Here is a 143,275-nt window from a genome sequence, read left to right on the forward strand (position 1 = left end):
TTAAAGAGATTCGGTGAGATGGTCTATATCTGTCTGTCTGTCTGTCTGATCCATATAGGCTTGGAAACTACTGAACCGATCGGCGTGAAATTTTGTATATAGGTGTTTTAGAGGCCGAGAAAGGTGACTAATGTCGAATTCGTTTTTTCGGCATGACTATTCCGTCCCAGACTACAATTTGCAGCTGAAAAAAAAAACACTTTCCGAGCAGTTGCAATGGTGTGCGTAATACCAGAGGTGGCTGTCATTTTTGTTTTGGTCATTATCGCCATTGTCTTTTTGTCGCGTTTGTGCTACTGTACGAAAAATTTGCCAATTACTGAAAATGACAAAATAACAAAATAAAATAAATAAAATCCAACCTAATGTTTGACACGCGAAGAACGATTATCATAGAAAACCGATTTTGACACATTTTTTGTTTTGATTTTGACACATATGTGTGAATGTGTTGGTGTCTTCAAAACTGCACTCTGTTTCTTTCTCGGACTGTCCGGGACAGAAAAAGAGTAGTCTGGTATAGTCCAGAAAATGAAAAAAAAACAGTAATAAGACAAAGTGTAGTCCGCGGGGTAGCTACACCGCAAAAACGAAAACGACATAAGATAGTTCGAGAGCTCTCTCTTTTCTGGAAGGAAGGGGTCCCATACAAATGAAACACAAATTTCTGCACATCTCGAAATCTGACCAAGCAAATGGAACCAAATTTAGCATGAGGTTTTTGGGGGCACAAAATATTTTAATGGTGGTTCAACATCCCTCCAACTTCTGGATTGGAGGGCTTTTATACAAATAAAACATAAATTTCTATGGTGTTTTGATATTCCTCTATACTCTGGAAGAGGAGGCAGGTCTCCCATATAAATTAAACAGATATTTTAACCAGGTTTACCGGAAAACAGCCTACAATGATCGGGTCGATGCACAGGAGCAAAAACTCGACTCCAGACACCATTTTTACATTTATTTATTTGCAATGAAGCCACAAGTCGACCTCAGACAACATTTTGAATTGTAAGATGGTAATTTCCGGTTTCTGGAAAACAGCCGCAATGACCGATTTCAATCCAATATGAGTACCTCCGGAACCCACTTTGGGTATCTCCGGAATCAGAAGTTAAAAATTTACCACAGACATCATTATGAATTGTAAGATGGCGACTTTTGGATTCTGGAAAACAGCCGAAAATGACCAAGTAAAACCCAATATGGGTGCTTCTGGTTAAGGAGTAAATGTAGTAATGAAGATAGAAAATTAAATTAACTGAAAATGTGATTGTAGAAACTATGAAAAATATAGTTCAGTAATCCAATCTCCGGTCATGTTTTTCCGTTACACCACCGCACAACGTTAAAGACGTAGTTCTAGAATCAAGTTTTGTATCGCTTATCCAATTCTCGCACTTCGTACATTTGCTCAGTAGAGACTATTATTTATAGCTGGCTATTGTTTCAACACCCTCAGTGGAACGAGTTGCCATCTCTACCAGCTGCAACATCGACGTGCGTCACAAACTTTGTTACTTCTCTTTTTTGACTCTAAGCAAAGTCATGCTATTTTTAATTTTTGTTTGAGGAGTAAATGTAGTAATGAAGATAGTATGAGTGTTTCTTAAGCCAGAAATTGTCTCTAAATGCCATTTTGATATCCAAGATGGCGACTTCCGGTTCCGGAAAAACTGCCGAAAAAGACCGAATATTACTTAATAATATATGGATATTTCCGTAATCGAGATGATGCATAGAAGTCAAGCACTGACCCTGGAAGGCTGTCCGACTTTCCCTAGAAAACCATTCCCCAGAAAATAAAGTGTCGAAGGATTTTTCACAGAATGAACCATTCTCCAGAATACCAAATCCCAGAATATACTAGTTACCAGAATTCTAAACCCCTGAAAGTACTAGTTACCAGAAAACCGTTTCCCAGAATGCACCAATGCCCAGAAACTATTCTCTAGCATCACCGTAACCAGAAAAAAAAACATTAGTATTCAGTTATTATATTGTTAACATTCTAAATTATTTGACATTTTTAATTAACACTTGCGTATCTGACCCCTCCAGAGCCGGAAATAGGAAAAATTTTTTACCTGCCATTCCGCAAGATCTAAACCGAATTTGATCGAACCTTTTCCAAAAGATCATAAATTTATCAAAGTTTTTGGGACAGTAGGGGACATTTGTTCCTGATTTATCGAGGGGAACGGTGGGGTATGTACCCTTCCAGAGACACAGGCTAAATTAAAAACGGTAGCGAAACCTTGCTTCAACATATCAAGCTTTAGGTTTTTGCAAAACAACACTATTAACGATCGGTATTTCGCCACTTTGTTTAGATAGTCGGATTCCCTCAGCCGTGCCAGTTCTGAATTGACTGTTTATCGATGACTGTAGCCCAAGCCGGGAAGCGTATGAACTCGGGCGCGACGGGCGAGCGAGCACATCGCACGCCCACGCGAGCGAATGAACGGACGGCCCACACCACCACACGGCCGAACGCCCCGGGGTGCGTTGAGGCAGAAGCGCCGGCAGGTCCACGGCGTGACACCCGCACGAACTGGGAGCACGCGCAGACCCGCGACCCGGCAGCCTCGTAGCCCGAGTCATCCCAGTCTTTAGAGCCAATCCTTATCCCGAAGGTACGGATCTAATTTGCCGACTTCTCTTACCTACATTGATCTATCGACTAGAGACTTTAAACCTTGGAAACCTGCTGCGGATTCGGTACAAGCTGTTGAGATTTTGCGTGCCCCAGTCTTCGATTTTCAAGGTTTAAAAAGAGAATATCGACACAGCAATTCAATACCATGCTCTACCAGCATGTCCAACCATATCTCTCTATGAAAGACTTCCATGGCCAGTCATACTAGACTGTTAAACAGAAAAGAAAACTCTTCCGATATCTCTTGTTGGCTTCTCGAAGGAAAGGATTCATGTCGCCATGATTACAAAGGCGCTTCCGGTGTGCACGCCAATGCAACCGTATACTCAACAAGCTCCGGAATTGTAACCGGGTTCCCTTTCGCTCGTTTCATATATACTAGTGGATGTTGCATCAACCCAGGTAAACGAACGAACCTCTACAGAGGTAATTTATGCAGGGGGGCTGCCCCCCATATCCACTAGATTAACCGAATTAAGATAAGAAGGGGTATTTTATATTTTTGGTCAAGGAGCCTCAGAAATCAATTCGCTACTGTGTTTTTGTGGTCGACTTGTGATGTTCCTTCAGCTAAAAACGATTACTGAAAGTTCTTTGATTTTATGACTATGGCCTGGTGTCAAGCGCTTACTTATTTACTTCATGAAAGAACAAATGTATTAGTTGACAATAAGTTGATTCAAATCGTTATAAATTTCAGATATACAAAAACTCAGTTTCAGCAGATTTTCCATGTTAAAAAAAATAAAAATGCATATTTCTTCGTTTTGAATAACAGTTCTCTTGAAAACGGTATTTTCTGGGAAAAAGTTTTTTGGGCATTGGTTCATTCCGGATAATAACTTTCTAGGGATTAGTACTTTCTGGGTAGCAGTTTTCTGGTTATTGGTATATTCTGGGATTTTGTTTTCTGGGGAAAAAGCTTCGGCGTTTTATTTTCTGGGGTATAGTTTTCGAGGAATTGTTATACAATCACCACACTCTTTTGAATTCAAAGATGACCACTTTCAGTTTCTGGAAAACAACAAAAATACTGAATACCACCCAATATGGGTATTTCCGGAATCAGATTGTTGCCAGAAAAACTGCTAAAAATGAGTATATGTACCACTCAATATAGATATTTTCAGAATAGAGGTGATGTGAAGCCAAAAGTCGAGGATGTTGTCATTCCGATAAAACCAATCATTTCAAACGATTTGCCTTTTGACTTTGATCATATCCTATGGCCGATTCGTCGTGCATTTGCAGGCTATAAACAAATTGCAAGGAATCAATAAATTTGGAATGTTTAAAATTATTAAATTCACTTGTTCCAAGAGAGACTAGTGGTCTATGCGGCCTTGCGACAGGTCTGTGGTAAACAATGCTATAGCCGTGTCTCTACGGATAGATAGAGGCTTCAAATGTATCCAGCTTTTTACGCACCATATGGCGGTCACTATAATCCGTGTTCGTAATATGCGAACCTCTTTGCTTACGTCAGATTTGCGATTTCTGAAAAATTGGCAACACAAATGTTGCCAAATATATTTTTCTTTTAATAAAATATATGAAGACTTCAAACTGACGTAAGCAGAGTTGTCAAAAGGGTGGGTAATTTATTACGAACTTTGCATTATAGCGTCCGCTATTATGGCGCGTTAAAAGCTGGATAAATAAGCAGCGACTTTTATAGCTTGGGGACCATCCATTAATGATGTCACGCGTTTAGGGGGGGGGAGGGGGTTTCAATTTTTGTGACATTCTGTGACATATAGGGGAGGGGGGGTTATCTTGAGAGTGACATCACATTTCTAACAAATTTCTCGATTTTCAATCAATTATTACCAAAGAAGGGGGAGGGGGTATAAAAACCACATCCCTGTCACGAACGTCATCCCCATACATTTCGCTTGAAGCCGTTTTTCTCTGGCTCTCTGGCTCGATTATACGTCAAAAGGCTGTCAGTGCTTGTGAAACAGCCGATTAAGCACCGTCCATGCGAGATCAACTGTTGCTGCAAGTGGTGTGAAGAAATGCAGAAAGCGAAACACGATTGTTTTGTTTTGAACGTTTTATGGACTTTGTGCAGGACATAAATGGTCACGTTCAAACATGTTTCAACACGTTCCGGCTAGCCCTACATTCAATATAGTTAGAAGCACGCAAAACATCCGTACAGTAACACATGCGGCACAATGAAAGGAGCTTATGACCATATTTCCAACCGTAGCGCCATCATCATCGGCGGCGGCTTCAGGAAACTGTTGCCATGACATCGGTCTGATAAAAACGTGACGTAATTAAGGGGGGGGGGTCAATGAAGTTGTGACAGCTTGTGACAAGAGGGAGAGGGGGAGTTAATTTTTTCCCAATTCTGCGTGACATCATTAATGGATCGTCCCTTGGTAGACGGAAGCGATCCGTCCATGGCAGTTTACAAAGAGCAAATCTCAAAAAGCGCCGTTAAACTGACTATTCTTTTTACATAATGAGGGGTCCAGACAACCGAGCAGTACTTTAGTATTGAGCGAGATAACGCGCTATACAATGATTTGAGGCAGTAAAAATTCGTAAATTCTTCAGCGGTAATGGAGGGGAATCCCAGAACTCTAGAGGCCTTATCGACAGTGAACGAAATGTGAAAGTGAGCTGGGAAATTCAAAATTACCCCCAAGTCTTTAACTCGGTTTACGCGCTCGATTTCTGTTTCTAATGATCGAGCATTTAGATGGATTGACATCCATGCGGTCTGATGACATCAATCGGTCAAAATATCTAGCTAGCGTTAAAGGAAGTGACAGTCTTCAATTGTGTGAACTTGAAGACAGAGTTTGAGGTCATCTGCGTAAGACAACCGTGGTCCTTTAAAAAATAGGTTCACGTCATTAAAACAGCAGGAAGATAAGCGGTCCTAGGGGACTTCCCTAGGGTATTCCAGTCGTAGCATCAAAGACATGACAATCCCTAATAGCAACGCACAGTGTGTCCAAATCGAGAAATGGACGGCAAAACTATTTTTTAAAGTCCTATCTTATCCATATATTCTAGAAAGTTGCTTCGTTTACTGCTGTCCTTCATATGCTTTAATGGAATCAGTCACAAATTTCGCCGTATAGAGGGCGCCATACCTAACTTTTTAACGTGACTTGCTAGACGAATAGTTTCTTCTGCAAAGTTGTGTAGAATTTTATTACAAAACTGTTTGCTAAATACCTCAAACCTCTAGAAATTGAGATTTCAGAGCTACAAGACGTTTTCTAAAAAGGCTTTTTAAAAGCAGTTTTTCATCCATATGTTCAACTCTAAGGCCTAAACATGACTGTAAAAAATTGAGAGTTACATGGTAAATCAAGATGAACAATTTTTAGTGATATATTGGTTATTATATACAGTATTCATGAATAAAAACTGGAAAAAAGTGTTTTCAAAGGCTTTTTTCATTTGAGTTGAAACTCGAAAAGGCGCAAACGAGTCCAAGCTTCTATGAAGCCATTCGATAGAGTACCTTTCTGACTAACAGAAAAACACAAAATTACAGTGGGTTATTTGTAGTTTTGAATATATGGCCAACTGAAGTTACCAATTTTAAATGCATTCGTGCGCTCTTTATAGCACAAAGGCCGGCGCGTACACTACATTTCCGTTTCCATGCCCAACGAACAGACACCACAATGGGGCTAAATCTAGAATCGGACGGAAATAGGAAATTTTGAAATCCAATATTATCAGTATCTTCTAGAAAGTTGTTTCGTTTACTATTTTCCTTTATATGTTTCAATGCAACCCGCTTCAATTTTCACCATATAGAGGGCGCCACACCTAACTTTTGAACGTGACTTGCTAGACGAATAGTTTCTTCTGCAAAGTTGTGCAGAATTTTATTACAAAACTGTTTACCGAGTAACTTGAACTTGATTTTCAGCGGGGCTGGAAGATACTGAAAGTGACAGGTAGCTGAAATACATGCAGAAGCGGAGATACCAGGTTTTCAATCTGCGTTTCAGAAAACGTCGGCGGAATCCTGTCAGGACCCGGGTTTATGGATGATTTGAGTTTGCAGCAGGGTCTAGAAATCATCGTTGCATCTAAATGAAAGGTGTTCAAAGTTTGTTCGGACCGTAGGGTATTACTGGCGGCACGTTCAACGTGATGATCGTTCAGTGTCTCGTCAGTGAACACATTGGCGTATTTCTCGAAGAAAAGCTGACAGATGTCCTGCAGGGTGGTTGCCTCCTTACCGTTGAATGTCATAGAGAAGGGGATCCCACCTTTATGTCACCATTGATTGACGAACTTCCAAAACTGTTTGGGACGAGACTCGAGCTTCCTCTGTAAATCGTGTTGATTTCAGTGAAAGCATCGTTTCACAACACTTTCTATGTGTGGCTGGTTCTCACAAAAGTACGTTTTAGGGACAGTGTACGGTGCTTAGTAAATTTTTTCAAGGCAGCTCTCTTCTCAGATTTCAACTGTCGAAGTTCTCTCAAGATCGCCTTTTAATTCGCATTTTAATTCGGCGTTTATGATAACCAATGAAAACGGGTGGTGGGGGACTATTTTCGCTAATGGAGCAGAGGTCGCGCACAAATATAGGGCCGTGGTATGTACAGGGCACGGAGAAACAACTTGGTCATATTGTTGATGTGCAGCTTGAATGCGAAACGGTATCAGGCATCGAGTGGGCTGAATCGTAACTATACTTGCCTGCTGAAGCAGGTTGGAAGACTTCCGTTCCACATCTGCCGTTAGGACCGAGACTACTGTGATGAGCGCTCACTGGAATGGGCGCGACTGGGGCAGAGGATCCGGGGGCTTCCATATTGCTTTCCACAGTGCGCCTCGGTTGCAGTTGCATTCGATTATTGGAAGGCTCGTTATCGACGCTGGAAATTAGAATATTGTCAGGAAGCAAAATGCAGTCGAAACACGCCTGAGTCGAATACTTGCCTGAGATAACAGACTGGAAGGCCCCCTTTGTTTCTCTAAACTCAGTACCAGGACGAATCTGTTTGCGGAAGCTCTGATGAAGAATGGAGAGATTACCGACTCTTGAAGATGGTAGAGCCTAGACAGTGTCAGATGGGACTTCCGTTGAACGTTGTTGCGTGCATTCCGGTATAGCCAAATAAGTCGCTAATTGGATATCGAAGATGTATCCCTAAGGCATCTACATTTTAGATAGGTAGATTCAGTAGTTCCTTCGGGCTAATCTCTTAATGTCTTTATCGGTTGTGCGATTGTGAAGGAGTATTCCGGATTTAGCTCAGACCCATCATGAGCGTTACTGGAGACGAAACCTGGGATAGCAACAGCGGTGTCGTTTCTTAGTTTCAAATACTTCAGATCCCAAATACTTACCAAATACTACCAGACTTACCAAATACTACCAAATACTTCAGGAAATCCCAAACAACACCAAAAGCTCGTCGATCAGTGTCTATGCTTCATGGCCATAAAGGGCCACCGGGAGAATCGGTGTTTTATAGAACGTAAGTTTTGTAGGGATTTGTAGGCTGCAGGACTTTAGCTGGTTACACAATCCGTAGAAGGTCCTGTTTGCGGCAGCTATCCGCCTGTTTATCCCACGGCTAATCTCATTGTCGCACGTCACAAATGTAAGCAGGTAAATAAATTCGTCGACTACTTCAAATGATTCCCCATCAATCATCACCGCAGCAACAACATCCGATGGGCTACAGCACTCTCTACCAGATTATGACAAGCCCTATCCTCGCTGCTTTCGGCTCTACGGTTAATATAAACGTTATCGATATCGTCCGCAAAACCCAGGAGCATGCAAGTCCTCGTAATGATGGTGCCACTTTTTTGCCTACCAGCCCTCCATATAGCACCTTCCAATCCGATGTTGAACAATAAGCCCGTCATCCTGCTTCAAACCATCTAAGCTGTCCTGACGCTTGTTGTGGGATCGTTAAGAGTGGCTAATAGGAATCTAATCCGTTTTGTTAGGCAACCATGTTCGAGCATGATTTGACATTACTCATTTCTCTTAACTGAATCGTACGCTGCCCTAAAGTCTATGAACAGATAGTGAGTCATGAGTCGAATTCTCGAAATTTATCGAGAATTTATTGCAAGATGAGCATTTGAGCCGCAGTAGGGCGCCCGTATGCAAAACCGCATTGGTATTCATCAACGAAGGTTTCCTGTAACGGCCTCAGACTGTGGGACAAGATGCGGGAGAATTTTGAACACAGTATTGAGAAGAGCCTCGATATTTGCTACATTCCAGGTGATAGCTTTTTTATTGATCGTGCACATGAGACCTTCCAACCAGTCCGTGGGCATTTCTTCATCAGACCACGTTCTCAGCCCGATCCGGCTTCTGGCATGATACAGCTGTTCGCTCCCGATTTTCAAGAGTTCGGTGGGAATGCCGTGTTTCCCAGCTGCCTAACAGTTTTTAAGTTTAGTAAAGCGGGCAATGTATGCAGTTCGCGAGGATGCGAAAATGAACGGGAATAGGTGTGACTTTTAGGCTTAGAAAAAATTTTCCCTCGTCCAGACGGGACTCGAACCCGCAATCTCCGTTGTCTCCGGCAAGGTGTTTTGGCCAATTAAACTACTGGGAAAGGTATAACTAGTTCTAAACCAAAGGCGAATCACCCTCTACTATTGTGTTCACGTATCTCAGCACGCCAACGATGAACTGCACACACTGCCCGGTGGGAGTTTATTTTTGTAACTGAGAGAGTGATCTCTTCACGCAGTTTTTAGCTCATCCACTGCTTTCATAGTCCACGGGTGGTAGATCCACAGCTTGTCTATCATTCTCAATATTTATCCGCTCCTTTCGACGCTTCTGTCTTCATCGCCGTTCAGCAGCACACTAAAATGTTTCCACCTGATTCATCGGCAATTCTGTTTCCCTCCCTGACGTTGCACATGACGGGGGCTGGCACGTTTTAGTTCTAAATTCCGTTAATCTTTTTGTAAAAGCTAGTCGCATCGTGCCTGGAGAAGCAACCCTCCGAAAGAATACGCTCTCAATGTGTTTAATTACCCAATCCCCCGTATTACGCGTTTGAAGTTTCTTAACAACAAACTATTAAAACTATTAAAATTTGTTGAGTTTTTGATTGATTTTAATAACATCGCATATGTAGATTGAAATGAGACATTGATGTAGTCAAAGACTGTTAGGTAACTGTATAAAATGTTTTTGTATAATTTACAATAATATATATACGTTGTTTTTCCTTAAGTCTATCGATTACATGTTCACTAACATAACCTTCGCACATGCGCTGAATCCTATTCGATTTCTAAACACACACACTGTAATCTTAATCGTATATCTGTTCTGTTATGTCCAAGTCAATGTTGAAATGCCAATTCTACACCCCAACGGACATGCTCTGTGTTTGACCAAACAGAACAAATATGATAATTAAAGTTACAGCTATCTGTGATCTGATTATATCCGTTAATGACAGCGGCAAACAGTGGACGAAAATTCTCGTTCCAGCATAATCTTTAAAACACATGTCCTCACCTGGAAAAAAAACCAAACCGGTCTACCTGGTTGCGCCCATTTCGTCCGTAGTAAGTTACGATTTAGTATAACGAAAACAACTACCACGGGTGAAATAAAAATTTGTTATGCCCCTCACGGTATTATAGCTCTATCTATCTAATGGGATGGGAAGATGTGAACAATGTTACATATTCGATTACAGCTGGGAGCAACTACCGGCCTATGATATATAATATTTTCAACACAGCATTTGCGTTAACTGTTCGAAGTAATTAATTAATTCTACTGTTTATAGGTATATGTACAAATGGGTCATTTGGATCTTATTTCAAAATTGACAGTTCACAACTAAGAACGTGAGTTTTCTGCGCAACGCAATTACCAACCAGTTTCAATGGCTCATCCCTTTTTATTTAGTGCTAATCAACAAATCTAATAGAATATCGCTGCATCACTTAACCTTTTTTTCGGTTATTTTGTAATCGTTTGAATTGAAAGTTATTTTTATATTCATTTTCTCTTCAATAAATATTGGTTTTCCTTTTACCTAAGTGGTAAAAATCTACATTGAAAACATCTTCGAAACACCGGATTGATATTATTTATATCTATTAAAGGGATAATAATCTCAGCATTTACCGTATTTTTCGTTTCGATATAAGATTTAAAAGTCGCTAAATATCACTCGTACCGATAAACCGATTTTCTCTCTAAAAATCCATAGGAAAATATGTTCCAAACGGGTGCAAACTTTTGCCGAACTTGAGTTTAAAAGTCTTTATCAAAAGTTCATGGAAGTGTTATCGTTATTCGCAATTTTATTTGATTTGTGGCAAATTACCTTTACTTTATTTTGAGCTAATATGTATCCGAACTCTGTAACGATGATTAATAACGGCTATAAATTGAGTTACCTACCTATAATCACTGCAAATGTTTTGATTTCATTTCCAGAAAATTATATATCTGTTCAAAACACGAAATCAAATTATACGGCTCTTGGGAACACTTTTTGCTAAGATTGACTTTATCAGAATTATGACCAAAATGATACTGTTTTAAACGGATGGCAATTCGAGTGGATCTTTGTTCAGATCTAGTCGAAGATCTTTCCACTGTATCGTAAACTTTGAGAGAACTCATTAATACCTCTTGAACATTACCGAAAGAGGAAAAATTTGCTCTTGTTGTGTTTCTAATTTTGATTATAAACATATCAAACTACGTCATTCGCTACTAGGAGCCACCTGCATGATTTATTTTTAATAACTTTGGAACGTAAAAATCATTGCATGCACACTTCTCTTGCAGCGAATCCGCTGTTTTATTCTACAGCAAACCCGCATGTTTCCTCGACGGCCTGCGTTAGTTTATCGTACATTAATTGGTATGAATCGTACATCGGAAGATCGATCCTGTTGAAACAAGTATGCGCTTTTGGAAGATTTTGAAGCGGCGCATCTGCCGTAAGATGAATCGTAAACAACCGTGGGCCAACAGCACCAGTAGACCCTTGCAAATCCCGGAAACCTTGCAACGGAACTCGGCAAGACCCAGTTACGAATTGTAGCAACTGGGCACGCATCTCCGGTGAATAAGACTCCACAATCTTTTGAGAAATAAAATTTCAAGTTAGTTTGAAAGTTAATTGAGCCTGCACAAATTATAACAATTACCTGCCAAAACCATATAATCTGAGGAGTTTCCGGAGTGCACTGTTTCAATCGCGTGTTAGCCTTCCAATCGTTGACATCAATTTTACTGATTCCTCCGATTACCAATTCCAATTCTCGCTCGTTAAATGGCCGTAGCAGCTGACTTGGTATAAGTTCTACAAAACCTGCACAAAATTGATCAAATGAGATAAAATACACGAAACTCAGCCCGAGTTATACCTTTAGATAAAGCTAAGAATTGCTGCTCTATTCCACGCATGAATCGGTAATTTACGTAAAGTTTCACGTACTCGCGTTTGTTTTCCTCGTTAACTTGCAACGATGCACCATTTGGTTTTAATTCGTGTACCACCACAGCTCCAAAACTGTTGTTTTCAACACTGAACGTTGGTTCTAATACCCCGGTAATGTTATTTTCTCTATCAATGGAAAAGCTTCATTATTGTCTACAGATTTAGTTAACTAGATCTACTCACAGCATCCAAGTCAAACTTCGGTGTAGTTCCGGGTCGACATCTTCAATATCGTTCAACGTTATAGGTTTGTTCAGTAGCTGCTTATAAAAAGGCAGTGTAAATCCTCCATCTAGTACGTGATTGTGAAACACCGCAATACCAAGTATTCGTCCCACAAAGTGGAAATACGACAGATGATCCGGATTCACTCCTATGAAATTGAGAAAAGTATCCATGACAAACTGAACAACATGGATTATAGAAAGATAAAACATTTACCTGAAGCTTGATTAATTTGCAACGAGTACCGGTCGTCCCCGCTATACTGAAACAATCCATACTGTGGATTCAACATTTCTCGTGACAGTAGATGTAACCACTCTCGGGCCACACCGCCATAATCCAAACCTTCTTCACCTCTAAACTTTACCATAAGCCGCTTTCGCATGTCCCGTGGTCGCATCTTCATGATCAGTCTGTGAAAAGCAGTACAAAAAATGTCGTGTGAAATATTATTCACTAAACAGTCAAATTCTTGAATTCACTTAATACTATCCTCTCACAGCACAAACATTCACCAAAAAATACTATAACATATTAAAAAACATTCACCTGTAGCTCTCCTCAAAAATTTCTTGTCGAGACACCTCCAACCGACAATGACCCGATTGAGGTTGCAGCGTTTGCAACTCGGCGCGTAGTGCCCTTATCTTGCCCAGCAGATCCCGCCTATATTTGGGCAGTAGTTCAGCACCGTCCAGCAAACCTTGCGGTAGATCAGCGAAGTTGCTGGGTGGTGTCCGATTAGGCATTGGGTCCTAAAAATAATAACATCATGAAAAAAGCATATCAAAGTTTGTGATTCAAGTTGCAATATACCATTGATAGACCATTACTACCAGCTGGACCTGCTTCAGGACCTGTCATTAGTCGAGAGCTGCCTGCGCCTGAAGCAACCGTAGATCCATTTGATACCTGCGGTCCTGCACCGGAAAGAGAGCTATGGGCAGCTGTAGCTGATGTTGTTGAGCACCCATTCGAACCGGAACCTCCAGCAGCTGGCGGTGTTTGTTGGGTTGGCTGAGACTGCTTTCGCATTATATGTAAAATTTGCATCATATGCAGCCCGTTTAGGCGAGGATCGGTAAACTGAGTGGTTCGATTGTTGTGATCCACAAAATAAACTCTGCCGGAGGCAGTCTTCCGCTGCTCCCAGCCGTGCGGCAGTGGACCTAAGGTTTCCGGGGCAATATTCTGTGTGTCGAAATCTCGCGGTATTCGTGGATCGTGCCAGGTAGAAATTTTGGTCGGTATATGATAAAAGTATACCTGTCCCTGCTGAGTAGTTCGCATTTCTGTGAGCAAAGAAAAACCTATTAGAGTTAGTAGTGGTTCGTAAACACGAAATAATATAACAGACTTACCATATCCAGCGGGCAAATCCACGGTGGGTCGTACCACTGGTGCACTACCACGTGTCTGTGGTGGCGGCGGCATTATAAGAGGTGGTCGAGCGGTTCGGGAGGAGCGTCTACGCGAAGAAGGCTCCTCTGCATTGCGAGAGGAACGACGTGTTCGTTGTGCTGACGACTCCCGACTACCCTCATTACTGCTTGTTGCAGATGAAGGCTGTTGAGGTTGAGGATGTGATCTGCCTGGCGTGTTGGTTGATTCTGATGAACTTTCTGGTGCTACACGAGTATTGCCATTCGTCAGGTTGCTTGCAGAGGGCATGAACGGAGGCACTTGGTCGGATTGTAATGAAATACCATTCGTGTTTCCGCTGTCTCTTGGCGAACCATTGTTGTTACTGCTAACGCCATGTGTGGGCGAAGTACTGTGACATGTATTACTAGTACTGTTACTATTAGACCCAATACCATTCAACAAAATTCCGTTACTGGTACTGTTAGAACTAGAACTAGTCGAGTTTGTAAAATTTGCACTACCGCTGACTACGTTTGTGCTATTTCCGTTGTTGCTGTTATTGGTGTTAATGATACTTGACGCCATGTTGCTGTGCAGATTTGGAATATTGCCATTTGGCTGTGGTGTTCGCATGTTGGGCGGATCTATTGACAGTGAACCTATTGCATTTGGAAGTCCTGCGAGCGGTTGAGGATCCCTGCAAACAAAAATGTTATCATTAAAGAATCATATGCAATTATTGCAACAAAAACTAACTAACCTTGCAGTAGATAATGTTCTTGGCGTTGGCAGTTCTGCGGATGTTTTCGGTGTTACTGGACTGTTTATTTCACTGAGTGGACTCGTACTGGAGCTGGGGGTTATGAGAACACCTTCGTCCCGTTTCCGGACAGGACTTTTTGCATCGTGGCGACTTCCAACTCCTCCGCCATTATTTGGACCAATCACTCCACCATTTACAACATTTACACCGATTTCCAGGTCTTTCGTGAGTTCTTTATTGTGATTGCAGTTTTCTTTATTATTTGAGTTATTGAGCAGTATCTCCGCTGAATGTCTACGACTACCGGAGTCATTCGATTGAATACTATTGATACTGTTATTGGTAGCTGATTTCGAGGGCCCTGGAAGTATTGAATCGGCACTACTGTTGTTACTGCCACCGTTGCTTAATGCCACTGGTACCGAACCGGCCGGTTCCGTTGGGCGAGACCACTGGGTTGTTTTGGTGACATGATTCACATAGTAGACACGGCCAGCTTGCGTCAAGCGCTCTTCCCATCCAGCGGGTAGCTCACCTTGGACAATTTCCTCGTCGTCATCGGGACCCCGTATGTCTCCAGCAGGACCTACTATAGCTAATGGAGTGCCCCCTGTGGTACCATCTCGGGACATGAGTGAAACGATAATCTGACCCTTCACCAAATCCGTATCATCTTGCGAGGCTTTGCATAAATCTAATCGTTGGACTGACAAGAGACATTGACATGAATACAATTACATTTTTTTCATTTTTCTGTAATGTTAAGAATACTTACATCCAGCATTCGTAAGCCTTGGAATTGTGCCGGCTACAATACGCACACATCCCAGAAAGCCAGAACCCTGCCGCTTCTGTACTTTACGATGATCCCAAATTGTTATCGTGATGTTATCGTTTTTCCCAAGGTATAAATCATAGTGAGTGTTCCACCTGGGCTCCAGCGATGCTTTGCAAATTTCCGTTTTGTACTCCTGAGGTGTCCCATCGACTCGGATTTTAGCGAACGGGTGCGGCAGACCTAACGGAAGGAATGAATATGACGAATGAGTATACAGCAACAACAACACTACATCATAATCTATATGGTTTGTGAAATACTAGGTATGTTATAACTACACTTTAAACGTCTTTGTTGTTATTTTATGAAAATTTAATACAAAAACTGTCGAAAAAAATGATAAAACAATCAGAACCGTAATATGCATACACGGAAGCGAAAAAAAGACTTTGTTTAAAATACGTGATTTAACTTCACTGGTTGCAACCGCCTCTTTATCAGCATGAAGCGCTTGGTCTGTGGTTAATGTTCATACAACGAATGTCACAACAAATTGCAATCACGACGGTTGGGTACACAGTAGATATAGCGACGTTCGCACCTAATTCAATCTTACTCGCAGGCAGAGTTATAGTCAACAATATCGTCTTGTCGCAGACATCCGATATACGTAATACCTTTTCACTCGCTAATATAAAGAAAGCATAAGGGAACTAACCGTCAACCGTATAACAATTTCGGCCGACACGTAACAGCGTACGTAATTCCGATCTATGACAGAGAAGTGTCAGCTAATAAAACTTATTATCTGCAACGACATCATATCGAGCAAAAGGAATGGTACCGACATTCACTTGCGAAGGTAGCAAGTGGTGACCTACCGCAGATTAATATCAACACGGCATAACACCTAAACACGCCCACATACGGGAAGCTACAGAATGCAAAAAAATATCCAAACATCAAATCAACGCAATGCGCTGCGATCGTACTGTACAATCGACTGCAAGTTAGGCAGTGAGTTTAGAGTCACACGGCAGAATACTAATGTGTCATACCGAATACAGAAAGCGACAAGTATAATTTACATACTTGACAGTAAACATTTTGTAGGTTAGTAATGATGAATAGAAAAAATTAGAATAATTTATCATAAAAACACATTGTCGCATAAACTGGGATGCACTCACAACGGTGAACTGCAATGTGATGAATTGTAATAAAAAACAAACAGAATACAAATTCACAAAACTAAAATTGTTTACAAAAATAACGTATGATGTAGCGCCCGGAATATATTCAGTGTAAATCGAAGGACACCAATACATTCATACAAATGTTCCGATCATTACAACGTGAACATTTTTTTGCATTTCATTATGACATTAGTAGTGATATATTCCAAAATTTTACGAAACGTTGTGGACAGAACTTCGTTACGATACATGTTTTGCCCTGAGTTCAATAATTCTGCATAATACTCGCCGTTTTTCCGGTTTGAAAACAGGTAACTAATGAAAATTGTCCCACGCACATCCCAGAAAACCGATGACAACTAGGGGTAAACAGGGTAAGACCGCCCAGCGGGGTAAGACCGCCCACCGTGATTTTACTACCAAGTTATATAATAATTGAAAAAATTCTTTAACATGGCTATTACAGTATAATTACATAACATTTTGCACCCCTTTCTTTTTTGATAGTGCGCGAACAGTCACAGAAATAATTAAAAACAACCTTTCAGCTGGCAACCAGTCAATGCGCTATTGTTTTGCGGCAACGGGACTTAAGGTTTTTCTGTCTAAAAATCTATTGTTTTATTCGTGGATATACGTTTAACCGCTTGCCTGAATCTGTCTTCTTTCGGAAATATCGAAGGCCGTGAGTAATCTTGTAATTTTGGCTACTTTTTCGATGGAATATGAAAATGTTCCACTGGGGGTAAAGTCGCCCACTATACATGGGGTAAAACCGCCACGTATACAAGTGCTTGTTGTTTCACTTCAAGACCCAAATGCCTCAACACTACAAAGGGAATATTTACAGGATCAGTAAAGCAATTTCAAGCCACATAAGACATCAATGTTAATCGACCATTTCCGATTTGGTAGAAGCTTTTCTAGAAATTTTTTTTAACGCGACTAATTTTTGAAAAAAGTAAACTTGTGTAAAAATGGTATTAATGAACAAAAAAAAAATTTAGAGCCAGGACGGTTTGTTTGATCGATATGACTTCTCCGGCAGAGTTGAAAATAGCAGTTTTTTATTTCCGAAAAAAGAATACACTGTAAAAAAATTAAAGGAAAGATATAAAAATAGAATTAATTTTTTTTTTTAATTTATTTTAAAAAAATGATGTTTCTGCCTGCAGAATCTACAAAAGGTAAGCGAAAATTTGATGGTTATTTGATCATGGAGTAATAGAAATATTTATAGCTCAAATTTTGTAAAGATTTTTTCTTGGGCGTCGTTGGTAATTTTGTTCGTCAAAAAAACCATAAAAAAATTGAAAATATGAACAAAAAATCAATAATTATTATTATTACTCAATGCATAATAAGTCTTCAAAAAAATCATACAGACAGGTATAATGAGTTTGTATTTTTAGCTTAAAGACAGGTTTATTATAAATTGAATATCTTGAAAAACCCCAATTCTGAAAAATCTATGTATTTTGAAAACAACAAAGAGTTACCTAAACATTGATTTGAACTTGGATAATCAAAAAACAAAAAAAGTTAAAACTTAGAATAAAAAATTTTTCAGTTTTTTCACAGTGCAGGCATGTTTTATCAAAAAAGAAAAAAAACCATCCACAACTTTGTCAAAGACACTATACCGATAAAATCAACCCAACTTGGCCCTAAAAATATTTGTTATTCTTAAAAAATGGTGGGCGATCTTACCCCGCTGATGGGCGGGCTCACCCCGCATGGAAAAGATCTGCACATTTTCAACGAATTTTTAAAATTGAAAAAAAAAAGCTGGAAAATAAACAAAAAATTTTCAGTTCTTATTTTTTAAATGCGGGTATTGAATAGAAAAACCTCTTAGCGAAGAAAAAATGAAATTGCAGCCGCAACTTTTTTTTATAAACAGAATTGCTTAAGGGGGCGGTCTTACCCCGCTTACCCCTACTCTATCTATAAGCACTCTTTGACAGTTTTTAGGTTCCCATAATCATTTGACATGAACTTTGAGAGGTGTTTTCAAACCTCCTATTTTTTTGGGTGCGTTGCGTAATTAATGAACGGTCTCTCATGTATAATCCAAGGGTTTTGTGGGTTTTTGATGAACCCCTCTCCTCTTACACCGTGTTCAAACAATATTCAAACGTCTATAATAGTGTGCGGATAAGCAAAATTTTGCTTATAAAACCATCAAAAGGTACAAGGAGACATCCTCTTTGGAGGACCGTAGAAGATACGGTCGGTCACGATCTGCAAGGTAGAGATGGTCAGGTCCGGGTTTTCAAGCCCGAAAACCGAGCCCGACCCGTACCCGTTGGGTTCGAGTCGGATCCGAGTTAGAAAAAAAATGGGTTTGGGTCGGGTTCATAGAAATTACATTTTCGGGTTCGAGTGGGGTTCGGGTGTGACCGAAAAAATAAAATCGGGTTCCAGTCGGGTACGAGTTTTGAAAACATCAAACCCGACCGTCTCTACTGCAAGTATACCGCAATCCGTTAAAGTTGCGAACGTAAAAGGTGTTACGGACAGCGTCCCATTATGACAGCAAAATGAAGACAGCCGACAGATAAAATATATTGCGACTATAACGTTGCCATCTTGTTCCCCATACAGTTTTTTTCTTTGCTGTTCACCTTATTCCCATGTCGACGATGGCATGTATGGTCAGCGTTGCCAGGTATCCAGATTTAGCTGGATTATCCAGATTTTTGAACATGTATCCAGGTAAACAGATTTGATGTCCAATTATCCAGATTTTTCATGAATGATCCAGATTTTATTTTCTCTGTTCCGCAAAAAGGTCATCACTTCAAATTTGGCGCGAAATTTTGCAATTTTGTCACCTTAAATTTAACGTACCTCAAGACTTATATCCGAAGAATTTAACTTTCACCCCACGAAATGACTTCCAGATTTTTTTCCAGATTTTTTTTTGCCTTTTCCAGATTTTAAAAAAAATGACCTGGCAACACTGTGTATGGTTGTATATAACATTCGGTATGCGATACACGCATCCTTCAGTGCACAGCCGCTCTATGCCGAGTTTGGTTTTCTTTGCACGAAGGCTGTCGGTTAGGAGCCGAGCAGTTCTTACGCTTCTTCTTCCCACAGCCTTTTTTAACAGCCGTCTCACGAAATCCATCATAGGCAAATGGAACAAGAGAAAGAAGATGTCTCCGGTGCATTCGGGTTGTTACCGAAACGCGTTGTTTGTGTAGTGCGGACACGAACGTCTGTATAAAAAACAGTATGTACAAAATAATGCCGAATCGACACACGGAGTACATTTTTCGTTTCCTTTTGTGATACTCTGTTGCCAATACGTTCTCAATGTGACTACCGGACTGCCAGCGCGGAAAGGTATCACGAACTAACAGCAACAGAAAACATATCCTTAGATGGCAGTAAAAAAAAAGACTGTACCATTGGCATGCCGGGTCACGGCCAAACAAAAATGTGTGTAAATCGGTCATTTTTCATGAAGGAATCAAATCTTGTTTTTTTTTTGTCAAGTTCAATTCGGACAGAATGAAGGAAAAATATTGGCTCAAGCTACTTTTGAATGGGAATTGCCGATCGTTGTCTGGCCCAGGGTGGCCACTCATTTTACATTTTCGAGTTCCCGCATTTTTCCCGACTTTTTCCCGCATGATTGCAAGAAATTCCCGATTGTCAGAAACGGTAACAAGGTTATGTTCTATCGACGGCTGAACGTCAACTTTTGGATCCTAAATTGGAAGTAATGGCTCATATAGTCATATCATTTTTACCGAATTTGCTCGGGACATTCTACACAAACATTTGATTAGTTACATAAAATGCAAAGGTTGCATTCCCATGGTAGATAATTTAAATACAATTTTTGCGGTTTTCTCAAATTTGCAAATCTTCCATTAAGCAGTCAATAATCGTGTTAGCTATTTCGCTTATTATATTCATTATGTTTGTCTATCTGTCTCCTAAAAAATATGATATAAGCACCCTTTTTTTCAACGCATAACAACCTATGAGGGGCACAACAAACCAAACAGCACTTTTCGTACAAACTTTTATTTCTCGTTGTTCAGATCATCGGGAAAAGTCGTGGGAAGTTATGGGTGAACATGAAACTACTTACCCTAAGAGTAATGAATATTTTGATTGAATTGATTATTTAGGGAACAAAACTTGTGACATGGATTTGCGTATTTTTTTCTCAAATAAAAGATATTATTTTAAATTCAGGAAAAATACTGCGATTTAACTGTATTTCGTTTATCACGCATTACATAGATTCTGAAATTTCAGAAGTGCATTCACAACTTTTTCAGTATTTTGATTTACTAGTTCATTAAAGTTGCATCTCTTTGGTTATCTGCCAACATCTTCAACTTGTTTGCATCCAGCGCTCAAAATGGCCAAGCTGATAAAAAAAAGATATTAGGGGCCAACATTTCAAAATAAGTGATTTCGAAACTTAAAAAATAAGCTGGACATCAGAAAAATTATCCTAAATTATTATTTTTCAAATTAAAAGGCTGCACGAACTGTCTTGCAGAAACCGTTGCAAAGGAAACAAATTTATTTTTAACTTCTTTTAAACTTTCAAGAAAACAAATGTTTCCCAAAATTTTCCCAAATCCTTATTAGGATTTTTTCTGAAGAATTTTTAGTTTTTGTTTCTCCATGATCATCAATAAAATATTTTTCAAAAATCAACTCTTTGAAATGTTTAATTTAAAATATTTTTATTGCTCAACTACTGCCAACAACTTTGCCGAAAACATCGCACCAATCAAACAAATCGTTCTGGTTTCGAAAAATAAACTTTCAGAAATTTTAACTTCTTTTGTGTTCAAATAATCAACGTTGTAACTTTTGGCAACTTAGAATTAAAAGCTTTTTGAGATATTCAATAATTTTTTTCAATAGAACTACTATCTAAAGCTTTGTCGGAAACATCACACCAATCAAGCTAATTATTTTGGCTTTTAAAACATTTAAAGTATTTTTGTTTATTGGCCACAGATTTGGCAGCGGTGCACAGGGCGATTGCAGCGCTAGCGCTACGATCCTGCAGACACTAACAGTCTCTCTCGAGCCGAGACACGAACCTACGACGACTAACTAGTTAGGCCAAGTCGTAAATAAAATAAAAAAAATAAATAAAATGTTTTCTTGAAAAATTTCGAAAACGATAATATTATTTTCTAAGAGTATTTACATCAAAAATTATTTTTTTCACAATCAAATTGTATAATTTACAGAAAAAATACGAGTTTGAAATATGTACAAAAATTAGTTTTTCAAAAAATTTCAAAATAATGTTTGCTTTATTTTGTGGCAAGTTTTAAACGTTTTTTTCAATTAACTGCTCCGCATAGCAAGTTCGTCCCAAACCCAAATTTCCACCAGCATTGCGTTTCTAAGCGGAAATGGTAGCTAGTTTCGCTAGAGTTCGCCAAATATCTCTTCTAAAAGACTAGCTGAAATAAAAATCTGTTTGAAAAACTGGAGAACCAGAACTGTGTGCCACTTATTTTATCCTCAATTCGTTCATTCAAACAATTAGGTAATGTTAGTAAGACTGTACAGTGAAACTTGTTTTGCATAGCTCTTAGAAATTGAAACATTTTCTATTGTACATATGAGAATTTATGATTAATTCTCTCACTAAAAACGTTTTCTCGACAAACTGGCAACTTTAATTCCCAGTTTCCGGGCCGATTTTCGACCCCGGTTTAAATTCGCTTTACGATCTTGAGAAGTCCCACAGAGTCCGTTCAATATTTTTGGATAACACCATATTTCGACATTTAATGCTATTCTAAGACATTTAATGTCAACATTTATTTCATTTGAAAAGCCGGACTGCTATAAGTAGTCAGCTGGTCAGCGGGTCAAAATAAGTAAGTTTAGTGACTTTTTGGTCAAAAAATTGACTGCTAAAGAAAAATGTGACTTTTAAGGGACCAACTTGCAGTCCTGCACTTTCAACTTCTCCATCATTTGTAATTTCATCATACACAATACACATAAAAAATCTTGGTAACAAAATCCCGATCAAATAAAAAAATTCCCGACTTTTTCCCGCATTTTTCCCGATGTAATTTAATTCCCGACTTTTTCCCGCATTTCCCGTTTTCCCGATTGAGTGGCCACCCTGCTGGCCGACTTGTTTTGCTTATCGTCACGATTTGGAGCCAGCACCTTTTTGTAAGTCGACAGTCCGGCTTTTTTTAGCTTGATTCACAGTTGTAAACGACATTTCCAGCTTGCTTGGGACATTTCGAACGGAAAGATTGGGATGTCGCTTGAAACTGCTGACCACTCTTTTCGTCGTTTTTGCGGCCTTCTTATTTTGATTTCCCTCGATTCTGTCCTTCTGGCATCGACAAACGTTCCTCAAGCAATTTTATTACGTTGGTAACGGTTGATTTGGTCCCATTCAACAATTTTGCCAACTTGTTGAGTGAGTAGTGCGGGTTTTCGCGACGCGCGAGCAACATTTTGTTGCATTGCTTCTCTTAATTATACGCCATTTTCATAACTGAAGAGCAAATGTCAAAATCAAACATAAGGCATGATACTATACACATCATCAAAATGGGGGGGTTCAGTTTTTTTATACAAGGTAAAAATAATACGGTGATTGTAACACCCTTTATCCGGCGAAAAAGGCTCAAAAATTTGAATAGAGCTACTGGATCTGTCCACAATAAAGGGTAGAACGACCAATAAGTGCTTAACTTCAACGTACCATCAATCCAAAAATCGATTATTCGAAAAAAAAATGGAAACCCTTTTTTGTTGGCACAGGTGTCCAGATGTCAGAATAGCCTTCACACAAGAGGAACGGAAACGGCGTTTGAAAATTCTGCAAATCTACTGTACAAAATCTGATGTAGCATGTAAAAAGAAAGCTCGAGCATTCGTTTTTTCGCCGCAGAAGAACTAACCAAATTTTAACACTTGCATACCTGACGCATGCAGAGCCGAAAAAATGAAAACTTTGACCTGCCATTCCGCAAGATCTAAACCGAATTTAATCCAACCTCTTTCAAAACATTACAAATTTACATTTTGAAAATTTCCGTTGTTCCGGATTTATCAAGGGGAATCGTGTGGTAAGTACGCATATATCAAGATGGCTTGACATTTTTTTTTTTAATTCTTTCATCACCAACATTGGTTAATTTGTGAGTTCGAAATCCAATTTGTGGTAATTTGTGGTTAAGTGGTTTCCGAGAAATTTTCAAAAAACTGAGTAAAGTCATCTTGTAACATGATTTTGCTACAAATGAATCGGACAACAATGATATATACCTACATCAATCGAAAGCTCTTAATTTGTGGTTCACGAAAATGTAATTTTAAGGTCATATTACAAGTGTTTGAACAAAAATTTGTGTTTTTTTTTTTACTCACGTAGTTCTAACGTTTTGTTTATTTGTTGTTGACGCTGCTGGCGGTTGGCAGTTTGCGGTGTTTGTCACTGCTATACTAAGCATGCGTCTAAGGAATATGATAAATATCGAGATTGGGGGAACTAAGCCAACACACTTGCTATTTCAGGTAGCCAACCAGGCGCAAAATGAATGTGTGTAAAGTTGTTGGTAGAAATTATATCGGTAACGAAAATGTACTTTCAAAGGAAAGCAATCCAAATTTGATAGAGAGCAGAGCTGGATTTACGATTGTGGGGGTCCGGGGCCCAGTCTTGTGTGTGGGCCCCAGAATAAACTATATTCATCTTTGAAAGCTTAACAAAAGTTTGTCAGAAATTTTCAGAACATCTTTTTATAAGGTGTCTTTGCTGAAAAATTATCAATTATATAATCAACACTCAATTCGCAAATTCACAATGCAAAATTTGACAGCCTTGCTTTTTTCATACGTAACCTATTTTTAATTAATTTCATCTTCGAAAAAAGACGGCTCCCCCAGTTGCGTTCGAAACCATTAGTTTGCTATTCAAATTCAAATTCTTAAAATGTAATTCAAAGGAAATATTCACTAGACTCTGAAACTACTAATAGAAAGCGAGTTTGATTATTGGAGGACAGACTTTCAAAATCCATTATAAGTTGAGACAAGTTTATTTTTTCTTGATATGCCTCAAAATGTGGGACCTCCCTTAAATCCGACCCTGCTTTTGCAGGTCTGTAAAATCTGCACACGGACTCTGAAAATCCGCATAGTGTAAAGCACATCTGGTATCCCTGATTCGGACAAGTAAACAACAACAATAAATTAAAAAAAAACTTGTGGGTTATATTCTTTCTCTGCTTTACCTCCCATGCGCGCTGGTTCGATTCAAATGGTGTGTTAATACGTGTCATTCCAAGAAAATACGAGGTGAACTCTTATGGAGGTAGTTGTGATATTGTCGCTCGCGAAAAAAATAACACTGAAGGAAAGTTTCAGTTTGAAATGGTCTGTTCAAATTTTCTTGCTGAAAATCGAAATTTGAATCTCATTTTTGATAGAGAAAAACTTTATCTCGATTTGTGGGGCCCCAAAAATGTGGGGGTCCAAACCGGGCCTCCCGGCCCTCCCCTTAAATTCGGCTCTGAGTATAGCAGTGACAAACACCGCAAACAGCCAACGCCACTAGCGACCAGCAGCGTCCGATTTGCAGTCCGTTGTCCGATTCATTTGAAGCAAAATCATGTTTCAAGATGGCCTGACTCAGTTTTTTTTAAATTTCTCGGAAACCACTTAACCACAAGTACCCACAAATTGGATTTCTAACTCACAAATTAACCACTAAATATTGGTGATAAAAGAATTAAAAAAAATTATTTTGTCAAGCCATCTTGATATATGCTATGTACCCCTGTATGATATATGCTAGTACCCTTCCAGGGACACAGGCTAAAATGAGAACGGTACCGAAACCTTACTTACGACATATCAAACTTCAAGCTTTAGTAAAATAACGCTTTTGGCGATCGGTATTTAGCCACTTGGACGTCTAACGGCCGCTCCTGGTCGAGTTCTTCGATATGCCGCAAGCCAGGTTTCGGAACCATTGTGAATACACCCAGTTTCACCGGGGCTGCCGATTTCTGGAACATGACCAGTAGTGGCCAATTCCAAGGTTTGCCTCAATAAAACCGGAACAACGGAAAATTTCGAGATGTCCCGTATTGTCCCTCAAACTATAATAAACTTGTGATTTGTGAGAAAAGGTTGGATTAAATTCGGGTTAGATCTCGCGAAATGGCAGGTTAAAAAAATATCATTTTTACGGCACGCAAGTGTAATGTAATGTATGAACTTCAAAAAGAAATGAACATTAATTTTTTTAATTAATAATAAACATGCTCTAAACCAGTGGTTTCCAACCTTTTGCTAAGCACAAAAAGCTCCGCGGTCACCTCTGCGAAGTGCAGAGACCTTCGCGGCTCCCCCTAAATTAATTTCAGATACAAGTTTTGCAGTACGATGCTGCGTTTTTCATTCTCAAATGATTTTGCAAGTCTAATTAGTTTGACGTCTTGGTCCTAATACATAGAAGAGTTGAAAATCTAGGTATCTAGAAAGAAATTTTAACTATCAGTCAAATTTGCCAAGAGCTTATAAAAATCAAAGGCCGCCAAGCTCCCTAGGTCTGACTAAATGGGCTTTTTATTCTGATTCCAGATTTCAACGGTAGCTTGCTGATAACCAGATCTCAAACTTGGAACAGTCTAAAACGGTTATCCAGAATATCTGGGTTGAAATACCAAACATGTATGCTAACTCACATCTCACGCATTTACAGAAATGACAGCGTTAGTGCTGATTTGCCTTCGAGAATGCGGAACCGATAGCGTCAGCATTCCATACATCTTTGAGATAAATTGAGATAAAATACTATCCTACATCATTTGGTTAATAAAACTATTTGAAAAAAAAAATTTGATTATTATTTTAACTCCGGATGCAGTGTGATAAAAATATGCAATGAAAACATATGAAGCGCTGTTGTTTAGATCCATTTTCACCATCACCGGAGAGCGTTTCATGCTTTAATCAGCAATTTGATTTATCGCTTTGAACGTGTTTTTAACGGTTACACTTAGTCAATTTGAGCTTAACCCTCTAGTGCCCAGTGCCGCCTTTAGACGGGCTTCAGTCAAACCTCTAAAAAGCTTCAATAAATACTTAAAAAATGTTTATAAAGATTCATAGTGATTTTACCGAAGTCCGTCTAAAAATTAATTTGGGCACTAGAGGGTTAAGAAAAATTCTTTTACATACTGATTATTGTTGCAAAAAAGAAGACATTTGTGAGACTTTTTTTTACACGTTATTGAAGCGCTTAATAAAACCCCTTTTTAAATAAATAGTCATACTCTCCTTATATACTGTGTACTTCTTGATGATAGTTGACTGTGTACACCCTAAAACCAGTGCACACGACAGTGGTATTTGTTTGACCGATTTGCATACCATAGCAGAGCCATTGTTTACTGCTCATCACACCAATTGAAGCCAGTTTAGAGTCTATATGCGCCCGTGTAACTTATAAGAAGCCGTACAGAAATTGCATACTCCAGTGAGTAGGTGCACCCCAGAAGACGAACCAACATTTTAGTATGGCACATCAAATATTCTAAACAATACGCAGCTAGCGCGCTAGATACTGGCTAGGAAATGAATGGTTATTTATTTTTGAACCACTGCTGGAAACTTGTTAGCATGAAATTTTCCCCTACAACGAGCTCTAGGCCACGAAAGTGTGCCGATTTCGAACTGATTGGTCTGTGACGGTCGTGGCCTCAGCTTAGTTTACCACTGGACAGAGAAACGAACGTTGATGAGGATGATGATTTTGATGGTAATAATAAAACAGCAGTGAAGATATTGAAATAATTGCAGGTATTTCGCACGTTACCGGCATGATTATAGAATAGAATGAGATTGATTATATAATTGAAAAAAAAAAACCATACTCTAACGACAAAAGGATGTTTGAATTTCATGTTATTTTATTGTGATGGAATTAATAATGAAAACCACCAGTTTATTCAAACTTCCAATTGCAACCTAAACTGTTGAAATAACGAAAGCTTCACATTTTCGCTTTTATCACGACCGCTGTTGTTAATTTAGGACCGGACAGACTATGGTTGGTAAAAAACAAGCAGCAGTTATTTTATACCGGTATACGATTAATCATAAATATATACATACAAAGGTACATAACTGACAACGAGAATACACTCGTTTTACTGCACATTAAGTATGTACGTGCCCGTCAGCTGGCCTGAATGGAACAATATGGGAAAACTTGCCGGTAGATATCTCTACACGCCATACGCTACACACCAGCCGAAACATTACAGCGCCGGAAGTGCAACAAAGCGTGTCGCGGTGAATAGCAGTCGGTGTAGTTAACCCAGTCAACCGCTAGAAAAAGCATTGGGATAGCGATGGGTAAAATAAAAATGATACGAACGCACACTACGCTCACTAATGTAAATGATGTTCGTGAGTGATGAATGCTTTTTTGCCTCCAATCTCGACACCGGTCGTTGTTTGTCGAATATGCAGTAAAATTGTTCGTTCGTGTCTTTCCCAGATCGAAACATTTAGCGATGATTGTTTACATGTTCGTATCTGCGTTTACACACAAAAAAAAAACAATAGATCAGTTATCCTCTGTTAATCTCGTTATTTGCTTGAGGAAAAATGCCGAACAAAATTATTTCCTCAATGTTGGCGCTTTGACGTAATCAGATCGTCATCAGTTAGATTAGTTTTTATTGTTGTGGCTTATTGATAATATTCGTTGATGTGTACAGCAGCAGTACAAGCTGCCAACGAAAGCTATACACATGTCACTATTGTTTTTGTAGGCTTTCAATTTATATTCCTTAAGTTACATTACTCGTACAAAATCTGTATCTATTATCATATTATATAATTGAAGAGATCCTTTAAGACCTTAACTGCTGTGGGTACCACCTCAGTTAATACCAGCTTAATTGTACGAGTCGGCCACGAGGAGGTACGATGCTTACACCGAAAAAAATTAAGAGATTCTTTTTACAATTTTCACGATTAATTCATTGAAACTGTTTCTGAATTCTGTTGATATCGCCGCATGTCTTTCGTATCGGCTATAGGGAAAAAAATATCTGAGCCAAACGTATGGCAATCTGATGATGCCCTCCTATACATCCTGACACCGGGTGTAATTAGCTTTCGGACTTAAGGTAGGCAACCAGCTGTTCCAGCCCATAGTGGCTTGACAAGCCTTGAACTACCCCTATATACCCATCTCTTATATACGATTTGCTGTATTTTTATTTTTATTTTCCAATCTAGCCCAATTTTCTTTCGTCTACCCCAAAAATAAGGGCAAGAAACCCCAGGTGTAGTCCACGATTAAGATATACGCAGCATACGACGGACAACTCTGCAGGAAAAAAAAAACAATTACTAAATCCTTGAAATGTGACGATATTGTACTAATATGTAAAAAAAAGTAATTATTCTCCGTGAAACTACTGACATTGCACACCTCTTCGCTACACGACTTCACCTATTGTGTTCAATACTTTTTATTGCGCACAAACAAACAAGTTGTCATTTGTGCCTACAAAAATAATTTTGCGGAGAATATTTCTTCAGTGGAAATCCACAAGAAGAAAGGTGTCACTTAAAGTCACCGGATATTAGTTGATGGTGCAGAAAGTAGTTTACGTGGTTTAAAAATGGAAATATTTACAGTTGATATAACAGCTATCAAAGAAGTGATGACGAGAAGTAGATGTAGTACGACAATCCTAAGCGTAGAAACTCGTTCGGTTTGCTGTGGAAAAACATCTGTAATTTGGGGATCGACACGACAAAGTGATTTTGCTCCACGACAATGCCAGGGTTCATTTTGCGAAAGTCGCGAGACTTTATTTGGAAACGCTTAAAGGAGAAGTTCTGTTCCACACGCCATATTCACCAGACACCGTTCCATCTTATTTTCCTTTGATCCAATTGCTCTGGCATTGGTACAAAAAATTGGCGAAGATACAAACAACTGGATTGATCCACTCACCAGATGTAAAGACGAAAAATTCTTCAGATTAAATATCGAAAAATGGACAATGATGGACAACACTTTTAGAAATTCAAGTGTAATAAGATTTTTTTTTTATTCTCGCTTATTTTCCGTCGGTCTAGTTCCGCCACTGTTGTTGTGCCAATCACCGACGCCCAGGGAGGCGACTCCACCCAGGACTCTAACTTACGACCCGTTTATTAACGGACCGGCGCCAACGGCTTTACTTCCTCATGCGATGGAAGACGTGTTCCCAGAGATTTTTCGCATCAGAAAATCTCCCGGTGTCGGCTAGGATTGAATCTAGACCAGTTGAGTTGGTTGTGAGTGGATCACGCCACCTCACAACCATCGACACCTATATCGGCGGCGGGATTCGAACCCAGGCGTCGAGCGTGGTTAGCGGAGACGTTACCAACCACACTAGGCCCCCGCTCATACAATTTAGAAAACTTATTAAAACTTAAAACTTATCATTAGAAAACTTATAAAAACCACTAAGATTTAATTCCTGACGCTAATATCAAAACATTTAATCTTCAAAAGAGGCCGCGGAGCCAAAAAAGTTGGAAACCACTGTTTTATACCTTTGCCAGGCCAGGTATAACAAATACAGAATTTTTCGTACATGCGAAGAAAATAAAGAAAGCCCGGATTCAAGATTGATTTTAATAAACAAATTCTACTAAAATCCCGGAGACTGTGCAATAGAAGGTTGCATCAAATGTCTGTATAGGGGAATGGAATTTTGTGACTGAACCTCCAGGAAAGAGGCCACTAGAGGAATTATACATGAAGATTTCTTTCGGGAAGATTGAACTTTTGAGACCAATACTGCTAAACGAAATTCCAAAAGTTATTATGAAAGTTGTTTTTTAATTGATCGTTGACTGAGCTACGTAACAGTTTATTTAAACAGCATGTGCGTTGCACGATAGGCGGCATCTTATAAGCAGAAAAAACACCTGATTTCCTAAATTGTTCTCTCATATTATCTCTCCTCAATATTCTCTCGCATTCATTTCTCTATTGCAACGCAATCCGTATTGAAAATGAATGATCTGAGCGCGCCAAACCACTGCTTTTCTAATGCCGTTTTGTAACATGAGAGCAATTGAAAAAAAAATTTTTTTTTCATCACTGGTATACACTGAAGTTTTTTTACACGGGTCACTTTTCTCCAATGCTCAAAAACGTTACAAGATATCTTCCACGCCTCCCACTAATTTGGGGACCCTGTGGATGTTTATTTAGTTTTTAAATAGTTTATTTGACACGGCACGATACAATTTATGTTTAACTGAGCCAAGTACATTTTTTTTTTAATTTTAAATTAGCAGGGAAAAGAGGGAGGCCTTTTTTTTATTCTCGCGGCCGACTACGAGCTAGTGGGGATTTAAGGTGAGAGGAGGGGTGTTACAATTTTGTTTTTGACTATACTGTATTCATTTGTACGTGGCTAACCAGTGATGTTCAATTTGAGCAGTTTTGGCCTGAGGTGTCTGCGTAAACATAGAGATGCCGAGTCTTCGTTTTAGTGTCTCCAGCCGGGTGTATCATTCTCTTTCAGTTTGTGACAGAAATTGTATTCTAGCAAATAGATAAAAGAAATCAAATTTTAATGCCAGCATTTTTTATAAACCCGTATAGCTGTGTCATGTACTGGAGATCACCGCTTCCCATAATGTCTCTAACGGGTACGTTCGGTCGTTTTCCTCGGGTCCGAAGGGAATCTATAAGCTCAGACATAACACCACAGTATTCGGTACACGACCAAACAACATGCTCGATGTCATGGTAGCCATCGCCACAAAAGCAGTGATTACTGTCTACAAGCCCTATACGAAAGAGATGCGTGTTTAACGTATAGTGATTGGACATAAGTCTGGACATCACGCGAATGAAGTCCCGACCTACATCCAACCCCTTGAACCATGCTTTCGTCGACATCTTAGGAAAAATGGAATGTAGCCACCGTCCCAGTTCATCTGAGTTCCATGATGATTGCCAACTGTTGAGTGTTCTCTGACGCAAAATGCTATAAAATTCATCATAAGCAATTGGTCTTTCATAAATATCGCCATCAATAGCACCCACCTTAGCTAAAGAGTCAGCCTTTTCATTACCCGGAATCGAGCAATGAGAAGGGACCCACGCTAAGGTAACCCGGTAATTTTCATCTGTTAAAGCACTTAAAAACCGCCGTATTTTCCCCAGGAAATACGAGGTGTGCTTCACAGTCTTCATCGATCGCAGAGCCTCAATGGCACTGAGACTGTCTGTGAAGATGAAGTAGTGGTCTATGGGCAGGGTTTCGATGATCTAAAGAGAGTACTGAATGGCAGCAAGCTCTGCGACGTACACGGAAGCAGGAGCATCGAGTTTGTAGGAGGTGGTAAAATTTCCGTGGAAAACACCGAAGCCAGTGGACTCATCTAGATTAGATCCGTCAGTGTAAAACCTTTTATCATAACTAACATGTTTAAACTTATTGGAAAAAATTTTAGGGATCTCTTGGGGTCACAATTGATCCGGGATACCAGAAATGTCTTGTTTCATGGTGGTGTCGAAGAATATAGCATTATTAGAAGTATCTAAAAGTGCGACATTGGAGGAATCGTGTGAAGAAGGATTAATATCTTGAGCCATATAGTCAAAATATAAAGTCATAAATCTGGATTGAGATTGAAGGTCGACCAACCTCTCGAAATTTTCAATAACTAATGGGTTCATAACTGTGCATCGAATTAGCAACCGGTAAGAGAGATTCCAAAAACGATGTTTCAACGGAAGAATACCCGCTAGCACTTCAAGACTCATCGTATGGGTCGACTGCATGCAACCTAAGGCAATACGCAAACAACGATACTGTATTCGTTCCAGTTTGATCAAATGTGTGTTTGCTGCGGAGCGGAAGCAGAAACACCCGTACTCAATTACAGACAATATCGTTGTTTGGTAAAGCCTTAGAAGGTCTCCTGGGTGGGCTCCCCACCAGGGTCCGGTAATCGTACGAAGAAAATTAATCCTCTGTTGGCATTTTTGTGTCAGATACCTAATATGACAAGCCCAGGTGCATTTAGAGTCGAACCAGACCCCGAGATATTTAGCGACTAAAACCTGAGAGATCGTTTTACCCGTTAGTAGGAGCTGCAGCTGAGCTGGATTATGCTTCCTAGAAAAAACGACCAGCTCAGTTTTCTCCGGAGAGAATTCGATACCCAGCTTAAGAGCCCATTCAGACAAATTGTCTAAGGTATCTTGCAATGGTCCTTGCAGATCGCTAGCCTCGCTACCAGTAATGGATACAACGCTATCGTCTGCAAGTTGCCTTAGCGTGCATGAATTAGCAAGACATTTATCAATGCCACTGTTATCAATGCCAAAGTTATTCAAATTTGGTGAAAGTCCCTGCGAATGAAGTTTCGCGCTTAAAACTTCTACAGAGACAGAGTCAAAAGCCCCCTTAATATCCATGAACGCAGAAGCCATTTGCTTTTTTCGAGCAAAGGCTAGTTGAATTTCAGTTGAAAGCAACGCTAGGCAATCGTTCGTCCCTTTGCCCCGGCGAAAGCCAAATTGAGTATCTGAAAGTAACCCGTTTGTTTCGACCCATTTGTCTAACCGTAAGAGGATCATTTTCTCCATTAATTTCCGGAGGCAAGAGAGCATCGCAATCGGCCTATATGAATTGTGATCAGAGGCAGGTTTCCCGGGTTTCCGAATAGCAATGACTTTTACCTCCCTCCAGTCATGCGGAACAATATTTAGCTCAAGAAACTTGTTGAACAAATTCAACAAGCGTCTTTTTGCAGAGTCGGGTAGATTCTTCAACAGGTTGAATTTTATTCTATCTAACCCTGGAGCCTTATTGTTGCACGACAGGAGAGCCATTGAAAATTCCAACATCGAAAATGCAGGCTCTTCCGTAGTTACTAATAACGCGTCGCGAAAGGTTTTCTGTTCCGGTACAGAGTCCGGACAGACCTTTTTGGCAAAATCGAGTATCTAGCGATCTGAATACTCCTCGCTTTCATTCGAAACGTCACGGTTCCGCATGCGCCTGGCGGTATCCCAAACCGCCGCCAGTACCCGCGTTTTTTCGCCTTTACTAAGCTCTTCATCTGCCTGCCCAGTGCTTCGTACTTTCGAAGCAGGTTGACAGTGCCGTACTCCCGGTAGTCCTTTTACGCCGCGGACCTTCGCACGTACAGCTCAGAGCACTCTTCTTCCCACCATTTGTTGGGAGGGCGCTGTCTAATCGTTACCCCGGGTATCGGTTTCGTCTGAGCTTGAGTCGCGGCGTCGATTATCAAGCCAGCTAAGAACACGTATTCTTCCTCCGGAGGAAGTTCCTCGTGAGTCTCGATAGATTGCGCTATAATAGACTCATAACGCTTCCAATCAATATTACGTGTAAGGTCGTAGGAAATATTGATTGGGTTCGGGGGAGTTGAACCATTAGCAATTGACATAACGATTGGAAGATGATCACTACCGTGGGGATCGTTGATTACTTTCCACTGGCAATCTAACGCTAGTGATGTCGAGCAGAGGGATAGGTCAAGCACGCTTTCACGTGCTGGAGGATTAGGTACGCGTGTCGCTTCCCCAGTATCCAAAACTGTCATATTGAAGTCGTCGATCAAGTTACAGATTGAAGAAGATCGGTTGTCGTCGTACAGCGACCCCCATAGCGAACAGTGAAAGTTAAAATCTCCCAAAATCAAAAAAGGTGCGGAAAGCAATTCTGCTATATCAAGGAGTTGCTTCTGTTCAATCCGCGCGGATGGGGGAATATATAACGAAACAAGGCAAAGGTCTTTTCCTTTCATATTCGTTTGAATGGCAACAACTTCAATATTCGAGATCGAGGGGAGGTCGATTCTGAAAAAAGAATAGCACTTTTTGATCCCTAAAAGTACCCCTCCACCGTGTAAGTCTCGATCTCGACGAATGATGTTGAAATCGTGGAAATTAAGTTGGTCATTTGAATTGAGAAAAGTTTCACAGAGCGCGAACGCATCACAATTGTATGTGTTTATCAAATGTGAAAATAAATCGAATTTGGGGATGATACTTCTGCAGTTCCACTGTAACACAGTGACAAAATTCCTAACCTCTTTCGACGTATTAGTCATCGAAAGATACGATAGCTGAAATGAGGGGCCAAGTTGCTGTGAGTTGCTTCAAATAGGTTTTCACTGTAGGGAGAAGGGTAAGAAGAATGTTTTGAAGGGGATCTGGTATGTTGAATGTTTTAAATATCCAGTCCACAATATCAGAGAATTTTATGAACCCTGTTTCTTTTATGTCTTCTGATCGAGAAATGGGTGCACGAGGGGTTTTTGGTGCCCCAGGAAGCGGTGGGTACTCCTGGTTTGATTTGAAATTAAAACCGGGGGGTACTTGCTTCGGTTTTTCTTCACCGCTTCCTTTCTGTGTTGTCTTATTGGTCATTCCGCTAGGGGTTATCTTACGACCTTTGCGAGGAAGAGTAGGAGAGTTGAGCATTCTCCTCTTCCTAGATCCCTCTGGCAAGGCATAAGAACACCCTTCGACGGGATCGTCAGATGTACCCTCATCGGTTGGCAAAAAGGAAAAGATGTTTCCTGTCGAGGGTGGCTCAGCCCTCTTAAGCATTTCTGCAAAAGAGCGCTTTGATCGTTCCTTAAGGGAACGCTTAATTTTTTCCTCGCGCTGTTTGTACGCGGGACACGCCGAAAGGTCATGCCGAGTTCCCTCGCAGTAAAGACACTTTTCAGTATCCTCACTGCAAGCGGTCTCAGCATGATTGCCTCCGCACGTACTGCAGCGTGCCTTGTTGCAGCAGTAGGTGGCTGTATGACCTAACTGACCTAACAAACAGGCGTACAGGCAGACGAACCTTGTCCAAAGAGATGTAGTTCGGCGGATCCGGCGAATGTTACACGGAAGGAATCCGAAGGGAGGAGTTTCTTCTCCCCTTCTTCGATGGATACTGAATGTAAATGAATGTAAATGGAACAAGTAGTTGATATTAAATTTTAAAAACAATTTTTCAAACTACAATGGATTAAAATAAAAAAAAGACAGTAATACTAATAACAATAGTAATAATAGTAATAATAATAATAATAATTATAACAATAATAATAATAATAACAATAATAATATTCATAATTAAAATAATAGCTATAATAATAATAATATTAATAATAATGATAAAAATTCTAAAGTGAATACTTCACCGAACGTCTAAGTCACGACCTCACTGATAGTTGGATTAATCGAGTGTCTCCGCAGAACAAACAATGACGATCCAGCTTCGTGTTGTGACACAGTGGCCGTATCTTACACTCGACCTTGTAGATGCCACTTGTAGTTGACTTCCACTCGCTCGATCGTATGATGGTCCGTGCTGCTAGCGGGGTAACAGCGGTGCGGGAGAATTATTCTTGCTGATATATCAGCTGCGTATCAGATCACTGGCGGGGTAGCCTGCCCCTACCAGTGTGCAGAAGATGTTTCTGCCGATATATTTCAGGCTATTGTTATCGCACACAAGAACTAATCGAAAAAAAAAACACCCGTACGATAACTCGTGTATTGTTATTTTGCGAATCAAACGGAGATAAACAATTTGCGTCTAGTCAAGACGAAAGCAAAACAACGAATGTGGATGTTTATTTAAAAAAAGCAAAATGAATTACAGAAGAATAAACTGTTGAATATTGCGTTGGATGAAATTACACTACGAATAAGTGCACTATTATCAACGCGACCGATTGCCAAAATTTATTGTTCATTTTTTATTCTACACTGTCGAATAAATAACGCAATAGTTTAGTCGAGAGTACACTAGAATATATCTAGAATCATGATTATAGTCTAATTTCTCAATATAGGAATGATAACTCTGATAGAATATGCTTCGAAACATAAACATTTTTGAACGGCTATAGAAACCAAGGGCACAACATGCCGACAACTTTTTTCCATCACACGCCGGCTAAGTCTACGTGTGTACTCCAAAACGCCTGAGCGCTGTACTTCTACCATTGAGCCGTCTGCTTTGCTAAGTGCTTAGAGACTTTTTACGAATTTATAGTGCTTCCTTGCAATGATTATCCAACATCAAAACCATACGCCAGCTGTCTCGAAATAGCAACTTTTTAATGATACGATGAACCTGTAAATCTCATATTATGCCGCGTGCTCGAGAACTATATTCAATCATTCCTAGCTTTTGCACGGAAGAGATTCCTTTTCCTGTTTCATCCTCTTCTGTCGAATGCTTTATCGCTTTAGGTTCAAAAACAACCCTATATTAATATAGATGAAATATATTTTCTGTTTCAACACTTTGGCCAGTCATTTTCGACCCGTGCATGGCTACTAGTGGTGCGCCAAACTTTTTGTTCAGTTGCCAAAAGCCAATAATAAACAAGCAATCAGTATTGGACCAGGGGATAGACCTTCGAACTCGGTGCGCTCAACGCTACACAGCAGTATTGGCGTAAAATACAGAATAGTAGAAAAAAGCCATCACACGACTGAGCGACGTTGGGCGAATGAATAAAAATCGAAAGCGAATTCACGCTCACCGACGACGGGTGGCATGTGTTTGTTGTATACCGAGCACGAGCAGGAGTGAAAGAAACAAAGTAGGTGCGCCAAGTGGCGCTAAGCAGCAGATTTATTTAACGACCGCGAATGCCCCGAGAGCAGGTGGGTGATGGGGCGCGCTGCACTAGATGAAACACGAGCGATGAAAAAATAGCTCTTGCTCATTGTACAAGGAAAAAAAAAACTTTCAGAAGACGAACTATCAGCGCTGTAGCATGATGACGGCAAAGACGACAGAAACATATTGTAGAGATTTTTTTTTTTGATCGCTTAAATATGGACCGTCTACACTTATCAAAAGCTTTTGACGTGCTTCTACCGATCAGAAAGTAGATGTTTTGATGTCTTTCAAACTACCAAATTATCGTATTGTACAAACGCAATTCAATAGTCTTTGTGTTGACCTCAATTTAAAAAAACAACTGTGGTAGGATTTTGGATCTAATTTTCGTTGTACTAAGGACATACTGCTTAGTAAGTGTCTATTGTGGTCACATTTAACCAAAAACCAGGATTGAGCTAAACAATCGCACATTTCGTAGTTGCTTCTCCGTAATGGATCTGAGCTAGTAAAGTTGCACAAAGAAACCACCGTAAGATTTACCATCTTCAATGTACAACAATTCAGTAGCTTCCGCTTTGTATAGATCGATAACGGTGCCGGCTACGTCCTAACGGTCGGTTAGGGAACAAAGGAAGTTACGAGCCATGCTTGGTTTCGCTCTTTTGCTGTTTGAGTTACAATGTTTGAACAAATTGTAGAGATAGAGTTTCTCTACAAGTGCTTCATATATGACTTGTTCGAATTCTGCCTCCTTGGCAAAATACAGCCTAATGAGCATTCAAATAGCAAAAGAGCGAAACCAAGCATGTTACGAGCTCTGCTATACGACCAAAGTGACATACACGACATAAATTTGGAATCGCTTCACTGAGTACTGCAACAGTCAGTTTGAATAGTGCAGCACCCCGAGAAGTTCAGAATAACCTAAAATAAGCAGATTTATGTAATCTCGTGATTCCGACACCCAAAGAGTTGTGGTTCTTCAGTAAAGTTGTTCAGGAGGTCAAGGACTTGTGGTCGACGAAAAATATGAATCGAAAGTCAGCCTTAACGCAGCACTAGTACATGTAGTTTTGAGTATTTTGAACTTAATTTATCTCATGAGTCTGACCACTTAGAGAGTTGCCGTCTTCACTAAAGATGTTTAAGCGTTCAAGGCCCTCTGGTTGGCCAATAGTTTAGTTCGGAATGCTGTCACAACATGGTGCAAATGTTATTTTCTGCTACAGATGCCATTTTAAAATCCAAGACATTTTCCATTTTCCATAGGAGTCTAAAATAGCCAAGTACTTCGAAATATGCGTATTTTCGTACTCGATATAATGCATGAAGACCAAAAATCGATCTAGCCTAAAATCCTGAGTTCAAATACCGTAAATATTACTATTTTATATCTGTAAAATAAATCTTCAGTTCTTAATTTTATCCTTAAAACTTTATACTATTATAATATGTATAAGTAATGAATATCAATAATATAAATAAATTATCGACATGATTTCGACTGTAAAATGCGGACCAGACACTGAACCTAAAAATTACCAGTGCAATAACAGTCAACTACGAAGATTGTCGAGAAATGAGAATAAATGCAAAAATAATGTAATATTTCCCTGTAGAACGATTCTCTTTATATAGAAGTAACGATGACTAATATCCGCTAAACAAACAAACAAATTTGTCAGTAGTATTGCCAAAAGCGCTATTGTGTGACAAAGTTGCCAGCTTCTACGCCTTGTCATGACATCTAACTACCCCCCCCCCCCCCCTGTTATTGTAATAATCAACATGAAACAACAATGAAATTTCTATTTACTTCAATAGGTTAACTATCACCTCACTTATACTGAGCAGTGATATTTCGTTGTCCGCATTCTGTCTTTTGGTGAAAGATAGTGTCAGCAAACAGCAGTATTCTTGGCAATAACACCATATCACCTATTAGACGATTGTACAGACGTATGTCCCACAAGCACCGTCGTTGGAACCACCACGGAAGAGCTTTACGGAGGGTTGTTTTTGTTCATTTTGTCGCACCGACTGTGGCGAGTGTGCCAAAGCGACGCCGCTGCTGTCGCCAAATCGGCCGAGAGCGCGAGACGAGAAGTCTGCCGGCGAGACGAAATATAACAAATCGGCGTCCACGACGACGACAACGACTGATACAGTGGTCGCGAAACAGACAGGAAAAAACTGCACCAGGCTTATCCACTGATGCTAGAAGATCTTTCTTTGCAAGTTTCATAACAACTAACGCTGGCGTTCCATATTTGCATCGTACCGTGTCGGTTTCACCGAAATCGAATCGAATTCGTGCAAAACATTTTTAATATGTAAAGCTTATTTGAACATTGAAGAAATATGATTCGACGGTGCCTTTCAACGAAACAACACTTCTTATAGATCCACCAATTGATGCACTGTGTGAATGCGAGGGTGATAAGAGGAGCCGACTTGATAAGGACAACCGCGACATGGTGCAGCTCGAAGTTAGCACCCAAGGAAGCACAGCGGCGTCGCTAGAAATTATTTCGTCCCGATGGTGTCTTATTGTCGCCCGCGCGGTCGCCACCGGAATAGTGATAGCAAGTGATCGCCTTCCGACCCGGATCAGTCATCACTTCGATAGACAGATAAAAAAAATTTGATGGTGCCAAAGTGAAATGAGTGCTTACTCGCATTTCGCCACTGTGACGCCGTAGCAACAGCGGCAAAAGTTGGAACGTGCAGCTCGCAAACGCATCCAACTTGATTCAACAACTCCAAGCAAAAACTGCTCTGCAGTTTTGTGGGGTATTTATTCTACACCAACGCCATGTGAAATTTTAATAGAGTGAAACATTGAAATTTTAGACATTTGGCTGAGTGAAACTTCAATATTTCAGACATCAATCTATTCTCTAATCGGTCTCAATAGCTATATTTCTTGTTCAATCATTGAATTGCCATTAAAGTTGAGTTGTTTCATACCAGGACACCGTGACTAAATATTTCAAAAGTTTCATCATTAACCAATTTGATTTGAGCAAAGTATTCTTAAATAGAGGCAAGAAGGCTATGTCTCATTCATTATTGACATTCAGCACCGGTACCACATGTAGCATTACTGCTCTAATTCGCCTTCAGGCACAGCTTATTTTTGAGTCTAGAATTTCTGCTTAGCAATGCATATAAAAATGTGATATGATACGATATAGCCGTATTAGCAGTCATACGCACACAAACATTTGCTGACTTTTTTAACCAAGTTGATCGAAATGTTATTGCTTTGTGAATAATAATTGAATGATTGTTATGAAGAAATTATATCCTTTCCTCGATAAGGAAGACACAGACGACTCTAGACGTGGAACTATATCGTTCTCCACTACACTCGGATACGTTCTGTGAGAAAGCAAGTGAACATCTAGCATTGATATCGGTAGATTTTGAAAGCCAATAACTTTCATTAAATTGAACGAAATACAAAAACTATTTATCTTAGAATAGCTAAATATACACAATTTAATCGATCATTTTTGATTTGGCTGAAACTTTGCGTTGATGTTTCTATGGGCAAAAGATACCATTTTGTGCTATTGGTTTAATTTTTTAGAACACGGCTCATTTTTAAGAAGCTATAGATGTTTACAAATATTTTTAGACCCGAACAGTTTGTTTGATCGGTGTGACGTCTCGCCAAAGTAGTAGATAATAATCGTTTTTTAAAAAAATATACACGCTGAAAAAATTTTTTTTTGAAAAAAGTATTTTTCAAAAATGTACAGTACAAAGATTTTGAAATTTCGACCAGAGGTTTAGTACGTCATAACGAAACGAATGCTGCATTTTTGTGCTGCGTTGATTGGTGTATAAACTTTTGACCCTTCCAGAACTTGATTAGAACATCGACACAAATTACATGTGTGAAGAGTTTGCTTGAACAAACGATTGAGTTATGTGCTTATAATTAGAAAACTAGTAAATTTTATGATTCGATTTCAAAATTTAAGAAAAAAATAATGCGAGAACGTTACTGTCACAACAATCGGTCTTCTGTGTTGCAACCAAACTATCGCTACCAATTATTGCGCACCCAATTTCCAGTGCCATCTGAGTGAAGTTTTCTTCACTCTAAACAGAAAGTTTCACCCAGTCAGATGAATGGAACAGACATTTACATCCATTGCTATCGCATCTGAAACAATAACAATGAACGCGGGAAAGTCCCGCAGAGGTGGCGAAAAGATTCGCCTCGCCGCTGGAATGTGTTCCCATGGCATGGAATTCCATTTTCTTAACGGTATCAAGGTGAACCAGGCTCGACAATAAAATATATAGGTCGTGGAGCAATGCGATCTAATGCAAAATGCGGAATTTTTGGCCGCCGGCATTGGGAACGAGGAAAGTGGTGAGTTGTGTGGGAAACTCTCGCCGTCGTGATTACGCTTATTATGACATTACAGTTAATATATTCAGAATGTTTCACTTACGAAAAATATCCTTCCGGGCCAGGTTACGGGCGCAAAGAACTGTGAAAAAATCATAAAGGTTGCATTAGTAAAATCGGACCGAGAATAGTTTAAACGTTATTCAATGTGTCGAAATGATTTCGCTCGTACAGAAACATATAATCATAAAAATACTAAATTGCACAGTAGAATAGAAAAAAAAACACAGTTTTCGACTGGATATCTATCTACGAGCCCTACGTGAATACCCGTAATGTACATTGTATGATTTTAATTTGCTGCATTACGCATGGCATATGACGTGCATACATGAAGCAGGTTAACCAAAAATATCAATTTCAACACAACACACTGAACCGCACCAGTTGTTTGAAGGAAGCTGATAACAGCACTTTGATCGACTCTGCAGACTGGTGCGAAGTTTAGCGTGCCGTAATAATAAAATTTGGCAATACGAACGAAGAGGAAAATCACAATGAATAATCAGAAAATGCGAAATGCATAAGCAGCGCAATGTTACTTTAACCCGGCAACATGAATTTCGCGATTTGCAAATTGTCTAAACTACATGATTACAGTGTCACATAGTCGATCAGGTATCAAGTCGAAGACGATATCGTTAATGATACTAATTATGATGCGTTGTCAGATTAACCGACATATTGTGTTATACAATAGGAAAAAGAATTTGATTTTCTTATTTTTCAGGCCGCTTGGCAACTTGACTATGAATTGATTTTCAGTTCACCGCAAAATAAACTAAAAAAATATATGTAACTTTCACTGGCTTTTTCATGTTTCAAGACGATTGTTCCCCGTTTTTGAAGCATTACCTTTTTTTATTTTAAAGCATTACCCTTTGTTTTTTTTAGGATTTTTAGAGTGTGTTGCTGGGAGTAAAAAGAGATGAGGTGACTAACGCCAAAAACAGTTTTTTTAATAAGGGGGCTTGTTAGTAGTTTAAGTTTTTATGATAAATATTAGTAAATAATGAGTATGTCTGTCCAATCACAAATGGTGACTTCTCAACACTATTAGAAAAATTGTAATTTCAATTGTTAGGATTTGTTTGCTTTCGCAATTATAAGGACTTATCATTCGAAGGGATTTAAACCTACTTGTCAAGAAAGGAAAGTAAACTTACAACTAACTTTAATGCTAACTTATTGGCTATGAAAAGAGCTTATCGTAGCAATTGAGAATTGCAACGATTCTGGTTGAAAATTGTTAATAATTTTATTTGACATAGCTTCTAATGTTTCAAAACCAGTAAGTTTATGTAATTCGAGTGTACCAAACGCCTCAAAATTATTTTTAGAATTTTATTCTGAATCCTTTGGAGCGTTTTCTTCCTTGTTGAACAGCAACTTGACCAGATCGGTACAGCATAAAGCATTGCTGGTCTGAAAATTTGTTTGTAAATCAAAAGCTTGTTCTTTAAACAAAGTTCAGAATTCCTGTTAATGAGAGGATATAAACATCTCGTATATTTGATGCACTCTGCTTGTATACCTTCAATGTGCTCTTTGAAAATAAGTTTTTTATCGTAAATTAGTCCCAAGTACTTAACCTTGTCAGACCAACTTAAAATAACCCCATTCAACTTGATAACGTGATAATTGTTTGGCTTGAGGAAAGAAGCCCTAGTCTTATGGGGAAAATTATCATTTGAGTTTAAGAAGCATTGGGAGAAATTTTCCACTTTCGCAAATAGGAAGAAAAAATATCTAAACTTTTGTGCAATCGACTGCACACGAAGACTTTTTTCTTTTACGGAAATGCTTGTGTCATCGCAGAACAATGACTCTGTGCATCCTGGAGGCAAATCAGGAAGATCTGAAGTAAAAATGTTGTACAGGACTGGACCCAAGACTGAACCTTGAGGCACACCTGCTCTGACAGGAAATCTATCAGATTTTGAATTCTGATAGACAACCTGCAGAGTTAGATCAGCAAGATAATTTTTTTAAATTCTGGTTAAGAAAATTCAAAAATTTAAAGTTTGCAATTTCGCAACCAAACCTCTATGCCAAACACTGTCGAATGCTTTTTCTATATCTAAAAAAGTAGCTCAAGTGGAACAACCTTCAGATTTGTTAGCTCATATCATATAAGTAATTCTGAGCAATTGATGAGTAGTGGAATGCCTATGGCGAAAACCAAACTGTTCATCTGCAAATCTGAAAATCTGAATTTCCATTGATGTGTGACATCATCCTGTTGAGAATAATTCTCTTAAACAGTTTACTTATTGATGAAAGCAAACTGATTGGTCGATAACTTGAAACCTCAGCTGGATTCTTATCCGGCTTTAAAATTGGAGTAATTTTTGAATTTTTTCCATAATTTGCATATTTTCCATTTTTAAAACAGCAATTGAAAATTTTTACTAAAAATTCTATTGTGCTCTCAGGAAGATGTTTGCTTGTTATGTTAAAGATTCCATCGTGCTTTCATATTTTTGAAATTTTTAATAATTGATTTAATTTCATTCAAGTTAGTTTCAATTATTTCTGTAGGTAAATAATTCTGAGAAGAAATTAAATCAAATTGACGTGTGACTTCATTTTCAATTGGACTCACAAATTCAAATTTGAATTATGAACACTCTCAAACTGCTGAGCAAGCCTTTGAGCCTTTTGTTCATTCGATACAAAAAACGTTCACCATCTTTTAAAACTGAAATAGTATTTAAAGGTTTCTTAAGAATCTTCGACAGGTTCCAAAAGGGTTTTGAATATGGTTTCAATTTTTCAACTTTAGTCTCAAAATTTTGATTTCTCAGAAGAGTAAATCTATGTTTAATCTCTTTCTGTGAATCTTTGAAAATAGTTTTGAAAACAGGGTCACGAGAACGTTGATATTTACATTTTTCAAACGAATTAAAAGTTGAAGATTTTCGTCAGTTATTGGTGAATCGAATTTCACTTGAGCCTTTGGAACATAATAATTCCTGGCATCAATAATTGCACAATTCAGGGCCTCTAAAGCGGAATCAATATTCACTTCGTTTTACAAATTCAGCTCATTATTGAAATTACTCTCTGCCTTTAGTACATCACCTCTCCGGAAATACTCATATTGGGTGGTATTCAGTTATTTTCGTTGTTTTTCAAAAACTGAAAGTGGTCATCTTTGAATTCAAGATGGTTTCCAGGGTCAATGCTTGGCTTCTATACATCATTTCGATTACGGAAATATTCATGTGTAGTAGTATTCGGCTGTTTTCCAGAAGTTGCCATCTTACAATTTAAAATGGTGCCTGAGGTCAATTTTTAGCTTTATGCATCATTCTGGTTAAAGAAACGCTCATATTGGGTGGTAATTGCTCACTTTAGGCTATTTTTCAGAAACCGGAAGTCACCATCCTGGATTTTAAAATGGTATTTGGAGACAATCTCTGGCCCCTGAGCGTCATACTGGTTCAAGAAACACCCATAATAGGTATTATTTAGTGATATTCGGCTGTTTTCCAGAAACCGGAAGTCACCATCTTAGAATTCAAAATGGTGTTTGTGAACGATTCTAGCTCCTGTGTATCATTCTGGTATCGAAGCATCTCATATTGGTTGTAAATCGGCCATTTTTGGCTGTTTTTCAGAGAGCGGAAGTCGCCATCTTGGATTTCAAAATTGTATTTGGAGACAATTTCTGATCTTTGAGCGTCATTCTGGTTAAAGAAACACTCATATTGGGTGGTATTTGGTCATTTTCGGCTATTTTCCAGAAACCGTAAGTCGCCATCTTGTATTTCAAAATGACATTTTGTGACAATTTCTGGCCCCTGAGCAACATTCTGGTTAAAGAAACACCCATATTTGGTTATTTTTGGGTCATTTTCGGCAGTTTTCCAGTCACCAAAAGTTGCCATATCACAACTCAAAATGTTGTCGGAGGTCGATTTGTGGTTCAATGCATCATCACAATTTCGCAAATATCCATATTGGGTGGTATTTGGTCATATCTCGCTATTTTTTAGAGACCGTAAGTCGCCATCTTGGATTTCAAAATGGCATTTGGAGACAATTTTTGGCCTCTGAACGTCACTCTGGTTGAAAAACACCCATATTACGTGGTATTTGGCCATTTTCGGCAGTTTTCCAGTCACCGGGAGTTGCCATTTTACAACTCAAAATGTTGTCGGAGGTCGATTTGTGGTTTCAGTGTATCATCACGATTTCGGAAATACCCATATTGGGTGGAATTTGGTCATATCCCGCTGTTTTTCAGAAACAGGAAGTCGCCATCTTGGATTTGAGAATGATATTTGAAGACATTTTCCGGATAGAAACCGGAAGTTTCCATCTTAAATTTAACAATGGCGTCTGGAGTCAAAAATTTTTCTTGCTCTCAGAAACATCAACATATCAAATTTGGTTCTATTTGCTTGATTATTTCTCGAGATGTGCAGAAATTTGTGTGGAACCCCTCCTTTCAGAGGGGCGTCGAAAGTTTATGAACATATTTGTTACTTCTAAAAACATTTACATGCCTAATTTGGTTCTATTTGGTGGATTGGTTCTTGAGCTGTGCGAAATTTGTGTTTCTTTTGTATGGGACCCTTTTAAAAGGGAGAGGGGCGTCAATTTGTTATGGATATATTTGATACCCCTAAAAACATCCACCTGCCCAATTTGGTTCCATTTACTTGGTTAGTTTTCGAGATGTGCATGAATTTGTGTTTCATTTGTATGGGACCCCTCCCTTTCAGAAGAGGGAGGGGTGTCAAACCATTATGGATATATTTGTTACCCCTAAAAACATTCACCTGCCAAATTTGGTTCCATTTGCTTGGTTTGTTTTCGAGATGTGCATGAATTTGTGTTTCATTTGTATGGGATCCCTCCCTTCCAGAAGAGGGAGGGGTGTCAAACCATTATGGTATATTTGTTACCCCTAAAAACATCCACCTGCCAAATTTGGTTCCATTTGATAGGTTTGTTTTCGAGATGTGCATGAATTTGTGTTTCATTTGTATGGGATCCCTCCCTTCCAGAAGAGGGAGGGGTCTCGAATTACCTTAGTCACCTTTCTCGGCCCCTAAAACCCCTATATACAAAATTTCACGCCGATCGGTTCAGTAGTTTCCAAGCCTATATGGAACAGACAGACAGATAGACAGAAGGACAGACAGACAGAGCTGCATTTTTATATGTATAGATGATAGAATTTGAGTTAATTTAAAAAAAATGCGCCATTGTTGCTTGTCCCATCGAAGAGGGAAAACATCAATTTCATTTAATTTCAGTGTGGCATGAAGCTTTTTAGTAAACTACAGAGAGATGATTGAGACAGGAAAAAATTTTGCCAATTTCAAAATGGCCATAACTTCACGAAAAACGAATCAATTTTGACGCAACAGGTTTGATTTTCCTGGAAAAGTTTCCTAATTTTCTTGTATTACTTGCAAACTAGACGTAGCTGACGGACACCGGAAATGTTGCAGATTTTTGGAGTAAGTGTCAAAATGTACATTTTTCCAACGCGAGGATTTTTCTGATACTTGTTTTATTTAGGTTCACATGTTCTGCCGGTGCCCGGATAACTGTTCCATAATGAAAAACAACATGTTTAGAAAACGGCGATTTAATATTATCCGTGAATTTTCGGATTTCCAGCTCTTACATCAAGAACCAATGGCCATAACAGCTTCATGGCACCACAAGTTTATCGTCGAGAACAAAAAAACTATGGATGGAATTGGTTTTAGGGTAGGGAACATATTTTAAGCAGCTTTAGGAACCGCCTGTGTATTCAGACGAAACACTCGAAATGTGTTGGGTGAAACTCAAACAGTAGTATATCAATCTGTTCGCTATCGTTTTCTCTATCAGAACTTGTTTTCAGATTGTAAAACTAAGTTAGCTAACTTTGACAATCGTCAATCAAAGTTACGGATCGAGGGACACTATTCCAATCACCCCGAACCTATTTAGAGCAGTTTCCATCAGTTTTGCAGGCGTTTTTTTTTTTAGCACCCGAAGTGGCTCCTGAATGGCTGCAATATAGGTCGATTTGTTTCAATTGCAATTGTTCACAGATTTCTTTGTAATTAACGGTATTACTCATATTCGTAAGGCAGCTAGACGATCAAAGTTTTCGTTTCCATCATTGAAATTGTCGATATTGATCAAAATGCAGGAGTTTGAGGCCTGTTTTCTTCGACTGATTAAAATAGGCGCTACTGCTTAAGCCGTTCCTTACCCTACGTTTTATAACTTGAAAAAAAGGGACAAAATATGCGGGTACATTTCAAAAGTACTCGCATATTTTGTCCCATCACATATAAATTCAACCAGCAACCGACAGTATCATTGGCAACGCAGATTGTACTACAGAAAAACAACATTAGTCTAATTAATTAAATGACATACTTCTATATGCCCGCAATAATCCGATATACACTAATCTGGAGCAAAATTATATGTTTGCAGGTTGCACCACTATGCAGTGGGACTGTAATGCGGGTACTTTCAATATGGGACAAAAACAACTTGATATTTTTTCCATATTTTTTCATACAAAAGTATCAATTTTAATTTTTTTACAGAAAATATGATAACAGTTAAGTCGATTCCCGATGATAACTCAAAAGTGACCAAAATCAGTATGGGACAGTTATGCGGGTACCGGCAATTGTTGTGAATAGACTAGAATTCACGAAAAACCAAATAGCAAAAAAATCACCCTTTAGTTTCATTCTATTTTTTATCTAATGCTATTCTGGTTATTATCTAATTTTGAAAGGGACATTCTGTCATTTATTTCATTCCCCAACATTAAAAAGTAGAATTGAAATACAGCACTAGTAGCATGTAAATCAACATACCTAATATGCGAGAATTAGACTATTACTTTATATTTTTGTAGTTCATTATCGTCTTCTGTGACACTCATGGCGGATACAAATCAATCAAATTTTAACTGACGCGACTGAACGTCGACTAACAAATTAATCCAACGACGAAAATGAATCACCTTTGATTTGCAAAAACGCCCGTGTGTGCAGCGATGCCTGCTGATGATATGGTAAAATATAACTGGGGCAAAGTATAGACCACCAGGTCCAGAATGAATGGCCCGATATCGTAAATTCCACATTGGAAGCATTTTGCAACCAGTTCTACTACCTATACATACGAAGCCAATCACTATGAAACCCGCTACAAATCAACATGCAAAATACCTATACTCACTTGTGATTCGTATCTTTTGAGTGCCATTCCGTCGCGAATATTCCAACTTGTTCATTTTTCACCTACTGTTCGTACAGTGCGGTGGCCGCAAATCTGTGCCTCCTGTTTTCAATCACACTTTGCATTTATGTACCGCTATCGCATCTATGCTATTCTTTCCTTCGCCAGCTTTTCCGTGTGTCTATCTTCGATTTTTGCCTTTCTCGTTTTCTGGTAGTGGGTACACCAAAACCTTCAAAATAAGCGGTCGATAGGTATGGCGCAGATTAAGCCATGCCGCCGTTGTATTACAATAACATCACACACTACTGCGCTCACTTATGGATGTGTTTTCCGCGTATTTTTTATTATTTCAACTATTTACTTTGAAGTAACTCTTTCTTTTTTATTCCCGATAGCACATGAAATTTCGGTCGATTTTTTTTACTTGTTTCATGAAAACAACTTTACTTTTATCCCAAACTGCTGACTTTGTTATCTTCTGATATTGCCCTAACTAGTGGAAACTGTAAATTTCTTTCTCATGAATGAATAAAACTGCAAAGACCATCAACGTGCAGTACACTTTTTCCCATTTTTACCTCTCAGCTACTCTTCGACTTCTTTTTTCTTACGATTTATGACTTAAACTCAGACACTCGCACTATCAAATAAAATGACACAGTCAGACGCAGGGTACTATCTTCGTTTCGTACATGGGAACATTAACAATCTTCAGGGTGGTTGTGCTACGAAAGGATGGCAGCACTGATTGGCAACAGCGGTCGGTCTTGTGACACAACACAACACACCGCCGTTTGTTGACGTTGGGTAATTGTACTGCACGTTGGTTGCTGAATGAACACTGTTCCCCTGGTCTGCACCAGACTATGGTCGATGGTTGTCTGAAACGTTGTCACGATAGGTCACAAACGAGTTGTCTGAAATGCAGTAGAAAAGGACAGTCTATTAAAAGATATTGCGTACGGTTCGAAAAATCTAAAAATGATAATTAGGTTGTTTACTGCAAATATATTAAGATTGTTTACTTCAGAGGTAAACGATGTTAAAATTGTTTGAATAATAACGTAGATACCCGAATTATTGAACACTTCGCAATGTAGGGTCTATTTACTTTTTTGCCTCACATTGGTTTGTTGCTTTTCTAAGCTAATTTAAAGCTGTTAACAAGCTCAATTTTGATCAGCCGTAAATATGTTTCTAACAGTGTTTCCGAAAAAAATATATTTCTCGTTAGTCTCTTACTTTTATTAACTTCTGTTAACAAATGAAAAATAAAACTGAATTACTCAACGCAACTAGGATTAAATTTCATATTAGTCGAAAGCATTTTCTGAAAACTATTGTAGGTTTGTGATCCAATGTTCGTATTGCGGAAGCTCTCACGCAGTTGATACCGCAAGATTCTTAAGCCTTACAGCAAATCCGACAGAATGTAACTTTTCTAAAGTATTGAAACAAGTTAATGTAAGAAATGCTTTAATCTATATTTATGCTCATTGTACAGCATTACCAAAAGCAAATCATTGTATCACAGAAAATTAGCAAAAAAAAAACAAAAAAATTAGCTCAAATTAGCCAAAAACACCCTTGAAAAAAATTAAATTTAGTATTTATTTTTGAGATTTTTATATGTGAAAAGTAAAGTTTGAAACATCGATACTATCCATCATTTATGTACATTTCTTTTTTCTTGTTTCTTCTTTTAAAAATCCGTTACTTTCTTCTTATTTTCCTCACCGAGGGAGCAATGCAATTCCGCTCAAAGAACTTCTTAATTGAGGGTAAGAGCAGCATATGCCAATTGACTTAGTTCCGTGTGTGTCTGTTCAAAATAACTTAGACAAATTTTAGACGCATATTGCATGCGACATACAGCCTAATTGTAATGAATAAAATGTTTCTTTTTATACCAGCATCAATTGACTCACTATATTTTTGGCAATGGCTCAATTGACTTGAACCCTATTAGTTGCACTTCAAACAATAAATGTTTTTACTGCATTTTTTTTCGTGAGCTGTGAACACATATACAAAAAAATAATTACGATTAATCGCATGAAACGTTGTCCATTGCTATTGACATCTTTTATTGAGCAACTTTTTTTGTCGAATACAATTCCACTATCAAATAATTTTGGCAATAAAACTAAAGGTCCTAAGCTTAGAATTTCATTTCAATAGTTCCAGTATCTTTTCGTACAACTTGTGTGCATTTGTTCTGCTCATAAAAAGTCTATAACTTTTTTTCATGATTTGTCATTTGAATAAATGATCACTAATAAGCAAGCCTTTTATGCACAGAAAATTTTGTTTTAAAACTTGGTTACGATCGTAGCAAATGATTTGACTAAACAAAATCGAAAGAGAAGAAATCTATTTGATTATTCATTACCAATTAGACAAAGTTCTTCTAATTAATAATGTCATAAACTTAATGGAATAGATGGCTTCAGGATATCAACAAACAACAAATATCAACATTTATGTAAAAAACCCTATACGGGTGTTTGGTTTTTCAGTTATTACAAATTCAACCAACAAGGTATGCAACAGAATAATCCACAGCACAACAGATACATAGATACACGAAATAAGGCTAATCAAATTGATCACTGCGATTCAAAATTTGACACCGTAAAATCCACTCTGTCATTCGCCCAGCGAATATTGAATAGAACAGCCCCAGCAATAAGTGCAGAGGCCGAGAGGGGATCAGCTCAATCGAGAACCAGAAGAATGTAGTCGATCACTTCAAAGACGACTAATAAAAATAACAAGACAATCATCGTACTCACTCTGGCCACTGCAGCACTGTCAGCAGACAATGTCGACGTGTTTGTAAGTGTGAACGTCTTTCGCTCTGCTTTCTCGTTCGCACGTCCTCAACTGTATCTATCTTACAGATCAATTAACATTTTCGGATTCTTTCTACGCTCTGCCCAAAATGCCACTTTGTTTTCCCTGGACACTGAACTAGACCACGGACAACCGTAACGCACATACCGTGGACCGTTTCCGGTACGGAGGCAGATTATGAACACGCCAAAAACCACTACGACGATGACCGAGCACTCGGAAACGAGGAGCAAAAAATTTTCACGACTGCAGAGAATGATGAACACTTCACTTTTGTGAAAGGAAGCAAACGAGTGACCGAGAAACAGAGACGTTTGTTTCATAAGTACCTACACGTGAACGAGACAGCTAATCGAATTGGCGTTGACGGTATTGCTGATATTTGTTTGGTTTCTGCGTGCGAAAAAGAAAGAAGGAAATATTTTTGCTTTTGTCATCACGCACATTTTGACAATTACATACGAGAGTTCACGTAAGTGCGAACAGCCTTCAAAATCTCTTTCAACGCGAATAAACCGAATCCGACCAAATCAAAAAGAGAAGTACACTGTGAACGAACTCCAGGCTTGGTATGAAAAACCAGGTTGCCAGAAAGTTTTGAATATTATAACAAAAGAGGTTGCCAGAATTTCAGTATCGCGAGTAGAACTAAGAGCGAAGTTTCCAAAGTGTCAGTAAAGCGATTTATGTTGCAGACACCCCTTTGGCATCTCGCCATGTTCCAAGGGCTAACATCTCAACATAGGTGTAAACGAAATAGCATATCACCGCTTCTTTTCATACATCTTTATCTTACTGCTGACAGCGGGCACAAATTGATTTGAGCCCAGGACATGAGTTCGGTTCGGTTGCAGAGCATCATCAAACTAGGTTTTTGCTCATTTTTTTCTGTGTGGACTCATCACTGCGATCAGAGCTTAAATCTATTGTGATATTGCCCAGGTGTTTTCTGTACTCCGCACTTCATATTATTAGCAGTAACACTACTGAAGTAAGTGATACCACAGACAGACGTTCAAGCAAGAACAACATTGATCAAAATTTCCGTGTAAAATTTTCAAAGTAAATTGCGTTATAAATCACTTGTATACTAGCGTCGCCTGGTGACCTTATCGCTACAATAAATTTTTTTCGCTGGTGTACGAGGCTGGCGGTACTGGTAGCGTTATCTGGTTACGGATTGCTACTACAAAAAACTTTACACAAGTTTGGAACTCAGCTTGGACGTCTGTCTGCGGTGATACGCTTATATCAGTGCTTGTGTGTAAGTTATTTAACCTTTCCGTTTCAAGCTTACTGCTCTACCATACCGAGCCTCTGTCCATCCCAACAATATCGCCTAATTACAATTCCCTGGAGAGAACTTTAATATATAATTACTTACACCAGTTTTATTGAAATAGGGACTTATTTTTACTAGGAGAAGAGTCAACAGGGGTACTGTAGAATCCAGATTGAAGGAAGGGTACTTGGTGGTTTAGCACATTTACCTGTTGCTAGGAAATCTACCCGAATTAATTTCAATAACATCTATAAGTAGTAAAATTACAATGTACTTAGTTGAATTCAAATCTTTCCCCTTTGTGTTTGATAACGGCCCGTGGACGCTTTTCAATGTCATTGCAAGCCACACGCACAGCATCGTTCGGCATTTCGTCCCAAATCTTTGCCAAACGTTTTTAAATGTGTTCAAACTCAAATGTTTGACGTCGTCCAGCTCACCTAGCATGTATCCTCAGATACTGAAGTCTACACACTCAGTCAGACAATAAAAGTTCGGTAATTATTATTACAATTTCGATCGGTAAGTTTGAGAAAATACAGAGTAGTTTGTGAAATTGATATAACTTTACATATTTCCTGTATTCAACAAATAATTTTACTGAATACTGCTATTCTTTCTACTGAACTGTTCGGTAAATTAAACTTTTACCGAATATTGGTAAAAATCTACCGGACCAACTATAGCGCTATCAAATTTTCTCTATTCGTTGTTCTCCTTCTGGTTGTCAAGTCACATTTCCGGTTCGTTTGAACATTGAAGTTCCTGCGTAAAAAAAATGGAGGACGTTTTCCAACAACTTCAGCAAGAAGATGATCGCATAGAACAAATTTTTCGTAAGTATATGATGATAAAATTTGTGAATATTTTAGGCATCGAACCATCACAATTTTTGCTTCTACTTCCGAGCATGTGTTGCATGCTACGGAAATAGTTTACACCGCCATGTTAATGGACACATCCGGAAGATCCTCGGCTTTGAAACTATGAGTACAACTGGCATGAAGTTCATGCACAGTTCACAGCAGTAAAAAACGTTTGATTTCCACTAATGCAAATTCGGTGCGGCGTACGACGATTTTCGATTTTTTTCAATTTTCAATAGTTAAAATTTTTAATAACATTTGAATAAAAATATTAATATAAATTTACGTCATATTTCTGGTTTTCTTAAATAATTAAAAGTGAACAAAAAAAAACATCACAGATCTTTCGGTACTGTCTTACACAACTTACAGATTTGGTCGGTGGTTTTGGAAACTAATTGCATTCGCCGTTTTCACAAATTAGGTCGATAATAATGACAGAAAGCAACAAGAATTTGATTACTGATCGGTCGGTGGTGGTTTATATTACCGAACGTTTTACCGAGCGCTCAGCTGTTGAAAAGTCGGTGAAATAAAAACGAATTCGATGATTAAATGTAAGTGTGTAGCGGGTTCAAATCCAGTGACAATGCAGGCCATTCAGATGAACTGATGGAACAAGGCAAATCCAGCTTACACCATTTCTGAATAATAAATGCCTTATGCGCTGCTGCTTATCCTGTTAAAAGCAAAAACTGTCCCTTCCAAAAAGCATTTTAGCAAGGATGCAAATGGCCTTTAATAACATGTTGCAAGTAGTAAAAGCGAAGCAAAGCCTTGGGTGCTACATTCAGATTCGGAACTTGACCTTCTGTTTATTTGTACACAGACTTCGCAGCCGACTATTTAGTGTACAGGACAATTGCGGGGCTAGCGCTACGATCCTACTGTCACTAACAGTCTCTCCCGAGCCGAGACTCGAATCTACGACGACTGGCTTGTTAGGCCAGCATCGTACCTCGAAACCATCTGGAAGTTAGCTGTTGCAAGTAGTACTCCTTGTTTATTTTCACGCCCCTGTCAATGAATAACAATGGTGATTTCCCTTTGGTCGATATACCACAGACAAACAGACGTACCACGAAATTTATTTTCGTGGATCAAAATAACGGTCAATTCAAATGAGTTACAGTTACACACTTAGATTTTATTGCCGAGAACTCAACAGCTGATAAATTCAGCGAAATGTTCTACAAGTTTTCGGCAGAATTTTCAATAACTTCGGCAAACGAAATTTAATACCTGCTGGTTTACGGTAGATCGATATATTTGCTGAATGTTCGTCGAAATATATTGCTGACATGTAAAAAAATTCGCCGAGCTCCATCGGCGGTTGGGAAGTTTGCCGAGATAAATTGAGTGTGTATGCGGAATATTCCCGCCGCAGCGCTTGTGTGCTTTTTTCTGTTGAACTCAGTTGACAGTTGTTGCGCATCGTGCTGGCAGCAGAAAGACTGAAAGTTTATCTTTTGCGAGATATGTCCAGTAGGTGTCGCACAATTTAGTCGGAACCACAGTTTTTTTTTACCAGGTTTCTTCTTGGGAAATAAAGTTCAGATTTAGATTAAATTTCAGATGTGACAACTTCCTCCTGATCTCGATATTAGTCAATCCTTACAAGTGCAAGACCTTTATTTGTTCTCTATTTGAATTTGCAATTTTCTTGAGAGCGGAACCGAAAACTGACTGCATTTATTACAAGTAAACAGTAAACACGTCATTCTTTCAAAACATGCTCAGATGTTTGTCATGCTGTGACAAAAAATACAATAAGAGGCTCTCGAATACGTATATCAATTATATGTTGTCACCCTGTACAGTCAAAACCAGAGCTGCGATTAATCCAAGCAACATGCTGACTATGACGAGAGAGAAAATATCATCGCACTCGTTTCTTTCTCTCATAAATAGCCAGCAACCATCACAGTAACTTGTCTCTTTTGTTGCCATTTTCGGCTTCTAATTGTCAATCGTCGTGAATATACAGAGTTCACTCGGAAATATCAGTGCAATGCAAATCAAGGTGATTTTTGGAATATCAAAAATCGTTTCAGTAGCGTGATTATGTCAGTGCTAGCTTGAAGTTTGTTGCTATCAGGATTTTTTAAAATTGATCTGCTTTGCGGTCTGTGACGATCCCAACTCAAGATATGGCAACCAATGAACTAGGTTTATAATTTCAAACCAGTGGTTATAGGTGTCGCTTGATGGGCTGGCACAACAACTCCGAGTATTCGGAACACAACCGGAACAGGTCCGCATTTTTACATTTTTCAATGAGAGGCATGGTAGGATTTTAAGCACTTCTAAGCACTGCTTTGATCATCGTTACCATGTTACTGAAACATATTCCGGACATATATCCGAAACCAGTCGATTAACTCCGGCCATCCTCTTCGTTAAAAGAAAATATGAATGAAAACTAGGAGAAAAGCAAAACCGTTCCGAACCAAAATTGAACAGTTTCAAAGTTGAACCGTGCCAACATTTAACAGGATCTGTATATAAATATACATACCCATACATATTTCAAAGTTTTCTGTTTTGCCACCCGCGATTCATTTTTTGCCACGAACAACACTGTCTTTAGTTTGACCTACAACAAGCACAATATTCAAGAATCAAATTAATAAACTCATGCTGTCAAAAAACAAATAAAAATGCAATATTATTTTTCAGATATGAGATCATTTGAAAAATATTAAAAGAATTCTTTTTATTACAATTGGTGTTATGAAGAAGCATATTCTCTACTGAGAATAAAAATGAATGATCATACAGATTCAAAATGTACCAAACTAACTCATAACATCATGCTGTCAAAATGAACTTGATATTTCTGCTGGTTCAATCTCAGTACAGCCGTACCCGAATGATCGAGAAAGATAGCAAGAAAAAAATTAGTCTGTTCTCTGTGGTCAAAATACCATGTTTTATTTAGGACGGAAAACACTATTCATTCTCTGTTCTCACCGCATATTACATGGTACTTTGTTCGGGTATTCTCTAGATCAGGCCCGGATTAAAGGGTGTGGGGAGGGTGGCAAATATCCCGGGCCTCTTGACTCGACGGGCCTTCCCAGTCCTAAAGCAGACGTGATGACAGAGTGAAAGCTTATTTTAGTCATTTCACAATTTGAAATTTTCTCACCTCTAAATGTTTTAAGAAAACAGGACCTACAAAAATATTTGCCCTGGGCCTCCAAGCACCTGAATCCGGCCCTGCTCTGGATAAATCTTAAAATTTCCTTCTAACCATTTTAGTATCTTCCGTTGCTATGCATTCTAACATCAGTTTTATATTTAGCTACAATAAATGCTTTCGCCACGGCTTGCGAATACAAGACTAGCTACTGCGGGACTCATTTTTTAGTGATGTCATCTGAATCGTTGAAATAAACAAATAATAGCTAGTGAGCCTACCCAGCTTTTCACGCGCCATAATGAAGACGCGATATTGCAAAGTTCGTAATAAATTACTCGCTCTTTTAACAACTCTGCTTGCGTCAGTTTCGAGTCTTCATGTATTTCGCCAGGAACCCAATAAATCTGGCGACATAAGTGTATATGTAATAATGAAAAAAATTATGAACAATTGGGTTGAAAGTATATGAAATTTAACATAAACTTAAAATTCAACACCTCCACAGTTTTACCAAAATTTTGCAATGCATATTATTCGACACATGATGAAACTCCAACGAGTCAAATGAAAACTGCGTCTACTTTTGAGAAGTTCGCGCATCACATTACCTTTGTTGAACGTTTTCGCATCAGCACAGTCGTGGGAACTAAGAGCGACGGGCCAAATCGTTGTTTTTTATTATTTTGGAACGAACTCATATTCACTGATGCACCGGTGTTGAAAATTTTGTTCTATACCAGATCTAAACTGAAACATTTTGAAACTGGTACTAATTTTGATCCATTTCCGTCATTTTTTGAACAAGAAAAAGATCATTCTAAAACCTGTTCCACGCTACTCAAAAATACTAATAGGGTGTTTTAGGGGTATGTATATTATTCTTTCTTTTAATAAGAAATCCGGACTACTTCGTGATAAGGGCGAATCCTTGCTTGTTTTCCTATCTAGTTTCGCCCTAATCACGAAGTAGTCCGGAAATGTAAAAAAATACATATTCCATTGACTTTTTTTAATTTAAGCAGTAGAACTTTTGAAAAAAATCGATTTCGAATTTTAACAACTGTAAGTGATTTTAAGACAAACCTTGTCGTTTAGAAATTATGACACAAGGGTGTCAGGTCATTTTTTAAATGATTTTACACTTCATAAAAAATGTCTCCACAAATCTGTAAACATAGTTTCCACTGAAAGTTAGCAAAAATCCCAGTGAAAGCATAAAATCGGGTGCGGGTAATCAACTGACTATTAGGCTTCCACTTCTGCACACAAGCATTATGCCTTGTTCAGACTACGCCGGATATCACCTGACATCGCCAGATGATATCGGATATCATTTCGAGCGTTCACACTACAGCGAGCTGATATGATTTGACATTTGCTTTGGTAATTAAAAAGAGGAGAAAACAAAAACAGGTCATAGCTAAAACAAGACAACAAGTGCAATGGGATTAGGATAGAGATGTCAGCTAGTTGGCTCGCACCAACGCGAACTCTCATATGCAATTGTCAAAATGTGCGGGATGAATAGCAGAAATATTTGCTTCCTTTTTACTCGCATGCAATGCGAATTGCGAAATTCGTAGGGTTGCGTCAAATGTCTGTTGGCCGTGTTGCCAACTCCTGGAAATTTTGGCGCAAAATATTCGAAATCCGAGTATTCAGTTAGGTCACAGACAGACGTCCAAGCAAGAACAACATTGATCAAAATTTCCGTGTAAATTTTTCAAAGTAAATTGCGTTTTAAATCACTTTTTAAATTACTTTTACACGCCGCCTGGTGACCTTATCGTTACAATAAATTTTTTTTCGCTGGTGTACGAGGCTGGCGGTACTGGTAGCGCTATCTGATTACGGATTGCTACTACAAAAAACTTTACACAAGTTTGGAACTCAGCTTGGACGTCTGTCTGCGGTTAGGTTGAACCGAGATTTACGAATAAATGTGACAGCTGTCATTTTTTTCTTGGCCGAGCACTCAGTGGTGCCGTTCTCGGCAATAAATTACCGAGACCCGGCAAAAAAATTTTAGTGTGTAGTGCTGTGCTAGATTTTACCTGGGAGATTTTACATTTCGCCAACGAGGCCTTTTCAATATGTTAAGCTAGATTTAGATGGGACTTCTTAATATATTAAATTGGCAACATTGCATGTATAGCGCGTATTTGCGCTGCTAAGTGCTAATAAATAAACTTTGCCATATTTTGTATACCAATTCGTATGATAGCAATATAGCTTTGAACAAAGAAAAGTATTTCTCGTTAATCAGTAACAAAAATTAAGAGCTTTTCTGTAATTGTGTGCTGTGCGTCATCGTTTGAAAATTTGATTTACTATTATGTCTATCAATGTAACTGTTAAACAAGACGATGTGGAAGCAAGTTTACGGAATCCGCCGAATATTCATTACATTCCGGCTACTATTAGGGGAGATGGGCCAGCCAAGGTGCATCAGTATTTCAATTCCTATACTGAAGAGCTCGAGGATGAGAGTAAGACTTAAACAAATTCGAAAGCAAGTGAGAAGTATTATTATTATCACTTTGCAGCTCTCGTCAATGCTTTACGCGGATACCCACTACGCGGCAAACATTTAAATTTACCGGATGGCTACAGTGGAATAATCTTGCAGGAGACACAAAAACCGTTGTCAGAACACGAGGAACGCAAATTTACGTTTGGTGGCGCGTTTAAGCAGTTCACCTACTGGAATTATGATAAAATACCGTCTAGGAATGATCCGCTCGTAAAAGCTCTCGATTGGATCAAGGTTTCGCAGGTGCTTCACGAGCCGCTTGATGCCGATGAAATTAAACAACCCAACGTAAAAGAAGAATAAAGCTTAAATGATTTTTTACTTTTATTTACTCCTGCGTATGTTACGTTTGAATTTGAAACATAAATCTATTTTACCTCAATTCTTGCAATGGAAACATTTTAATATGTAATTCTGAATAGAAATCATAGTTTCTATTTGTTAAATCTATTAAATTTTAAAAACAAAATACATCCCTTATCCGCTTTTTGGTGGTGGTCTATAGACTCCCACTACAACGGCATGGTCTCGTTCGTATGGTTCTAGTGTGATCTGTTCCTGTGGCTTAAGTTTTTCAGCCTGTAACTTTTTGACTTCTGCTGCAAATACCGCTTCTGGAACAGCTGTCGAGTCGATGCAGGATGCTTTAATGGATATTACAAAGTGGCCACCATTCCGCAAGAACTGATGGGCATTGAGGGCTACAATTCGAGCTTGGTCCGGCTGGGCAACATCGGCAAAAATCGTATCCACCAGACCAACCAACATACGGTATTTATGAGGATGGCGGGCGTCCTCAATGATAGGAATAATGTTGGTGCGTTTTTTGGCCACGTTTATCAGATCACGGCCAGATCGGTGTGAGAATTCTACAGCATATACCAGACCCTCCGGTCCTACCACGTCAGATACATGCGATACGGTAGTTCCTGAAGCAGCGCCGAGGTAAAGAACTTTAGAACCAGGTGGCATATGAATTTTATCGACCCCACCAAGAACAGCGGCTGCAAGTTTCGATCGGAACGGGTTCCAAACTCTGTATTCGTTCTTCTCTCCATTTGTCTGGAACAAAATACATACAAAGTAGAACTTGTTACTTATTTATTCTTTGAATACGAACAACAATATGCGGGGAAAGAATTTTCAGTACAGTTTTCCTACAACAGAACGCCCCGAAATCAGTGTGCCTCAGGCTCCTGCTTCCGGAGTTCGTTCCATCGTTGGCCACATTTTTGCCAATTCAATACCCATGCGCAATCATTCATCATGATTAATCAAAGAAAAATATTTCACTTAAATATTAAATTAACATTCACCTCAACAGATATCCTTTTTTCGCCGTAAACTTCCGATCCAGGAACTAAATTCAGGGTAACTAATGCATCCTCTTTACCACGGGCAATGAATACTCCCTCATGGCGATGTGGTTCAATAACAACGGTTTTGCCACCCTTGAAGCCGCCTCCTTTTGCTCCACCACCACGACCTCCGCCGCGACCGCGTCCACCAGGACCACCACGACCTCCCCCTCCACGTCCACCACCACCACCACGGCCTCCGAAACCTCCACGGCCGCCTCCACCACCACGCCCGCCAAAGCCTCCTCTAGAGCCACCACCTCCTCCGCGTCCACCTCCACCACCACGTCCTCCACGACCACCACCACCACCTCCTCGTGGCGAGAAACCTAAAAACGGATAAATAAATTAAATGAGGTTATGAGAAGTACAATGCGGTAACATTTACTCCATTCCAATATTATTTCTTTTTGTAAATGCTTATAATTATTAAAATCTAGAGGTAAATGTAAAAATTTCTTAAACCTTGGTGGAAAAAATGTGAAATCATTTAATTTACTTTAATTTTGGAGGTGATTTTGGAAATAAAATGTACCTGGTTTACCCATAGTTTATCCGGAAACACTCGGTGCTTGGAAAAAACAAAATTTATCGTCCCCTGTCACCACTAACTTTTTAATGTTCTTCACAATAAAAACAAATTCCTTCTTTATTGATATTGTACAGTTTATAAAACAATATTTTCACCAACGCCGTTAAGACAAACACACGCGGTCACTACGGCTGCCTGCTGGATTATTTACCTTTGACGTTTGATGAACATTTTTGATTTTTTTCCTTGTTTCCATGTATTCATTTGGCTTACAATACGTCAGTTGACAGCTTATGTGAAACTCATTCTATCTGGTACACGGTAAAAAAAATTGTAGTAAATTTTAATTGTAAGCACTCATGAAGAAATTGGGGTAAAAAATTGGTATCAGGAACCATTCAAATATTACATAAAGCGGAATTCGGCAATTTTTTATACCCACCTACCCTAAAGTAACGTAACATATTTGCCACACGCAGTGTAACGCTTCGCTGAATACCCCCCACTACTGAGCGCGCTATGTATTATATGAATTCATCTATCTACGATTGTCTGCTGGATTTGTTACCCAGTATTAATTAGGTTTACAATTTATGAGCGCTAATGGTGGATGATCGTCATACTATTAGTTCGTTGGATATTTCCATTGAATTAGTACCATTATATGTCAAATTTATCCAACTTGTACTAGTTCAATGGAGATATCCAATGAACTAGTAGTTTGACAAACCTTATTGTATGCCAAACCCATCCGCTATCAATCTGGTACATAAAGGTGAGGAGTATTAGTAGAGAAAAATAGGCAAAAACAGGTATTGTTGGGTTGCGGCATAGGTATCCGAAAACAAGCGAATGACATTTGGAATGGTATTCCGCGTTGTTTAACGGCACAGGAGGGGATTTTCAACATAAAATTTTTAAAACTTATGAAAAAGTCTGCCGAATATTGTTTCTTCCATAATGTTTTTGCAGTTCTACGTCATCGCTGTTGACAAAAGAAAAGCTCTTTAACCCTGAGACTCAAACCATCCCCGTACCTTTCTATATTTCATTGATCCGCTATCTCGTTTATGGAAAGCTTGTCTGCAAACAAACATTAGTACTAGTGAATGTTACGAAAAATAATGTTAATGAATATTACCGGGTTATAACCGTGATTAAAATGCAATAATATACACTGAAAGAAATCGACACGACATTATAAAGTGTTTTGCACTTGAATTCGCCCTACTGGTCATAACATATAGAATTCATATGCGAAACACTTTAGAATTATTCATCGTGCAACACGTCATTTTCAAAAGGAAAATAATTTAATTCTGGAAACAAAATTTTTCAATTCTGGTGTTATGACATATAGACATAAAGTGTTTGGATTTTGAATCTCAAATGAATGCTTACCGAGCTTCGAATGATTTTTATTCGTTTTTAAAATGAAAACAGTTTTACATGAATATGATTGCATATAATATTTTTTATTTATAAAATAAAATTTCACTATGAAAATTAATCACCAAATATAAACTATCCTTTTCTGTTGAAGAAGCCTGTAAAGCAAACAAAGATTTAAATTAGTTTAATTTAAATAATTGATGTTTTAGTAAACAAATACTTGCCTCTAGCGTAAAGATGTTTTCACCAGAATCTCTGTGATCTTGTGCTGGAAGGACGAAATAAGATTAGAATTCGATTCTTTTATGTGACATAAATCACTTACCTTCCAAAAATTTACAGATGTAGTCCGGAAAATCCTCAAACTTCTGAGGCGTATGACACTCGTTGACTTTTCATCTGTCGCCATTTTTCTACTTTTCAGCCCAAGCGGCACATCGTTCGACATATAAAAACAAAACAAATCAACTGAAAGTGTTTCGCACATGATAATCGCTGTAATGAAACAGTGGGGCAGATTCATGTGCAATTCACTTGTAAGGGATGTTGGAATCATACGTAAATGAAAGTGTTTCGCACATGATAATCACTGTGATGAAACAGTGGGGCAGATTCAAGTGCAATTCACCTGAAAGGGATGTTGGAATCATACGTAAGTGAAGTGTGGCTCATGGATGTAAGTTGATGTGTGCGACAACTTGAAACGAAAGTGAAAAATGATTGAATTCGATGAAAGAAATTCTACAGATAACAATGCACAGTCATTTTCATATCCAATTGATGAAACACTTGGATGGAGCGTGCCCAGTTTTTTCAGTGTAATACAGAGAACAGTCTAACAGGCGACGAACAAACGGTCTGAAAAAAGTGTGTAAAATTTTGCATGTGTGCCATGAACTAACCTCCAAATAATACCCCTCGTTATGCTAAATGGTAAAGTAAAGTGTGATGTCGCTACCGTCGCTAAGCAGACTGTATTTTCATCAGTGTATGTACTTTTCACTCCCGTTGGTACTGACGTTAAAATATATTGGCTATGCCGTTCGCTCTACAGCGACGGTAGCGACATCACATCTTAGTTCACTCAGCATAACGGGGGGTGTAATTCGGAGAGTATATTTTTGCGTGCGCAATCTGTTTTACACACTTTTTATCGTTTGCTTGTTAGTCTGTTCTCTGTGAATATAATATGGTAATATGACAGTAGTTGTTGCGCTATTACTTATACACTAAAAATAAATCGCACGGCTTATCCCTAATGCTCTTTACATATGAATGTCAATAAATGAATCTAATCATTCTATTATGTCGACCCATATCGATTTTTATTGGAATCCACGATATTTTAACGTGCTTTGGCATTTGACGTATGTAAGCATTGAAATCTGAGTGTAAAATGATTGATTTTGGTATGCATGACATGGCAAACCGAAGTGTAAGACACTTGATTTCGTGCTGTGAACTGAAACGCAAGTGTATTCCACGTAGATATGAAATGCTTCATCTATTAGCACAGAAGTAAGTGGAATCCACTTGGCAGTAACGTGTCGATTTTTTACAGTGTACTTGATTCAAATATATTTTGATAAGAGTGTAAGCGTCATTTGATGTAAGCCATCGTCGATTATTTTAAAATGAAGAGAAAAAAATATATCTATCGGGGTTGATCGAGTCGATCAAACAGTATTTTTCCTAATTTCCCCCTCTAGAGAAAACCTAAGAGGAGAAAACAACAATCATATACAAAGATTTTAAAAACACTAAGGTGCACTAAATTTTCAAAAATGAGTATTGCCAAAACTAAAATTGACCAAAAAGAATATTTGAAACGATATTTATCTAATGATAAAGACAAAAAGAAGAAAAAAAAGAAAAAGGATAAACATGCTTTAGGAAAACTTAAGTATGTTACAAAAGCCATTGAAATTGTTTTGCATTTATACTTACGTATTTATTTTAGTGTAAAGATTATTGATGACGACGATACAGCAAACCCGCATCAACTCCAAAATGAAGACGAATCAGATTTATTTGCATTAGGAGAAGAAGCACCACAGATTGTAGGAATTATTGACGAACGTCCACCGGAGCTGAAAGCGAAGGAAGATTTCAACACGAGTAAATGGAAAAAGCTATCTGTTGATAACGAAAACAATTGGGGCAATGTTCCTAAATCTAACGACAGTAACATTAGAAGTGGGACTTATGCAACGAAGTCTAACAGAAGCAATTCGCCTTGCCAATCTTCCAATTCAAACTTTGCTCAAAGAGATGAAGGCATGGTTGCGCCGCATCGTGATTCGGATGAAAGTCCTCCAAGAAGAAGAAATGCTCGTAGCCCTACATTGGCAAAAGGATGTCGACGAGGTGTTAACTCACCAAGAAAAAGATGCTCTCGAATCAACTCTGATTCCGATGCAAGCCCTCCAAGAAAAACCGATAGATATCGGAATGATGGTGAGATAAGAAAAATAAAAGTAGAATATGATTCTGACCAAAGTCCCCCGAGAAAGTCTTCGACCAATCAAGCACAGCTACGAAACACAGGAGAAAGTTCACGAAAAGCGCGACGCAATTCAGATGAAAGCCCACCCAGAAGGCGTTTGGAGAACAAATATCGCAAAGATTCTGATCAAAGCCCTCCAAGACGAGGGCAATCTTCGAAAGAAAGAGTTGCTCAAAGAAGGCGAGATTCTGACGCTAGCCCTCCTAGACGTACTAAAGCATCAATATATGATCGAGACATCAAAGAAGAACGAAGCCATTCCAAATCGCACAGCCGTGTTCCGGATACAAGACATATCAAACAGGAAATTGTTTCGTCAGACGAAAGTCCTCCTCGTAGAAGACATCTAGAGTCAAATGAGAGTTCACATCGTCGAAGAGAGAGAACGCAGAACAGTTCACCGCTCAGATCAATCAAGAAAGAACCACGAGATGACGACTCCGGAACGTTATCTAAAAAGATGACTACCACATTGGATGGCAAAATTGCTGGACTACAAGATGCTAAAGCAATGCGAGTTGAAAACGAGAGGTTCCGCCGAAGAGAAGCAGAAGTATTCGAAAGCATGTCTGCCGAGACATCCGGACGGTACGCAAAGACTGTAGTACGAGAAAAGCATCACAAACGCCGGGAAGACGTAGAAGAGGAACTGAGGAAAGAGTTCGAAAAGCGCAAACGTGACGAAAAAAAGAAGGAAGTTTATACCCGATGGGGAAAAGGGTAAGTAGGACAAATTCCGTTTAACGTGATTATTTCAACTTATTTCGTTATAGGGTGAAGCAAGTGGAGGAGTATAAGGCACAACTACAAGAAGCGGCACACGAGATGAACAAACCATTAGCTAGATATGCGGATGATCAGGATTTGGATGAATATTTAAAGAAGCAGGAACGTTTGGGGGATCCAATGTTGGACTACATTCGTAGTAAGAAGAAGGAAAAGGCACGTGAAGAGGGACGTCCTGAAAAGCCTATATACAAAGGTTCCTTCATGGATAACAGATTCGGTATACGACCAGGCTATCGCTGGGATGGTGTGGATCGATCCAACGGTTTCGAGAAAAAGTGGTTTGAAATGCAGAGCAAAAAGAAGGCTGTCGAGGAAGAAGCTTACAAGTATAGTGTGGAAGATATGTAGCTTTGTAATAAAATGTTATTCCGACAAATATATTTTGCTTACTCAGCGGACGCAGTTTTATCTCCGCTAAGAACATCACTACCTTTATTTTTTTTGCGCTTGGATTTCGATTTTACATTGACATCGCTTTCCTTTTGCTCCTTGGGCTTGTTTTTATTCTTGACGCGTAGATTTTCGCTAGGTTGACCTTCTTCACGAGATGACCAACGGGGCATCAATGGTGTAGAGTCAATGTTGACTATTCCGCCACGATTTGGTAGCTGTAATTGAACACGTTTTAATACGTGGCTACATTTCTATTCTAGTAAATAGTGTTACATCAAGATATCCAGAAAATGCATTGCGTCCAATGCCTTTCATTCGCGTTGAACTTATTCTCTCCTGTTGAAGCAAAGTGTCATCTGCTGATAATAAATCTGAAATATCACTGATCAACATGCATTGCATGTCAACCAGCGCTCGTCGTTTCTGCCTGTATACTCGTGCCACCTCATCTGATGAATTTGGCTTCCACTGGAAGCAGCTGACTGTTAGCTCTAAACGTTTTAGCATCATTTGCAATCGTATGTTTTGATCCATCTGCAGTTCTGTGTGTATGCGCTCCAACTGTTCCCACTGCTCAGAAGTTAAATCATTTTTTGGATTGAAAAGAAGTTTCAAGTTTGTGCTGCTACTCAGACTCTCGTAGATAGACTCGTACAAATCTTTTAAATAAGTAAAGTTATCACTCACATTGCATTCCGAGCAGATTTGTTTTAGAATAGCTGCAGGTGATGTCTTGAAATTTAAGATTTGTTATTTGCTTAGATGTTGGAATATAAAAACTTACATTAGGCTGAGCAGTTATTTGGGATTTAAGTTTCAATTTTTGTTTCGATATCTGAAGAAACGCCAATTCTCCGGCTAAAAAATCCACTACAAGGCACGCATCGTTCACAGTGCGGAATCTGTCGGCCAACGGTTGTTGTAAGAGTTCACGATAGGGACAGTTGAGTTCTTTTAAAAAAGAGGAGAGTTCTAACGCAAAACACTGCAAATCGTCGGTTGATGAAACCTCCTCATCTATTTCACCAGCTTGCTTAATCTGATCAGTTAGCCATACAATCAGATGGCGGTACGTGGCTGCTGTCAAACCTGCAGAGAGGATTTCCGCCAAACGTGACTCATTGTCCAATGCGGCTGTATGATAGCTGAAATAATCGAATTGTAACATTTGAATGCTTTTCTTTCCTCATTTTGGTACCCCATTTTCTGCAACAAGTTAACAATGTCCATTTGAGTACTTCTACTGATACTGCTTTAGCAACACGAATTGATAAAGATACTAATGACTATCACCTGTTGGAATTCAAGTTTGATATAAGTTGCGTTTCGAAAATCGATTCTAGCAAAATAATCGATCAGAATTTGTCAAACCGATTTTGTTTGCCGGTCGATTCTCTCGGTGTTAATACTACACTGAGAGAAGCATCATAGTAGTTGCTCAGTATTTTATTTTAGCAACATTTTGTTTTATCAAAATGTTTTAGATTCGAAAGGCTGAAAATCAAAACGTTATCAAACTATACAGAGGAGTGTTTTGCGAAAGCTGCCCGGTCTCGCCCTGAATCATTTGGACAACGATAACAGGAGTTCAAAAACGTAGAGCGTTCGGAATTCATTCCGATTTAAATTATAATTAAAATAAATAATTGTTTTAGCTTTCCAAGATTCAGCCTTCCTTGATTCCGCCTTGAGTGTCAGCCTTCTGTTGCTTAACCCGTTTTTCACCAAACTGTTTTTATATGCCTAACCCTTTTCTGATGACTCGAAATAAGCCGTTTTCGATAAATAAAAGGAATATCAAATGGCGATAAAAAGGGTTCATAGTAAAATATCCGATGGTGTATCGAATTTAAAAAGCAAATCGTAGAATAACTTTGTGTTATGAATGTTTTATTATCGTAATACACTATTATACAATGTTAAAACATGCAATTTGTTTCAGAACGAGTATATTTATGATAGTATTTCAAAGTTTCGCTTCAACTTCTGCGTGGTAAATAAACTTATCTGTTATCATGATTCGAATTGTATTATTTAACTTAGGGCATCTTTCGAGAAAAAGACAGTTGCTTTCGTATGAACGTAATAGTTGCCTAAGTAGGTGTCATTTTAGCTCAACGACGTCCACCTCGATTGTAGTTGGATCGGCCACCGCCTCCATTATTCCCACCGCGCCCACCACCACGATTGTAATCATTATCGAAGCCACGATCGCTGTTACCGTCGTAACTATTATTTCGACTATACTGTTGATCACCTTGACCTCCATGTCCACCACCACTGCTACTACCACCACGGTAGCCTGAACCGCCAGAACTGTTACTGTACTGATCGCTGCTCGTAAACCCGCGACCCGATCCGGTGCTATACCCGCTTACGCTACTGTTGCTGCTGTAACTCTGGTTGTAATCTGAAAACGTTTCGATCTTAGTACGAATCAATTCACTCATACAAACTCAGTCACACACCTTTTTGAGGTTGCGACCAACCGCCCTGGACACGACTATTACCGCTATATCCACCACCTCCACCTCCGCGGTTTTGATTTTGTTGGTAACTACCACCCCCACTACCTCCCTGGTTGAATCCACCCTGTCCCTGATTATAACTTCCTTGACTATAATTACCTTGCTGTTGATATCCTCCGCCTCCACGATTTTGTTGACCACCCTGAAAAAAATTGTTTTATTAGTAAACTAATGGTATGGAATATTTTTCGATTATAACTCACAGAAATGTCCTGTCGGTTGCATGAGTAAATAAAATTTAAAAAATAAATATGATTTATGATGTTTACTCTCAATTCTAATTCAAAAATATACGGTAACCTGCCGTGGCGACAAACTCAACCCATGGCAGACTGTCGAAAGATTCTTGGTTGTATAGTTTTAAAGTGCAATCGTTCAAATGCTGATCAAGCAACGGAAATTATTCAAGAATATATTTTTACTACTTGATACCGTTCATATACGACTTAGGGTAACGAAGATATAAAATATACACAGTGCACTACTCACTCTTCCACCGGAAAAACCTCCACGTTGTCCACCGCCCCCAGGCCCTCCGGTGCTTCTCTGCGTTTGCCATGACGGCATTTCCAGCGGTGGTGGATTGTGCTCGTAGGCTCGTCCACCGCGATCCGGCACTCGACCAATAATATGCCGTTGAATTTTACTCTTGGTGTTCTTGCGCACGGCCGCGCTACTAGTTTTTTCAATGATTGCCAACGTCTCCCTTGCTCCAAGCAGCGCACCTAGATCTGTGTCGCGGCCCCCGGTCTGTAGTGAATCGAGTAGTTTTCGTTTCTCTGCGTAGCGCTCGGACATTGTACCTTCCTTTCCTTTTACTCGAGTAGACCATTTAAAACTTTGAATCGTCACATCTAACCTAGTAAGTAACATTTTACGCCGCAGATCATATTCAGTATCCAAATCCTTTTGCAATCGATCAAGTTTATTCCACTGCTCCATTGTTAAGTTTTTCTTTGGGGCAAACAATGGACAGCTCAAACGTTTTTCACCTGCAATTCTTATTGTGTCATTCAGCCGAACGTTGATCTTTTCGAAAAGTACTTTTGCAGGAATATTGTTTGGAGGTTTACCCATCCCCAAGGTTATAGAAATGTCTTTGAGAGCTGCAGCCGTCGGTGATTCAAAAAGCGTTATGACATTCGTTTTCTCTTTTGGTTTTTGCAGTGACTCGATCATTTTGAATGCCATTAGTTCGTTTAGCAGATATTCTAGAAGAACCATTTTCGAGTCATACGTTTGCAGTCGATCCGAGACGTGGCCGGATATGAGATTCGCATACGGGCATGTAAGTTCTTTCAGGAAACCGGACAGCTCTAGGATGAAAGTGCTGGCATCTTCACTTTTCGAAATTTTTTCGTCCAGCTTTCCAAGAATGCGAATTTCGTCGGTTAACCAGATAACCAACTCTTGAAATGCTGGACTTTGAGCACCGGCTGCAATGGCAGTCGAAGCGTACGTTTGCTCAAGAAACGGGCCATCATAGCTGCAATAAAATGTGTTATTCTTACTTTCGTTTGAAAGCCACGCTGTACAGCTTACCCAACAATTCCTAATTCGCTTAAAAGTTGTTCCTCCATTTAGAATGAAATAGAGATGAAGTATATTGTAAAAATACACCGGTTCCTCCTAATATATCTGTTGTGTCAAACTGTTACTTTTAGGTATATTTGGGAATATAAATTACTTACAGCGAACACCACAATGAGGAACTACAGGATTATCCGAATAATCAATGGAACGTGCTTTTTTATTAAATTTGTACAACTCTAAACGGAAGAAAAGCGAAACAATTCAATGAATGATCTTTTTGGTTTTGTTGAGAAGGCAAAATGCACAGTAAAAAATAAATCTGTGGTTTTGGTGTCAAATGAAATGTGCACGTCTATGAAAAGTGAGTTCTACAGTGAGTTATGGCTACTTATTATTGATAGCGACAAACAAGAATTTTTCTCGCGAAAAATTATTGTAGAAGTGCGGGGGTACGTTCACAAAAAGTACGGAAATTAAATTTTGTACACGGAAAACGAAAAGTACCCATTTTCATGTCGATTTCACTCAACGGCGTCGTTCCGTGCAGGAAGTCAATTTTGAGTAGTTGTAGATTAAATCAATAGAAGGTATATAGCACTAAGAGTAATAATCCGTCAAAAATACTTAACGTTTAGTTCAATCTTTTAAACTATGTCTTGGGTAGATTTATTGTGCATTCAAATATAAATTATCAAAACGTCGCTGATAAACTGGCAGTCAGGCTCACTTCCGATGCTTATTCTTGTTGTTCTCGCAACACTGCAACCATCTCAGCCGCCACTGCGCTGTCAGTCCTGCTTACAAAAACAAATACATTGAAATCATTCCCGCAGTTCATGTTGTGTGAACACGCAGTAGTACTATGTGTTTGTAAAGTCGGAAGAAAGTTCGGAAGTCGGAAGTCCGACTTCCGAACTTTAATTTAGTGCTGGCGCCACAATAGTTAATTTCATTCGATTGAATTAATATTAGTTGAAAAGAGCGGATCATTAAAAAAAATGTATAAAATCTACTCAAAACCTACTCACGTATCCTTCTAATTTGGTGTACATTAATTCCCCTTTCAAGTTCCTCCGTTTCAAGCTTCATTCTCACAATGCAATTTTAATCTTCTTCTTAATTGGTGGCTGTTATTTAAAAACAGAAGCACAAAAGTACGTTCTTCACTCAACATCACCAATTTAAAACCAAAACTACCAATATCAAAGAAATCTCTGCCAATATCGCGAAATCAATTTCATCACGCGGGTTTTAAATTTTCAGCAGAAAGTTTTTGCGAGAACAGCACCAACCCCGAACAACATCACGGATACCATTTTGCAGATCCTCCGAAACCAGCAAGTGCTCATGGAGCAAATGTCACAGCAGCTGGTCGCTACGCAGGCCGCCATCACGATTCTTTCCCGAGACGAAGTTGTTCTCGATTCCCTTTCGAGTAACATGGCGGAGTTTGTGTACAACAAAGAAAGAGGTAACATATTCGACGCATGGTTTTCGCGGTACAACGACCTGTTTGACAGGGATGCCTTTAAATTGGATGATGCTGCTAAGGTTCGACTTCTACTGAGAAAACTGATCCCACAGGATCATGAGCGGTATTATAGTTTTATACTACCGAAACTTACTCGGGAATTTATTTTTGACCAAACCATCGATAAGCTCAAGGCTCCTTTCGGTGCAACCGTTTCCATTTTCCGGCGACGGTACAACTGCCTCCAAACAACCAAGGAGGACAGTGAAGACTATCTTGCTTACTCGTGCAAGGTCAATAAATCCTGCATTGATTTTAAGCTGTCAGAATTAACGGAGGAGCAGTTTAAGTGTTTAACTTTCGTGTGCGGCCTCAAATCGAAACAGGATGCTGAAATCAGGATGCGGATAATAAACAAGCTAAATGAAGCTGAGGACCTGACCCTCCAGCAAGTTGTGTAGCAGTGTAACAGCCTGATAAATCTCAAGCAGGATACTGTTATGGTGGCAAATGCGTTATCGGTAAACTTCGTTGCCCACAACTACCATTCGTAGTTCAATCATCGGCCACGTAGTGAAAGTCCCTCCCGTGAAAAGCCCAGATCACCCTGCTAGTCCTGCGGTGGAATGCATTTCAGCAAAGACTGTCGTTTTCGTGAACATGAATGTCGCGAAAATGCGGCAAGCAAGGTCACCGTGAAGGGTACTGTTCCTGTTTTTCATCGAAGATTTCGGCTAGAATGCATAACCAAAAGCAACCAGCGAAGTGAAACAACCAGAAGAAAACGAAGCAGTCAACGAAGATGGTGACGGTGCAGAAATTAGCCAGAGGAGAAAACTCATTGACGCAAAACTAAACGGAGTGGTACTTCGGCTGCAGTTGGATACTGGGTCGGACATATCCATTATCTCCCATCGGTCGTGGATCAAGCTCGGTCGTCCCAATACGAAGCCCACAATTTGTCGAGCCAAGACAGCATCTGGGGAATCTCTGAAACTAGCCAACATCACCAGAGAGAATAAGTGTTACGTAGCTGCTCCTAACGTGAATCACGATATTTTAGGGATCGATCTGATCGACATGTTTGGGTTGTAGACCAGTCAATCACGTCGTTCTGCAACCTCGTTTCCGATTCAGCTAGTAATGACGTTGCAGCCCTCTGTTCTCAATTCCCACAAGTTTTCACCTCGGAGTTAGGCCTGTACACCAAAAGACCGGGCCAGCTGGTTCTGAAAGACAATCCGAAGCCGGTTTTCCGACCTAAACGACCGGTTGCCTATAGCATGGAGACAGTTGTAAAGACGGAATTACATCGGTTGGAGAGCCTTTGAATTCTGAAGAAGGTCGACTTTTCGGACTGGGCCGCCCCGATTGCCGTCGTTTGTAAGCCCAATGGAACGGTGCGGATATGCGCAGATTTTTCGACAGGCCTGAGTACTGTGCTAGAACCAAATTGCTATCCTCTTCCCCTGCCTGGAGATATGTTCACAAAGATGGCTGGTTTTCAGTATTTCAGTCACATCGATCCGTCCGATGCCTACCTCCAGGTACAGGTCGATGCAGCCAGCCAGCCACCCCTTTTTCTCCTGTTGGGTACATTTTCCACTGCGACCAGTTATTTGATCTATTGTGGCGACTCTTTACAATCAACACACATAAAGGCCTTTATCAGTTCACGAGATTATCGCCCGGCATCAAATCAGCCCCGAGGGCCTTCCAACAGATCATGGATGGTATGCTCGCTGGCCTGGAATGTGCGGCTGGATATCTGGACGACATCTTGGTAGGTGGTCAGACCAAAGAAGAACACCAACGAAACCTTCATCGAGTCCTCAGTCGCCTCCAAGACTTTGGGTTCACTGTGCGCATATAAAAATGCAATTTTACCATGCGCCAGCTGAAATATCTTGGCCAAATTTTGAATGCAGACAGCATCAGGCCTAACCCGGATAAAGTGGCTGCGATCATAAACATGCCACCCCCGCACGACGTGCCTACACTGCGGTCGTACCTGGGAACCATTAATTATTATGGGAAGTATGTGAAAGAGAGGCATACCCTTAGGCAACCCATGGACCCATACTCAAAACGGGCACCAAGTTCGTGTGGTCGCCAAATTGTCAGAAATCATTCGACCAGTTCCGGAAACTCCTCAAATCACCCGGTGCTACTGACACATTGCAACCCAACTATGGACATCGTTGTATCGGCGGATGCATCATCGGTGGGGTTAGTCGCCCGAGCAATGCGGTTCCCTGACAGGTCTGTGAAAGCGATCTACCATGTATCCCGCAGCCTGACAACAGCCGAAAGCAATTATAGTCAGGTGGAAAAAGTAGGACTGGCATTGGCGTTTGCTGTGACTCGGTTTCACCGGATGCTGTTCGGCCGAATGTTCGTCTTGGAGACCGATCACAAGCCTTTTCTACAAATTTTTGGCTCGAAGAAGGGTATTCTATACTGCGAACAGGCTCCAAAGGTGGGCCCCAACTCTCCTGCTTTACGATTTTGCAATCTGTCACATCTCTACAGACAGTTTCGGTCACGCAGACGTTCTATCTAGACTAATTAATCGTCACGTGCGACCGGAAGAGGAGTATGTAATAGCTAATCTGGAACTGGAGCACAGGATTCGCACCGTTGTCAACGAATCGCTCCAGATATTCCAACCAAACAATAAACCAACATCAGCATTCTTTCATAAAATTACAGAATGGCCAGTTAAATTTCAAATTTACTGAACGTGACCGTAATTAAAATTACCGAACAATTAAAACGAAAATAAGTGTGACTAGTCTTTGGTTATGCTTAAAACATATTGTCGAAACGACTACAAACAACTAGTCATTAGACTGGGACACGGTTATATGGAAAAAAGTGATGATGTTATTTTTTCGCTCCCATGCACTTTTCGTGTTCCTTATGGGTCCTATAACAACTGTGTAACTTTCAGATCGATCGGTGAAACGCCCGATTTGCGCCCGATTTTTAAAGCTTCCATACGATTTTATATGGCAAAAACCACTTTTTTAAAACTTTTTCTATAGAGATGTCCAGTTGGTTCCAGAAGAGTTTTTCCCAGGAAAATTTCCTACAAATATCAAGTATTGATTTTTTTTAAGAGCAAACTTGACATCTCTAGAGAATAAGTATTGAAAAAGTGGATTTTCCCATATAAAATCGTATGGAAACTTTAAAAATCGGGCGCAAATCGGGCGCAAATCGGGCGTTTCTCCGATCGATCTGAAAAGTTACACAGTTGTTATGGGACCCATAAGGTACACGAAAAGTGCATGGGAGCTAACATTTATTTTTTGTCCCACCCTACTAGTCATACTATTATAAAAATAATTAATTCATATCATGGTCATCTCATACATTGACAATTTTATCATTTACTCTTTTAGTCATGTTGTAATAAATTATTATCATTATCTAGACCATATAGATTAGTCTGTAAAAAACAACGCACAAATCTGACCAAGCCTAAAAAAATAGCAATTACCTTAATATTTTTCTGTGTGTGCGCATAACATGTAGTTCACCCAACCGCCATCATACTCGGAGGGGCGCCACATTTTTGTTGCCCGTATTGTTGGTTGAGTTGGATATCTATGTTTCAATAATCTAAGACAAAGGGCACTCCGGTGTCGAACGAATGCGATCTGTAGCGCGCCAATACGTGTATTGGCCAAACATCGACGAAGAAGTTGCAATCCTTGTCCGTTCCTGCGACGAGTGTGCCAGCGTAGCCAAGACAGACCGGAAAACCAATCTGGAATCCTGGCCAGCACCGACAAAACCGTGGCAGAAACTGCATCTAGACTTTGCTGGTCCAATGGATGGGAACTTTTTCCTTATCCTTGTCGACTCGTACACTAAATGGCCGGAAGTTGTGCGAACTGAAAAGATCACCACTCCAGAAACCTTGCGGATCCTTCGAGGAATGTTCGCAAGATATGGTAACCCGGAAACGCTAGTCACTGATAATGGGACTCAGCTCACCAGCAGTGGATTCGAAGCATTCGGTAACGCTCGTAGTATCATCCATCTTAAGACTGCACTATATCATCCGCAGTCCAATGGGTTAGCCGAGAGGTTTGTCGATACCTTCAAAAGATCCCTAAAAAAATTACCGCAGGTGGAGAAACACTCGACGAAGCCATCGACACCTTTCTGTTGTGCTACAGGTCGACGCCCTGCCGTAGTGCACCTGGTGGGAAGTCGCCTGGCGATTTAATGTTTGGCAGACCAATTCGCACAGCTTTGGAGCTACTTCGGCCGCCAACGACGTTCCAAAAGCAACTAGGCTGTGCTCAAGAACAACAGTTTAACCGAAAACACGGAACAAAAGCTCGTAGTTATCACCCTCAAGATCTCGTATGGGCTAAGGTGTATTCCGCCAACAAGTGGATTTGGCAGTATGGAATGATCATCGAGTGCATCGGCAGCGTGATGTACAATGTGTGGCTGCCATCGAAACAGAGCCTGATCCGATCTCAATGCAACCAGTTGCGGAATCGCCTCACTTCGCTTGGAACTCTAAATAGGGCTTTATTCGAAACTGATCGTAATTTTTTTGTCTAATAAGGAACATTCGTATATATTAGGTGACGCGGTATTTAGCAACTTTCAATACCCCCCATCCACACATAATGCAATTTGGCTGGTGGCCTCGCACAGTGTAACGCTTCGCTGAATCCCCCCTCATTACCCCTAAACACGTTACGTAATATACGAAAGTTTCCTTATCTACAAAAAAAAAAAAACAAAATACCCAAACAGAGATAAGTGACTTTTCACCTACGCACACTAGGAAACGTGTAAACCCGTATAAAGTTGCTTTTGTTTCCTCCAAACTGTAAATCATCGCATCTCGTTGTTTCGACTTTTATCACTTTTCACCATTTTTGGTCGATTATGTTCAGCAGCTACTTCCGATTTCTGATCAAGAATGAAAAAACTTATTCAGAAACAAGTTTAAAACATATAATGAGTGTTCAACTGAATATTTGTCCAGCTGCTAAAAACATAGCATTGCAAACAAAACAGCTATTTGTAAATATTTTCCTCAACTGGTTGCACTAACACATTCGTACGTAAAAAGGTCTATATGCGTATTTGTAACGAAAATCAGCACTTCTGTGCAAGGAGTCTTTTTTAGGTAACACTGGTTTACCTACTTTTTGTATATGCACGGAAGTCATCATGTAGGTAAAATTGGATACCTTGTATCACCAATATCAATATCAAAAACTCCAAACAATTTTTTACCCACAATTAAGTATTCTTATTTTATACTACAGAGCAACAGTTCTTCTCATTTATTTTTATGCGTATTATTTACCTAATTCAGTGGAAATATTCAGGTTTACGTAAATTAACGTTGTTTTTACGTGTTCGTGTGGTAATATATTCTATGAGTGTATAAAGTTTCCTTCCCCTGACGGGTAAATGGGTGAGATCAGAGATGCCAGACTTTTTTTTGGCAAGTCTGTATAATCCATAACAATGTCTGTATAAGTCTGTATACCGCTGCGAAAAAAAGTTACCGATACATTGATACCTAATTATTTGTCGACCTGTCAGATTGTTTTGTTTTATTGCTTGTTTTGATTGTTCTTTTTCGAGTCTATCATAGTTGGTCGATTAATCGATAGCTAATTTATCTTTTAAATCTAAGTAACACATAGAAGTAAGAGTCTTTCCCGTGATAAAAATCGTCGTTCGTCGTAATGTAGCTAAACTGATACATGATGGCAGAAGTCTCGCGGTTATAAAAATAGTACCTTCAAGGTTTGGGACATTTTAAGCAATTCTTCAACGTTGGATATTGCTCCGAATAGAACAAACGGTCTTTTCACCAATATAACCTGCATGGCAATCGATCGAGACAATCAGCTGTTTGTTACTGGGGGCGAAACAGGCAGATTAGTGCCCACGGGGCCGATAAAAACCCCGATAGCCTGACTCGGTTCCCGTTGTCATGATTTCACTCTCAAAAACGCAAGATTAATATGTTCAGCAAAGTGTTCAGTTCCTAGTTCACTTTTTCCAGCAACGGCTACAGTGACTTTTGGTTTTTGTGTTCGTTTTTTTGTGTATACTGGTAAAACCATTATGTAGAATATCAGATATCTGTGTAATATCTGTATTATACTAAATGTCTGTATAAAATCTGTAGGCTTATGCGTGTCTGTATCGCAACACAAATAGTCTGTATAATACAGATTTGTCTGTATATCTGGCATCTCTGGGTGAGATTGACGGTGAGTCTTCTTCTTTTTTGTTATTTGATTTATCTCTTCTAAACTTTAACTCTCAGAGAAAACATGAGAGTCGGCGAATAAACACGCGCTGGCACTTTTACTCTAAGATTACAAATGTTAGAGCCATTTTTATATAAAAAAATAAAAATAAAGAAAATTGATGTATGTATTTACGAAAGCAGTTGTGCACAATCGCAAATTCGATAATAAAGTGCGACAATTAAATGTAACGTACATTTATTTTCGAATTGATGTCAAAATTTCAGAAGATAATACGAGAATAGAATTAGTAACTTGTCTAATGTTAGCATCAATTACTTTGTTATAATTTAAGTTTTATTTACGCTAAAAGACCTACCGAAGCTGTCATCACTAAATTAAATATTTTAAGTCACGCGTAGTTATTTTTCGCTTTAGATTTTTGACTTAACATTTGACAGATAAGATATAGAGAGGGAGCGTCCTTGTCTTTTCTTTTCCATCTGTTTTCTTTGAATATACTTCAACTCGTTCAACTCCACACTCGTAAGCAGCGTACAGTTTTCTCGCAGAATGTGGATGCGTTTGTCCATAGAAGAGAATGATCACACATCACGTGAGAATGGCAGAGTAGGTATGAGGCGCGAGAGATAACATTCGGTGAGCGTTTCTTCATTGCGAACGATTGCACATTCTAGTGTCCCGTCGCTGTCGTCGTTGTCATCATCGTTGTTAAATTCCAGTGAAAATAAAGCAGCTAAAATAGTGCAAAAATTACCATAAACTGTGCCCGAATCTGCAATTTGAACAGGTAAATGCATTTTTCATATAAACATTTGTTATCGTTTGTCGAAAAAGCATACGGGATGTTTACTTTCTTGATTCGGAATTGCATTCTGATTTCCCGTGCTAACTAGAAAGGAGGAGCTGCATAATCATAATTCATTGAGCACAAAAACAGCAAATTAAAGAAGCTTCTGTTGTCCGTTGCTTGTTGGTTCTTAGCTACTCAAGTTCAAGCGGATCAAGTGTTTTGATTTTTTTTGTGAATCCAGCGTTAATTCTGTTAACAAATTTTTAATTTTGACGTTAGGCGAAGAAAGCAAGAGAGAGACAAAGCATCAAGGGTACAATGTGAAGGAAAATGGAGAATGTTCCTGTTTTATGCAATTTTCAGAATGTCTGCCTAGCTTCTGTCAAAGTGCATTGCTAGCTTCACTTTAAAAATTGTCAGCGGTTGTGCTTGGGTGAGGTTGAAGCTTGTATTATATTTTTCCTTACGATTTAAATGATGGAAAGTAAAGAAAGACCTTGGATTTCTATTTCATCACCATCATTGAATCGCTGCTGTTTTGGCTATTGATGGCATTGTTGGTTGCTGTCCATTCGTTTATTATGCAGCGTTGCTAGTTTTGTTAGTTAGTTTTTGATAATTGAGTTTTCTCCTTGCTTTTTGCTAAGTTGTGAATTTTAGGAATTAAGACCATTAGACTGACCAGTGGGATCGTTAACCTGTTTTGTGGTTTTTACGATTTATGATTCATATTTCTAAACTGCACATTCCAATCAAATTTCTATGAATGGTGAGAAAACATTTAGTGTTGATCTACGCTTAAATTTTGTGATTTGAAGTAAAATTTTACTAAATAAGTTTGATTCGATATTGAACAAAATATGAATCATTCACAGTAAATTTGGTTGACTGTACTTAATACAATAACACGGATAACGCAAAACGAATCTGATTTCTTTAGATTCGTGTTAACGTATTAACGACTATAACCCTATGAACATGAATATTTTTTTTTTAATTTCATCCATCGAAATCCAATTGAAATTCGTTACCCGTGTTATTTGTCATATAACACACATTAAATATTTGCTCCGAAAATTAAATGCCTTTGTAAGCTACACACTCTTAAAGACGTGTTTGTAGGACATTGGTAAAACACGATTTATAGTTATTGTAAACGTTAACAAGGGTAAGCGGTTGCAACCGAATTAGAAGCTCTAGCGTGTGATATCCAAAGTACATTCGATTATACTTGGAAGCTATAAAAAAAGTTATTTATTTTGGAGTGAAGTTGTACAATCTTTGATGGGACCGCCGAAACCGTACAAGAAAAAATACATATGCATAAATACGATAAATACGTATACTATCAATCAGAGTCTATGGTATATAGCGTCGCGCGAAGAGAAAATCTATCGTTTCGGCAACACAGTTTTTGTGCCGTTTGTTGCCAAGAACTATACAGTTCTGTTATTCACCATGCATAAGCGAATATCATTTTTTGAAATTTTTCACAAGGTACACAGTTTTGAAAGATTACACCGGTGATGTTTTGTTAAATTTAAGTGAACCAGTGTACAGGTTTAATGTTGGATTAAAATGTGTAAGTAAAACTTCGGAAAAACACATATTTTTTATTACGCTCAATTACAACACTTTTCATCCACTCCTAACATTATCACCTTGTTTATTTACATTGCTCGATTGGTACCCTCGTTTGCAGTGGTGGGCATTATTCCGCTAATTCGCTAATTCGCTAATTAGCGACGCTAAAATTTAGTTAGCGATTTAGCGATTTCGCTAATTTTTGAGCTGGTTAGCGAAACTGTTAGCGTCGCTAAAATTTTGGCCTTCGAAACGCTAATCGCTAATTCGCTAAATTTTGTAGAGAAGCGACAATAAAAAATATTTAGGAAAACTGTGAATTGCTGATGGCGTACGTAAATTGCTCCGAAAAATGAACATACTTTACTGCGAAAATTACTTTTGTCAATTTTTTACCCTAGAATGGAGTTTCAGTTATCGTACAAGCCACAGGAGCATTTTGAAGAACAAGCACAAGGTCTAGATTGAATTTTCGGCACACCAAGAACTTTGGTAAATTGCAATGCGCTTGAAATTATGACAACTTTGGTTCTACTTTTTCGATTAAGATAATAATTGAATTTTTATGAAAACTTTTTTTAAGAGTATCTATTTTCAATGCAATCTAAATAACTTTTGTTATTCTTGTTTATACAAAATCAAATAAGAATACCGTTTCGTAAACCTCTTACTGTTAATAGCTTTAAAAAGTAATTGTTTTCGTTTGTTTAACCAAAACAGATCAAAGTGGTCCAAATTTTACAAAACACGAGCAATAAATATAGCGATATGACTATTTACATATTAAAAAGTTAGCGATTAGCGATTAGCGAAAGTTCCGCTAATGTGGGTTTAGCGTTTAGCGTTTAGCGATTATCGAGCTAAATTTTCCGGTTAGCGACTTAGCGATTAGCGTCGCTAAATTTTCGGTTAGCGGTGCCCACCACTGCTCGTTTGACACTGATTTGGTTCCTCTGGTTTCATCTTTGCGGGACTCTTAAACATAGACTCTGCTATCAATGACCATGAAGTCATCTGGCACCACTTTTACTGTGACGGGCGAAAATATGTTACACAATATATTTTGCTTCAGTCGTTCCGTTGTTTATACCTCTTTAGTTCATGATACAAAGAGAAGAGACGAATAGAGACTATCCTAGTTGCTCAGGTAATAGTTTACTGTCTTCTTTTGCGACTGTCTGGATGTGTCGGTTGCGTCGGTTGGATTGGAAGAACGATTTGATATGTGTTGTAGAGTGAAGGCGAGCTTGGTAAGAGATTGGTACACGAAGGCGAATCGTAAAAGAAGCAATGTTGGAAAAATATCACACTGCAGCTCTCTTCAGTCATCGCCTTCAAAATAAAAATTTGCGGTTTCGTTAACTTTCTACGAGGCTCTCCTTGTCCGCTATCTCGTCTCGTTAGCTAGGCTTCTTTGACGTAGGTACGAGACGAGTGCACCTAGCAAAGCGCATCGCGTGTATTTTAAATATAATAATTTTCAGTTCATGGCAGTGAATCAAGTGGGTTTGCGAATGTTTGATAATTAAGCTCTCCAGTTTGTACCCATATTCGACAGTCTTTGCCTTTAGTGTTAGGTTAAAAGTTTTGAATAGTAAGAAATCAACATCAATTTTTGGAGAATTCTCTCTCACACAATCCTTGAATGATAAATTTCGATTTTTTATGTTATTTCATTTCAGGTTTCCTTTTATTTTTTGGTTTTCCTTTAATTTTCTTTCCCGACCCCTCTGGCAAGTTTAAAGATCCCAACCAATAGTTTCTACAGTAACAGTGATTAAATTAAAGGACTCATCTCTGAATAGAAGGAAAGTGATTCAACAGTCGAGAACATGGCAGATCAACAACAGTACTTCCTGAAGTGGAATGATTTTCAAACCAATATGGTGACCTCATTCCGGCATCTACGCAACGAGAAAAGTTTTACAGACGTGAGTACAGTGTTTGATCCTTATTTGGAACATGTAAAAAGGGTAAACGTTTTGATCCTCGTTTTAGGTGACACTAGCGTGCGAAGGACAAACGTGCAAAGCACATAAGATGGTATTATCGGCATGCAGCCCTTATTTCAAATCTCTCCTAGAGGTAATTGCATTTATTCGTAATTTATCCCGAAAAAAATAAGGTAACGATTTGAAAGGTTCATACCTAATCTTTTTGATGAAGCAATGAGTTCTACAATTGCCCGAATTAAAATGTGAAGTTGTGTTACATGTTAAATGTCTCAGTTGTGTTAGAAGTTGAATCGTAATTATTCTAAAAAATAGGAAAGTCTGTGCCTAAGCAGACAAATGCAGACTTGACGTAGGCTGTCTATCTAATAGATGTCGACGTCAGAGATGTAAGCCAACTGTATGGAAAATATATGAGGATTTTCGACACTTTTTGTCGAGTCTTACCACGTAGAAAGAGAAGCTTTGATCCAAAAATTATCCGGTCTGTCCTAAACTAATAATCAAATATGTAGCATTGTTATGTTATGTATTTATCAATATGTAAAACTCAAGTTTACGATTTAATAACTTTGTTACTGTTTAGAGATCAAGTTCAATTACCGTTTCTGAATATAAAGCAGACATTTGAAGATAGAAATAACCGCACCAATCAGGTCTGAACGTTTTGCGAAACTCAAAGCGTCTCGCCTGACATAACGAAAAGAATGCAGATTTTTTTAACCATTGCTTATTTACCATTTTTCCTTACAAACCTATAAGTAATTTGAGAATCAAAAGTCGATATCATTCACGCTAACCAGTAATCAAAATTTTGGAGTATATATTAAGTGAATGGGAGAGCTAACGACATTTATAAAAATATATTAAAAAATATTCGAATGCTCTGGCCTATTACCAACGTTTTCGCGACATTCAGATTGTTGATGATAACCTTGCATGGCGACAGGTGAAGACTGTTAGTAGTGAAAGCTCGATTTTAATGTGCTTGATCACATCTGGTGAAATAATATATTTTACATTAATAGACAGAAAAAAAAATTGCCGAAGTTCTGTGAAAAAATCACAATTTTTGCATTTCCAATATTTTTGATTGATGACCATGACACATCAACCCGTGCATTGAGCAGGCTTGAACACTGCAGTTTTTTACACGTCTATGTTTACCATGCTTGCGACTTTAAAACTTTAACGTTCATTTGCTTTGATTTGTGCAAAAACCACGATAAAATTTGTTTGATTTTAGCTCAGTTATCGAGGTCCCAACCATCTTACTTTCTGCTCGGTTACTCCGAACTGTTTCTACTTTCTAGTTTCACTAAGTGAAACTTACCGAACAGAGCGAATAACTTTTCTCAGGTCAGTAATTAGGAGAGTATTTTATTTTAAATAATTCTGAAAACTCAAAGGAATCAATTAAATTTCTCATGGTGTTTTGTGCGCACTGGAGAGTGCGATATGAATTAAAAAATTCGCAGCATTACATTACCGAACGTTTGTCGGAAGCGACGGCCTTTGCAAGCAAACAACTGCCTTTTGTGATTTAGTATTTTGTCATTTCGGCCGTTTGATAGATGAACACATAATTTCAACCCAGCACCCCGGCTCGCCGTAAATTGCATTTATTTTTCGAACCTAAGAATCATGCCTCATTCGCAATGGCGTGTCAGCTTATTCTAACTTAACTAAAACTGTGGTGTCTCGCCAGCTACACCCAAGCAGTGCTCAAATTTTCACTGTCAGTGATTGATTCTCAGTTGAAACTGGAAACTATGAATATCAGTTTCAACCGTTTCAACACGAACGAGCTGAAAGTGAAAATTACTTTCAGTTCCAATCAGTTGACAGTGATAATGCTGACTGGCAGCATTACTGTGATTTCGAACACGCTGTGTTATTTAGCGATATAGATGTTTATGCGTTTATGGTTGAGGACGTATGCCTATCTACTTCATCGATTTCATGCAATGGATTGGCTTATATCAAATAATTTCGACATTGAGTTTCATTTTGCAGTGTTGAAATTTCGCAACACTGCACCTAAGACGGCAGCCCCGTCGCGAGACTAGGCATCCGCAGCCCTAGTAAGGCAGCATTCCGAAAACTAAAATATGAACGATCAAGAATTGAATACGAACCGGAACAATCGATAACGACCTAGGCGACGAAATAGGGACGACGATTGGAAGATCGGTACATGGAACTGTAGATCGATGAACGACAACGGCGTCAACTTCGCAACTTCTCGAGGACTAGCAGTATCTTCTTACCCCGAAAGGACATCCACAGAACCACCTGGAAATCACCTGACCAACATACAGCAAACCAAATAGACCATGTTCTCATCGACGATCGCTTCTTCTCGAACATTACAAACGTACGCACCAATCGCGGTGCGGATATTGGCTCGGACTACTGCCTAGTTGCGGAATCTTTGCGCTCAAAACTGTCGACCGTATACCACGCGCGACATCGGCTCAACATCAAGCAGCTGCGGGAACCCTCGGAATACGCGCAACAGCTTGTAGCGGTACTACCCATGGCAGGGGGGCTTGGCGCATCGCTTCTCGAGGACGGCTGGTGCAGCATTCCCACAGCTATCGCGGAGACCGCAACGGCGACACTAGGAGTGGAAGCACCGAGTGGCAGAAACGACTGGTATGACGGGGAATGCGCGGCACTAGAACGCTGCAAGGAGTTGTATGCTCCATCTACAAGAAGGGTGACAAGCTGGAGTGCCGCAACTATCGGCAGTATCTCGCTTATCAATGCCGCCTACAAAATACTCTCACAGATCCTGTTCCGTCGTCTATCACATTCAACCAGGAGGTTCGTGGGGCAGTACCAAGCGGGCTTCATGGGAGCCCGTGTCACCACGGACCAGATCTTCTCAAACTGACGGATCTTATAGAACACATAGCATCTTCATCAACTTTACGGCGGCCTATGATACAGTCGATCGAGAACAGCTACGGCAGATCATGCACGACAACGGATTTCCGGATAAATTTACTCGATTGATCAAGGCCACCGTGGCGCAACTGATGTGCTGCGTGCGTGTTTCGGGGATGATCTCGAGCTCCTTCCCAATGCCAGCAAGGTAGGAGTACTTCGATGGACACCTGAATGGCGATACAGTAAACAGAAGTGAAGCAGGAGGTGTGATCCGGAGGGCTGGTATCGACACGAGGGGCACGATTTTCACAAGGTCTGTTCAGCTTCTGGGATTCGCGGATGACTTTGACACCATAACACGTAACTTTGCGACGGCGGAGAAAACTTACTCTCAACTAAAGGCCGAAGCCGGACGTATTGGATTGCGAATAAATACATCCGAGCGAGAGGCTCCAAGGAGAACAATATCAGCCTCAACTCAAGTCGGAAGACACTTCGATGGAGTCGAGTGCGACGACGCACGAATTTGACGCTGTACAAAACCCTGATAAGACCGGTAGTACTCTACGGAACCGAGACAACAACGCTTCTCGCGGAAGACCTACACCCTTGGAGTTTTCGAACGGAAGGTGCTGCGGACTATCTACGGTGGAATACAGACGGACGACGGAGAATGACGAAGGCGCATGAACCATAAGCTGTACGCGCTTCTTGGAAAGAACCCCATTACGCACCTGGCAAAATTCAATAGGTTGCGGTGGGCCGGTCACGTCGTAAGGATGCCGGACGACAACCCTGTGAAATCACATATTTTAGCAACCCTGCCGGCACCAGGAATAGAGGGGCACAGCGTGCATGATGGCACAACCACATCGAAGGAGATTTGCGGGTGGTGGTGAATTAGCGACACAAAGCCTAAAACCGAGCAACATGGCGACTTCTGGCTACAGCACTAGCCACCACGGCTCTTGTCTGATTGTTAAGGTAAGGTAAGCTTTGTCTGATGCCTCTAAAGGGTAGCTGAGAGCTTCAACAGGTCGCCTGTATTATCGGCCGGTTAAGTTCGATTTGCCCCTCTCCTTTATTTTATTCAGAAACTTAATCTAATGATTTGCTTAACTTGAATCATGGATTATTTTTGCCTTTCTCCTAGAAAAGTATAGCAATCACTTGCAAAACCGAAAGTATAAAAGTGCTCCAAAGGGCCGAATGGCATATATCACTCGACTCAGCTCGACGAACTGAGCATTTTCTGTATGTATGTGTGTGTGTATGTGCAGATTTTTATTCTCACTCACTTTTCTCACAGATGGCTGGACCGATTTTCATGAAATTAATTGCAAATGAAAGGTCTAGTTGCCCCGTAAGACCCTATTAAATTTCATTGTAATCGGATTCTTAGTTTAGAGGTTATATATCAAAATGTGAAAATCATAAAACATCATTATCTCATAAACCACACAACCGATTTGAACAAAATTGGTTTCAAATGAACGGGCTTCCCGAAAAACCCTTAACTTTTGAATTTTATAAAGATTGAACTTGTGGTTCAAAAGTTATTGAAAGAAACGTGTTCTGAAGACTGTTCAATCTCACTCATGTTTCTCAGAGATGGCTGAACCGATTTTCATAAAATCAGTGTCAAATGGAAGGTCTAGTTGCCCCATAAGACCCTATTGATTTGTTTTGCAATCGAACTATTACTTTGCCTGTTATGTTCAAAAATGTGAAATCCAGCTATGCAAAGGAACATATTCCGAAGACTACTTGGACTCACTCGCTTTTCTCAGAGATGGCTGACCCGATTTCCACAAAATTAGTGTCAAATAAAAAGTCTAGCTGCCTCATAACACCCTATTGAATTTAACTGTAATCGGACTGTAACTTCGTCTGTAATGTACCGAAATGTGAAAATCACGAAACTTCATTATCTCAGAAACTACAAAATCGATTTGATCAATATTATTATCAGATGAGCGGGCTCGTTAAGGGTTAACTGATGAATTATGATTGAACACGTGGATTCAAATTTTGGCTGCCCTATACGTTCCCATTTTATTTGATTATCATCGAACTTAAGCAACCGTTATGTATTAAATTGTTAATAAAACAACGAATGTCTATTATCTCAAAGAATACATGACTTATTTGAGTATAACTAGTGTCATATTAACGAAAAATCTCTCAAACTTACAAATAACAAACTTCATGACAATATGATATGTGGTTGAAAAGTTATGGAAAGAAAAGAAATTCAAAGACTATTTAAAACTATACAGTCAGGTTTTTTTTACGCGTTTTTTTATACGCGGTTTTTTTTACGAGGTTTTTTTACGCGGATTTTTGAATTAACGCGGTTTTTTTTACGCGTATTTTTGAATTAACGAGGTTTTTTTTTATGCGGATTTTTGAATTAACGCGGTTTTTTTACGCGATACCGCGCTAATTCAAAAAAATTTTCACGAATTTCCGAATTAACGTGGGTTTGGAACCAGAAACGTTTAAGTGTTTATCTAGTAGAAGACTTAGTCCAAAAAATACTCTCCGCCCACTGAAAGATCCGGAATGACCGTCAAAGAGGACAATTAAATACTGTATTACATACTGGTTCTAGAGTGTCTCGGGTTTTTTTCTAAAGCCCTTCTTGCTAGACTACTTTACGCGGATTTTAAAATAAACGTGGTTTTTTTTACGCGGATTTTTGAATTAACGCGGTTTTTTTACGCGAAATTTTTGAATTAGCGCGGTGTTTTTACGCGGATTTTCGAATTAACGCGGTTATTTTTACGCGGTTTTTTTACGAGGTACGTATCCCCCGCGTAAAAAAAAACCTTACTGTACCTGCTTTGATCGATGTATGTGGCCTCAACATAATTTAAATGTGGTATCGTACTATTTGAACGTTTCAAATTCATTGATTCCTTGCGATGTGTTTAAAATCTGCAAATGCACGACGAATCGGCATAAGATATGATCAAAGTCAAATCGTTTAAAATGATTGGCTTTATCGAAATGACAACATTCTCGACTTTTGGGGCTTGCTTCGGGATGATGGTCTGTTCGTCAAAATGCTTGCTTTTGGTGTTATGCTTTTGGTGTCAAGTCTATCGTATCGGAACAATTTTTCAATCCCCCTTTTTGAGTTATCCAATTTTGAGTGAAGAGGCATTAGTGTTTGTGCAAAAAAGGCAAAAATACATGGAATTTTGGTTTAAGTTTGGTGTTAATGTTGTCTTGTGTTGGTGCCATAAAATGGTAATGAAACTGTTTACGGGACAATGAACTGTCGTTGCCAGGGTGCAAAGTGCAAATAGCTCGAACAGCAACGGTGGAAGTCAGTTGTAAGTCGGCAAATTGTCGTGTTAGTGAAATGTTGGTGTGTAGTAACGATCCTACCGGTGTTTAATCCTCCTTAAGTTAGTCCGTGCGACGCAGCGCGAATCGATACCATGGTTCAAAGCAAAAGCGGTAATTTGAAGATAAGTATAGGTGGTGATGTTGGTGATATTTTGTGTAAACATTATTGGAGAGCTGGTTTTTTACGTACAACTTGATGTTACAAATATAAATACCAGGCGATTATTATAGGTCTCTGTGTTGATCGCCTGCGGTAGTTGAGTTGTTGGTAGGATGCCTAATATGTTGCTCAAAGTTTGTTAAGTTTACGAAACAGGCGAAGTCGAAATGTTGTGTTGTGGAGTTGTGCTTTTTTGATTTTTCGAGCTTTTGAGCAGATGTTTTATATATTTATATACTATGTCCTGATTATGACTAGTTTGGTATTTAAGCATCAAATTTGCGTTTATATTCTGGCGTCGTGCACATAGAATCGCGGTGATGGACAAGGAGAAAGTACTTTGTGAGCAAATTTAATGGTTTATGTTGATACACAAAAAATGTGCTATTTTGGCGGAGTTTTACCTGAGCGGCCTCATTTTTTGTTTAACTAGGAGAGGTTTGTTTTCGGATTTTGAATAGATTTTTGATATCTTTGGCTGAAATAATTAGATAAATTTAAAAATTATTCAATAAAAAAAAGCTAGTTTCCTAGAATCCTATGTTGTCATTATATTTTTACGATTCAAATAACTAAAACTTAGACATAGTTGTGTAGGTATTTTGTCAAGCTTCATTTCATGATTTTAAGGTTTTTAAGCAAATATTGATTTTTAAGTGACTGTTGAGTTTGACTTTCGATGATTGTTTAGTCAGCCTGAAATAATCATGATTGGTTTGTCTTGTAAATAATTTTAAGACTTTTGATTATTATTTTTAGTACATCTACACCTGATGTTTGCACTTAATGTTTTAGATGCACCAAGCTTTGCCATTTTTCTATCTTTCCAAGTGCATCACATCCATTATTAGGTAATGAATAACTCAACTTAGTAATGAGCCAACATAACGCATAGTATACCTCGAATCCGTCATCTACCGCGGTTTTGCACGGTCAGGCTTCAAATAGGGTTCTATCAGCCAAACATGTTCTCACCTCGAGAGCAATGATGTGGTTTGTGGAAGCTGGGAGTATGGTGCAGTGATAATACATGTAATCTTATGTTTCACTTTTTCGATTTTTCTAGCTTTTGGGCTGTTTATGTTTTGTATATTATGTTCCAACAAGGACTAGGTCGGCATTTTGTTAACAAACTTAAGACTATATATTGGTCAATATGGAAATTTGCATTTTTAAATTATTTGTATGGCTTTGTATGCATGAAACTTTGCCAATTTTTCTATTTAAGAGGCAACATTTGCATCGACAACTAAGAGAGAATCGGCGTGAAATGTCGTGTCCCCGAGTGTCTGCGTCGGTAGGAGGAAATAGAGAGGTCCTGCATAATGCTTCGATGTAAACCGCGTTTTCGGCTCGGAAAAATTTTACTTATATGAACGTTTTCGGAATATGATTTCGAGGGGTATACCCAGATACTTGTTCATGTCTCACTGTGACTGTTTAACCGAAGATTTGGTCCGGCCGATAAATATCGCGATTAACGAACACGCGATGTATACCTTCCAAAGAATCGCGTCGGCCGACGTGCATTCGTTTCTTCGAAAGTATTCGGGATTGACAAATAGCTGATTGGCTACATTGCGTGCGTAGTACGAAGAGGATCGCGACGTTTGGCAAGAAAAATAGTCATGATTAGTTTTCGTAATAAGCGCGCAACATTGTTATATTCTGTTTTTCAGGTGTGTTTTTCGCGGGATCCTATCGTTTTTTTAGAGCAGACAAAGTGTGAACGAGAAACGTCGTTGATTGATCTGTTAGGAAGATAATGTCCGGTTGACCGAACGCCTAGAGACTCCGCGTCGATATCTTCATGAGGTCGATAGGTCAACAACGCGCAATTGATTTCGGTGTAAAGAGGATCACCTTACGAGGAGATATCATATCATTTGAAATTGTTCCAATTTGATCAAAGGTCCAGTACTCTTGCGTACGATTTATTGTTGCGGTGTTACATTGTCAAACTTGATAGGTTCGAATCGCATTATGAATACCGGGGCGGATATAATGAACCTGTTCGCGCGATACTTGTTCTAAAGAACCCGACACTCGAAACCAGCGCATCGTTTACCAAAACGAACCCTGCCCTTTTTCCAACGAACCTTGCCCTTTTTCCAACAACCCAGTGATTTCTCGTGGAAGTGCAGAGGTGTTCTCGGCTTCCAATAAGCGAGTATCTCGTCTCCGCGGCCGGCGCTGGTATTGCCTATTATAAAGATTAAGGTCACCAGTTTTTACACATTGAGGATGCATGTTGGTCCCAAGCATCATCTTTTGGTTCTCTGTGTAATTACAGCTGATCTGGCAATAACGGAGTAGCAACCGCGGGCGGTCAATCATGCTCATGACAACATTCTCGACTTTTGGCTTCTGTACATCGCCTTAATTCTGAATATATTCATATTGAGTGGTATTCGGTCATTTTCAGCAGATTTTCTAACATCAATCTGACACCGGAAATACCCATATTGGGAGGTATTTAGTTATTTTGGTTGCTTTCCAAAAACTAAAAGTGGTCGTCTTCAAATTCAAAATGGTGTCCAAGGTCAATGTTTGGTTTCTATGCATCATCTTGATTACAGAAATATCCATATTGAGAATTATTCGGTCATTTTCGACTGTTGCCTAGAAGTTGCAATTTAGCAATTTAAAATGGTGCCTGAGGTCAATTGTTAGCTACATGCATCATTCTGGTTCCAGAGATACTCATTTTGGACAGTATTTGTTTATTTTAGGCTGTTTTTCCCAAACCGGTAGTCGCCATCTTGGATTTCAAAATGGTATTTTAAATAATTTCTGGCATCTGAGCGTCATTCTGGATGAAGAAAAACCCATTTTGGGTGTTATTCGATCATTTTCGGCTGTTTCCCAGAAACCGGAAGTCGCCAACCTAGAATCCAAAATGGGGTCGGTGGTCGATTTCAGCTGCTGTGTATCATTCTATCCGGAGATACTCATGTTGGACGGAAATCAGCAAATTTTAGCTTCTGTCCATCTTTCTGGTTCCGGAGATACTCATATTTAATGGGAATCGTCTATTTCTGACCGTTTTCCAGAAACCGGAAGATGCCATCTTACAATTCAAAATGTTGTCTGAAGTCAATTTGTGGCTCCAGTGCATCATTACGGTTCCGGAAATATCCATATTGGGTGGTATTTGCTCGTTTGCCGCTGTTTTTCCAAAACCGGAAGTCGCCATTTTGGATTTCATAATGACATTTGAAGACAATTCTGTTATTATATTGGGTGGAAATCGGCCATTTTGGTTGTTTTCCAGAAACCGGAAGTTACCATCTTACAATCCAAAATGTTGCCTCAGGTCGGTTATGGAACAAATTTGTTACCACTAAAACATTCATCTGCCAAATATGGCTCATTTAGTAGGTTAGCTCTCAAGATGTGCAGAAATTTGTGTTTCATTTGTATGGAACCCCTCCCTTCTAGAAAAGAGAGGGGTGTCGAACCATTATGGACATATTTGTTACCCCTTAAAACATCCACATGCCAAATTCGGTTTCAATTGCTTGGTTTGTTCTTTAGTTGTGCAGAAATTTATGTTTCATTTGTATGGGACCTCTCCCTTCCAAAAGAAGGAGGGGTTTCAAACTATCATAGGAACCTTTATCGGCACCAAAAACCCCTAAATACAAGTTTTCACGTCGATCGGTTTGGTAGTTTTCGAGCCTATATGGATCAGACAGACAGGCAGACAGACAGACAGACCGGACTGCATTTTTATATGTACAGATTACAACATCAATATTTTAGAACCTTAAGAGTGAATATATTGGATTGAAGCGTTCATGTAAATTTATTGAAACAAATAAAAGTTTGAATGAGAAAGGCTGGGTCTGACCGCTAGGTGGATTAGTTTAGATTTTTTCAACCAGGAGACACTCATCACCATTTTCTTTGAATAAACTGTATCACACTGTATCACCATTTTCTTTGAATAAACACAATTGATAACATTTGTAAACACGGGTTTCACCCTAAAGCTCAAACTGTAAAAAATGAAAGATTATAGTTTTTTAACGATTTTTGTAAATGCTTCTAGCAATGATAACTTTTTCAGAGGCTCCCGTTGGCCAATGTAGAAGCTACAACCACACTGCACTTACTTTGCGGCCTTTTAACGAACTTCTACATACATTAGAGCAGTAGTTTCGAACCTTTTAGGTTCCGCGGTCCCCTTTGTGAAGCACACAGAGCTTCGCGGCCCCCGAAAGAATTTCGGAGACAAATTTTGCAATACGAAGCCGCGTTTTTCAGTCTCATATCGTCCTGCAAGTCTAATCTGTTTCATGTCTTCGGCCTTATCCGGTTTCACAGAGGTATCTAGAAAAAAATTGAATTACCTGTCAAATTCGCAAAGAGCTTCCTGACCCTCTAGATGAGCCTCGTGGCCTCCTTGCCGGCCGTGGACCCTCGGTTGGGAACCATTGCACTATAGGCACCAAAATTCACAGAAATTGTTATAAAGCTAATCGTTTTAAGGCAACTAGTTTTTTGCTTTTGTTGGCCAGTGTAATCTATAAATGGCAGGAGTCTTATTACAGTGAAGGTGCATTCCAATTTTTTTCTCTGCTTAACAAAATAACACTGATGCTTTTATTCGCTCTGCCGTACGTAACTTTTGGCCACTGAGTGAATTCCAACTGCGTCAATGAAATGAGTCTTTATCTCGTCCTTTCAAAGTGTTAGGGTGGCTCGTTGTCTACTAATGTCGAATTTGTTTTCGCGGTGTAGCCGGACTACACTTTGCGGCTTAAAAAACATTTTCAGTGTAGTTGCATTGGTATGCGCAATAATAGGGATAACTGTCAATTTGTTTTGTTTTGGTCATTATCGCCATCGTCTTTTCGCCTCGTTTCCATTTCATATTTCAATCTCGCAAATGTGCTGAAAAAAATTTACCTGATACTTTACCACGTGGAACGAGAACCAAAACAAACCAGTTTCGACACATACGTGTGAATGTGTTGGTAACTTCCTACAGTACACTCTGCTTTTTTCGGGAGTAATCCGGGACAGAAAAAGTGTAGTCAGAGACAGAAAAAGTGTAGTCCGAGGAGTGAAATAAAACATTTACGGTGTCAAAAGTGGAGTTCGAGTGTAGCTACACCGCGAAAACGAAAACGACATTAGCCTGGCACCGTTGCATCCAAAGTAACGCTGGTAACGCTGATAACGCTGATAACACCGATCATCCTTTCTCTTTTCCGCGCAAGAGTTTAATAGGTTTTTTGCTCAATTGGAATGACACTGACAGATAATTTTTATTCCAATTTTGATAGTGTCGCCACTCCATATATATTTACAGACACTCTAGTCCGAAAGAAGCTACACCGCGAAAACGAATTCGACACAAATACGAATTTAGTTTTTCGCTGATATACAGTGGTATTTCGCCAAATTTTTTATGTCTGCGTTAGGGAAATGAGCAAATCATATACAAAATGTACAAGAATTTGAAAACATTCTAACTTTATCCCTTATCGTTCTAAAAAAAGAGCCGTTCTACTAAAGAGAAAAAAAAATAATAGTGGCAAATGGGTCCTAAAGTTTTATCCGGTTTTCTGATTTTTATATATCAGTTGAAAGAGTGCAATTTTCTGAGCAAAACTTGTTTTTTAAAAAATGTTTATCGTTGACCTTTTTGAATGATAATTAATAAATGAAAAACAAAAAACTGCTCGAAATGCCTTAAATGACAGTTCTCTCATATACCGTACATGTATGGGCATATTCAGGAAAACGATAAACATTTTATAAAAATTGTGTTTTACTCAGAAAACGCTGCTTTTTCAAATGATACACAAAAACTGGTATAGCTTTAGGACCCAATTGTCATATGCCAAAAAACCTGTTCATTTCATATACCCAACGCAATGAAAACTTTTAGCATTTGAAATCTCAAGCCTTCTCAACAAAGGCGTAAAACAAACAAACAATATCGCACGCTTAGCCTTGGGGCTAATTAGCGGTCTCGATCAACTAGATTATAGTTGAGAGAATTCGTTATCAATATTGTTTTTGGCACATTTTGCATGTGTAGGATAAGTACAACGATACACCGTGCCCCAGTGCTGAGTCGAGAAAATTTCCAGCTCGAAAAGTTCCTTGACTCGATCGGGAATCGAACCCGATATCACAACCGTGTGGGAGAGCTAGCCGACCGACATCGCTAACCACAGAGCCACGGGGACCACTGAAGTATCAACAAAGGCGTAACCAGGATTTAAAATAGGGAGGGACAAGCTTTTTCAAACTGTGAAAAATTGGAACCGATATTGAAAAAAATATTTTCAACTGAACAAATGATCATTGTTTACCCCTCTCTCTACCATGGGTACTCTAGAGCACCATGGGCTCAGATGCGAAAAGTCCTTCGAAATGTTTACCAATACTACTCAAAATGCATGAATATTTTCTTTAACAATATACTGATTGTTCAAGAACATATTTATGCATTTTGAGTATGATTGGTAAACATTTCTGAAGACTTTTTGAATCCAAACCTATGGTGCTCTAGAGTAACCATGGTAAAGAGAGGGTTAAAAATGTAACGGTCATTACAATTTTGCATTGGCGTCAAAAACCAAAAATCACTAAGAATAAGTACAAACGAAGTATGTAGAAACTTGAGGAATTAAAAAAAACAGTGTTCATTTATAATAAGTACTGTGGTTTATTGTTTATTTTCGAAATATAATAAGGCTTTTAACAAAAGAAGTTTTTTAACGAAAAAAAAAAACGCTATGCTACATATATTAGATATTTGAGTTGTTTTGACAAATGTTTGTCAATTTTTAAAATAAAATCTCTTCACTTATCATTTGGCGCTTCGGTGAAACTGTATAAACCAAACTAATTATTTTGTGTCAATAAATACAATTATTATATACCATCATTAGATTCCAACACAATGATCTTGCAGCTTGCTAATCTAAAATGTGTCACTCAATTCATTTATCTTTTAAATACATTTCTGTCCTTAACAGGAGAACCCATCAAAGCATCCGATCATCATCCTGAAAGACGTCTCGTACAGTCACCTGCAGGCAATTCTTGAGTTCATGTACGCCGGTGAGGTGAACGTGTCCCACGAGCAGTTGCCTACGTTCTTAAAAACTGCCGATAGACTGAAAGTGAAGGGCCTCGCGGAGACCCCGACAAATATCAAACGGGAGGGCTAATCTGGGGTGCACTGTTCGGGGGGTCCCTTATGTGATTACTTCTCCCTTTCTGGACACGCTCGACGTACCATTTCTAATCAACGTTTATTATGTACGCAACCATTACGAAGATACTATAGCCAGATCGAAAACAAAACCACAAGCCTAGATACAGCACTTATCATACTGTAGACTGGAGCATACTACAGTCAATAAATATATAAGTAGTTATACAAAGCTGCGTTGAGCGGATCCCGCGACGGAGAAGGAAAGAAATGTAAGGTTTAAAATTTTATAAAATCAAATACAATTGGGACAAGTAACACAGCATACACCCATACTAATATGAGAGCAAGAGAACGAGCGACCGTGCGTATAGTAAGAATATTAACATTAAAATTATACAACAAAACGTAGTGGAAGTTCCATCTTTTCCACGTTATTTTTTAGTTATATTAGTGATAGTAATGTCAAATTCCAAAAAAAAAAAAAAAAAATTTGAAGACAGCAGCAATTATCTTCATAAATTTTATTCTGTTGATTGATTTATTCATGAGAATGCACCAGTTTCCCTAGTTTGTTTTTTTTTGTGCAGAAAACCAGCAAAGTTTAATAAAACAATACCGCTCACAGAGGCTGTACATCAACATTAGAAGGCGTGCAGCCTATGGAGTTATTTTTGCTGGTACCTACTTCAAATTGAGTTCATCCAGAAATTGTGCGTTTTTTGTAATATGTAAATATGGAACGAAAGCGAAATGATACAGTTATAGATGGCCGGGAGATGGTGCTGATAAAAAAACAGGCACATTAAATAAGAGTATGGGCAGGGTAAATTCTATCCTTCATGGAAAAATCGATTCGGAAGATGCCCACGCAGAATATATACTAAAGAAAGGATCAATTTTAATGTAGAAAATATACATTACTTGCGAATGAAAGTTTATCTTTTCGATTTTTTTTAATCTATTCTCTTGTAAAATCGCCCGTTTGCAATGAAACAAAAAAAAAAAAAAACACCTGAATAAGCATGGTTTCCCCTTTACTTTGAGCTATCTCATCCTATATATGATTTAGACATGTATCGCTATTATATATTTTGTTAGCACAATTGTATTTCATGAGACAGTACATTTTGTAGGAATTCTGTAAAAGCTAATCGGAGCTTGTAGTTATTGCATCCGAAAGCCGAATCAGATAAAAATGGAATGTGGAGTAGGTCTCACTGACCATCGTTACTGACCGGGATTTTGCTTCTATCCTTGAACACAACCGTGTTTTAGAACAAAAAATGTTAAATTTTGTATAATCATTATTGTTTGGTGGCAATTTTCATCTCAAATTTTCTAATTTTTAGTGATGAAATTTTGAGTATGTATTTGAAAAAACCAAAACTCTTATTTTCTGCTTTATTCTTAAATAATGTTTTTCAGATTCGGCATTGTTTTGTTTCTTGTAGACCTAACATGGAATAGCGTTTTTTAAACAAAAAACTAGCTCAAAGCAAAATGTTTAAATACTCGCACTGGATAGAGCGCCCAACGGTGGTCGTCTTCCATAATCGATCGCCAGGCGATGGTTTATTCGTGATAGCTAAACGGCGCCAACAGCAGTCTATTCCTCAGCATCGGCAAATTTATCCTCGTCTACAAATAGAATCAGTGTTATCTTTATCGCGGAGATAAAACAATTAGTTTCCATGCAACATCGTACTCTACAAGATTTGAAATAAAACGCTTACCGTCCAACTGCAAGTTCCGCATCTCGTCTACCTCTTGCAGTTCATCTTCTTCTGCTTCCATGTAATCTTCATCTTCACTGACTGCCCCTGGATCGGGATTCAAACTCTGGCACTCGCGCATTGCGTTGTAAATCTCATCGACAATTTGCGGAGCTGAAGGTTGCAGCCAAATCTCAGTCATCTCGTTCTCCGACCCGTCGGACTCATGTCCTTCATCGTGTTCGTCTTCTTCTTCCTCTCTGCCACCCTCGCCGTTTTCGTTACCATTGTTTTGAGGTCGTCCATCGTAAAACCCTGGCCAAACTAAGTTGATATCCAGCATAAGATAAATGCACTTCTCCGGATTGGACGATATTGCTTGTACACCCACACGGGGCCACGGTATGGAAATACTACTGTTGCGCTCATCACAGCTCCAAATAAGAGAGCTATTGCAGAAATTTAATATGAATTGTTAATTCATATGAAAGGTATAAATATTATTCAGTCACATACCATTCGGTAAGATGAAGTTCTCCAGCGGGACCAATTAGGTTGTTGCCAATTTTTATCTTGACATCTTCGGCAGAATAAACAATTCCTTCGACCGGTGCGAAGGCTTCGCCGATTGTTACCATTTTGCGCAATGAAGTCCGAGTGCTAAAAAAGCGATATGCTTAAAGTTACCTTTCACTACAAACAGATGTTCAAGTTACTTTTTAATTTTGAATTGCAAACAAATTGTTTAAAATAAAACTCTAGACAATACCGTAAAATTCACTTTCTGCTCGACTCGTTGTTTTTGACGCTAACAAAATGATTGGAGAATGAAAGAGTATGAATACACGTGCCAGACAGGGACAGCGACTTTTGTTACTGGTTGACAGTTACCTGACATTTGCACCCCGATTAAATTTTGAGGGGTGCGCATAGCAAATGTAATCGTAATTGGCCCTGACAAAGGTGAAAGAGAATTTTAAATGCTGTATAAGGCAATCCACGAGACAGTTGCGATCAGCTGATTTCAGTCTGTTTTCAACTTATGACAGCTTTATGTATGTTCGATCCGTTCGATCGGTCTCAACTTGGATGCAATCCGGATCCAGAAGCGTGAAAAACAAATGTTATCCGATCGGTAGCTCTAGTATCGCGAGTGCCAATCCTAAATACAACAATATAAAATCACTTTTGATATTATTGCCGACATTAAAAGATTTCGGTTTTGGTCGTGTTTTGATTTTGCAGCTTGAAAAACAGCAACAATAACAAACGTACAAGCAAAAAACGTCACCCGTGGATTGCCTTATTACACTTACACGTCAAATATTTGTCACTTTTTGACAGATAAAACTTTGGTCAAAGATAATTGTCTGTCACTCTCCAATTTTTTAATGTGGCAAACACGGGCAAACAACAATCATGATGTCAAATAAATTTGATCATTATGTCAAAAGGTCGAATATTTGACCATTGGTCAAAGCACCTCTACGGCATTGCGCCATGTTTCAAGAGCTAACATCTCAACATACGTGTAAACGAGATAGCATATCATCGCCACTTTTCATACATCTTTATCCAACTGCTGACAACAGACACAAATAAATTTGAGCCCAGGACATGAGTTCATTATCATTCACTGTTACTCGGTGTAGGGATGCCAAAAGCTCGGGTCAACTTTTGCTGGGCGCTTGCCTCGGGGTTTTATTTGAAAATAAAGCCCCGATATGTTGCCTACTGTCAAACGTGTAGAGTTTAAATAGGGCTGCCATCCCCTTGGGCTTAACGATAACCCATACAGTCGAGACTATTGGCCCTGACGACTCTGTTGATATTGGTATTTTCTTGCGAAAGTGAAGGAAGGAAATATTTTAGCTTTTGTTTTCACACATAAATTGACAATTGGATATGAGAATTCGCATAGGTGCGAACAGCCCTAAAAATCTCTTTTACTTGTGTCAGGGCCAATATCCCTGGTTGTTGGGCACGTTTGATGGTTATTGATCATGCGTGAAGCCCGTTGAACACGATCAGAGCAGAGTCGATGTTTATAATATAGAGTCGCGCAAAGATGTAACCAAAGGAACCAAATCAGTGTCAAACGAGGGTACCAATCGAGCAATGTAAATAAACAAGGTGATAATGTTAGGAGTGTTGAGTGTTGATTGATTTATTCATGAGAATGCACCAGTTTCCCTAGTTTGTTTTTTTTTTGTGCAGAAAACCAGCAAAGTTTAATAAAACCATACCGCTCACAGAGGCTGTACATCAACAACATTAGAAGACGTGCAGCCTATGGAGTTATTTTTGCTGGTACCTACTTCAAATTGAGTTCATCCAGAAATTGTGCGTTTTTTGTAATATGTAAATATGGAACGAAAGCGAAATGATACAGTTATAGATGGCCGGGAGATGGTGCTGATAAAAAAAAAACAGGCACATTAAATAAGAGTATGGGCAGGGTAAATTCTATCCTTCATGGAAAAATCGATTCGGAAGATGCCCACGCAGAATATATACTAAAGAAAGGATCAATTCTAATGTAGAAAATATACATTACTTGCGAATGAAAGTTTAACTTTTCGATTTTTTTTAATCTATTCTCTTGTAAGCAATGTAAATAAACAAGGTGATAATGTTAGGAGTGTATGGAAAGTGTTGTAACTAAGCGTGATAAAGAATATGTGTTTTTCCGAAGTTTTATTACACATTTTAAATCCAACATTAAACCTGTACACTGGTTCAGTTAAATTAACAAAGCATCGGCGGCGTAATCTTTCAAAACTGTGTACCTTGTGAAGAATTCAGAAAAATGATATTCGCTTATGCATGGTGCAAAATAGAACTGTATAGTTCTTGGCAACGAACGGCACAAAAACTGTGTTGTCGAAACGATAGATTTTCTCTTTGCGCGACTCTATATACACATAGACTCTGGATCAGAGCAGTGAATGCTTTGTAATAATTTAAATGACTAGCCCCTCGAATTGATAGATGGTATCTTATAAACCACCCTACTTACAAATATGACAGCATGAAACGCGCGAAAATAATCAAAATTGTGATCGCCAGTCGACCAAAGAACTTCGAAGTTTAATCAAAATTGTGTTTTTAAAAATTTGATCAGCTGGTTGAAAATTAGGATATCATTTTCGTAGAATGGCTATCGTGGAACCAAGGCTATTGTCGCAAATGATCCAGAAACTAGGACTAATGGATCATGAGCAACTGGTGCCGTGAGTGTTTACTAATGTTTTTGTGTTTTTTAAAACTATACTGATACATGAATGTTTTGTAGAAAATCAACTGAACTTCTACGGCTGCTGCAAATCAAGTCCGTCGGCAGTTCAGCAAATTTGGGGGATTATGCTAAAGCTATCATCTGCATTGATTTGGCCTGCAGTCTGTTGGGGCTGCCACCTTGCGACAGTGAAGCATTGGTTAGGCTATCTGGTTTGAAGAAAACTGCATATGCCAACAATAGACGAACGTTGGAGAAACTTTTAGATATCAGTCAGGTTATTGGCATCAATGAAATTTGCATCCAATTAGGTTTGCATCAGGCTCAGAAGGAAGCTACTGTTTTGTTAGATAGCTATAAGAAATACATCGGTGGTGCTGATGGGGAAGTTGATTTTACGCATCCTCAGTATGCAGCAATGGCATTATACCAAGCATGTAAACGTTTGAAGATAAAACCGCCGAAATCGAAATTGGTTGCATTTAGTCATTTAAAGCCTACACTGTGGACTCTGTTAGAAAAAAATTGGGATAAATTTCTCGCCAATGCTTCCAAAACGCATGTTCTAAAGTCAAAGCAAAGCCAGCCAGTTGAAATGATGGAACCTGCGAAAGAGACAACTCAAGTGCCCATCAATGGATTGAAGCACAGCTCTCCCGAAAAGATTGAACCGTACGGAAATTGGAAAAAACGCATGCTAGAGAAGGCTTATCGAGAGCTTAAGTCGCTGCAGGAACGATAGTCGCTGAATTCCACCATATTGCCATTTTACATTTTAGAATGTTTTGTAATTATACACTAGTAGTAATATAATATTAATGTTTTAAATGATAATTTAAAGGTCTCAATGTGGAAAGTCGAGAAATTTCGAATGTTAGGTAAACAGTTTCACAAGCAAATTTGGAATCACTAGAAGAATCAATGTGATTTCCCGTCACGGAATATTTATTTATCAACAATGATACGCTGGCTTGGTTAGTTATAAAAAATCAATGATAATTTTAATCACTGCCAAGAATAGTTACATTCTAAAAATTGAAAATTTGCTTTTATAACGATATTGAACAATAGATCCTATGAATATAATGTAATGATACGATTTATATGTTAGATCTGCCTGACAATGCAAATGCTTGTAGGATACTTCAAGGTAGTTACAGAAAATCTTATCTGAATCAAATGCGATTCGAAAATTTAGAAAAGGTGGTCTTGTATTTTGTGAAAAATCCCAGATATCTAGGAGACAGCGTTCAAAAGACGGCTTTGTCCGCATTTCTATTGTCCCAACGTTTACTTCTAGCGTTATCAAAGTTTCTAAACCAAGAAATTTCATTTTCTTTCTCCATGTAAAGCGGAACGAAAAGCTAAATAAACTGAAACAGTAAAACTTTTCTTAAGTAACGGTGACGAAGTGTACATCTGGAGCAGCCACTTCAGTAAATTTTTTTTAGAAATATTGGAATGCTTATAAATTGTCCTCGTAAACAGTAGAGAAAGGTATGTTTACATGAATAATCATAAAAACATACAACACAACGCTTGCACATATTTTATACGTATCAAATTTACTACAAAACTTTACCCAGGTTATTTCACTATTTTTGTTTTGAATTGAAGCCCGTTTTTAGTATAGTAGTCGAACATTGTCAAGTTTATTTGCTGTTAATCGCTTTATTTTCACTCAGAAACATTACGAAAAGTTAAACCAAGCCTTCAAACTTTATTCATTTTATTGTCAGGTTGATTTCTGGTACTTCTGGTTCGTTAATTGGAAAGAGAGTTTGTGAAATTTCACTTGTTTCATCCAGGACCCACTTTTATTAAAATTGTTTGAGGAATCAGAGACAGTTGGCTGCGAAATCTGTGTTCAAGAAACAGAAGATCAAGTTCCGAATCGGAATGTAGCACCAAGGCTTTGCTTTGCATAGGGAGAATCAGATATCAGACCCTTATTCTTTAAAGTAATTTCATGGTAATGATGTCATTACTGTGGGTGCGATGCGTATAGGTAAATAAGCGTAATCAACTTAACAACTCAAAGGAGCATATTGTATAGCATTATAACTTTGGAGTTCCAGACATATATGTGGATTCTGGGTAACTGTATAACAATAAAATAGAGAGAAATGTGTTACTCAATCAGTTCTTCTATTACGCGATCATTTTGCTTAGTAATATACAATAGAAAAATAAGTTTTGAAATTTAAATGTTATCCGAAAATGGTTCGAAATGACTTAAATTTGAATAGAAGAATGTGTCCGCGCTGTTTTGCATAAAAAAATTGTGCGCCATTGAAATGAAAGCAAAGAACTGATTCAAATTGAATAAGCCAGGCTACCAAAACCGTCGAAAACATTAGCACATGAAATTTACGTGTTTTACATCGATTATGAGGTTATCTTGCTCATGGTATGTCAAGTAACACCAATTTATTACTGCAGAGTTGTTATTGGAAGCAGTCAACGTGTGATGAAACTGAAACGGCCCAAATAATTTTATCATCTATATTTATCGGGATTTAAAGCTCACTTTATTTTGATGCATTTGTAATTCTAACTTTTGTTCTTGTAGTTTTACCACGTTTCTACCAGTGTTACAAATAGTTAATTATGAAATCGGCAAAGTGTCGAATTGTGAATTGATTTTGGATTTACGCGATCGGCGAGAGGTTTGTATTTATGTGTAGTAAAATATGTATACTTTTGTTTCTGTGAATGAATGAGCCAATTTTTGCAGTTTCTCACACTAAACATATTCTAATATATGTGGAACGCAGTGCTTCATATTACTATTTATCCATTCGCTAAATTATAAAGTCGTTCCTCATTATCAACTAGTTCATTTATATCGCTCTACTTTTCCTATGAGAGGATTTCGATTAAAGTTATAAAATTAAAACAAGAGTAGTTGTTCAACATTCTTTTATACGCAGTTTGTTTTTTCTCAATTTCATTTCGGCCAAGTGCTAGGATTTTTAATTATTATTTTTCTAGTTATTTCAAATCGTGAATGTATTTGTTTTTCATTTATGTTTTTAAATAATTTAATATATTCTTGTATGCACAACAACCTATTTGCTGACTGGTTTAGTGGCTGGTACGTCCTTGCGAACTTTGTGACCCCGGAATGATGCCTGAATTTTACTGGCTGCTTTGTGTAATTCGGGATCATCCATATCGATGTCCAGTTCCTCCGCAACCTGTATAACCAATATGTTTTAATTCTATCACAGGAGAACCAATATGAACCGTATACCTTTTTTGTTATCTCGTCAATATCGACTTCCTTTTTGTCGTCATCATCGTCCTTCTTTCCGACAACATCTTTTCGTGACATGTGTCCTCTGAAGCACGCTTGAATTCTAGTTGCAGCGTGGGTAAGTTCTGTCAAATAAAAAACAAACATTGAAACAGGATTAGTATTTCAAATCATTTTGTGACTTGGTTGCGGTTGACCACTAGGTGTCTCTTACTAGATGAGGCCCCTTCATTTTGAAGTCCGAAATTTAAGAAAAAATGTTTTGAAACACGTCATCTCCTTGGTTCCAGTTTGACGTCATTCTGGCTCCCTAGTAGTCGTCAAACGTTCTCCGAAATTTTATTTATGCATCGCCACATTCATTTATAATTCTTGAAACTCATAGAAGCATGAAAATAGCGTTAATACTCCTATGGATGCAATGCCTCCGCAGAAGCGAATCGATATGAGCTAGACTGGCATGCAAAGAACTCGGATATAAGTATTAAACTTTGCTTGCCACGGATATAAGTATAATACTCTCTTGTTCGCACCATACCCCTTACAATTAGCTCTTATCATAAGTTGAAACTTGAGCTTACCTTACTAACATTGCTTGAAAATCAAATTCATCACCAAATTTGCTGATTTTTTCAATATTTTTTTCACCGAACTCATCAATTTAATCTTCATTTACAATTACTAACTGAACGCATGGATTGCACAGTAGTTACATGATCTATTATTGCAAAACTTTTTCAATCAACATCAAAGTTTTTTGACATATCTTGGAAGTAAAAAGCGTGAAAAGTGATCCATTATAGAATCACCTGTTAATCTTTGTTGTGGGCAGAAAACATTACATAGAGCGTAAAGAATCGCTGTGTTCATCGTTGTGGCATATATCAAACATATCGCAGCTTTCTACGCTGTTATTATGGAAAAAAAAGTTGTGGAAATGAAGCATTCAGTTGCTTCAACACTCACGTTTTCGATGTTTTGCCTCCTGCAGTCATGCCCGGAATAATGATTGCGGGGGTTCGGGGCCAAGTATCTTGTGGGGCCCTCTTTTTAGTTACCAAAATTTTAATAGAAGATTATGTCATACGAAAATATATGCTAAAGAAAGGTTTCAGGAGAATTGTGTTAGGGTTATTCAAATTTCAGTTATTTTAAAGTGTCACGAAATAATTTTCTGGATTTTCATATTTTTGTATTTAGTTATGAGTCATGAGAAGTGAACTTTTGTGGGAGCCCCCAAAGTGAGGGGGCCCGGAGCCATGACCCCCCTGGTCTCCATCTAAATTCGGCTACGGCTGCGGTGACAATTGATTATAGAAAAGTCACTGTTCTAAATAATTGGAATGAATTTCCTTATCCGACTATATAAAAATATTGCCTAATTATAGTTAACAGTGTGCATCACATCCATTGTTCTTATCACGTCACCAATATCTTGCAAATAAAAATAAACAGTATTTAAGAAGATATACGATTCATTCCGATTATGCGACAATGTTTGCATTGCATCATTTAATCCAAACTCAGCAAAGAATATTCAATTCGAACACATCTGAAACCGTACACCTGTTCCCTGGCGGCGAATTTCCTTTCTTTGAATATTTGCGATTGCCGTTGGCAAATTAAACAGCTACTGGTGGACGTGCTTCACACAACAATGATGAAAATTGAATTTTTGATTACGTATCATCAATCAGTCTTCGTTTGGAAAGGTTTGATTGTCCCCACACGTTTCCGGTACTATCGTGGGGTACGGTGGAGTACTAATCATTTGCAAGTTTTATAACACGCGGCGGGTCAATTGGTGAACCACGTAAAAAAAAACTCTTGGGATCGCACTGGCATAAAAGCGAGTGTTCTCCAAAAATATTTCAGCATAGCTTTATTTCAAAAGCAAAAAGTTTTAACATGCTCTGTTTAACATGTTTTTGAGTGTGAATGATTTTGTAGAGCACAGTTTGCTTAAACTGTTTTTAAGAAACCAACGAGTTGTTTCAGTTTTTGCCTAGCCAAAAGTGCGCATTGTTAATCAAGTTAAAGTCATTTCAATCAGTTTATTTTTTTTTTGAAAATGAAAAAAATCCCGGGTTGAATCAAAAAAATTAAGATCGAACTTAAGTTGATACGGAAAATAAAAATCTTTCATATTCAATTTCCGCTCGTGTTTGGTTTACATTTGTCATGCATACAGGAATTCTATTGAGATATATTTCCATCCTCTCAATAGTTTGTTGAATTTTTCAGCGTATTGATATTTTTTAAATGCCTGACTTGCATCACCTTAACGGTTTCTATAATTTTTCGATAGTGTTATTATCAGACAACTCGACTTTTAAGGAAGTCCATGCTAAATAAACTAAAAATACGCAAAAATTTATTATACCGTTTCTAAATTTTTATTATTCAAAATTATTCATCCAATCTTATAACTGTCTGAGAGCAAATTGTATTATATTGATTATACATTTCTATGAATCTATTCTTGTTGCTGGAGAATAACGAAAAACTGTTTTTTTAAATCACGAAAAATAAAATAAAATAGGCGTTTTCCATAAAAAAAACAAATTCTCGAAACTTAATTTCGAGATATTTTCAAACCGAAAGCATTTAGAAAGTTAGTCACCAGGAGCTTTATGATTTGAAATAACTATTAGAATCATATTGAACATAATTATTTTAGGAATTGCTATCCGCTGCACTGCTGCTGCTGTTGCTGCTGCTAAGTAAGGACTGTTGTCTGTCTAGAACTAATAAAAGCAGTTTCAGCTGAGACAGGTTCTTATATAGGCCAAATAGTACGTTCCGATTTACTAGGTCTAAAATTCTGTCGACTGTGCTTGGGAAAGTAATCATATAACGACCAATCAGAGGTCGAATTTTTCATGTTGACAAGGCTTGACAACTTTCAATAGTACAAAAGTTTGAATAGCAAAATTACAATTTTCTGCGTTTGCAAGGATTCTTAGAAGATTTTCTAATCGATTGCTGCAAAAATGAAGGAAATCCATCAAAAACTAACCAATTTATGAGCATTTGAAATTCGACATACTTTTCATTTTTTCCGGTTTTAGATTTTTATTTTACATCCCTATGTAGCCAAACTTCCTGAGAGACGTAGTTCTACAGAAAAGACAATCAAGTTCTTTTCGTGTCGGATGGAAGTAGATTGCAGAAGGTGCTGTACTCCTAGCCACACAACAGTATATTACGCTGTTGCGTGTTGCATATTGCAGCTGTGAGGCACAACAAAATCCTGTTCGTGCTGACGATCAGTGGTGACAGACATGCAAATGGGGCGCTGGGAATTACCCGTCTCCCTTAAAAATTTCAATATTTTAAATTAACTGCAATAAATTTTCCGAATCAAATTCAGCATTTTCAACAGAACATGCCAAACTTTTGTTTGAAATCGTATTAGTTTCGTGTATACCTTGGTTCATGAAGCAGTATTATCGAGTTATGGTAAACATAAAACTACTAACTACTTATCTGTAGTGGATTTTGATAACAGTTGCAATTTGATATGAATAATTCATTACGTTTTCTAATTATGTGCAATAACTTTTATTTTAAACTAGCTGACCCGGCAAACTTCGTCTCGCCCATTTTTGTGTTTAATTTGATAATTTGAAACATTCCAAATTCATTGATTCCTTGCGATTTGTTTATAGTCTAAAAATGCACGACGAATCGGCCATAGGATATGATCAAAGTCAAAAGGCAAATCGTTTGAAATGATTGGTTTTATCGGAATGACAACATCCTCGACTTTTGGCTTCTGTACATAACCTCTATTCTGAAAAAGTTCATATTGAGTGGTGTTCGATCATTTTCAGCTGTTTTTCTGGCATCAATCTGATTCCGTAAATACCCATATTGGGTGGTGTTCAGTAATTTTGTTGTTTTCCAGAAACTAAAAGTGGTCATCTTTGAATTCTAAATAGTGTCCAGGGTCAATGCTTGGCTTCTATGCATCATCTCGATTACGGAAATATTTATATTAAGCAATATTCGGTCTTTTTCGGCAGTTTTTCCGAATCCGGAAGTCGCTATATTGGATATCAAAATGGCATTTGGAAATAAATTCTGGCCCCTGGGCGTCATTCTGGTTTATGAAACACCCATATTGGGTGTTATTTGGTCTTTTTCGGCTGTTTTCCAGAAACCAAAAGTCGCCATCTTACAATTCATAATGGTGTATGTGGTAAATTTTTAGCTTCTGATTCCGGAGATACTCATAGTGGGTGGTATTTGGTCATTTTCGGCTGTTTTTCAGACACTGGAAGTCGCCATCTTAAAATTCAAAATGGTGTATGTGATCAATTTCTAGTTTCTGTGCATCATCCTGGTTCCGGAGGTACTCATATTGGATGGAAATCGGCCATTTTCGGCTGTTTTCCAAAAACCGGAAGTTGCCATCTTACAATTCAAAATGTTGTCTGAGGTCGACTTGTGGCTTCAGAGCACCATTGCGATTCCGGAAATACCCATATTAGAAACCGGAAGTTTCCACCTTAAATTTATAAATGGCGTATGGAGTCGAGTTTTGACTCCTGTGCATCGACCCGATCATTGTAGGCTGTTTTCAGGAAAACCTGGTTAAAATATCTGTTTAGCTTGTATGGTAGACCTGCCTCCCCTTCCAGAGTACGGAGGAGTATCAAACCACCATAGAAGTTTATGTTTGATTCGTTTAAGAGCCCTCCTATCGAGAAAAGGGAGGGGTGTTGAAACACCATTAAAATATTTTTAGCCCCCAAAAACCTCCACATGCTAAATTTGGTTCCATTTACTCGATTTGTTCTGGAGATGTGAAAAAATTTGAGTTTCATTTGTAGGAAACTTCACCTTTCCAGAAGAAGGAGGTGTGTTAAACTATTATGGACATATTTGTAACCCCTAAAAATATTCACCTGTCCAATTTGCTTCCATTTCCTTGATTAGTTCTCGAGATGTGCAGAAATTTGTGTTTCATTTCTATGGAACCCCTCCCTTCCAGAAAAGGAAGGGATCCCGAACTATCTTAGTCACCTTTCTCGGCCCCTAAAACCCCTATACACAAAATTTCACGCCGATCGGTTTAGTCGTTTCCAGTAGTTGGATAAGACAGACAGACAGAGCTGCATTTTCATATGTTCAGATAGTTGAACCGATCACCGTGACGGTAGCCACCAGTCGAGCGTGATTCTATTTGTATTTAATTTTCGGTGGCAGCTTTTAAAGGATGATTTCAAAATAACTGTCGAGAGTCACCTATTTTAAATTGCTGTCATATTATTGTTGTTCATTGCGCCTTCTGCGATCACATTTCTTCGTTGTATGGAAATTCTGTTTTCGTGAATTCCACCATTTTCCTTTGAATTTTCCTAGTTTTCTCGCCGTAACAATTTGCCTTGGATGAATACGAACACAACAAAACTAAGCCAGCTCAAATCAGACGCTCCGTTGTGAAGTTATGGGCGGTCGCACATATATGTAACTTTATTTTATATATAAAGATTAAAATTCACTTGAAAACATGTGCCCTTGAGTTTAACCACTTGCCGTAGCCGATTGAGCAATGTATCGCACAAGACCCGCAGGTGCTCTAGTGATATTTTATCCAAAGGCGACCGCTAGAGGTACTTTTACACTTTCATGTTTTTAGAGCAGAAGTCCATAGAATTAAGGTGCGGTGAATTGGTCATGCCGAGCTCGAAATGAACCTTGGAAAATGTTGGGCAATCCAGAGTTAGGTTTTCTTCGCTTTGTGAGCCGGCGCCAAGTCCTGTTGAAAAATATCACAGGAAGGTTGTATGCAAAGCCACGACCGCAAGGTTGAAGTAGAATACTTTTGCTTTTTTCTTTCATAACCCCGTTACTTGCGTGTCAGTCATTTTTTCTAGTAAATAAACGTTGACCGTTCATTGGCAGTATTGTAATTTCTCTTTGTTTGATATTTTGAATGAAGTTTATTGAATATTTTTAAAATTTTGCGCAAATGAGAAGTTGAAGTGCTGCCAAATTGCAATATGCACATTTAATACGACATCATTAAACGGGAACGGAACAAAGGCTACGGTTATGCAGAACGCGAATGGCGGCGCTATGCGATTCGCCTTACCGTGATGAAATGTACAGCTCTTTTTGCGACGAAGTAGAGCTATACATTTCAACACATTTCGTCTTGCCGAATCACATCGCGCCGACATTTGCGTTCTGCATAACCGTAGCCAACCACTAAGCGACGCAAACGTAGTCGGAGTATGCATGTGGATGAAGATAATTAACTTTGGATTATAGCGCAAAACGAGAAAATATTAACTCTTCAAATATTCATTTGTGTTCTTCAAATTTCAGTTGTTCAATTTAATATCTGATGAAATGTTTGTCTAATATCTGATGAAGCCTCTTATATAGGCCAAATAATGCATCCCCAATTTACTAGGTCCATAACTCTGTCGACCGTGCCTGGGAAAGCAATCGTATAACGACCAATCAGAGGTCGAATTTTGTGTTTTGACAAGGCTTAAGAATTTTCAATAGTACAATAGTACGAATAATAAAATTGCAATTTCCTGCATTTGGTAGGAATCTTAGAAGATTTTCTAATCGATTGCTGCAATAACGAAGGAAATCCATCGAAAACTAACCGATTTATTAGCATTTGAAATTGGACATATGTCTCACTTTTTCCGGTTTTAGATTTTCATTTCACATCCCTATGTAGCCGAACTTCCTGAGAGAAGTATTCTACTTCAAAACACAATCCGGGTACAAAAAAAAAAAAGATCCCCACGATTCGACGACGTTCGAGTTTGAAGTAATGTAGCAGTTCAATTGCCGGACCCTGTGATGCAACTGCAAATTTCTTTCCGCTACAGCACAAATGCGTAGTGACCAGACCGCGTCACCCTATTACGATTTTGAAAGATAAAAAAAACTTTTTTCTACAAAGCTGCCCAAAATTAACGGAACAGCAACAATGAACAATCTACAATTCTATCCACAAAGATACGAAAACTAGATATTTGATTTCATAGAAAATTTTGGGCCCCCTAATTTGAGGTACCATAAAAATAACCGTCTGCATTGTTACTTTCACTAAACAGATCTTGAATGAAAATCGCTAGTTAAATGACTGACACAACTCGAAATTGATAGTTTTAGGAAAAAACGTTCTTGAAAACTAGCGTCGATATTTCTTTCTTCTTTTTCATGAAAATTTCAAATGTTATTATTTATTTTAGTATTCTCATTCATATGTAACAACTTTGTTAAAACATTTTTTCTCTAGAATGTTCCTATTGAGCTTTAGATCCAAATTTTCCCCCTAAACTCATTCCCTAGAACACTGCGCAATGATTAATTAGCGTCTCCATCGATTCAACATTGAAAGGAGACGCATGGTTAATGTTCGCGTTGGAGTGGATGGGAGCTTTTGATACATTTTAGAACGGCAGCAAAATTCACAGAAATGGTTAAATAGCTATAATCTTTCAATTTTTTCCAGTTCGAGCATTGAGGCTACACCTGTAGTTCACTTCTCGTGATTTAGTAACATAGCTCTAAATCAGTTATTTTAAAGAACAGAAAAAAAACTTTCATCTTCAAAAGTGCGCAAAATTGACAGCATTGTAGAACATGATTTTACTCTGTCTACAATAATAAGAAAGTTAGATGCTTAATTTCATCGAAATGTTTGGCCATTCTAATTTGTGCTTGCTGTAAATGTGCGTTACATCATATTGCACAATTTTGTAGAAGAACATTTTTCTCTAGAATATTCCCATCGAGCTCTAGAAGCTCTAGCTCTAGAGGAAATATGTCCTCCTAAACAGGAATGGTTAAATAGCTATGATCTTCCATTTTTTTCTAGTTTAAACTTGAGGGCCGTTTTTTCTCTTTCGTCGACCAATGTAATATTCACACTCACGATAACAAAATAGCTCGCTTGGGTAAAAATCAAACGTTTGGTAAATATCAATAATACGATTCATTGTTGATGCTTCGACGACAAATCATAACGCTGCTCGAATGCGAATTTCAAAATTCTTTTTTTACGCGGGGGATACGTTCCAAATTTGTATGGACCCGTGTAGAAAAAACTTTTTTGAGTTGCAAATATAACGAAGAAAATCATCCTAAAAAGTTTGAACCTCGCTTGAACATGATAGTGGTCAATCTAGAGACCAAAATGCAATATTTTAAATTTTGAGTATTTACACCAAACATTGTGATTTTTTTCGAAAACTCGTGGCCTTAAACGGAAAACGTGATTGAAATGAAGTCGATATCTTGTGCCGTTTATGAGTAGTGGAGAAAGGCAAGACCTCACTGTATTTTGTTTTCAAAATACTTTTTATCGAAGCAGAAGGTTTGTTACAAAAACGATGTGAACTAACACTAACACTGAAACACATATTTTTCCAAGAAGGTTGAAAAACACATTCATTTCGTTAGTTCCATCTGGATGGAAACTAATGGTTTATTCGTTTTAGATATACAGTTGCCGCGTTGCAAGACTCAATTCCGTTTTACAGGAGGCAAGCGGAAAACAGTTTCCGAAAATATATAAATTATATTCGGCAGAGAATATCTTTTAAACTCTCAATGTAAACCGCCGGCCACAAAGTTTCATGCGGTTGGGGTTTTGTATCCGCGCGGGACCGAGTCATGATTTTCATTCTTCAGTTCACAGTATTTAATGTTAGTCACTAAAGCTCGTGAGATAAATCCAGCTGTGTGACAGGCAACGTACGTTATGCTTCGTTTCCACGCTAAGCGACATACGAAAGAAGAGATCCTTGACATTGTGTTTAATTTCGGTATTTGCTATGTGATTGTGTCTCAGCTGTTTGGTTAACATAAACGAAGCGCCACATTCCTATAAAGCGGTTGGCGAAACATGTGTTGTTTTAAAGTTTTTAGACCAATGAATACAGATTTTCGAGTTTTAAATACGATTTTTCTAAACAGTTCTGTGAGGGCAAATCTAGGCAAAACTTGCTATTGGTTTCTTTTAACCCTCTAGTGCCCAAGTCAGCCTTTAGAGGCTTCGGTATAATCAGTTAAAATCTTCATAAATATCTTCTAAGTATTTATTATATATCTATAGTAATTTTACTGAAGCCCGTCTGAAGGCGGGTTGGGGCACTGGAGGTTCGACTGGTGAATTAGGATAACCCCTGATGCTTAGTTTACGCTGATTATTCACTACGAAACATTCACTTTTAGCTTAAAACTCTCTCTTAGTGAGTAAGGTAATACCAATGGTTCAATATCAGTATTCAATCGTAATTTTTATAGAACTGTTCTAAATGGGCAACAAATATATATACAATACTTACTTTTGCAGTGCCAGACGATTGAACAAAAGGTCAAGTGCGTTTTATTAAAATGGGTAAAAGCTTGGAATTTACATAGAACAATAAATTACAAACGAATAGCTATTTCCACCACATGAACGGATAAGAAAAACCCATTATTACCGGCCATGTGTCATTTGTAGGAAGTCGCATTTTATACATACTTGATCCTGTGACAACGATTATTTAAACCTGCTAGTTCTCACGCCATGCCTGATATTAAGTTGTTCCCGTGAAAACTAATGTCAACTTTGTCGTCAATCAACCAACTGTTGGGTTAATATTATATAGACAGAGCGTGTCTGTTGTATAGTCTGCGATTTAATACAATGTTCAAAGTTGAAAGAAAAAATGCCGGTATCTATCTTTTTCATCACATTGTCTACACAGTAGCTTCCTGACACGGGTTTTGATGTGATGACGGTGTGACGCATGTCGGGTATATTGATAACATGATACAATCATAGTGCAAATGTGGTGTTATCGAATTTTTTTATATTTTTAGTAAACAATAAATTTCGCATAATCAGGGCTGACAATCGAGATGATTTTATGTTATCATCTTTTGAAATAAAGATCACAAGATAAAGGTAGTAAAGGTGTAATTATTATGTGTCGCTCCAAACGTAGAATAAATATCCACATCAAAAAAAAATCACAGACAGTTCTTAAAGGTAGCATAATTTATTACATGTAAATATTACATTCAAAATGATAATGCGAGAATAAATTTCTTATTTAGCGTCTTAGTAGAATGGAATTGAATAATGAGAATAAGTTATGTTTCCATTTAATTCTACTGCAAAAGATCGAATACGCTCTTATATCTTCCGCAGATACGTATTTTGGTTTCTTCACCATCATAAGTGCAGTCCACATAAGGGACCATCCATTAATGATGTCACGCAAAATTTGGAAAAATTAACTCCCCTTCTCCCCGTTGTCACAAACTGTCACAACTTCCTTGACCCCCCAACCTAATTACGTCACTTTTTTAGACCCCCCCCCTCCTTTTTTGGTTATAATTGACTGAAAAACTGAGAAATTTGTAAAAAATGCGTATTTTTAAAATTAGAACTATTTTGATGAAAGAAAAACTGAAACTAAAAGGAAAAGAAGATCATGAAAAATTAACTAGAAAAGGCGTTTAATCCGCATATCGACGACATAAAAAGCCGAGGAAGTAATTGCAGCATCATTGCTGATTTCCGAAACTGGGTATGAGTATGTGTCTTCTTTATTTTATTTTATTTTTTTTTTTGAGTTGAAATGTGATGTCACACTTAAGCTAGCCCTCCTCCCTATATGTCACAATAATCGGAACCCCCTCCCCCCTTAAATGCGTGACATCATTATGGATGGTCTCTAAGCACTTAGGATGGTTGTATGTAGCAACCGAAATACGTAACAGCGGATGGTATAAGAGGGGTTTTCGATTCTATCTAGTAGAATTAAATGGAAACATAACCTATTCTCAATATTTTATAATGGGGGCCTTATTTTACGAAAAACTTTTGTTAGTTTCATTGTTCATCATTGTTCGTCCACATTCCTCGAGGACAAACAAATCCCCATTTTATACCCGCCGTCCCCGGTTGGCAATTGGCTGGACACGTGTAACTGGAGACCCTAATGTGGCCATTCACCTCTGTCCAGCAACTCCTATCCCAAACTCCACGTGGTGCCGATCAGAATACGAGTAACCTTAGCGGAGATCGGGTAACCAACCCCCGGTGGAAGGGGGTCGTACGCGGTTGTATCCCCATATTAGGGGCGGCGTACAACAGCGTCTGACCCGGAGCGGGCGGCTGAATTATGGAATGCTGTATCCCGCCAGCTGCACCTAAGATGGCAGCCCCATCAGCAGGATGTAGGTATCGCGACCCTGGTGAGGTAGCATACCGAAAACTTTCTTCAACCACGAACAACGAAATTAGAAATACGGAACGGATCAATCGACAAAGACCTAGGCTACGAACACGGAAAAATATTAAGGTAAACGATTCGAAATTGGGTACTTGAAACGTCCGATCTCTCAATGAACCGGCGCGGGTTGGCTTACTTGCTCCAGAACTAGTAGCAAGGAGTCGAAATCGCAGCGATTCAGGAGGTTCGGTGGACAAATTCCGGAGAAAAGGAATTCCGTGCAGTAGACCCTATTGTTCGCACTTCTTTCAAGTACCACATCTACTACAGTGGCGGCAAAGTAGCGGAACGGGGCGTCGGTTTCGTAGTGATGGGGAATCAGAAAACAAGAGTCTTCCGGTGGAGGCCCGTATGCGTGTTAAGGATTAAGGACAAGTTCTTCAACTAGAGTTTAATCAACACCTACGCACCGACGAACGACAATCCGATGAAGTCAAAAATGAGTTCTAAGACAAGCTTGAGCGAATCTATGACAAGTGCCCAAAACACGACGTAAAAGTCGTCATCGGAGACGCAAACGCACAGGTCGGGAGGGAGGAATTCTTCCGTTCGGTCATTGGACATAGCCTCTACCCGTCAACCAATGAAAACGGCCTGAGGCTGATAAACTTTGCCGCAGCTAGAGGAATGGCCATACGCAGCTCTTATTTTCCACTTTGAATATTCGGAAACACACTTGGAGGCATCCAAATGAAGAAGCCTGCTCTCAGATCGATCACGTACTGATTGGTGGTCAGCACTTTTCGGATGTTACTGTTGTTAGGTCTTTTCGGGGACCAAACATTGACTCTGTCTGACCAATCTCTCGTCGTTTGTAAGATCCGCGCACGGTTGTCGAACGTGCTGAAATCTCGCACAGAGAGGACGACGCGTTTCAACATTCAGTGGTTGAAAGCTGATGGCGTGGCAGCAGAATACGCTAGAGAGCTGGATCAACGGATCGCAGAACAGCAAAAGGAAGGAGTGGAAGACATAAATGAGTTGTGGAGCAGTATCCACGGCGCCATCGAAACGACTGCGAGAGAGATGGTAGGTACGATGCGTGGAAGACAGCGTAATGGCTGGTTCCATGCCGAGTGCCAGAGAGCGACAGATGAGAAGAACTGTGCCAGGAGCCGCATGCTCACTGCGACTACGCGCCAGAACAGAGAGAGATACAGGGGGGCAAGAGCTGCCGAAATAAGAACCCATCGTCGGAAGAAGCGCGAGTACGAGGAGCAGGTGCTCGCCAGCGCAGAGGACAGGTATGCTCAAAACGACGTGCGGAGATTCTATAGGACTGTCAACAGAGTTAGAAGCAGGAATTTCCATGTGCAATCCCTTCCCATGTGTAATGTCAAGGACCGCAACCTGCTTACAGACAAATCGACGGTTGCAGCCAGGTAGAAGGAGCATTTTCAGGCACTATCGAACGCTAAGGAGCCGGATGAGCAGAGCAGGAACAGGATGGCGATTATGAGTGAAGAACAAGCTGTGCAGCCACCAACACAGGAGGAGGTGGAAAAGGCAATTAGTGAGCTGAAAAACGGCAAGGCCGCTGGGAAGGATTTGGGCGGATGAACAAATGCCGAACGACTAGTTGAAAGGCCTCATATGCCCTATCTATAAGAAGGGTCATCGACTGGAAGTGCTCTCCCGTATCCTGTTCTTCAGATTAAGACCGTTAACGGAATCCTTTGTTGGCGAATACCAGGCTGGTTTCCGACGGGGGCGTTCCACGACGGATCAAATCTTCACCCTGCGACAGATCCTCGATAAGTTCCGGGAGTACAACTTACAGACTTTTCAACTGTTTATAGATTTTAAGGCGGCATACGATTGTGGAAGATAATGCTGGAATACGGTTTCCCGACGAAGTTAATTAGGCTGATTCGTATGACGCTGGAGGGATCGAAATCATGCGTGCGGATAGCTGGCGAGACATCAGCCGCGTTCGTAACGTAAGATGGACTAAAGCAGGGGGATGCGCTCTCTAACTTACTGTTCAACATCGACCTTGAAGGTGCAGTACGAAGAGCAAACGTGCAAAGAAACGGTACGATCATCACGAAATCTCACATGCTCCTTGGTTTTGCGGACGACATTGATATCATCGGTATCGACCGTAGGGCCGTGGAGGAGGCCTTCGTACCTTTTAAGAGGGAAGCAGTGAGATTGGAACTTGTCAATAACTCTGCCAAAACGAAATACATGGTAGCTGGCAGAGATCGTGGGAGTCCCCGTGGTGTTGGAGCTGAGGTGGAGATAGATGGGGAGCGATTTTGAGTGGCTGACGAGTTCGTTTATCTTGGTACGCTTGTGACATGTGACAACGATATGAGCCGTGAAGTGAAACGACGAGTTGCAGCTGCGAACAGGGCCTTCTACGGACTACGTAACCAGTTAAGGTCCCGTAGTTTGCAAACTCGCACAAAACTAGCGCTGTATAGGACGCTGATACTCCAGGTGGCCCTTTACGGACATTAAGCATGGACGCTGAAGGAAGCTGATCGACGAGTGCTCGGAGTTTTTGAGCGTAAAGTTCTGCGATCGATACTTGGCGGTAAACTAGAAGATGGAGTGTGACACAGACGCATGAACCACGAGTTGTACCAGGCATACAAACATGCTGATATAGTGAAGGTAATACAGCGGGGCAGGCTTCTGTGTGCTGGTCATGTAGCCGGAATGCTTAACGAAAAAGCCACCAATACTATCTTAGGCAAATCACCAGGAAGCAGTCGTCGACTCCATGGTAGGTCTCGCACTCGGTGGGTGGGCGCGGTCGAAGAAGATGCACGATCTGCTGGTGTGCGAGGTGACTGGATAACGGCTGCCCAAGATCGTCGGCCAGCAAAGTAGAGCAAGTAAATAACTAAGTATATTAGAAAAAAGGAAGAAAATTATGCAACTGAAAACAAATGTTGTTACATTGTCTCACGGGTTTGCTGTGTACAACTTGAGCTATGACAAGTTTATACTTTCTCGAGAAAAGAGTTTCCGACGGTTAACCAATAACACTGTGCTACAGCGATTTAGAACTTCTGAAGTGACCTAGTGTAGGTTGTAGGTCTTGTTGAGTGTAACATTCGCTCATACTAGAAATTTTCCAAACACCCCCAAAATCTGAAGTTATGGTCAAAATACGGTTTTTTGGACCTCAGTGCATACAATTTTTTTTAACTCAGTCATTTCTCAACCGATTTTCAATATTGAGGCAGTTTTGGAAAAAAGATAAACAGAGCTTTCAAAACATCTACTAGTTTGTACTAATATCACTGAAACATGTTGAGTTATTTGAGTTTAAATATAATTTTTTAGTTTTTTTCACGCATTTGCCACCTGTTTTTGTGAGAAAGATACTACAAATACACTAAAATTCTGAAGTTATATTCAATGACGAATCAAACAAAAGTGTGTTTTTTTTTTTATTCGCGCTTATTTTCCGTCGGTCTATTTCCGCCACTGTTGTGGCCAATTACCGACGCCCAGGGAGGTGACTCCACACCCAGGTCCCTAACTCACGACCCGTTTTTTAACGGACCGGCGCCAACGGCTTTACTTCCTCATGCGATGGAAAGCGTGATCCCAGAGATTTTTCGCCTCAGAAAATCTCCCGGTGTCGGCTAGGATTGAATCTAGACCAGTTGGGTTGATTGTGAGTGGATCACGCCACCTCACAACCATCGACACCTATGTCGGGGGTGGGATTCGAACCCAGGCGTCGAGCGTGGTTGGCGGAGACGTTACCAACCACACTAGGCCCCCGCTCGAAGAAGTTCTTGTGTTTTTTCACCATTTGTAGCACTGCGAAATAATTCTGGGATAGAAGCCAAAAATTCTGGTTTTCTTAAAAAATATATAACTCAGCCAAATATTCACCAATTTTCACAAAACCACTTTTGTTTGTTTCGTCATTGAAAATAATTTAAAAAGTTTAGTGTATTTGTAGTACCTTTCAAACAAAAACAGGTGGCAAATTTCAAATTAAATTGAAAAATTGCGTGAAAAAATCTAAAAAATTACATTTAAACTTAAATAACTCAACATGTTTCAGTGATATTAGTACAAACCAGTATGTATTTTGAAAGCTCTATTCATTTTCTTTCCAAAACTGCCTAAATATAGATAATCGGTTGAGAAATGACTGAGTTAAAAAAAATTGTATGCACTTAGGTCCAAAAAACCGTATTTTGACCATAACTTCAGATTTTGGGGGTGTTTGGAAAATTTCTAGTATGAGCGAATGTTACACTCAACAAGACCTACAACCTACACTAGGTGACTTCAGAAGTTCTTGCATTTTTTTTTTCATTTGTAGCACAGTGTAATTAATAAAATTAACACATCAACGATATAGTTTGGAGTATTTTGACTAAAAATACCGGTTTCCTTTAGAACGATCATTTATGTTAATGGATTGTTAAATATCACTGAAGAGTGATAAATATCAATTAGCGTAGTCCCTCTTGAACACTGTGGTTGCATCCGGGACACAACCATTTCCTTTTTCTAAATCCTCTGAATCCTCTATTTCAAACACAGGTGGCACATTTTTTTGTTATTTTTTGAGTTTTTTTACCTAAGCAAGAAAATGGTAAAGAAATATTGATATCCTCAAAGCATTATTATTTGGTTGGAATTTCTCACTGTTAATTCCATGCATTTTAATAGATCATTCGGAAGTTCGGATTTTGTTATGATTACGGTTCTGATTTTATTTTTAAATCGTTTTATTCTTAGCACATGTATTTTTTCCCATTCCTCACGCATGAAATTTATTCGGAATAAAAAAAAAATATTATTCAAAATATAAAATTATCTCAAAAAATAACGCTAAAATTAGTTTAAGATATTTCTCACTATTAGCGCATTAAAAAATCCATCTAAAAATCCGTCCATCAACTGAAATTTTCAAAATAGTTGTTCTTCAATTGATTTAATAGATAAAGTTCTCCCAAATGGGCGAGTAATCAGTTTTGTAAATAGAGCTGGCAGCGAAACTTTTAGTTCCGCTACAATTGGTTATAAAAAACACTGATAGAGTGCCATAAAACATAAATTGTTACCTAGGGCAATAAATTGACTGCGGTTTCTTGAACTTTCATGTCACGTGTGCTACAATGCGAATATAGGATGAAACGAGTAACTCAAATTAGCGCCTGTAACTTTATGTTTTCTTTCCATTGCTGTGAAAAGATTGTCTTTTACAAGCTCTTTTTGGATCGATTTTACGTTCTACGACAGATTTATAACCTTGTTTATAACACACTAAAGCTAGAACGATTAGAAATAAAATAAGGATGGCTTAGAGGGGGACCCACGTGATTGGGTCAATTTATACTTACCTATTCAATTAGTTGTTAGTAATTAAGCTTGTACTCGTGAAAACAGGTAACATATCTCGTTGATTTTAAATGAGCAATATTTGCTTTGTCTGATCTCGCATTGTGAATTACATTATCAATAAGAAGGAAATTATCAGAAAGCGGTGTAACAATTTATAGATATAGTCAGTCCGTTCAACTGGATTTGGGAATCAATTTGAGATGTTGCCGGCCAACCTTATTATCACAAAATTATGTGATATCAATACCAGAAATATTTTCAGTCCGCCAAACTAGTAATCTAGTGAGTAGAGTTAAGGAGAACAATGTAAATACAGTAATATTCATTTGACTCGCAATGCAGAAATGGCTTCAGCAAAGTCAGTTTCCCCATTCAATTTGTTTTTACAATGGCTTACCGAGTATCATTTGAATAACTAACACAGAAACAGAATTCACCTTGTCCCGTTTGGGTCGGCAGGAAATGGTGCAGCCACTGGAGTAATCGGAATTTAATTCGAACGTTCATGGACTTCGGTTCCGTTTGCAAGGAACTTTGCATCTATTTTCCTTGAAGCACTCTCATTCCTTTCCGTCGTTGATGATCAGTATAATGAAACAATTTGCGTAAGATAATACCGCATTTAATCCTAGCAGCTTTCACAACAGTGGTTGTGAAATGGTTTTCACTGATGATTAGAACAGGCGTTCTCTTCTCTGTCAGACTCAGCTGCATTTTGTTTGTGCTCGGTGGAAATTCCTTCCCTTTAATGTGGATAAGTCCATAGTATATTGCTCTAACCGCTATTGGAGGTAAATATCAATTGATCGAATCGTATATCTATTTCGGGTTTCAATCAATTTTGCTTTTCGCGGAAATACTGACCCAACTGCAAGTGCCAAGCAGTAAAATTAAAAGCCCACAAACATCAACGTCACCTGCTGAGGTCATCAGAATGGGATTCCAAATGAATATGATTTCTCGGAACCCAGAGTCGTCCCTCTGGAAGTGAAATGATCATAGATAATTTGATGCGAATGGTCACGCTATTGGATAGCAACCACATCCAGGTCATGTTTTCTGACAGCCTGTCTGAAAATCAATCGATATAACTTCGAGCGGGAGCCAGCAGGAATCACTTTGGTGCGAGGAAATGTTGCACTTTAGAAACGATGCGACACGCAGGGTGAGGCGTTTCGTTTTGTATGATTAATTGAAGTAATTTACCGCTTTTGTGTCGAGAAAAACAACATGAATAAAAACAACACCTTCCCACGGGAAATGATTTTTCCACGAAAAAGAACTGTCAAGGAATAAACAAACCAGATTTTATCTTATCCGAGTATCGCTTCACTACATAGAAGAAAGAAAAATGCTGGCACATGAAAGTTAACACTTCAGTGGAATTGTTTTTGCTGCTTATGTATAGTAAGATATCCTCCCCTGGTACGATGGTCCTTATCGAAACGCTTCTTGTTTGCCACTGTACGTTGACCTTAATTATTTGTCTCTTTTCTCAGACGTGCCATTGTGTGAGCACGATTTTGTGGCTGAAGGTCAAAATGAAATATTGATGATTGAGGAAACTAAACGTTTGATATGACAGAGGGATGAAAGAATTTCAAGATGTTTACTGTGGCAGAAACGTATGAACGTGCGCTGCATAAAGTATGTTAATCCGACCACAATGAGGTTCTCTAATATGCTTTTTACGATGGCTTTTTTATGAAGCTGTTTCGAAAAAAAAAGCTTCCAATTAAAAATGTGTGTCGTGTTTTATAGTTACTGTAATTGGATTGGATGTAAATATTGATTGGATCCACGATGGAGATTGGCGGGATGGGATAAAAAAGTTCGAGGTGCGGTGGGAGACTTTTTTTATGCGAGGGATAAACGAAACGTTATTTAGTAGCATTTTGTATTTTTTCATGTATTTTCAATCACTTTTTCATTAGATTGCTTCCTGGTAAATACAGCCTTCACTAGAATCACGTGATACACTATCATGCGACTCCATTGAAACTAGTTCATGGAGAAACTTGGGATTATACGAAAAATAAAACAGATAATTATTAAAATGAATAATTTTTCGTATTTCTGTAGGAACTTGCTTGAAGCAGACTTCCTATACTTGGGAATAGACGGGCAAATGTCCGTTACGATACCAGTTTGATTACCGCTTTTTCATGAATAATCAAAATAAATAATAAAAATAATTGTGTTTTTTACTGTTTATTGTTGGTTTAATCAACAGACCAGGTGTACTGCCTGAAAACTGGGCACTCGACAGACGATGAGGCAACAGTAAGTAAATACTATTTCTACATAAAGTAGCATAACACGAAACAAACGGTCATTATTTCTCGTAAAATGTTGGCTTCAAGTTACCAGATTAGTGATCCAATTATCGGTATGATGAAATACTGACCGGTCAGGCTCAATAACATCAGGGAATCTGTTTTATTATCCGATGTCGCGCCCTAATTTGTGAAGTTGGTGCTTTTATGTTGGGCTGTTGCGAAAAAAAGAACGTAAATAATAGGTGGAAGATAAAAACGATTTCGTTTCTTCTTTGAACTAGAAGTAAATTCGAAATGGTCGTGAGAAATATCCAGGCCTAATGCCTTCGGTCGTGACGTAAAAAAACTTCCGTGGGTGGCGGAAATAATAATCTGGAACATTTCAAATTTCAAAGCACATAACCGTTGCAAAATTGCTGTGCAAATAAAATTTTGGAAAGCTTTGTGGACACTGTGGCAAACAAACTGAATGCGGTGCGTCAGCTATGAGCAGCGCCGGAAGACACTGATGCTAACTCAGTGTGCATACAGGATAAAAGCGTAAACTGTAAACATACTATTAAAAGGTTCTTTTCAATTAATAGGAAACCGCATAGACCATAAATAGGTATATGTTTGCCCGTCTCTCGAACTAGTTAAATGTCTTTGTTTGCTGTGTGATAGCGTGCAGTAGGGTGTAATGATGGTAATGATAATGATATTAAAAAACGGTTTTCGGTAACCAAGGATGTAAGTTATCACTCACGCCTATTTTTTCGCTAGCCGATAGCTCATTTGATAAGCACTCTTTTCAACAACTTTGTATGATGAACTTGAAACCCTCAAGTAGAACCACAAGTTTGTCGAGAAGAGTATTACTCGTACTCAAACAACGGAGCCGTGAGAGCACATTCAAGAAAATTATCGTTTTAATTATCGCGATCGTGCTAATTATCGCGATAATTTGCAAGAAGGTGCCGTCATAGCTCCGGTGTCTGAGTACAAGTAATACTCTCTTTGACAAAGTTGTAATACTATTTGAGGAATTCAAGTTTGTCATACAAAGCTGTTTAAAAATGTGCTCAATAAATGAGCTATCGACTTGCGAAAAAAAATGAGCGCGTGATAATTTACATCCCTGGCTGCAACTACAAATGTGATAAAAGTGTGCTACCGGAGTTATGACTATGAATTATTAGCTGAAGAATTCTCCTAATAAGCAATATCTATTCTACAAAACATTTCGAGCAAAATTCAATACCAGTCCTTTTAATCGTTGGGCTTCAAATGGTGAGTCGACAACTTGGAAGGAGCGTCAAACTTAGCTCCGGTCCTCACAAGTTCCTATCTCACGCCTCCACGAGTCATATGATACAATAGACTACCAGTTAAAACCTGGACACAACTGGTTGGCATTGCCTGGGCAATGTTGTCATCCGACAATAGCTAAGTGAGAAGGTGCGACGCGATCGTTGGCGTGGTAACCATATCTCGGCGGTAGAGTAAATGCTTCGCCAACCCGAGCGTCTGTCCACCAAGATGGTGCGGCTCAAAACAGCGTCTGATCTCCATGTTAGGAGCGGCTGATCAACGTCCTGGTGTCAGTGTGGGACTCTAATCAGAGCTGACACGATGGCCCCCCGGCGAGACAGGGGGTTGGGGAAGGCCCAACAAGCCGCCCCGAAAAACACCAAATGTTGCAAATATCGAAGAAGTTAATACGGATCGGAACAATCGGCACAGACCTAGGCGACGAAATAAGGACTACGATTGGAAACTCGGTACATGGAACTGCAGATCATTATGCTTTCAGGGCTGCGACAGGATCATATATGATGAACTAAATCCGCGCAACTTCGAAATCGTAGCACTGCAGGAACTTTGCTGGTCGGGACAAAAGGTATGGAAAAGCGGACATCGAGAGGCTACCTTTTATCAGAGCTGTGGCAGTACCAACGAGCTTGGGACGGGCTTTATAGTGCTGGGTAGGATGCGCCAACGCGTGATCGGGAGGCAGTCGATCAGTGCGAGGATGTGTAAGTTGAGAATTAAGGGCCGGTTCTTCAACTACAGCATCATCAACGTGCACTGCCCACACGAAGGAAGAGCCGACGATGAGAAAGAAGCGTTCTATGGGCAGCTGAAGCAGGTGTATAATAGCTGTCCGCAACGGGACGTTAAGATCGTCATCGGTGATATGAACGCTCAGATAGGACGGGAGGCAATGTACAGACCGGTGATAGGGCCGAATAGCCTGCACGCCGCATGAAATGATAACGGCCAACGATGTGTGAACTTTGCAGCCTCCTGCGGTATGGTAGTCAGAAGTACCTTCTTCTCCCGCAAAGACATCCACAAAGCCACCTGGAGATCACCTGACTTACAAGTGGAGAACCAAATCGATCACGTTCTAGTCGATGGTAAATTCTTCTCTGACGTTATCAACGTTCGCACCTACCGCAGTGCGAATATTGATTCGGACCATTACCTTGTCGCAGTATGCATGCGCTCAAAACTTGCGACGGTGTGAAACACGCGTCAATGTCGCCCACCGCGACCAAACATCGGGCAACTACGGGACGCCGAGGTTGCACGGGAGTACGCGCAGCAGTTTGAAGCAGCATTACCAACGGAAGAGCAGCTTGGCGCAGCTACTCTTAAATATGGCTGGAGGGACATTCGATCAGCCATAGGTAGTACTGCTGTAGCGGCGCTTGGTACTATGGCTCCGAACAAGAGAAACGACTGGTTTAACGACGAGTGCAAACAGTTAGTGGAAGAGAAGAATGCAGCACGAGCGAGAATGCTGCAACACCAAACGAGGGCGAACGTGGAGCACTACCGACGCGCACGGAACAGGCAAAACTCGGTCTTACGGAAGAAGAAGCGCCAGGAGGAAGATCGAGATCGCGAGGCGATGGAGGAACTGTACCGTGCGCACACGAAAGTTCTACGAGAAGCTGAACTGTTCCCGCAAAGGCTATGTGCCACAAGCCGACATGTGCAGGGACCTGGGCGGCAACCTTCTTACGAACAAGTGTGAGGTGATTGACAGGTGGAAGCAGTACTACGATGAGCACCTTAATGGCGATGTAGCAGATAGGGTTTGCAATATTCCCGAGAATAGTTTTCCCGTGAAACGGGAATGAAAAATCTCATTTCCGGGGAATTCTTAAACTTTGCTTAAGATCGCTGAATCACCGCTGGTGTCTGATTTCTAAAATACTTCTAAATCACCGATTCCAGCTCTTGCTACATTTCATTAGAAACTGAAGAGTCCAATACTTTTAGTTTGTTGAAGATTAAGAGCTGAGTGTTTGGCAACTAGATTTTAGAGCATTTGAATGCCTTCGTAATTAATGTGAAATCGCGGCCACGACCCAAGTTACACAGACTGAGTTTTATTAATTTATTTATTTCTGGTCGCATTGATTTACGGGTTTCAATTTTTTTTATCAATTTACAGGTTTCAATTTTTTTCTGTCAATAAACAAAGAAAAAATCAAGCAACTATCCGCTTAATAGTGAACTCACTAGCAAAAAAAGACATGAGACGAAGAAAATATTTCTAAATTTATCGTTTACTGAATAAGACAGCATATATTTTTGACAAATAAATTAAGCAAATAATTTGATATTACACGGCAAGCAAATATTGATCGTCGTTTCAAGCAAATATTTGCTTCGTATAATGCACACTATGGATCTGCTCTACACTTCTACGACGTAAGTTTCGTGTATTGTCAGGGTTGATATTTGTTGACACTCTTGTGGGAAAGTGAAACAAAGCTTCCAAAAACGTTTTTTTTTTAATCCTTTCAGAGTTCTCCTTTCCCGCTTTTTGCATGGAAGTGAACTGTCAAAACACCTCATTATATTTCATGCGATGGAAGCAAGACAACAAAATAAGTTTATCAGTTAACAAAGATTGTCAAGGCATCGGTCAGTGTCAGTGAAAAAATATTTCGGTGAGGTTTATTTTGGTTGAGTGGACTGTTTGTTTTTCTTTTTCGCTTTGAAGTGAAAATCATTTGGTTGGATTTGTCGTCAAATTTTATTCTGTAACCGTGAACGATGCGCGCGATCTATTTCATCTGAGTATAATAGCACGTTACTAGGACCAGTGTGTGTATCTGAAAGAGTGCTGCGATCTTTCTGAAAGAGGATCCGGGAATCCCGGGAAAAGGCAATTCCCGGGAGATTGTTCCCGGGATTGCAAACCCTAGTAGCAGAGGACGACGACGGAGTGGTAGTAGATCTCGGTGTACGCGCAGATGACGACAGAATCCCAGCCCGTGACCTCCAGGAACTAAGAGAGGAGATCGGCTGGCTGGAAAACAATAAAGCCGCTGGAGCTGACCAACTCCCCAGTGAGCTGTTAAAACACGGTGGTGAATCACTGGCTAAGGCGCTACACTGGGTTATTGCCAAGATTTGTGAGGAGGAGGTAGTACCGTAGGAGTGGATGGAGGGTACAGTGTGCCCCATCTACAAAAAAGGCGACAAGTTGGATTGCTGCAACTACCGTGCAATCACGTTGCTGAACGCCGCCTACAAGGTACTCTCTCAAATTCTGTGCCGTCGACTATCACCGTTTGCAAGGGAATTCGTGGGGCAATACCAACGGGATTTATGGGTGCCCGCGCCACCACGGACCAAATATTCGCGGTACGGCAGGTCCTACATAAGTGCCGTGAGTATAACGTGCCCACACATCACTTGTTCATCGATTTTAAAACGGCATATGACACAATCGTTCGAGACCAGCTATGACAGATTATGCACGATTACGGGGGTTCGCCACAGAAGGCAGAATCACGAAAGACAGAAGCACGAGAGGCAGAACTCTATGACCGTACACACAAGGCAGAATATTTCAAAAGGCAGAATTTCGAAGGGCACGAAAGGCAGAATCCCAGGTAGCAAAACCTGACTCACGATAGTAAAGTGCGTGATGACAAATTGGTGCGAATCCTGGTCACGGTATCAAAGCTGCTACTCTACATTTATTATTTAATATTATTTGGTAACCAGATATAATAACTGGTCACAAGCAATGACCAGTTTTGATGTGAGGTGCAAATTAAGCCTAATTATTAGATCCGAAACGCGCAAACTGGTTTGGCTCAGGTCTTAAAAAGTCTCACGGCATCGCGGAGAGAAATTTGTCCATGGTAGGTATAACTTACACTAGTCTCAACGGCTTGTTGATTATAATTAACATAAAACAATTCATGCGGCGAAGACGCATAATCGAGGGCAAGGAACCGAGGCGGCACAAAGCCGCCGTGGTTTCCGCGGTCCGAGCCGGCCGCCGACCCGCCGTCGGAAGCGGCGGCCTCTCGCATACAAATAACTGATCTACTGGTTTTCTAGGATTATTAAAACAGGTTTTCTTTCCCTTAGTTAAGTCCGAACGAGCGGTAGCGAGTAAGGACTGCATACACTTGGACAATAGAGTCGGCCAAAGGCCGCGAGTGTTTGTTGTTAATAGGAAAATAGACCATTTTTTAACTCTAACATTCGTGCTTTTTTTGATTCTGCCATTCGTTATTCTGCCTTATGAAATATTCTGCCTTTCGTAATTCTGCTTTTCGTGTTTCTGCCTTTCGTGATCCTGCCTTTTGATCTTCTGCCTTTCGTAGGAGACCCCGATTACGGCTTTCCGGATAAACTGACACGGTTGGTCAAGTCGACGATGGATCGGGTGATGTGCGTAGTTCGAGTTTCGGGGACACTCTCGAGTCCCTTCGAATCTCGAAGAGGGTCACGGCAAGGTGATGGATTATCGTGCTTGCTATTCAACATCGCTTTGGAAGGTGTGATACGGAGGGCTGGTAACGACACGAGTGGCACGATTTTTAGAAGGTTTGTTCAGCTCTTTGGCTTCGCCGATGACATTGATATTGTAGCACGAACCCTTGAAAAGGTGACAGAGACGTACATCAGACTGAAGGCTGAAGCCGGACGAATTAGACTGGCCATAAACGCTTCGAAGACCAAGTACATGAGAGGAAGAGGTTCCAGAGAAGACAGTGTTAACCTCCCGCCACGAATTCATATTAGCGGTGATGAAATCGAGGTGGTAGACGAGTTCGTGTACCTGGGCTCACTGGTGACTGCTGACAACGACACCAGCAGAGAGATTCGTCAACGCCTTATGGCAGGAAATCGTGCCTACTATGAACTCCGGAGGACGCTCCGCTCGAATGAAATCCGCCGCCGCACGAAGTTAACCATCTACAAAACACTGATCAGACCGGTAGTCCTCTACGGCCACGAAACCTGGACTATGCTCGTGGAGGACCAACGCGTCCTTGGGGTTTTCGAACGAAAGGTGTTGCGTACCATCTGTGGAGGAGTGCAAATGGAAGATGGATCATGGCGGAGGCGGATGAACCACAAGTTGCATCAGCTGCTGGGCGAACCACTCATCGTTCAAACTGCGAAAATCGGGAGACTACGGTGGGCTGGGCATGTCGTTAGGATGTCGGACGACAACCCGGTGAAAATGGTTCTTGATAACAACCCGACTGGAAGGCGACGGGGCGCGCAGTGAGCAAGGTGGCTCGATCAAGTGGAAGACGACCTGCGGGGCCTCCCCAGACGACATGGATGGCGAGCTGCAGCCATGGACCGAGTTGAATGGAGACGACTTCTTCGAACAGCAAGGGACACTTCGGCCTGGAGCTGACTGGTAAGGTTAATACCTTTTAATCGTTTTATTCTACATTCAGGGGCGAACTCGTTTCGCCTCCAATCACCGCACACTGTTTCCAAAGCTGCAAAAACGTGATCGAAATTATTTTAACCAAAAAAATGATTTTAGAGCCACAGTGTCTCCAGTAAAGTTGTTCCATTGATTATTTTCCATGTTATAGAAGTTAATATTTTATGATTAATCCACTGAACAGTGAGAAGCGAAATTTACTTTTTTCATTTTCGCATATAAAAATTCACTTTGTTCGGTGGAGTTGAAGCACATTTTAAAAGAAACAACTTTTTTGAAGGTATCATGCTTCGATCTACCTATTAAAATGTACTTTTGTAGAGTTTTCTATAGATCACCACTAAAAATCAATTGTTTTCAATTTAACTTTTTGTAGTGATTTTTCAATTTAACTTTTTATAGTGATTTTCTACAATTTTTTAATGCTGTGCAATATTGTTCACTATAACAAGACAAACAATTTCTTCGAAGAAAGTTTATTTCCATCTCACATATTTCTTTGGTTATTGACGATTTTTACCTTAATAATGCACTAAGGGACCACCAATTAATGATGTCACGCTAAATTTGGAAAAAATCACTTCCCCCTCCTCCTTGTCACAACTTCCTTGACCCCCCCCCCCTAATTACGTCACGTTTATATACCCCCCCTCCCCTCCCCCTTCATTGGTTATAATTTACTGTAGATTTCCCTACCTCTATACCGATACTGTAGAGCCCTCTCTTCCAGAGGAGGGAGGGGTGTCAAACAACCATGAACAATTTTCTTGCTCTCAAAAACCACAACATAGCACATTTGGTTCCATTTATTTGATTATCTCTAGAGATGTGCACAAATTTGTGTTTCTTTTGTGGGAAACCCCACCCTTCCAGAAGAGGGAGGGGTGTCAATCTTTCATGGACATATTTTTTTACCCCTGAAAACATTCACCTGCCAAATTTTGTTGTATTTGCTTGATTGGTTCTCGAGCTGTGCAGAAATTTGTGTATTATTTGTATGGAACCCCTCCCTTCCAGTAGAAGGAGGGTTGTCGAACCATTATTCGACCACATATTTGTTACTCCTAAAAACATTCACATGCCCAATTTGGTTGTATTTGCTTGTGTGGTTCTCGAGATGTGCTGAAACTTGTGTTTCATTTGTATGGGACCCTTCCCTTCGAGAAGTAGGAGGGGTGTCAAACATTATGGACATATTTGTTACCCCTAAAAACATTTTCCAGCCAAATTTGATTCTAATTAGTTGGTTAGTTTTTGAGATGTGCAGCAATTTGTGTATCATCTGTATGGAACCCCTCCCTTCCAGGAGAGGGAGGGGTGTTGAACCATTATGGACATATTTGTTATCCCTAAAAACATTTACATGCCGAATTTGGTTGTATTTGTTTGATTGGATCTCGAGATGTGCAGAAATTTGGGTTTCATTTGTATGGGACCCCTTCTTTCCAGAAGAGTAAGGGGTCTCGAACTATCTCAGTAACCTTTCCCGTCCCCTTAAACCTCTGTAACAAAATTTCATGCCGATCGGTGCAGTAGTTTTAGAGCCTGTATGGATCAGACAAACAGACATACTGGACTGCATTTTTATATGTTTAGATTTTGAACCCATTTAAGTTACAGCCATCCCAGTATTATGGGCCAACCAGTATTATGGGTCAGTGTACACTTTGTATTGGTTTCTAACATATTTCAATAACTTTTAATAGCAAAATTTAAGTTGAGTGACGTGAACAACGTTCACCAAACTAAAATTTGACTAGGGGAACTGCTCCATTATTCATCTCAGCTCGTATGTTCATCTCATTCAACATATACACACAATTGAAAACAGGAAAAAACGCATATTTTCTTTTTAAACCAATCCGCCAATCGATGGAATGAATTCTTCTTAGTCCACTTTAGATTCCTCATGAAGTATAATCCCCAAAAACTCACTTAAAAGCACTAAATTTGATATTATAGTCGGGCATCTGCACTAGAAAACTCATTTAATTCAATCACCTACCTCAGAAAAGAAAATCCGCGCATCGTTCTATACGGCTACAACGGGACTCGTTTAGCAGCCAACCAAAGTTTTTTTCATCACTAGCGGACCACTTTTTATTACAATCACTAAACAAAATCACTCAATACACTAAGAATACTAAAATTTCCTAAAACAAGCTTGAATTAGCAGAAGTATATAAGATGAATTTCTACAATTCCTAAATTTCAACTGTATTTTTTTTCATCTGTTTTCACTGCGTTGAAGAAAATCAAGAGTTGCCAAATCAGTTTCTGTTAATACGAAAAAATCATACTGAAAATATTGAATTATTACGACATAATTGACATGAATCGAAAGCACTGTAGTAGTTACCTAGGTTACCAGTTTTGCACGTAAACAACTGCAGCGAATATCTAGGTAACCTACTACGACGGGCTGCGGCTACGTTCATTCATAACAATGTGTTTCATTCATGATTAAGAGTGTGATGAATATGGGGGCGTCGTGAGATGAATAATTGAGCAGTGATTCAAGTTTTCAGATGGATATGAAAAATGAAAAATTGTTTTGTTTTACAAAATTTAGGATAAATCTAACTAATTTTACTAAATATACAATGCAATTCCATTAGAGTACTTAAGCATATTTAGTTCATTTGTTCAATGATTCCGTGAAAATTTGGTGTTTTACCCGTGCATTCTTCGGGAATATCGGCTTAATGAGATGAATAATGGAGCAGTTTCCCTATTACAAGTTATTGACATACGTTAGAAACCAATACAAAGTGTATTGGCCCATAATATTGGTTGGCCCATAATACTGGGATGACTGTAGTTTTGTTTTTAATAACAAACCAAACAACAATAAATCGTGTTTTGATTTTCGGGTATGTTTTTGGGAAGAAATGGGATAAACTTTTTGTGCAAATTAGACTTTTTGTACCGTTAGTGGAACAAATCACCCCGCGCCTCCATTTTCTTTAGAGTAGTGATTTCAAACTGTGGATAGTAGCTCGTAAACAAGAAATCTTATTAGATTTAAGTAAGATTCCAGTTCACAGATAAAGCCTTATAACGAAAGTGTTGTTTTAATGGCTGACTAAACATAAGTCACACTGTTGCGTAAGGAGTGTGTTCCGCTTGAACAAAAGTACCATGAACCCGCCCTGCAAGGTTCAAATGCTCGACACCTGGTACCTATAGTGCATGTGGCGAATGTTTGTCTAGCTTGGTGCTGTTGGAATGATTAGTTTGTGTATTTTCATTGCTATATATGTACGGAAAAGGGTGGAAGCCGGCTAAGCGAACAACACTTGGGTAGCAGTTTTCCACACTAGACATACCGGAATCGTGCGGAAATAGAAGTGAGCTTACCGTGCACCTGGAGTGGGCGGTATTTGCATGTTTTTCTTTCTTGGCAAAGGATGAATGTTTCACATTGTTACGGAAACGGCATTGTTTTCTCTCTAACTGTGTTTGTGCATTGTTGTTAACAAAGCTGTAATTTAGCTATTCATGAAGAAATTTAGTACAAACAACGAAACGCCATTTACGCAGCGGGTGAGAGCTGGAAGACGGTTAATTATGTGCAACTTCAGGGCTAACATGTGCAAAGTGAAGCAACAACAGCATAAATAAAACAAAATTGGAGTTAGAGTGTATGTTGTCTTAAAGTTTCATTTAGCGTTTAATAATAAATAAAATTAATTTATCCATCAAAACGAACGTTAAAAAACACTCTGTGGTGAGTCTGTGTTATAGTCAACCTGCATTTGAGCTTTTAAGAAGGTATACAACATTGCGACGATACTCAGGCGTTGACAATTTGAGGTTAGCAATGTTTTAACTGTTTTTGACTTCTGAGAGTCACAGAGACAGCAGCACCCACGGTCATACAGTTCTTTCAATGCAGCCACCCTGTCGTTGAAACTTGGTATTTAATATAAATGCATATGTGGATATGAGAATATCGAGTGCTTACGTTTAATGTCTTGACAGTTCGCATCGATTGCAGCACCACTTTTCAAGATAATCGCTTATTGATAGGTATGCATATGCAAACCTTCAAACACTCAACATAACAAGGCAACGAATTGCATCTCGAAATGATTCGGTGCTTGCTGCAGGAAATAGGATGGAATGTTGGTGCTATTCGACTGTAATATTCGTAAGTCACCGAACAGTTATCTGATAGAGCCTTCCGTTTATACCTTAAGCACCCGAGCACCGTGCAACTTTTATTTAGATTTCACAAGAATCAGAATTTTGAAAGCGAGGAAATTTGATTTATTTGCGAAAAATAACTTTATTTGATTAGTGATCATTTTTAACGGTATGCTAATAGAACCAAAAATCATTCAATAAAAAAACGCTGAAAAAGATTGATGTAAAGTTGTTGGTCCCATGCTGCGTTAATGCTGGCAGAGTGTATCAGAAGTACATTGTAGGCATCGCAGCCGTACATAGCAGAAAAAATGCTATGTTTAAAAATTTACGTCAATAAATGCAATGAGAAAGTGTAAATAAGAGCTTGGTGCTTGCTTTAATATTCAGCAGGAAAATTTAAGAAAAGGTATTTAAGAAAATTTGCATGTTAAAAAATTTTAATTATTTTTTCTTATTCAGTACTGCTTCTAGAAGAACATTTTATTACTTAGGTTTTGATTTATTCAATTAATTTTTAAAGGATTTAACATGTGGTTTCTCTAATAAACCTTCTAATTACATTGAACCTTTTGGTCCCCGTGTTTCTGAGGTTAGCGATGTCGGTCGGCTAGCTCTCCCACACGGTTGTGATGTCGGGTTCGATTCCCGATCAGGTCGAGGGTCTTTTCGAGCTGGAAATTTTCTCGACCCAGCACTGGGGATGGTGTATCGTTGTACTTATCCTACAACATGCAAAATGTGCCGTAAACAATATCGATAACGTATTCTCTCAACTAATCTAGTTGATCGAGACCGCATTAGCCCCCCAGGCTAGCGTGCGATGTTGTTGTTACAATGAACCTTATTATTATATTATTATCAAAATAAAAAAAAATATTATAAATCATTAAAAAAAAAGTGACAAAGCGGCATTCCGATCGGAGACAAGCACGTTGGTTCAAAATCACATAAGCTAGGTAATTTTTAGCGTTGGAGCTTGAAAGCTGCCGAGATTACGGATATTTTGTGCTGTTATTTAGTTTCCTATTCGATATGTTTTCAATGCGATATCTTCAAGAAATGTTTGAGGGTAAAATCGAGAAAGAAAAATTAGATTTAATATGTGTTACCCAATTTTATTGTACGACACACAAAAAAGGTCAAAACTTTCATCTGCGTACTCAATTATAATTCGATTCAATACTCCAACGTGATTATACCAGAGTATATAAAGGTATTTCTGAAAAAAAAAAGGTGTGGTTTACCTTCATCGTTAGGATCGAATTCGGCTTCCAATTCTTCTTTGGTTGGCTCCCGGTCGCCATCTGCACCTGAATCTTGCTGCGGTTTGCTTTCATTAACGTCGCCCTGCTTCATTTTTGTTCGTACCTTGTGGCCGCGGAACGCTGCTTGGATTTTGGTTGCTGCTGCCTCGACTGAAACAAGCAATTTGTATGTAAATCAGTTAATTGCTAGTGATAATATTTATTTTATCTAGAGGATTAGGGTCGTGCGATTGGGACTGCACCCAATAGTTAATGTTTTTGATAAGAAATCAGAAATGGAATTTTCAATGGCAGCTTTTTTATTATTTGTAGTTCAGATTCAAACAATGATAGAATTTTTACTTTTCCTCTGCTCGTTGTATTTTACTTTCTATTTTATGTTTTTTTAGCCGATTTCGTGATACTCTCATGGCTATTACTTCACGCATATCGTCAGAAAAACCAAAGCTTACCATTACGCGCGATGTTTCACAGATGTTATGAAACACCTGGAAGCAGTCATGAATAATATTCGTGAGAACGCCGTTCATGGTACTTACCGTTGTCATCAGAATTTAATGAGCCATGGTTTATGATTTCATCTGATGACAATCTTTATGGTGTAATAATATTCTTACATGTGAGTGTTGTTTGATTCGTCAGGATTTCAGATTTGTAAAAAAAAACTTCCAGCAATGGGACAAAAATTTTCTTTTTCAGTGTTTCATTTTTGATTGTTGTTTATTTTGATTGAGAGATCATTTTTTCGTTTAAATGGTGTCTAAATTAAGTTGCAGGGATTTTCCAAACAAAATGATCGAACAACTCCTTAACTTCTACATCTTAGGGAAATCGGAGTAAAATGGGAATTTAGTTTACTAATATCAATATATTTTTACTATTAGGGCAATTTTAAAATTTATTTTCATAATCATTAGCTGCTGATTAGCTCACAATTAAACAGTTTCGCCTTATGCTAAAAGATACTAGAATAAATTTAATATCCCTTAAAAGCAATTTTAACCAATTTTTAACCTGTTTTTCGCTTCGAATCTGGTGAACCCACGCCCTAATACCATTGAAAATTAGAAAGTTCAACACTCCAAACATCCAACAAAAAGCATAGAAAGAAGAGAAATCAGTTTTAGCTGCATAAATGAGATTTCTGATATCACGTTTATACACATAACGTGTATTTATATGTGTATGTATATAATTTCGTATATGTTTTAATCTTTTAAAAGACCCCTTTCCGGAAACAGAACGAAAATAGTTTTGCTTTTGCAGATTTTCAATTTTTGGTTACAACATATAACAAAGTAATCTGTACCAATAGGAAAAAAAACATGCTGTGTAAATAAAAAAATGATACGACTTAGTTCCCCTATAAATCAACGCTCTATCGGAGCCTCTGACAACGTTACCGCTATTTAATTCAGGAAGACTGCCAAAACCTAGACATTAGCACCAAATTAATAGTTTACTTGGCAATAAAGCTACCAACGAAAATTGTTTTGATGTTGAAAACCATTGGCCTCGACCACGCCGCACTCTAATGCGATAAAATTTATTGCAGGTCGTTGAAGATGCTGGAAATGAATTACGTTAAACGAGATTCTTGTTGGTAGACCGTTCTTATTAGGTGAAACACTCAATTTGGAATTCGAAATGAACGGAGAGCGCAGCAACTTTCCCGTTCCGTTCTCAAATATAAATCAGGAAGAGCAATGGCAAGTATGTAAATTTCAGAATATAAATTCGTCAACTTCCCCTTCTGACAAAATATGTCAACCGTGGAACCCATAGCGACCAGCGTTGTTCAAAATTATTGTCGAATGGTAACTGTTATACATATACCTATCAGAAAACCTGCAGGGTTAGTCATACCCAACCGTCACATCGCACCGTGTGGAAAAACGCGTTTTAAAGTTTGCCGAATGCGAATACCACAAATTCTCCACAAATCGGAAAGTGAGGATGTATCTTGGAAGGGGGATTGGACAGTTTCCTCACTAGAATAAAAAGCCTGCCGTGAATTTTCATGAAATAGCACTCTATTGTTCGAAACCCGTCCGTCAGTGGTGTACCCTTTTTGCAATCCCAGTACCTAATGGGTATGCGGGCCGGTCGCGGTCGCTACCGTAAAACTTTGGATGGTGTTCGCTGTTTGGTAGTACCTATGTCTGTCGTGGCCCGCATAGTGATTCCGCTTCCGCCTGGCGTGGTCGTTTCGGTAGCAATAAAGCCGGTACACTGAGAGCTTGAAGGTTCGATGGCCCGCGGGTAGTCGATTCGGTTCGCATTTCTTTACCTCAATATATTGCCCCTAAACGAACGTTACCTTCTGATCATTGTATATGTTCTTAAATTGTGTAAGAGGGCACAATTTGCCTGGTGGTTAACTTGCATTTTTGTTACTGAGCAAATCCAATAAAATGGATATTGGCATTGTCTTCCAGCGAGGAGCATTATTGAAAAAGGCAGTTACCATATATTAGAAAAAAATTTGATTGAAATGATAATATAAGATTGAAAATATAGAAAAGGTAATTCAGCTTGTGAACATCAATTTTATAATCAATTCATGGCTGGCAAATTAAGAAATGAAATAATTATTCATACAGTTTGATAGAATTATGGTCAATGTAATCCATCTTCTATTAGGAATAGTTCTATTAAATCCTACTCGTCTATCACGAAAGCTTCGAACAATGCACATTTTGTTTTATTAGATGTCTCATGAGGTAGCAATCAACAAAAATGCATAGAGTTCACTCACGCAAAATCAGACGTTGCGTCTGTGACTATTTCCAACAAATTTACATACGAAAGCATCCGTAGCAAAATATGGTTATAGAACTAACAAAAGGGTACGACAATAATTCCCTATGTTGTCAAAAATACAATTTCAGTTTCTTGCCCAGCATTGCCAAATGCAATTGAAGCTGGAACTTCCAACGGAATTTATCGACTAGAGGAAAACAAACAACAGTTTCATTAATAAACAACTTGCCAAGCCTATCAACGTGCCAGATAAAAGCACCCTGAGGCGGATGCAAATATTTGCTTAGGCTGCTCCATTAGGCTAACTTTCGCTGTGCCGCTGCCGACTGTGCAGTGTGCAGGTATGTCGGGGCAATTTTTCTTCACTGAGCTTCGTCCATTTCATCGATTTTGCTGTCTCGTGTGATTTCTGTTCAGTCAGACGATAAAAACCGATAAAGTTGTGTCAGTAATCGACTGCCTGTTTCATTGTTTGACAGGCAATCGAATGAGGTTCCAGCTGCAGATTACCCTTCAAGATAAGTTTCAAATGATGCGAATCAATGCAGAAGCAATTTCAGCGAAGGGGTTCGGTTGATATGTTATTAATGCTTCTACCCCGGAGGAATACGTCGACATTTATTGAAAGTGCTGATTATTTGCTGAGAAATATATCCAATCATCTAAATAATTGGCCCCGGTACAATTTTTCGCATCCGTCAAAAGTTCTATTAAAAGTCCCAAAACTTTCTCCTTGTTAATGTTAGTCTCGAGTCGCTGTTTCTTTAAAATGAAAAGTTTGATGCTAATCTTTCGCAGTTCATTCAGATCAAAGTACAAGGCGCTTCCATCACATCTGAATCGGATGGAGGCACTGATATTGCGATAATTATTTTTTTTGCTGGTTCCATATCTTCTATTGAAAAATAATTGAACCAAATTACATAGAAAGAAGAATATGGAGCCTATTGTTGTTGCAGAACGTGTATTTTTTTTTATTTATTAAATTAATTTTTGTTGAAATTCATTGGAATTAATGCATGACTGTCTAACAAAAAAGGGTTATGAGGTTATTTGTAGGAAAGTATCTAATATAAAAAAATTACTCTTTTTTGAGGTTTTGCTTGTGGTTAAAGATGTCCTGCAACGATAATGTTTGGGTTACTCCAATTCCATGTTTCTTATCCCACTAAGTGACATTATTCGCTGGATTTCGAATGAGTTTTCATACATACCGAGTGAAGTAGAGCTAAATAAATTTTCGTGACATGTAATTTATTCTAGTGATATGTTTCTTGTGCTGACAGCAGGAATTTATTGTCATCTTTTTTGTGTACAACCCGTTTGTGGGTTGGACAGGTTACCACAGGACATTCAACTTAGAATCTTCAATCTCATACGCTATCAATGATACGTTGTTTATGTATGTATGAAAGGGGTATCAAGTAGTGAATCATTGATATTGTACATCAAGATTAGACTATGAGTATAATCCGCCAATCTACAGAGAAAATGTATAACTGTGTCTAAGGAATTACGAGAATTGAAGATAGAAAGATAATAAAAGTGATCCTCAAATAATGAATAAAATCAAACGAAGGTGCGAGGAAAGTCATAATTTGGGTTTGAAAAACGGCAACGGAAAACTTTTAAAGTAGTACATTTCGGTTGTGTACGCAATGATGAATGACAGGCTGTCGAATGTTGAATTTTTAAATTGCGAGTAGGAATTGAGTGTTAATTATATAATTGAGTGTTGATTATAGGAATTGAGTGTTGATTATTTAATTGACAAGTTTTCAGAAAATAAACCTCGTAAGATATTCGAAACATTCATGGAAAATTTTTGTTTTTTTTTTTCTCAAAGATAAATAAAGATTTTTAATGCGTAGGATCAAAGAACGGTTTCTGTTTTATTTTGTGATCTCCACACAAGTCTCGACCCCGGACCAACACAATCGTGAATAAGCTTCTGGTTATGCGAAATATACGATTTCGGAGTGTAACAGAACATCCCAATGATGTTTGATTGGTTTATTACCAAATTGATTGGAGATTAGAGTGTCCCAAAAAAATCGATGTTGCAAAAGTCAAGGTACTCAACCCTAAATTGAAAGATAATGTTATTTAAAGTATTTCTGTAGAACATTTTGACTTTCTAAACAATTGTTTTGAGGTTGCCCAATCGTGGTTCATGAAAAAATGACTCTTTTTAAGCTACAAAATCACTCTTTCGCACTTTTTGCAATTCTGTTCAAGTTGCACATTTTTCCACATTTTTCCATATATTTTTTTATTTTTCTAGGGTTAATTTTGAATATTCTACATGGTTTCGTTCAGCATTGCATCCAGTTATTCGACACACAGATCCCATTAAGGGGTTTTTCTTAAAAAAAATATTATAGTATCTTGAATCTAAACTTGAAACTTTACACACGTTTTTCTCGTAATGGTGTTTCTCAAAAAAAAAAAAACCTGTTTGCAGTGAAATGACTGAACCGATTTTCTTCATCTTTTTTTGTATTGATTGTTATTAAATTCGTTGGTCGTTGAATGATCGATTTTGGATACAGGAACTTTGTCGAAAATACAAACATTTTAAGGCAACTTTTAGCGCTCAAAACATGTTTTTTCGGGAAAAACGTTCCCGTTTGTACCGGGAATGAAATATTCAGATGACCGGCACAATTCTAAACTAAATAATATGAGTTTTTTATTACAGTTGATCTGCTGCGTCCTTATCGTAAACACCGCAAACCTCTGCCAAAAATAAGCGTTTCGGAGAAACGGCCATTACTCGCCAAATAATTAGTATTTATTAAGAACAAACGTGTTTTGTTGTTATTGAATAACTGAACATTAACAAATTACAGTGCTTTTTCGATTTTATCACGGTCAAAAAAATTTTTACCGTGAATTTGGCGAAACAATGAATTTAGCGAAATGATCAAAATTGAATTTTTTGTGTTGGATTCAATTGAAATTTATGATATTTTAAGTAAAATGATGCACTTGCATAGTTAAATGGAATATAAGTTCAAGATACAAATGAATAAACAAGAAAAGGGTAGTTTTTGATATTTTTCTCTATTGAATTTTCGCGGACTTTTTCATGGCTATTATACATGCAATATCAATATGATTTGTACTGCTCATGTTTTAGCATAGCTAGCAGAGTCTAATGCTTGCTTATGTGAAATTGTGGAACCACTAGATTTTATGATTTTTAAAACCACGCTCTATGAGGACCAAACTGTAGGGATTTTTCAGTTGTTAACAGATCTTTTTTCTCAACTGCTCGAATAATATGTCATTTTTTCTACAAAGTCAAATATGTATTTCACGCTTCATTTTTCTCAAAATTATGACACAAATTATTTGTAACAGATATGACACTTGATTGCCTCAGAAAATTGATCAAATAAATTGAGTTCATAAAACTATACACATGCAAGGACACAAGGTACACATGACAATGATGTTTCGAATACATTTTCTGCAACTGGAAGTACATTATTCTTGCTTTGAAGTTTGTTTTAAAAAACGTGATAAAAACGAAAAAAAAAACCGTGAGAAAATCGAGCGTGAATTTGGCGAGGAGTGATAAAAATGACTGTTGATAAAAGCGAAAAAGCACTGTACTACTTTTATGCAATGAAAAGGGAACCACACGCTTAAAAAAATTCGAACTTTGCTGTTTTTTCTCGACCAAAAAAAAATCGTTGAATCGATTATAACGAAATTTTACATCTTCTTCCCCAATACACGAATGGTTTTCATTTGCCGTTTATCATATTTCCATGTCGACGATGGCATGAATGGTTGTATATACATTTTCAAATAGGGGGGGTTGTATGCTGCTTTTCAAAATTTTAGAAGTAAAAAAACGGTATTTTGAAAAAATAGAAATAAATACTAGTGTCTAGTGATTGTTACATCAAGGCAACCGGTGAAAAGTTGTCCTTGACATCAGAGTGGAAATTTTGATTATTCTTTGTCCAACCTCGAAAATAAATAGATGTTCTTTAGTAAAAACTCTTAAGTTCATTTAAACCTTTGAACATATCATTTTGGCGAAGAGGATCTCAAGAATCCACGAGCATGGCTTAAGATAGAGTTGCTCAGCAGCCGCAACCGGGAATTCAATATATGATTCTCAAGATGGCCGAACTTGTACAGCAGATGGCGGCCCAGTAGCAGCAGCTTTAGTATCATGCCCCGGAGCAGATTTTGGAGTCCCTCTCATCGAACATCACCGATTTTGTCTTCAACGAAGAAAACGGAGTTACGTTCGGACGCTGGTTTAACCGCTACCAGGACCTCTTCGAGAACGATGCAGGGCAGCTGAATGATGCGGCGAAGGTATGTCTACTTCTCCGGAAGCTAGACACCCATTCGCACAGACGACATCTCAACTACATCCTGCCGAAACTTCCCAAGGACGTGAAGTTTGAAGACACAGTCAAGATCCCAATAAATTCTTCGGGCATCAAACGTCAACGTTCCGGAAGCGGTTCATGTGTCTGCAGTTAGTGAAATGCGAATATTATTATATTATCAGCTACGGTGGCAACGTCAATCGAGCCTGTGAAGATTTTCCGTTCCAGAACCTAACACCGGACCATTTGAAGTACCGTCTGCCGGGGTGAGATTAAACCACGGGGGTGATTTTGAGCAAAAAACGGGAAATGTTTGTATGTTAAATTACTTGAGATTTCCAAAACCTAATACCTCAAATTCAATACTTTATGAAACATGACATATTTATTCACAACTTAAAATGGAATATTTATAGATAATATCAGTGAACTGTTTCGCTCAAAGAATGTTTCAAAGTACAGGGTGAAAAACATGCGCAAAAAACGTTATCTGAAAATGTCCCAGGAAAACTAACCCGATCAAGAAATCACAACAACTTACTGCTCAGTTGGAACGTTAGGATGCGTCTCCAATGTGTTGAGGTAATATTATGCATTGATCCTGTGCCGGCTCAGAAAATAATGTTTCTCCAAACTGTACACTTTTCGAGCCCTTTTGGGGTGAGATTGTGCCAAGCTATATTGAACGGCACAGTGTGCGGAATTCACATTCACGACAAAATTATATCAGTATACACCAAAAGACTTGCATTGTTTACATAGGGTATGTTTTTTT

At 38.9% G+C, this 143,275-nt stretch overlaps 11 protein-coding genes across 20 annotated transcripts in view; 5 read left to right on the plus strand and 6 right to left on the minus strand.

Annotated features, from left to right (window-relative positions):
• Positions 1 to 9,812: 9,812 nt before the first annotated feature.
• On the minus strand, positions 9,813 to 51,936 carry LOC129723396 (E3 ubiquitin-protein ligase SMURF1). The gene is made up of 13 exons (XM_055677594.1): positions 51,583 to 51,936; positions 48,785 to 49,704; positions 41,610 to 41,648; positions 15,243 to 15,485; positions 14,465 to 15,173; positions 13,701 to 14,401; positions 13,156 to 13,631; positions 12,889 to 13,094; positions 12,556 to 12,752; positions 12,298 to 12,487; positions 12,041 to 12,240; positions 11,822 to 11,985; positions 9,813 to 11,754 (listed from the first exon to the last, which is right to left on the minus strand). The coding sequence occupies exons 2-13, from the start codon at positions 48,837 to 48,839 to the stop codon at positions 11,470 to 11,472; spliced, it is 3,465 nt and encodes a 1,154-aa protein (XP_055533569.1). The 5' UTR covers positions 48,840 to 49,704; positions 51,583 to 51,936; the 3' UTR covers positions 9,813 to 11,469.
• Positions 51,937 to 59,095: 7,159 nt separating this feature from the next.
• Positions 59,096 to 59,800, plus strand: LOC129723227 (uncharacterized). The gene is made up of 2 exons (XM_055677301.1): positions 59,096 to 59,425; positions 59,483 to 59,800. Exons 1-2 carry the CDS (start codon positions 59,272 to 59,274, stop codon positions 59,770 to 59,772), a joined length of 444 nt encoding a protein of 147 aa, XP_055533276.1. The 5' UTR covers positions 59,096 to 59,271; the 3' UTR covers positions 59,773 to 59,800.
• On the minus strand, positions 59,770 to 61,592 carry LOC129723226 (rRNA 2'-O-methyltransferase fibrillarin). Of its 2 annotated transcripts, none has more exons than XM_055677300.1 (3): positions 61,372 to 61,592; positions 60,786 to 61,156; positions 59,770 to 60,531 (listed from the first exon to the last, which is right to left on the minus strand). In XM_055677300.1, the coding sequence occupies exons 1-3, from the start codon at positions 61,373 to 61,375 to the stop codon at positions 59,947 to 59,949; spliced, it is 960 nt and encodes a 319-aa protein (XP_055533275.1). In that variant the 5' UTR covers positions 61,376 to 61,592; the 3' UTR covers positions 59,770 to 59,946. The 2 variants fall into 2 exon arrangements, with proteins under 2 accessions (XP_055533275.1, XP_055533273.1); XM_055677298.1 differs by having other exon boundaries at positions 61,363 to 61,592.
• A 2,818-nt stretch (positions 61,593 to 64,410) lies between these two features.
• LOC129723222 (BUD13 homolog) lies at positions 64,411 to 66,444 on the plus strand. The gene is made up of 3 exons (XM_055677294.1): positions 64,411 to 64,654; positions 64,712 to 65,977; positions 66,031 to 66,444. The coding sequence occupies exons 1-3, from the start codon at positions 64,536 to 64,538 to the stop codon at positions 66,392 to 66,394; spliced, it is 1,749 nt and encodes a 582-aa protein (XP_055533269.1). The 5' UTR covers positions 64,411 to 64,535; the 3' UTR covers positions 66,395 to 66,444.
• On the minus strand, positions 66,425 to 67,781 carry LOC129723225 (protein FAM98B-like). Its single transcript, XM_055677297.1, has 4 exons — positions 67,638 to 67,781; positions 67,224 to 67,584; positions 66,713 to 67,171; positions 66,425 to 66,654 (listed from the first exon to the last, which is right to left on the minus strand). Exons 1-4 carry the CDS (start codon positions 67,667 to 67,669, stop codon positions 66,433 to 66,435), a joined length of 1,074 nt encoding a protein of 357 aa, XP_055533272.1. The 5' UTR covers positions 67,670 to 67,781; the 3' UTR covers positions 66,425 to 66,432.
• A 527-nt stretch (positions 67,782 to 68,308) lies between these two features.
• On the minus strand, positions 68,309 to 70,819 carry LOC129723223 (protein FAM98A-like). 2 transcript variants are annotated; one of them, XM_055677295.1, is made up of 5 exons: positions 70,659 to 70,819; positions 70,510 to 70,605; positions 69,457 to 70,453; positions 68,908 to 69,109; positions 68,309 to 68,849 (listed from the first exon to the last, which is right to left on the minus strand). In XM_055677295.1, exons 2-5 carry the CDS (start codon positions 70,545 to 70,547, stop codon positions 68,554 to 68,556), a joined length of 1,533 nt encoding a protein of 510 aa, XP_055533270.1. In that variant the 5' UTR covers positions 70,548 to 70,605; positions 70,659 to 70,819; the 3' UTR covers positions 68,309 to 68,553. The 2 variants fall into 2 exon arrangements, with proteins under 2 accessions (XP_055533270.1, XP_055533271.1); XM_055677296.1 differs by having other exon boundaries at positions 70,510 to 70,596; positions 70,659 to 70,812.
• A 2,645-nt stretch (positions 70,820 to 73,464) lies between these two features.
• LOC129720260 (uncharacterized protein K02A2.6-like) lies at positions 73,465 to 76,558 on the plus strand. Its single transcript, XM_055671713.1, has 3 exons — positions 73,465 to 73,564; positions 75,604 to 76,069; positions 76,162 to 76,558. Exons 1-3 carry the CDS (start codon positions 73,465 to 73,467, stop codon positions 76,556 to 76,558), a joined length of 963 nt encoding a protein of 320 aa, XP_055527688.1.
• A 2,315-nt stretch (positions 76,559 to 78,873) lies between these two features.
• On the plus strand, positions 78,874 to 97,315 carry LOC129723723 (longitudinals lacking protein-like). Of its 5 annotated transcripts, none has more exons than XM_055678104.1 (4): positions 78,874 to 79,030; positions 82,300 to 82,548; positions 82,616 to 82,702; positions 95,983 to 97,315. In XM_055678104.1, the coding sequence occupies exons 2-4, from the start codon at positions 82,450 to 82,452 to the stop codon at positions 96,175 to 96,177; spliced, it is 381 nt and encodes a 126-aa protein (XP_055534079.1). In that variant the 5' UTR covers positions 78,874 to 79,030; positions 82,300 to 82,449; the 3' UTR covers positions 96,178 to 97,315. The 5 variants fall into 5 exon arrangements, with proteins under 5 accessions (XP_055534079.1, XP_055534082.1, XP_055534081.1 ...); XM_055678107.1 differs by lacking the exon at positions 78,874 to 79,030 and adding an exon at positions 81,664 to 81,764; XM_055678106.1 differs by lacking the exon at positions 78,874 to 79,030 and adding an exon at positions 81,736 to 81,867.
• Positions 97,316 to 97,530: 215 nt separating this feature from the next.
• LOC129723722 (methylosome subunit pICln) lies at positions 97,531 to 98,741 on the minus strand. 4 transcript variants are annotated; one of them, XM_055678101.1, is made up of 4 exons: positions 98,646 to 98,741; positions 98,393 to 98,536; positions 97,898 to 98,325; positions 97,531 to 97,802 (listed from the first exon to the last, which is right to left on the minus strand). In XM_055678101.1, the coding sequence occupies exons 2-4, from the start codon at positions 98,512 to 98,514 to the stop codon at positions 97,771 to 97,773; spliced, it is 582 nt and encodes a 193-aa protein (XP_055534076.1). In that variant the 5' UTR covers positions 98,515 to 98,536; positions 98,646 to 98,741; the 3' UTR covers positions 97,531 to 97,770. The 4 variants fall into 4 exon arrangements, with proteins under 4 accessions (XP_055534076.1, XP_055534074.1, XP_055534078.1 ...); XM_055678099.1 differs by having other exon boundaries at positions 98,593 to 98,735; XM_055678103.1 differs by having other exon boundaries at positions 97,531 to 97,824; positions 98,593 to 98,735.
• Positions 98,742 to 100,883: 2,142 nt separating this feature from the next.
• LOC129723728 (origin recognition complex subunit 6) lies at positions 100,884 to 101,942 on the plus strand. The gene is made up of 2 exons (XM_055678118.1): positions 100,884 to 101,109; positions 101,172 to 101,942. Exons 1-2 carry the CDS (start codon positions 101,033 to 101,035, stop codon positions 101,854 to 101,856), a joined length of 762 nt encoding a protein of 253 aa, XP_055534093.1. The 5' UTR covers positions 100,884 to 101,032; the 3' UTR covers positions 101,857 to 101,942.
• A 1,663-nt stretch (positions 101,943 to 103,605) lies between these two features.
• Positions 103,606 to 143,275, minus strand: part of LOC129723729 (uncharacterized) — a 152,583-nt gene continuing 112,913 nt past the window's right edge. Inside the window, exons 2-4 of the mRNA XM_055678119.1 lie at positions 135,359 to 135,529; positions 104,371 to 104,498; positions 103,606 to 104,314 (exon numbers count right to left, since the gene is read on the minus strand). Coding sequence (XP_055534094.1) covers positions 104,186 to 104,314; positions 104,371 to 104,498; positions 135,359 to 135,529 — 428 coding nt within the window. The 3' untranslated portion in view covers positions 103,606 to 104,185. The remainder of the gene's footprint in view (positions 104,315 to 104,370; positions 104,499 to 135,358; positions 135,530 to 143,275) is intronic.

This window comes from Wyeomyia smithii, chromosome 2, assembly GCF_029784165.1.
Source record: "Wyeomyia smithii strain HCP4-BCI-WySm-NY-G18 chromosome 2, ASM2978416v1, whole genome shotgun sequence".
Taxonomy (NCBI): Eukaryota; Metazoa; Arthropoda; class Insecta; order Diptera; family Culicidae; genus Wyeomyia; species Wyeomyia smithii.

What these genes read in the sequence shown, in the direction of transcription:
- LOC129723396 (XM_055677594.1), bottom strand. Translation starts at nt 48,839, where the DNA reads ATGAACAAGTTGGAATATTCGCGACGGAATGGCACTCAAAAGATACGA. An exon ending in GGCCCGGAAGGATATTTTTC is followed by an intron (nt 15,486 to 41,609) that starts GTAAGTGAAACA and finishes TCCTTCCGTTAG; the next exon opens with GTCTGCCGCACCCGTTCGCT. An exon ending in AAGGCTTACGAATGCTGGAT is followed by an intron (nt 15,174 to 15,242) that starts GTAAGTATTCTT and finishes GTCTCTTGTCAG; the next exon opens with TCCAACGATTAGATTTATGC.
- LOC129723227 (XM_055677301.1), top strand. Translation starts at nt 59,272, where the DNA reads ATGTCTATCAATGTAACTGTTAAACAAGACGATGTGGAAGCAAGTTTA. An exon ending in TGAAGAGCTCGAGGATGAGA is followed by an intron (nt 59,426 to 59,482) that starts GTAAGACTTAAA and finishes ATCACTTTGCAG; the next exon opens with CTCTCGTCAATGCTTTACGC.
- LOC129723226 (XM_055677298.1), bottom strand. An exon ending in AAAAAAGGATATCTGTTGAG is followed by an intron (nt 60,532 to 60,785) that starts GTGAATGTTAAT and finishes ATTTTGTTCCAG; the next exon opens with ACAAATGGAGAGAAGAACGA.
- LOC129723222 (XM_055677294.1), top strand. Translation starts at nt 64,536, where the DNA reads ATGAGTATTGCCAAAACTAAAATTGACCAAAAAGAATATTTGAAACGA. An exon ending in CATGCTTTAGGAAAACTTAA is followed by an intron (nt 64,655 to 64,711) that starts GTATGTTACAAA and finishes TATTTATTTTAG; the next exon opens with TGTAAAGATTATTGATGACG. An exon ending in TATACCCGATGGGGAAAAGG is followed by an intron (nt 65,978 to 66,030) that starts GTAAGTAGGACA and finishes ATTTCGTTATAG; the next exon opens with GGTGAAGCAAGTGGAGGAGT.
- LOC129723225 (XM_055677297.1), bottom strand. Translation starts at nt 67,669, where the DNA reads ATGGACATTGTTAACTTGTTGCAGAAAATGGG. An exon ending in AAATAACTGCTCAGCCTAAT is followed by an intron (nt 67,172 to 67,223) that starts GTAAGTTTTTAT and finishes TTAAATTTCAAG; the next exon opens with ACATCACCTGCAGCTATTCT. An exon ending in CATTTTCTGGATATCTTGAT is followed by an intron (nt 66,655 to 66,712) that starts GTAACACTATTT and finishes GTTCAATTACAG; the next exon opens with CTACCAAATCGTGGCGGAAT.
- LOC129723223 (XM_055677295.1), bottom strand. Translation starts at nt 70,547, where the DNA reads ATGGAGGAACAACTTTTAAGCGAATTAGGAATTGTTGG. An exon ending in GAGGTTTTTCCGGTGGAAGA is followed by an intron (nt 69,110 to 69,456) that starts GTGAGTAGTGCA and finishes AATTTTTTTCAG; the next exon opens with GGTGGTCAACAAAATCGTGG. An exon ending in TTGGTCGCAACCTCAAAAAG is followed by an intron (nt 68,850 to 68,907) that starts GTGTGTGACTGA and finishes AAACGTTTTCAG; the next exon opens with ATTACAACCAGAGTTACAGC.
- LOC129720260 (XM_055671713.1), top strand. Translation starts at nt 73,465, where the DNA reads ATGGCTGGTTTTCAGTATTTCAGTCACATCGATCCGTCCGATGCCTAC. An exon ending in ACCCCTTTTTCTCCTGTTGG is followed by an intron (nt 73,565 to 75,603) that starts GTACATTTTCCA and finishes CAATAATCTAAG; the next exon opens with ACAAAGGGCACTCCGGTGTC. An exon ending in TCCAATGGGTTAGCCGAGAG is followed by an intron (nt 76,070 to 76,161) that starts GTTTGTCGATAC and finishes GTTGTGCTACAG; the next exon opens with GTCGACGCCCTGCCGTAGTG.
- LOC129723723 (XM_055678104.1), top strand. Translation starts at nt 82,450, where the DNA reads ATGGCAGATCAACAACAGTACTTCCTGAAGTGGAATGATTTTCAAACC. An exon ending in ACGAGAAAAGTTTTACAGAC is followed by an intron (nt 82,549 to 82,615) that starts GTGAGTACAGTG and finishes TCCTCGTTTTAG; the next exon opens with GTGACACTAGCGTGCGAAGG. An exon ending in ATTTCAAATCTCTCCTAGAG is followed by an intron (nt 82,703 to 95,982) that starts GTAATTGCATTT and finishes TGTCCTTAACAG; the next exon opens with GAGAACCCATCAAAGCATCC.
- LOC129723722 (XM_055678101.1), bottom strand. Translation starts at nt 98,514, where the DNA reads ATGGTAACAATCGGCGAAGCCTTCGCACCGGTCGAAGGAATTGTTTAT. An exon ending in GAACTTCATCTTACCGAATG is followed by an intron (nt 98,326 to 98,392) that starts GTATGTGACTGA and finishes TTTCTGCAATAG; the next exon opens with CTCTCTTATTTGGAGCTGTG. An exon ending in GCGGAACTTGCAGTTGGACG is followed by an intron (nt 97,803 to 97,897) that starts GTAAGCGTTTTA and finishes TTCTATTTGTAG; the next exon opens with ACGAGGATAAATTTGCCGAT.
- LOC129723728 (XM_055678118.1), top strand. Translation starts at nt 101,033, where the DNA reads ATGGCTATCGTGGAACCAAGGCTATTGTCGCAAATGATCCAGAAACTA. An exon ending in GATCATGAGCAACTGGTGCC is followed by an intron (nt 101,110 to 101,171) that starts GTGAGTGTTTAC and finishes AATGTTTTGTAG; the next exon opens with AAAATCAACTGAACTTCTAC.